General features: G+C 42.8%; 2 protein-coding genes, 1 non-coding gene and 1 pseudogene across 3 annotated transcripts; 2 read left to right on the plus strand and 2 right to left on the minus strand.

Moving 5' to 3' along the window:
- The first annotated feature begins 21,427 nt into the window (after positions 1-21,427).
- Positions 21,428-49,794, plus strand: SCAMP5 (secretory carrier membrane protein 5). Its single transcript, XM_036734494.1, has 7 exons — positions 21,428-21,736; positions 31,236-31,306; positions 35,151-35,279; positions 41,743-41,899; positions 42,941-43,042; positions 44,028-44,145; positions 45,175-49,794. The coding sequence occupies exons 2-7, from the start codon at positions 31,300-31,302 to the stop codon at positions 45,367-45,369; spliced, it is 708 nt and encodes a 235-aa protein (XP_036590389.1). The 5' UTR covers positions 21,428-21,736; positions 31,236-31,299; the 3' UTR covers positions 45,370-49,794.
- Positions 49,795-52,616: 2,822 nt separating this feature from the next.
- PPCDC (phosphopantothenoylcysteine decarboxylase) lies at positions 52,617-111,604 on the plus strand. Its single transcript, XM_036735768.1, has 6 exons — positions 52,617-52,673; positions 61,503-61,716; positions 104,444-104,539; positions 105,985-106,113; positions 110,124-110,292; positions 110,716-111,604. Exons 2-6 carry the CDS (start codon positions 61,531-61,533, stop codon positions 110,793-110,795), a joined length of 660 nt encoding a protein of 219 aa, XP_036591663.1. The 5' UTR covers positions 52,617-52,673; positions 61,503-61,530; the 3' UTR covers positions 110,796-111,604.
- LOC118828884 lies at positions 66,655-67,541 on the minus strand (annotated as a pseudogene).
- Positions 111,605-143,437: 31,833 nt separating the features above from the next.
- On the minus strand, positions 143,438-143,544 carry LOC118830436. The gene has a single exon (XR_005009071.1). It is a non-coding gene; the product is annotated as a U6 spliceosomal RNA (small nuclear RNA).
- Between the last annotated feature and the right edge of the window lie 635 nt (positions 143,545-144,179).

Genomic DNA, 144,179 nt, shown 5'->3' on the forward strand with positions numbered 1-144,179 from the left:
GTACTGACTTGTCTGAAGCTATGGTTAGGGCTCAGGCTATGGCTGGGACAAAGGCTAAATCTACAGCCAGGCTCAGGATTTGATTTTTCACTGAGCCTAGGAGTTGGTCTTTGGAAAAACTATTGAGGGTTAGTGTGTGGCCAGGTTTCAGGCCAGGGTTAGGGATCTGCCTCTGGTCAGAGTTAGAAGGTCAGATTAGGCATCATTTGATGGTTAGAGATGTGGGCTAATCCATGGCCTTTATTGAGTCAATCTGTGCAGCCTTGGCACATTTCTCCAGGGATCCCTGCCTTCCTTCTTCTAGTTAGCACTTGCCTATGGGGTACAGGATATAGCTGTATTATACAAAGGTTTCTAAATCCCTTCTTTTCTATGCATTTTTTTTTTCAATTTAAGAGGTGGAGACCCATATCTCCTTCCCCACAATAAAGATCCTAGTATTTGGGGGAGGGGAAGAGTCAATCTGGAGGCAATTTTCAGTTTGAGTTCAAGGTCAGTCTATGCCAAGGACTGTGGAACAATTCATGGCCAGAGTTAAGGGTAAAGTCAATGAGTGTAGTTAAAGGTCACAAGAGTGAAGGGCCATGTGGGCAGTCTGTGTCCGGGGATTAGGATTTAGTCTGTGGTCAGGATTAAGAGTCAATAGGTGGTGGTAAGAGTTGGTGGTAAATCTGGCTTGCAGCTAAAACAGAATTAGCAGTCAGTTTATGACTGCTTATGACCATTTATATCCACAATTAGGGGCCATTTTTGTAGCCAGGATTAGGAGTCAATCTGTGGACAATTGTTTAAAACATGGCTTTAAGTGGTTAGTATAGACTCTTAGTTTAGGGATATGTCAGTGGTTGGCTAGGATAGAGGTCAGTTTAGGAATAGGATTGAGGTTGGTCTGTAACTGGTTTAAAGGGGTGGAACTAGCATCATCGTTAGAAAGCAATCTGTTATTAGGAATGGCGGCAGTCATAGGATCATAGATCTTGAGCTGGATCTTGGAGGTCATCAGATCTAACCCTTACTTTGTTGTTCACTTGTTTTTAGTCATTTCCTACTCTGTGACCCCATTTGGGGTTTTCTTGGCAGAGATACTGGAGCAGTTTGTCATTTCCTTCTCCAGCTCATTTTACAGATGAGGAAACTGAGGCAAACGGGGTTAAGTGGCTTGCCTAGGGTCATACAGCTAGTAAGTATCTGAGGCCGGGTTTGAATTCAGGTCTTCCTGACTCCAGCCTGTTACTCTAACTACTGTACCACCTAGCCGCCCAATCCTTATTTTACAGATAAGGAAATGGAAGCTTAAAGAGGTATAAGTGATTGGGCAGGCTCCCACAACTGGGAACTATCAGAAGCAAGATTTGAACTAGGATTTTTAGATTTCAAAGCCCAGCGCGCTATGCAGTATTCCACACTGCTGCTGCTGTGGCCATGTAACTGGTAGGGTGCTGTCTCTAGCCAGCAGTTGAGGGCCAACTACATCTGGAATTAAGGGGCTCAGTTTGTTGCCAAGTGGATCTAGTTACCTCCCCCTGGGTCTTATAGAAGCCGAGGTAGGCTGTGAATGACAGCTGAGGGGCTGAGCCAACCTGATTTCTAGACCAAACAGTTGCAAGCTTGGGCTCATTTCTGGGTTTAGCATTTTGGAGACAGTAGACCTTGCTGCCCTCTTGTGGCTTTAGGAGAGAAAGACATGAGTTCATACTGTCTGTAGACAACCAGCAATAATGATGGAAGCCAAGAAAGAATGAGAGGAGGCAGGCCTTGGGGGTGAGTGGTGAGGAGGAGAGGAGGGTACATATAGGTGGAAAGCTGGTAAATTAATGGGCAAGCTGAGTTAGGCTCCGTACTTGGCCCTACCCACTAAGCAGGAGGGCGGGCTAGGACGTCTGTCATGTTCTCTGGCTTGAACCTCCCAAATGGGGATTCCAGGACAGCAAAGTAAGCAAGGAATGTCTTAGTCTCTTCTACCCTTTCCTTCCTTTCTCTTTGAGTACCTCCCCCAATCGAAACCTACCTCCAACTATGGCTTCATGTTAAAACTCTCCCACTGGCTTTTAAATTTTAATGGAGGTATCACTTCCTATGAAGGGATGATTGGAGATTTCTGGTATCTTGGGGGCAGGTGCATTTGTGTGTGTGTGTATGTGTATATAGCACACTTGGGATATAGAGGTGTTCAGGGAAGACTATACCTCTGGTGTGAGGGCTGCCATCCTTTTCAGGGCTGCTCACCTGCCTGATTCACCCAATTCTGACCTGTGGCTCTAAGAAGCTGCAGCTCGCACAGTGGCCACACCCCCATAAACCATTTTGGCAGACTGTCTAAACCAAGTTGAAGGTAACTAAGGAGTCTCAAACAGTTGGTTTGAGTAGCAGGGTGTTTACCCCAAGCATGTGAAGACTTCCCCTGGCAGAATGGGCAGCTGAGAACAATTTGTTCCAACAGCCATGAAAGCATCTTGAAGCAAGAGCTGTTAGAGTTTGGATAGACAGCAAAGATGCCAGGGTCACCCACTTCCTGAGCCATCACCATCTTGACTTTTGTCTTGTCACTGGACTCTAATGACCCGGGAAGAGAGTGAGGTCAACAGTTTCATGAAACTCTGCCTTACTTAAATCCTATTTATGTATGAGTCAAAATATATCACCAATACCATTTTTTTTTTACCATTTTTACCGTAAAGTTCTGTGGCAATTGGCAAGTGACAAAGCAGCAGGTCAGGATACACCAGGAGCTGAAGTCACAACCCTGCACACAGGCAGTCTAGGGCATAGGGTCATCTTCTCACTGGACTGAAGCAGCAGTGGGATTCAGCACCCCCCTGGGTATCTGGGCAGATTTTTTTTAAAGGACTATACTGCTTATCTCCTGGTGTGAGGAAGGGGCTAGAAAAGGTGCCCTAAAAATAATTTGCTTCACCAATCCCTGGTTTGTTTACATTGGCAGGCAGGGATCCCACCCTGTGGTTGAAACACAAAAAAATGTATGACAATTTTTGCAAAGATGATTCCACTCACCACTGGTACATAGAATATGTCCACGCTTATGGACAACACAAAATCTAGTAGACCTGAAAGACAAAGAGCTCTTGTTGCAAGAGAACTCAGCAGGGCTGAACTAATGAGAGGACATGGACAGGAATTTCATAGAATGAGAAGGCAGGGATGGATTACTATCTGTACCACCGGAGGAAATATTTGTGTCAGTCAGATCAAGAATTGGTTGAAGAACAGATGTAAAAGCAGGCACTTGGACCTTTTGGATAATAATACCTTTTCCATTCTTTTGGAAACTTCCTGTCTTTAAGATATCTTGATGAACCAGTCCTTGAGTCTTTAAAAAATAAATTGCCTTTAATGTAATCAGCAATGGATTCCTCATCTGCAAACTAAGGAATTAGAATGGATGATCTCTATGGTCCTTTCTCACTGTGGAATTTAGATTCCAAATCAGTTTGGTCCAGTTATTCCTTCCAAATTCATTTTTAGTTGTCATTTCCACCTCTTTTAACACATTGGATACTGAAGTGGTTGACACCAAATAGGGAGGTTCCACTATCATCTATGATAGAGAGAAGCGATTACTGTAGAAATTCCATTTCATGCCTATTTGCTGTTTTCCTTTCAGTTTCTTCTGCAAATGCCTTCAGGTGACATGGCTTAGCCAAGCTTTCTGAAGATTCATTTTTCCTTCAATTCCTTTTCATTGTTTGTAAAATGAAACTAGTCATAAACTTCCATTGTCCTCCTCTGTAATGTTGTATAAATGAGCTTGTAAGACTGTTTCCTTTGCCTGCCTGCCTCACCTGTCTGATCTCTTGGCAAATGGATTGAGTGTTTGTTGTCTTAGGTTTCTTTTTTCTGGACTCTCTTGGCCTCCTTGTTTTGGTAACTGTTTTACATCATCTAAACATCTCTTAGAAATGGTGATAATCAAAGTCAATGTCCATTATATTACGTATTTCCTATTTTTTTTTGAGTTAATACTTTGTTTAATTGGGTTGGTTTGGAATTGTAATTCTGAGTAGCATCATAGATATTCTGTAAATGATTCTGGCCTGCTCTATCCATGGTAGACAGAGGCCTCTTTGACTGGCTGTGGTTGTAGAATTGGGGTAACTTCAAAAGGTCTTATTAAGCTTTGGATTCTCTATTGATTTGGACTTTTTCTTTCTTGGTTTTCTTTCTTTTGGTTTGACTCCTTCATGGATGGCATCTGGTAAGAGACAATGTTGTAGGGGGAAAGGCCTTCTCTCTTTCCCTTCTGAGGCTAATGTGTGACCAGGGTTGTTCAGGTAAATGTTTAGCAACTAATTCTCTTTAAAAAATGTACCCATGACAGATTTTAAAATTTAATCAGCATTATTAATGTTTCCTCCATTACTTTCTTAAGTCTAGAAATCAACAACAACAACAAAATTAAACCCTGATTTGTAGAGTTTGCCCACTTCTGAACTATAAATGTTCACTCTGAAGATTTAACAATGGATATTTGAGTTGGTTCCAGGACACTAGTGTATAGAGGACAGTGTGCCCCCAAGATAGTGGGGGATAGGCTTGTATTTTTGTTTCTACCATATCTTTGAAGAAAATATCCCTTTGTCAAAGCTAATTGAGGCTAATTGGTTAAATGAAAATGGGATGCCAGTCATTGGTGGCTAATGGCAGACATACATGGAATGGGGGTTGAGCTGGTAGCATTATAGGAGGCACCCTCAAATCACTCAGGCAAACCTGTTAGGCCCTAATGGAGATATGTAGTACCCTGACTTTGGCATAATGAGCCCAGAATATACTTACTACAAGTACTTGACTTTATGAAACTGACAGTCTATAAAGGGGCATAAGCCACAAATATGGATTGTTATAATGTGGAATGTTACATGATTAAGTGTATTGAAGGGGCCCAAAATAAATTGCTATGTGAACTAAAGGGAGGGGAAGATCTACAGGTAGGAACATGATAACTGTCTTCAAATATTTGAAAGGTAATCAAGGGGATGAAGTATTTGACATGTTCCACATGGGCCGCAGAGAATAGAACAAGCACCATGGGGGAGAAAGTGCTGAGGGGTAGATTTTGGCTCAGTAAAGATGTGATATTAGCATGCACAAGCCCATCACATAGGAAAGGATGTTCTAACAATTGGAGCAGTCCATACATAAGCTGCTTTGGGAAGTAATGAACTTTCTATTCCTTAAAGCAGTCAAGTAGAGGCTGGATGACCACATATCTGGGATTACTGTATCAGATGGAAGGTTGGGCCAGGCTCTTGTGTTCTTTTTAACTCTAATAATCTTGAGTTTTGACTTTTTTCCAAATTAATTAAAAAAAAAGACAATCAGAGTTAAGTGACTTGCCACACAGTGAGTAAGTGTCTGAGGCCAGATTTGAGTTCAAGGCCAGTATGGTATCCACTGCACCCCCAAGCTGCCCCACCAAATTAAATTTTTAAAAAGGGATTCAATGCTCTTGTCTTAGACCTGCTCACACATATTCTCAAGCTCAATTAATCTCTATATTCCAGGTCTTCTTGTCCCTTCCTTCTCCCTGGGCACTTTCTCTTCCTGTCAAAGAGATTACTGGGCACTCAGAACTGTGCCAATCAGATATCTCATATCTCCTGGGGTTTAGTCCCCAACTGCTAGGATTATGCTGTAGAGACAGGCATGGAATATTGTATTTTGGGATTTCATGTTGTAAGACACTTTTAAGCTGGAGAGTGTCCAGAAAAGAGAGACCAGAATAATGAAGGGCCCAATCATGCCAAATGATGATTGGATGAAGAAACTAGAGAAGAGAATGCTTCCGAATTGGGAGGCAATGGTGGAATGCAATAGTTGTGGGAATAGTATTTGAACAAAATTATTCTGCTTGGTCCTGGAGGTCAAAACTACAAGAAATAGATACAAGTTACAAAGGGACAGATTTCATTCAATTCAAAGTGATTCTTATCAGGTGGAGCTATTCCAAAGTGGATTGGTTTCCTCAAAGATGTAGCAAGCCACCCTTCAGTGGAAATCTTTCAACTCTGAAATTCTGGGATTCTCACTTGGGACTCAAGACACCTCACTTTTGCGGGATGGATATAGGCTTGAGGCAGCCACCTGTGTGTTCTGCCTTAGTTCTTAATCATCCTCATGCTCTGCAAATGGAAGTTCTCCAGAAGACATCCAGGGATCCATATCCATGTTCAAATAGCCAAGACACCCAATTCTAAACTCCCCCCTTCTCACTTATAAGCAATGAGTGGCTCACGTTCCTTCAGCTCACACAGGGTGCTTTTCACTAACTCCTCATCTTCTCTGCTCCCATACATTCCCTGTCCTATTCGCACTCAAACTCCTCCCTTGATGCACTTTATAACTAGCACCCAGGGGCCAGCTTCCAACTACTCTATGTACTCTGCTGTCAGGAGAATGCTGGACAGCTCTTTTATAGCCTGAACGGTAATTAATCACTACTTTTGGCGGCTGCCTGCCATCTTTTCAGGAATAACTGCCTTTTTTTTTTCTTAAACCTAGTATCCCCAGAATATAATTGTTCTAAGAAATTACTCTCACTTGGGATACAAAGGTATTTTTAACATGATGTAAATTCTACTTACCATCACAGATTCTCACTATCCGAAGAGAGCTAAGAGGCCATCTACTTCAGCTGACATCTGAAAAAGAATCCCTCTACACCTTCCTTAATGTATAATCAACCAGTCTTTTCTTAAAGACTACCAGGGTTAGAGTCAATTAAGTATTTAATTGAAACAATCAATAATTTTGGAAAAATTGCAGGATATAGAATAAATCACCATAAATCATCAGCATATCTGTATGTTGCCAATAAAACCTCACAGGAAGAGAAAGACAAATTCCATTAAAATAACTATAGAATATTTAAAATATTTGGGATTTTACCTACACACACACACACACACACACACACACACAGGAAGTATCTGGATACAACTGCAAAATACTCTTTACTGAAATAAAGACAGACCTCTAGAATTAGAAAAATATTAATTACTCCTAGGCAGGTAAAACCAATATAACAAAAATGACAATGCCACCTAGATTAATTTACTTATTCAATGCCATACCAACTGAGCTACAAAAACATTTATCAAACTAGAAAAATAATGAAATGTAGAAGGGACAAAAGGTCAAGAATCTTATAAGACATAAACAAAATATTGAAAGGAAGGTAGCCTGCAGTGCCAATGGTCAAATTACAATACAAAGTAGCCTTGGTCAATAGGATTTACTACTGGTTTAGAAACCAGAGAGACTGATCAGTGGAACCAGTTAGGTACATAATGAAATGCAGAAGCAAACAAATTTAGTAGAGGCAACTAGCTGGTAATGTAGTAAATTGAACATTGGACCTGGAACCAGGAAGACCTGAAGTCAAATCCTGCCTCTGCCACAGTCTGACTGCAGACGCTCACCAGCTGTATAACTCTGGGCAAACCATTAACCTCTGTGTGTCTCAGTTTTCTTATTTGTAAAATGGGCATAATAATAGCACCTACCTCCCAGGATTGTTTGGAGCATGAAAGAGATGATATTTATAAAACATTTTACAAACCTTAGCGGGACATATGAATGGTAGCTAGCTAGTAGCAGTGGTAGGAGCAATCTGGTGTTTCCTAAGCTTAAAGACCATAACTACTAGAACAAGGACTCATTATCTGAAAAAACTGCTGAGAAAACTTGAAAGCAGTTTGGAAGAAATGAGGGTTAGGCTATCACCTCATATTATATACCAAGACAAGCTCCAAGTGGATGCCAGCCTTAGATGTAAAAGGTCACATCACAAATAAATTAGAGCAGCAAGGAAGAAATCACCTTTTAGGTCTGTGGAGAGGGAAAGAGTTCATGACCAAGCAAGAGATGGAAAAGATTACAAAAGTTCTGACAATTCTGATAACATAGAATTCAAAAGGTTTTGTACAAACAAAACCAATGAAGTTAAACTTGAAGGGGAAACAGTTAACTGGGAAAGATTCTTTGCAACAAGTTTCACAGGCAAGATTCTCATTTCTAAAATATATTGGGATTCCAGAAGTCTTAGTTATTAAAATTTAATTAACTGATTCAAATTTGTAAGCCTAAGAACTATTCCCTGATAGATAAATGGTCAAAGAATATGAACAAGTACTTTTCAAAAGAAGAAATACAAGCTATTAACAATCATATGAAAAAATGCTCCAAATCACTAGAGAAATTTAAATTAAAGCAACTCTGAGGTTTTATCTTATAGGTATGATATTAGCAAAGAAATAGAATGACATGTGTTGGAGGGCCTGCAAGAAAACAGTCATCACAGCACACTTGTTGTGAAGCTGTTATTGGTCTAGCAATCCTGGAAAACCACTTGGATGCCCTTACTAAGTTGTGCCTTTCCTTTGATGTTTGATACTATTACTAGGCCTATTTCCCAAAGTGATTTTTAAAAAAAGGACCTATATCATTAAAATATTTACAGCAGCTCTTTTATTGTGACAAATAACTGGAAACTAAGGGTACCAATTAACTGGCTGAATTAATTATGGAATATAAATGTAAAGGAATATTGTTGTGCTGTAAGAAATGATAAAAGGCATGGTTTGACAGTGTAACAGGAGACAGACACATCTGCAAGACACCTCTGACAGTTACCAGTCATGTGGAAGACGCTAGGGAGCTTGCTATCAGGAGAGCTACAAGGCATAATAGAAGACATTCACTAAATGGTTTCAGTTTGCTAACCAAGTGGTTAGGAGAAGCCTTTTTGATTTTTGCCAGAACTGGAGGAGTGTCTTCAAAATTCACAGGCAACCAGAGCTTTGTTCTTTCTGTTTAGCTGTTCTCTCTTGATTTGAACTCCTTTGCCAATGACATCCAGTGAAAGCTAAAGATAAAGACCTTGACCTCTCCCCACTGGGGTCAGCATGTGACCTTGTGAAACATGCCTTAATCCTCTGCTTCTGCATTTGTTCTTTTTCCATTTTTAGGTGAAGAGAGTTGATACTCAGACCTTATAAGATTTGAAAGGTCAGGAGAGTGAATCTCTGGGCATCCTGGCATCTCATGATCCTAGCACCCAGGTTTTCCAGCCAGTTTAACATAAATGCCACCAGGAGCAAGGAATGACTTTCAAACCCTACCCAGTGGTAGCTGAGAGGAAGACTCATCTGATGGTCATGCTATATCTGGAAGAGAACTCCATAGAGTCAATGATATGTAGAAACTCTTCCAAATTTGAGCCTACTCTCCCTAGAACCCAACGTGGTATAGGGGAGAACATATACTTGAGGTATTGGAGGGAGATGTTTGTACTTTTGTTATTACTATATCTTCAAACTAAGCCCCATTCTAAAAGTTGATGTTAAGAGATTATGTGGAACTGGAGTGCTAGTCACTGGTACTTAATAGTGAGTGTGGAGAAACACAATGGTAGAGGCTCAACCTGATAGAATTAGAGGAGAGATACCCTAAACCTCAGAGTACCTCTAGAACCCTGAGGGACAGGTGAAGCAGCCTGTCTCTGGGATAGTACTCGCTACAAAAGAAACCTGAAAAGACTTGTATAAACTGATTCAGAGTGAAGTAAGCAGGACCAGGAGGGCAATTTATATAATAAAAACAATTTTATAAATATAAACAATTTTGAAAGACTTAAGAACTTTAAGAAATGTAGTGACTAACCATGATTCCAGAGAACCAATCATGAAGTATGTTATCTACCTACTGACAGAAAAGTGAAGGTATCAAGATGCAAAATGAGACATATATAATAAAAATAATGATAATTATAGCTAGCATTTATATAGTACCTACTGTGTGCCTCCCTCCTGGAGAGCCTCTTGCTATAGCAGAGGAACTTGCATAGCTCAATGAAATTATGAGCTATGTCATTCAGGATCACTTAAGATAGACAGGTCATAGTGAAGATTTCTGTCGAAAGATGATCTATTGAGGAGTGAAATGGCAAACCACTCCAGTATTTTTGCCAATAAAACCCATGGACAGTATTAAAATGATAAAATACATCACACCAGAAGATGAGCTCTTCAGGTTGGCAGGTGTTCAACACATTACTGAGTAAGAGTAGAGGATAATTACAAGTAGCCCCCATACTAGGGAAGTGACTGGGCCAAAGCTGAAAGGAAGCTCGGTTTTGGATGTAGAGGACAACTACAAGTAGCCCCCATACTAGAGAAGTGACTGGGCCAAAGCTGAAAGGAAGCTCGGTTTTGGATGTATCTGGTGATGAAAGGAAGTCTGATGCTGTAAAGATCAATATTGCATAGGAGCCTGGAGTTCAGGAAGAGCAGTAGCAGCTGGGGGATTGACAAGGGCCAAATGAAGGAGCTGGCACTTACGTTGAGCTTTGGAGGAAATGGGGGATGTTAAGAGCTGCAGGTGAGGAGAGAGTAAACTTTAGGCATGGGTAATAGACTGCAAATGCACAGAGATGGGAGATTGAATATCATGTTTAGAAGCAAGAAGGCCAATCTGACCAGAACAAAGAAAGAATGAAGGGGGAAAATGTGGGATGAGCCGGGAAAGGTTGTCTGGATATAAAGTAGGCATGTAAAGGATATTAAATAAAAGAGAGTTTGTATTTGATCCTAGAGGCAATAGGCAAATACTGACAATTCTTACCAAGCAATAGGGTGACGTGGTTAGACCTATCCTGTAGGTGTAACACTTTGGCCCCTGCATGGAGTATGGATTGCAGAAAGAAGAGACTTGAGGCAGGAACTAATTAGGAGACAGTAGTCCAGGTGAGAGGTGATGAAAACCTGAACAAGCATGGTCACCATGTGAGTTGAGAAGGGGGCATATCCTTTAAAATTCTGAAATGGTTACAGAATCACAAAACTGGAGGGTTGGAAGGGAACTCAGTAGCCATATAGTCCAAACCATCATTGGGTCAGTTATTTTCCTTTGAATCTACCTCAATGGTTTCATTGGAATCACTCCTCTTTAACCCTTTAGAGTACCAGTTTTATATTTTTCCCATCTCTCTTGTGTTGACTTCCCTTTCAGAATATTAAACCATAGGATCCTTTCTTTTCTCTAAAGCCTTTGAAACATGCTCTCTCCAAATCTAGAGTACATCAGACTAGGAACAAATTTCCTCTACCCTGAACTCTATAATTGAAGGCTCACTTGATAACTAGGCAACCAGTAAGCATATTAAATAAGCAGTAAGCATATTGCATTAACAGTTGACATTTATATAGTGCTTTGAAGTGTGTGGGGTGTTCATGGAGGACTAGCACCTCTGGCTTGAGTCCTTCTCAGGGCTGCTCATCCACCTTTGTTGTCTGCCTTTCACCCAATTCTCACCTGTGGCTCTAAGAAGCTGCAGCATGTGCCATGGCCACATCCTGGTAAAGCTTTTTGCCAGACAGGTTAAGCCAGATTGAGGGTAACTAAAGGGTTTCAAACCCTTTGGCAAATTAGGGGGATATCTACCCCAAGCATGTAAAGACTGCCCCTGGTGGAATGAGCAAATGAGAACAATTTGTTCCAATGGCCAAGAAGGCCACCGAAGTAAGCTCTGTGGAGATGCTTAGAGCTTGGTCAGACCTCAAAGATGCGAAGGTCATCCACTGCATCCTGGGCCACCTCCAGTCATCTTGACTTTTGGCCTGCCTTTAGACTGGAAGACAATGAGGCTTATGACTTTGTGCGGCTCTGCCTCATTTGCATCTAATTCACTCACAAGTCAAGACATCACCCATGATGTCGTTCGTCTTCTTCAAAAATAAAGAATGAACAACAATATGGTAATTTAAAGTTCACAAATCCCTTTACATGCATTATTTCATTTGATTCTAACAACAACCTGAAAAAATAAGTATGACATGTATTATTACCCCCCCCACCCCATTTTAAAGACAAGAAAACTGAGGCCTAGATAAGTAAAATGTCTTGCCTGCGTGGTACGGCTAGTAAGTGGCAAAAGCAGTGGGACATCGATTCCAGGTCTCTACTCACTCCAAGTCCAAGGCTCTTTCCACCACAATACCACACTACTTCTCCATTGGATGAATTTGGTGATTCCAGGCAGTCTGTATCAAATCAGAATTTGACTGTAGGTTGATTCCATGAGACATCATTTTACTTTCTCTGTACCTCAGTTTCCCTATCCATAAAATGAGTGGATTAGAATCTCTGGCCTCTAAGGTCCCTGCTATCTCTAAATTTATGATCCTACAACATTTATATAGTATGTCAAAACTTGCAAAACATTTTATATATATAGCGCTTCCTCTGGGCTCACTCTCCTAACTCCCACTTGCACTAGCAGTGCACATTCCTAGAGTATGGCTGACTCAGGTTTTATGCAAGCCAAGTCTTGGGACAAAAAAGGTGTGATCTATATTCAAGACAATTGAGTAATGATCAGAATTTGCTTGGACATCAGTCTAGAGCTGGAATGGACCTCAGAGGTCATCTAGTGCATCCCCTTCATTTTATTGGTATGAAAACTGAGGTCCATGATAGGTTAAGATGGTGTAGTTGTTAGGGTGAGTGCTGGACCTAGATTCGGGAAGATCTGAGTTCAAATCTGGCCTCAGATACTTATTAGCTATGTGATTGTGGGCAAGTAAAATAATCTCTATGTGCTTCATTTTCCTCATCTGTAAAGTGGGGATAATAATAGCCCTTGTGAGGGTAAAATGAGATAATATTTGTAAATGTTTTGCCCACCTTAAGGTGCTTATTATTATTATTATCATTATCACTGTCATTCTTTGTTATTATTGCTATTATTCAAAGTCAGACATCAGAGGTGGGATGTGAACCTAAGTACTCTGACTCCAGAAACCAGAAGCTCTTCATTATGCCAGCCCAGGTGACCTTGGGGCGGGGCCTGGATGGGGTTCCTCATTCTACCCTACCTCTTGCTCAACATTCTTTTGTTCCTCCTTGACTGAAGTCATACTTTGCACCCCCGCTTCAGCGCTTTTCTTCTATACTTGACCACTTCCTTCCCTTCCTCTCCTTTGCTTCCTGTGGTCTTGACTGATTTTGAATATCCTGCCCCTGTGAAAGCTCCTGCTTTTACCCAGCAGTGTTCTTGTCCTATCACATCTTTCTACTAGGGATTTCCTTCCAGGTTCCTTGATTCTCAGAATAATTGGAATGAATCTGAGCTATCTCAACCCTATTTAGTACAAAGAAGGGCTGCCTTGTATCCAGCTTGTGGATAATCTAAGCTCCTCTATATCTCTTCCTCCTCTACCACCTCTCTGCTTCTCCAGAAGGCTAATAAGAGCACACACCAAAGGAGGGGGGAATTCTTCAGAGCTGTTTATTTCCAGATGAATTGTGTCCTTTGAGAAAGGAAATGAAGGTTGAAACTATAAAAATGGAAATCGGCGATTATCTGTGATTTTCTATTATGTAGGCTTTCCTGGTACTCAAGGACCATGGACAGCATGAAGCTGAAAAGAACTCAGTATAATTCTGGTGTCTTTTCCTAAGTGCCATTGGTGGGTGATTTCTTTGGTGACAGCTGGAAGCAACATTTGTGCTAAGTGAGGTTTGAGAATGTGACAGTTCATTCTGGCTGAATCCTGAGGCATGTGTGATACCTGACCCCTGGGTAGTCTCTGTGAGCAATTATGGACATTTTAGCATCCCTCCCTCTTCCTCTTTGGCTTGATTTTTATGGGTCTGCATAATTGTGCCCACATGATTACAAATGTCCATATGCAAAGTAGAAACTCCTGCCAGGTTGATGTTTCCAAATACTTAAATGATTGGTGGCATGAGACACAATTAATGCTCGAGTGGCTGAGTTTTGTAGGTCTGGATGTTTAACCTCCTCATTTTCCAGGTTAGAAAACTGAGAAAAGTGACTCACCCATGGCCACGTAGGCAGGAAAGTGGCAGAACTGAGATATGAACCCGGATCTTCTGATTTCTAATCCAGTGGGTTTTTTTCCCCATACTACCTTCCCTCCCATATGCTGTAACCAGACATTTGCTGTGGCATTGATGCCACATGTGTCTGGGAAGAGAGTAGTTTAGAGGAAGAGGTAGAGACAAAAGACATAAAAAGGGATTGTACGGAAGATACTGAAATTCTATTGTCTAGAACCTCTTTACTTAAAGAGGTACATCTTTTCATTAGACCCAATGTATGTCCTTCTATTGTCCCTTGGGTTATTTTTTTTGCTTGAGCTTCACCTTTATTGGATATAAATTTATTTTAAAAATTTATATATATAAATATATTTTATAATACAATTATTTTATTTTTATCTTTTGTTTTCAACATCACCACTATTTTCCAACATATACCTCTTCCTCCCAGAGAACCATTTCTTATAACAAAGAATAAAAAAAGAGAAGTAAAGAATTCTTCAAAACTCATCAACACATCAAACATGTCAAATACTATATGTAGTGTTATGCACTCTTAATCACTCATATCTGCAAACAAGTAGGGGAGATACAGTCGCATTTCTCTTCCACAGAGCCCAGGCTGTTCATAATAATTACCTAGGATTCAGTTTCAATTTTTCTTGTTGTCATTGGTCTTTCCATTTATACTGTTGTAATGATAATAATAATAGCTAACATTTACATAGCACTTGCTATGTGCTAAGTGCTGTTAAGTGCTTTACAATTAGTAATTCATTTGATCCATACAACAACTCTGGGAGGTTGGTGCTATTATTATCCCCATTTTACAGTTAGGTAAACTGAGGCAAAATAGATTAAATGATTTGTCCAGGTTTAGACAACTAGTAGGTGTCTGAGGCTGGGTTTGAACTCCGAAGTTCCTGAAGTATCTACTGTGCCACCTAACTACCTATAATGTTTTAGTCACTGTATATACTGTTTTCTTGCTTTTGCTTCTTTCGCTTTGCATTATTTCATGTGTCTCCCCACAATTTTCTGTATTTTTCATATTACATTCATGTAGCATACTTTTTTAGCCTTTTCTCCATTAATGGACATCTACTTTGTTTCTAGTTCTTTGCTACAAATTTGCTGTTACAAATATTTTGATATATATGGGATCTTACTTTTTATCACTGACCTTTTTGTCCCTGGCTTATTTAATAAATTCTCATTGGTTGATGCCTAATGGGGGGATCTCTGGTTCAAAGGGTATGGAAATTTTAGTCAGTTTCTTAGCCCAAGTCCAAATTGCTTTCCAGAACTGTAGGACCAATGTACGGTTCCACCACCAATATATTATTATTGTGTCTGCCTTTCCACAATCTTGTCACCTGTGGGCAGGCAGGCAGTGCAGTGGATAGAGCACTGGACCTAGAGTCAGGAAGATTCAGCTTCAGATACTTTCTAGCTGTCTTATCCTGAGCAAGTCTCTTAACTGCTTTCTGTCTCAGTTTTCTTATATGTAAAGTGAGAATTATAATAACATTTATGTCTCAGAGTTGTTAGGATAAAATAAAATATAATATTTGTAAAGTGCTTTGCAAACTTTAAAGAGCTATATAAATGCTATTATTGTTATTAATTTTGACTATTCCTATCTTTTGTCATCTTGAAAAATTTATCACCTGGTAGCCAGTCTTATAGTGATGAGAATCTTTGTATTTATCTGTGGACAAAGTGGCAAAGTGCTATATATTCATCTATACACTTATTGGTAAAAAAACTACTATAAATAAATTAAAATAAACAAGAATTGCTCATTATGCCATGGAGGTGACCCTGGGCTCTTGAGAGCTATTTCAATGGAGCACAACATTTGGTAGGACCTACTAGGCTGGGAAGAGTTCGAGTACCGGCTTGGCAATGGACTGTGTGTCTCTTGTCCAAGGACCAGCTTAACTAAGTTTGAGAGTCTAGTTACCAAGTTAGCTATGGGGTGATGACTTTGTTTTTGTTTATGACAACTCTTGAATCTCATCTACTGAGTTACAGAGAGATGGTCATCTGTGCTGGTGTAAGCGTGGTGCCTTGCATATAAATAAAATGTTTGTTGAATTGAATTTAGCTGGTAGAAAGAGCACCCACCCTGCTGAAATAATGGATTTCTGAAATGTTGAGACACAAGTAATTTATTCCTGTAATTCTTTTGGATTCTTGGAAAGATCCATGATTTCATATGGGCACTATCCCTACATATGAGATCACAACCTTCTCACCACCTTGCTAGATGTTCTTTATGAATTTCTAAAGTCCCACCCTTCCCCCTGCCAATTAATCACCTGGTGGCCAATTTTATAGTGATGAGTTTCTTTTCATTTAGGTAGGATTATCCTTGGGCAGTAGATATGGCAAAATGTTTTACATACACTATTTCATTTGATTCTCATGACATGTCTGTGAGGTAATTGTTGTATTATCCCCATATTACAGATGAAGAATCGAGGTTCCCAGAGGTCATTACTATCACATGGCTATCTGAGGTGATATTTGAATTCAGAGTTTCCTAATTCTAAGACTGATGCTCTAGTTGCTACATCAGATGCCTTTTGAACACATTGTTTGAGATGCCTATGGCACATCCAGGTAGAGCTGTCTATCAGGCAGGTCATGATGTAGGACTAACTTCCAGTGGAGGGAATAGTTTAGATATATAAACCTGTAAGTCATCTGCATAGGGGTGATAACAAAATCCATTAGTGTGGAAAAGATCATCAAGAGAGAATGTAAAGAAAGAAGAAAAGAAGACACAGCCTTTGGAGATACCTCTGTTCCAGAGATAGATGATGGTTCAGCAAAGGAGCCTGAGTAAGCACAGGCAGACAGGTATGAGGAACCCTGAAAAAGAGAGCAGTGTCATGGGAGCTCAGGAAGGAGAAAGTATCCACAAGCGGGGGGCAGTAACAATATCAAGAGCTGGAGAGAAGTCCGAGAGGATGAGGAATGAGAAAAGTCCATTGGATTTAGTAGTTGAGACATCAGAGGAAGCATCAGACTTAGGAAGGACTTTTGTGAATGATTTTGAGGAATGCCAGATGCCTTTCAATGATTCCAAATGACTTGCTGCAGCAAAAACTATGTCACATGGTTGAACATAAAGGGTGATCTTTGTACTGTCAAAATTATACATTTACAAAAAAACAAATAACCCAAATTACAATGGAAGGATATATAGTGGACATAATGAAAAATGCAACTTAAAAATTCTTTCTGAAATTAAAAAAAAATTCTCTATTGAGAGGTTGAGCTGGAGTAGTGGATAGAGTGCTGGATTTGAAATCCCTAAGACTTGGGTTCAAATTCTGTCTGAAACTTACTAGATGAATTAGGTCTAATCAAGGTAGCAGTTTGAATGAGGTCTCTGTGTTGGTTCTAGGGGTTTAAAATGAAGAGTCTTGATTAGTATCACTTTTACATTTTTACATTTCCCTTTTACATTTGGTGGCAAAGTTCTCTCCAAAGAATGAGTGCGTGGTAACTCAGTGTCCACAATAGGGAAGGAAAAAAGAGTAAAGACATATACAAAACTTACATATATATATAGGGGCAGCTAGGTGGTTCAGTGGATAGAGCACTGACCTTGGAGTCAGGAGGACCTGAGTTCAAATTTGGCCTCAGACACTTACTAGCTGTGTGACCCCGGGCAAAAAGAGGAAGGAGAAGGAGGAGGAGGAGAAGGAAAGGAAGGAAGGAAGCAAGCAAGCCACTTACATGTATAAATGATATTTATTAAAGGATATAGTGTATACCAGTCAAGACCTTAGGCATACTGAAGATAGGAGGCTGTGGTCCTCCAAATTTGCATCCAGATTGGGGTGGTAGTGTGGCATATCTTCCCTTTCTTCCTAAGTTTCCCCCATAGTACATGAAAATTCTTATCTCTGACATGTGTTAGGGATGCAGGCTCTTTTTTAGGGGATTCAGGACTGGCAGAGGAGCACCAAGTATTCTGTGTTTTTTCTACTTTCAGATCTATGCTTTGGGATCTTTGAGTACTGTAACTGGTTGATGGATGTTGCAGGGGTTTCTCAGCCTGGGTTCCATGAGAGCCCAGGGAGAATCTCACCCATCATGAGATCTATAAGACTGGAGGTCAAAAAGTAAGTAGCCAGACTGAAAGAAAAAAGAAATTTATTAGTGCACTAAGGAAGAATGCTTGGGCTGGTAACAGCTTCCACTTCATAGGCTATAGATTGGGTTTTTACAGCTTTTTAGGGAAACTGATAGTGCATATGGCCAATCAGTGGCATTCTGCAGCAGAATGGAGATAGACAAATATGCAAGCCCTGGGGACACAAAAGTTGCAAAAGGTCAGATTTGTTCCAGTGGGAAAATGCATTTTGCAGTGGTTAGTTTTATCAGAATATCTTGTGTTGGCAGTAAATCTCTACAATGGTAGAGGCCTCCTTCAAGATAGAATCAGTCAGGCTCATCCTGTTGTTTCCATTAAGGCAGGGAATAAAATATAGCCCAAGGGGCACTATTTACAAAACCCAGTAGCTCTGTTTCTTTGGCCTTTGAGATTACTTTGTCTAGTGAGAAGATGTATAACCAAGATTTACAGTACTCGTGTTCATCTGCCTCCTGCATGTGGAGATGAGAGAAATAGAATTGGAGTATCCATGTATAATCAAGGTTGGCTAACAAGGAGAATGTAGAGGATCTTATCTATGATTGCAGTAGTTATGGCACCATTTTGTCTCGGACAGACAATCATCCATAAAATCATAATTGGAGAGACAGGGGAGACCTTGGTTAATTTTAGAGTTGAAAGCAAAAGGAAGAGAGAAACAATAAAAACTACACAAGTATAAAAGACAGTGTGTCTTCAACTTTCCAAGGAGTCCAGTCTCTTAATTAACTGACTATTGTGAAGATATGGCTTTGGATTATTTAAAAGGAGAATCAAAGGCCCTCTTAAGGAGAGGCTTTTCTCTTGGAATTTTATAGGGCAGAGAGAATATACTTTGAATACCAGCATCCTAATAGGGGAAAGAAGCCTTAATAATAATAATAATTAATGTCACTAAAATTTATGTGTTCTTACTATATGACAGGCATTACATTAAGTGCTTTTCAAATATTATATCAGTGATTCTCACAACAACTCTCAGAGGTAGTTGCTATTGTTATACCTGTACAGATGAAGAAACTGAGTCAAACAGGTTAAGTGAGTTGCCTAGGATCACCTAGCTAGAAATTATCTGAGACCAGATTTGAAATCAGGTCTTCCTGACTGCAGGTCTGGTGCCCTATCCATGGTGTCACCTAGCTTCCCCTTAATGTACATATTTATAAATGTGTACGGTATGTATATATTTTCCAGTAAGCAATATCAGTTAACTTTAATTCCCCAATGGCAAGATGGCACTTGAAATTATGAAATTCTAATCAGCAAACATCTCTTTGTACAGATCCTAGAAAAGATTCATAGAAATCTCACAGCAAACATTATGACATGATTTTCAGCATCCATACTTTAATGTACCCTGCAATATCAGCTTTAGCAACTCCTCTATCTTAGACTCAGCCACTAAGTTATATGATCTGCTTGGTGGGGACTTTTCCCACACTAGGAGTCCTCCCCTTCACCATGCTGAATCACAGATCCTTCTTGTATTTCCATTACTCTGATAATTTTCCAATCTTCTGGTTGATGTAATAAGGGCTTTACTAAAAAGCTCTACCAAAAAGTCCTAGTTCTAAAAACCCAAGAATGAGCTAACACACAACTCTGCCCACCTACTTCCCTATGCAAAGACAAAAACTGATAGCATCAATGATGGTAGAAGAGGATCTAGGCAAGCATATAATTCTACTGCTTGTTTGTGGTGGGGAGTCCCTGTTGATTTTTAGAAGTGCAGAGAAACAGTCTTGAAAATCCCTGCCCCTAGGCCTTCTCTCTAATGTTCCTTATATGTAGCCAGGGTTTTATTATACTTTCCAAAATACATTCAGATTCATCATCTCATTTGATTTTCACAAGCAGAGAGGTAGCATAGTGGTTATGCTGGTCTGAGAGTCATGAAAATCTGGTTCAGGTCCTGACTCTGATACCTGCTGGTGCATGGCCACATGAAAGCCACTAAACCTATGAGGTAACAGGTATTTCTGCACTGGGCTTCTGTCATTGACTGATGAAATCACAGGTTTGGATAAAAAAATGACAGTAAAAAATCTAGCAATTCTGAACTTCGTTTAATGCATGGAGAAATGGGGACCCACATTTGGGAAATGACTTGTTTAAGAACATACATAAAGATACTATCCAAGTCAGAATTGACACTCGGGTCTATGGCTCCTCAGTCATTCTCCAGGATGTCTACAAACCTTAGCACAATATAAAGACCCAGAAGGTCAACTTCCCCCACTTTCTTTTCTTTTCCCGGCAAAAGGGAAAGATCTGTACTTCTCTTGAGCTGATTCCATCCCTCCTTATCACCCTAGTCTCCCCAAGAGTTCCTTCTAGCCACTGCTCCATTTTGAAGCAGCTGTGAGGGTGAAGCACCAAGGTCCATCTGGGTAAGGCCTCAGCCAGACAATTAGCCCTTATTCTTGGGAAAGAATCCTTTCAGTGTCTCTCTCCCCCAGAAAATTTCCTTTCAGGACCCAGAACTGTGTGGGTGGGCTGAGAGAGGGGTTGAGAGTGGGCATGTAAGGAGCAACAGGGTGACTTACCCTGATGACTGAAATCTGACAGTCTGTATACTGTGTAAATACCATTTTAAAAGAAAAAAAAACCCAGACATGTGCCTGCTACACAGGCTTTCATACACTATGCATCTCTGTGTGTCTATGAACTTCTGCTCTCTGTCTTTCCATGTCTTTCCTCCTCTGTCCTTGCCTCTGTTTTTCAGTCGGTCTCACTACCCCCACCCAGTGTTTCTGTCTGGCTCTGTCTTTCCATGCTTCCCCATCCCCTTTTCTGTTACTGTTTCTGCCGCTTCTCTCACCCGGCTCTTTGCATCTGTCCACCTGGACCAGTCTGTTTCTCACTGTTGCTAAAGAGTGTCAGTGCTGGGAAGAAGTTTAGAGATCATCTCGTGAGTCTTCCTTCTTTTGCAGATGGGGAAATGGAGGCCCAGAGAAGCGCCCCTTCCCCTCTCTCTTCCTTTCCCCCTCTCCCCTCCCTTCTTCTCTTTCTCTTTTCTCTCCCTCCCTCTCCGTCTCTCCTCTTTCTCTCTCTCCCCCCTCCCTCTCTTTGCTGAATCTTTCTTGTTTGATTTGTCTGTGCATGTGTCACAGTCTCTCTGTCCTCCCTCCCAACCTTTCTCTCTTTTTGCCGGTCTGTTCTCCTCCTCCCACTCCATCCCTCGTCACTGCCCTCTCCCACACTCCTTCCTTTCCTCCAGCATCCCGACTCCGCCCCCGCATCGCCCCCTGCTGGCCCACCTGCGCCCTGCAAGCCCTTCCCCGGCCGCAGCACCTCGGACAGCGTTGCTGGAGCCCAGGCAGCCTGCTGGGTGCTCTCTCTCGCGACAACCCGAGAGGTGCTGGAGTTGGATCGGATTGGGGCGGTGGGGGGAAGGGGGGATCTCGCGAGAGGCTCTGCTGCAGGAGGAGGCGGTGGCAGCTCCAGCGCTGCTGCTGCGGGAGCGGGAGCGCGAGGAGGAGCCGGCTCGCGGGCGCGCGCGCGCTTGCCCCCTCCCAGCCCCGAAGCCTGGAGCGGAGGGGCTGCACCATTCGGAGTGCCTCGTCGGTGCCTTGCCTTGCATTGCAGAGCATTGCATTGCCCTGCATTGCATTGCGTGACTGTTCAGATTGTCTCCCTCTCCCCCTTTCCCCCTACCCCTATCCCCGCTTCTTTGACAGCGGAGCAGCCCTCGGGCGGGTGAGTTGTGGGACTGGGGCGGGGGGTGAGGGGTAGGCGGTCAGCGGTGCAGTAGGGTTGGCAGCCGGAGGCCCAGACCGGCCGCCGCTATACATAGCCCCAGAGATCCGGGATTACAGGCTCCGGGTCTTGGAGCTTCAGGCTTTGCTGCAGAGGACAGGGCGCGGGGGCGGGGCGGGGGCGTTGGGCTGGGGACACCGGTTAACGGGCGGGGTGGGTTGAACCTCCTTTCTGCTTCCCTTCGTGTTGCGCCTCCTTATCCACTTCACCTGCAGAGTGTGTGGAGGAGAGCCCAGGTGACCTTCGTTCTGTACAGGCTGGGGGTGGGGTGTCCCCGGACGGGGGAAAGGTGCAGTTCATGCAGCAGGTGGGGAAGCAGCGGGGAGCTCGCAGGTTAAGGCGCCACCCAAGGCCCCAGAGCAATCCCCTCTTTCCCCATCCTTCCCTCATCTTCCTCTCTTGGCGCTGCGTCCCCCTCCCCCCTCCATTGACGTAAGGCTTCGTGGACCTGATGCCATTGCCTGGGTTTCCAACTCCTTTTCCTTAGAAACCACCTTCTCGTCCCTTCCAGTTCTGATATTTCCTGTTTCTAATACCTTCCCTGCCGTGGGGGTGTGTGGGGGAAGGGAGATCCTAGTAGGGCCTCTGGTTAAGGCCCTCTCTCTCTTCCATCCAGGAAAAGGGCATGGTCACAGAATCCAGCACAGTGTTAAAAAAAAAAAAATCCTGAGCCTCAGAATGATAGATTGTGGGAATAGAACGCAGATATGGCCAGTGCTGCCCTGTGAGCTTGAGACCTCACCATGCGGACGCTTAATTGTAGTGAACCTCTGATCTCTCCTATGGGGGCCAGAGGGTATCTCTCTTGTCAGTACCATGATTCAGCCTTGCCACACATATTTACAAAGTGCCTACTGTGTGCCCAGCCCTGGGTTAGATTGCACTGGGGTCGGAAGTACGAAGTCTGTTGTATGTAGCACAGGGGAAAGAACACTGGGCCTGCAATCTGAGGGCTTGGATCCTGGATCTGTCTGTTATTACCTGTGTGACCTTGGGCAAGTGACTTAATCTCTTGGAGGCCCAGTTTTCTTATCTGTAAAATGAGGGGGGGTTGGACCAGATGGAACGGTAAGGTCCCTTCCAATTCTAAATACGCTGATCCCTTAGGGACCTCACAGTCTAGTTGGAATGACAGGACACACAAATGAGAAGGTAACCAGCAATCAAAGTGACAAAGGAGGTCAGAAGAAAGAAAGATACCTGTGGGCTGGGGTGGTCAGGGGCTTGGTCCCATGCTGAGTGCTATAGAATTTGGTATATGGTTTCCCTGCTTTAAGTGGGTGTTTGGGGGTAGGGGAAAAGAGCCAGAGTGACTCCAGGGCTGAGGTATGGGGTGAATTGCTTAGGAAAACTCAGGCATACCTATGCAAGGCTGGACATTCTTTCAGATTTGGTTATAAAAGGGAGGAGCGAATGCCTGGCAAAGCCTGATCCTTCGGACATGGACTCAGGACTCCTGGTGGTTTTTTGTTTGTTTGTTTTTTGGACTGGGGGATCCTAAACAAATTGCTTCCAGTCTCTCAGTGCCCAAGCTTACCCTAAACAATTGCAGCCCCCATCACCATTTCATGTGGAGAGTGGAAAAGATGATGGATATAGTGTTTTGACCTCTTTGGAGTGAGCTACTGGAGAGACTATCGTTGTATATGGTTTTCTTCTCTGTAATTCTCTTGGGAAACTCATCTTCCTTGCCCCTGGTACCCTTTCCTCTACTTAGAGAGTCAGAGTTCAGAAGGACCTCAGAGACCATCTAGTCCCTGATATCGCAGAGGAGGAAACTAAAGCCCAGTGAGAGGAAGACATTTTCCCAAGGTCGTAGACTTAGTAAATAGCACAGCTAGAAAGAGAATCCAGGTCTCCTGATTCCCAGGGCAGGGCTCTTTCCTTTGCACCACAGCTCCATCCCCATGATCATGTCCCAGAAGGCATTTTCTCAGCGCTCAGTGAAGCAACAGTGTCAGTATCCACATAGAATCAGTCTCAGAGTTGCAAGGGACCTCCGAGGCCATCCAGCTCAACACATACCTGAGCAGAAATCCTGCCTGCACCAGCCTCCACAAGGGAATATTCAGACTCTGATGGAAGACTTCAGGTGATGGGAAGTCACTTCCATATTTAGCAGTTCATTCCACATTAGGATCATTGATTGTTGGGAAATTCTTACATTGACCTGAAATCTGCCTCATATTGACCCTAGTTCTGTTCTCTGGATCCAAGCGTAACAAGTCTAAATGCTCAGCTCTGTGGAATCTTGTAGACAACAATCATAACTCTTGCTATCCCATCCTTCTGCTTTAGTTTTTCTTCAGGCCAAATATCTCCCAACTCTTTCACTCCATTCGCATATGACATGCTTTCAAGTCCACTCACAGACCTGGTTGCCCTCCCCTGGACATGTTCTAGATTGTCAATGTCCTTTCTAAAATGCGAGACCCAGAACTGAATGCAATACTCCAAATGTAGTTGGACTAGAGAAGGGAAGTTCCAGAGGGGCAGATTAATGCTTGGTGTACAGGAAAACCCTTCCCAATGATTAGCACCATGGGCTGCCTAGCCCGTGTAATGTTCTTTAGTAAAGTAATGTTCTTTCTCAAGTGAGTCAGCTCAAGAAGTACTCCTAAGAAAAGGATTGAAGGCCCCTTATTGAGTATGGTTAGGAAGAGGATTTCTTTTGTTGTGTTTTTTTTGGGGGGGGTGGGGAGGCAGGGTAATTGGGGTTAAGTGACATGCCCAAGCTCACACAGCTAGTAAGTATGTCAAGTGTCTGTGGCCGGATTTGAACTCATGTCCTCCCAACTCCAGGGCCAGTGCTCTACTCACTGCACCACCTAGCTGCCCCAAGGAAGGGGATTCCTCTTCAGGTACAGGGAGGTTAGTTGAATTCTAAAGTTCTTTCCAAATTAGCAATTCTGGGTATAGAAGACCATGACGTCTCTTTTTTATGACCTCTGACCTAAGATTTTACTAGCTTTTTGGAAGCCATATTATACAGTTTACCCACTGAACTTAAAATCCACTTCTGAGGTAACTCTTCCTATTTAACTTTTACCATCTGAATAACTTGGGGGACAGCTAGGGGGCATCATAGTGCACAGATCACTGGGCCTGGAGTCAAGGAAGATTCATCTTCTTGAGTTCAAATCTGGCCTCAGACACTTATATTAGCTGTGTGACCCTGGGCAAGTCACTTAACCTTATTTGCCTCAATTCCTCATCTGTAAAATGCGCTGGAGAAGGAAATGGCAAACCACTCCAATATCTCTGCCAAGAAACCCCAAATGGGGTCACAAAGAGTCAGACAATCGAAAAATGACTCCAAACAGCATCTGAATATAACTTAGGGTAATATTGGAGGACCAGGTCTTTTGATCCCCGTGTCTTAATCCCTTGTTGCACCTCCAGATGAGGGTAATATATGTGTGATCTTTCTCCTCCCTTTTCCCCCTTCCCCCCCGCCCAGTAAGATGCTTTTCTTTCTAGAAGGCTAGATTCCAGAACTCCCATCACTTGGCCACATAGTCCCACTCTTCTGGGACACATAATTGAGAATATATGTGGCTTCCATGTTCCTTTACCACTGCTTTTTCAGGGCTAGGTACAGCTGGTCAGGATGCAGAAACTCACTTCTCCACCACTGTCCCAGCTGCTGCTACCTCTCAGACCAAGAGGCTGCAACCTTTGCGGCCAGAGGGAGATGGCCATTTAGGTTAGTGCTCAGAAAAGGAGGAACAAGTCAATAGAATATGACTCTTCAACTGACCCCCTTCTGTAGGGGACCAACACAAAGGGGTGGCTTTGACCCCCAATAGAATCAATTTACCCTCAGCAAAAAAGAATCCAAATTCTAGACAAAGGCTTACCATTCTTTAAGTTGATTCAGGGAACCCCTTGATCAACCCCTGACAATTTGAAATTATAAACCTTTGTACAAATGTAAGTTATATGTGTCTGTATGTTTCTTTTCTTCTGCCTGGGAAGAGATAATAATAGCCCTTCTGTTCTTTCCTTTTTCTTATCTCGAGGAACATGTAGATGGGAATGAATTACCTGGGTTTGTCCATACAAGTGGGATATATAAAATATTATAGTAGTTTGGGAGGAGGGCAGTTTAGTGGTAGAATTAATCAGAGAAGACATCCTGGAGATGTGTTTAAGCCAAGTTTTGAAGAATATTGGTTAGTGATTTGTTGAGAGGAATAGAAAAAGTAGCATCAGTAGGGGTTGGTGGGAGAGGGGTCCTCGTTGTCATCGGTAATAATAAACATTTCCCGAGCACCTTACTCTGTGCTAGGTACTATGAATATGAAGTGGTATAAACCAGGGCCCTTGCCTTTAGGGAGAGTTGTTGGGGAGGCAGGATCATGGAAGAGAATCCACAATGCAAGATGGCCTGAGGGCACTGGAATAGAAGATCTCGAAGTTTCTTTCCAGCTTAAAATTCTATGATTCTATAAAGTAGCAAATGAGTGTTTAGATAAGTAGGAAGAAATCAGTCAGTGTGGACCAGGGTGTTCTGGACAGGCTTCCCAAAGCGGGGCAGGGAACACAGCCAACGACCTGACCTAGACAAGACAGTTCTACACTGACTTGCCATCACTATGAAGTTACTCACTATGACCCTGCTCATCCTGACCATCTGCCACCTGGAAGGAGCCCTGGTTAGAAGACAGGCGGAAGAGCCTGGGGTGGTGGGCATCTTTTCTCAGTATTTCCAGAAGATGGCTGATTTCAGCAAGGAAGGAGCAGAGAAGGATAAGGCTCCAGAGCTGTGGTTCCAAGTCCAGGCTTATTTTGAGAAGTCACAACAGCAAGTGATCCCACTGGCCAAGAAGGCCTTCACAGACTTGATGACCTTTTTCAGCTCTCTTGTGGAGTTGGGCAAGAAGGCTGCCAGCCAGCAGGACTTTTCCTATCCCCAGCTTGCCTTCAAACCATACTATATAACTTTAGCCTACCCTCCCCAAACCCCTTTCAGACCAGTCTTCAAGCTGATGTTTCCTTCCCACTCCCTGAACGTCCCTTATTTTCTACAATAAATGTTGCATGAGCCCTGCCCCCCCCCAAAAAAAAGGTTGGGGAGAGGGGCAGGATTTGAAGTCAGCCTTGGAGGATTGGTGGGACTTGAACAATCAAAGAGAAGGGATTGGGAATGGCAGTCCAGTCATGGTGAGCAGAGAAAGTATTATATCTCTTCTGTTTTTGTCTCTGTACAGAGTAAGTGTTTAATAAATGTTTATTAAACCAGTGAACAGTGTGACGTGACTAGAGTCACAGGGAAGTAATATTAAGGAATAGTGAGTAGGATGGTCTGACTAGGAGAGAGGGAATTTCTGGAAATAATGAGATGAAGTTGGTGATGAAGAAAATGAAAAAGATGATGGAAATAGCATTCATTAAGCACTCTCTATGTGCAATGCACTGTGCTAAGCCTGAGAATTCAAGTAGAAAGGCGAGATAGTCTCTGCTACCAAAGAAATTGTATTTGTTGATGGAAACCCTCAAATGCCAGGTAGAAAAGTTTATTCTTGGTCCTGATAGGCAGTAGTTCTGGAGTGGTTCTATGATACCATAGAAGCTATGTTTGGGGAAGAATATTAATAAATTTCAAGTATCTGAGGTGGGTAATAAAGGTGAAAGGGGGAGGGGAGATAAAATGAAAGTGACCCATGGGCAAAATGGAAGATAATCCAACTACAAAGTGAGCAGATCTGGGAAAGACCAGGATGCCCCCAAGAAAGTAGGAATGTTGAGAAGGAGGGTGTTCTGTCAGAGACAGATGAAGGGAGTGCTTACCCTGTGAACTGGGGAGTAGCAGAGGGTGGGGGTTAGATTTTTCAGGATTGCAGTACTTTCCAGTTTTACCAACTCATGGGGAGAAGGTGTAAAAAAGAGGCCTGAATTTTAGCTTCTGATTTATCCCTGGCATGCTGTGTGATCGGTGGAAACATCTTTCTCTTTGTTCAACATCTTAGTCACCCCCATCTATAAAATGGATCCATATGACATCCTGCCTCCCAGTTTTGGAGCACATGAGTGGATGATAGGAGAGTAACGTTCTTTATATTAATTTAATTTAATTCAACAAGTGACTACTTTTTTAAAGGGTTTTTTTTTTGGAGGGGGGAAGGCAAGGCAGTTGGGGTTAAACAACTTGCCCAAAGTCACACAGCTAGAAAGTGTGTCAAGTGTCTGAGGTCGCATTTGAACTCAGGTCCTCCTGACTCCAGGGCCATTGCTCTTTTCACTGTGCCACCTAGCTGCCCCTATCAATAAGTGTTTATTAAACATCTCCTATGTGATAGGAACTCTGCTAGGTGTTCAGATTCAAAGACAAAAACCAAATCCGACCTTTCCCTCAAAGGACTTGAATTCTTTTGGGGCTGGAGAGTAGGAAAAAGCCATGTAGAAGGATAATAAATCCAAAATAAATCCAAAATAGTTTTCCCTCCTCCCAGGGAAAGGCACTCATAGCTGGAAGGGGGGGGGGAGTGGAAGGTCAGGAAGGCTTCGTGTAGGAGGCGGCAGCTGAGTTTTGAAAGATGGAGTTGAGGACTGACTTCATACCAATTATGGACAACAACCTTACCTGAACAAAGGCACAGAGACGTGGGAGATGAAATATTTTGTTCATGGAACAGAAAATAGGTTAGTTTGGACAATTTGGCTTCTAACTTCTTGGATCATAGGTTGGATTTGATGGCCACTGAGGTTCCTTCCAACTTTCAAATTCTCTGATGTGGTGTAGTGGAAAGAATGGAGGATTTAGGGTCAGAGGACCTGGGTTCAAATTCTGCTTCCAATTCTCCTACTTTAAAAAGTACCCAGATGACTACTTAAGTCATGTAATATTTCTGGATCCCAGTTTCTTCATCTATAAGATGAGGTGATTGGACTAAATGACTTCTGAGGTCTCCATAGGAGTTTTAATTTTTATTTTGAGTCAGTGAGATCTAATGGAAAGTTTTTTGGACTTGGAGGCGAAGGATCTGTCAAATTCTGACCCTGTGATTTACTAATTTAGTTATCTTAGGGAAATCATTTCCCCTTCCTGGGTCTCAATTTCCTTATCTGCAACATGAGTTAGACTAGATGGCATCTCAGGTTCCTTTCAGCTCTAAATCTATGCTTAAAACCAAGGGAGGATTCGATTTGTTGTTAATAATTAACAAGGCCATATAATGTCCCTAAAAGATGGTCATTCATTCCTTTTCACATACTTGGGGAAAAGTGGATTGCTATTTCCCCTTCCTTAAGTCCTCCCTCTCTACCGTCATTTTGTAGATGAAAAGACTGAGACCCAGCAAGGCCAAGTAACACAATAGATTGGGAATAGATCCTGGATTCCTGTGTTACCCATGCCTGGACTCTCTTTGAAATCCTTTTCCTTCTTCTCACCTGTGCTACATTCCCAGAGACCTCCTCTTGGAGGCCTTCCTTTCCTTAATGGTGTCCTGCCAGGACTACCATTTGAGGAATGCTTCACCTCACTTTTTCTTAGATTTCTTGCCTGTTGTGTGGCTACCCCAAGAAAATATTGACCTGAGAAACCTCTGCTCTGGGGCCCTCCTCTCCTGATTGATGCCCTTCTTCTCCCTTCCTTTTCTTGAAGGTAGAGACTACCTTGTTTCTGCTTTTGTTTTTTGTATTTGTATTCCCAGCACTTACCACAGTGCCTAGTATACAATAAGTACAAAATAAATGTTATCTATCTATCTATCCATCTGTCTATCCATCCATCCATCCATCTCCCACTCTTGTGTCTTTACTGAGTCATATTTTTCTGTGTGCTGTTCTTAATACACAAAGATGATTTTTTTTGAGTTATATATCCAGGGATAGAGGTGGACTCTATTGAGTCATTGTTAAAATTCTTTAACCTCTTTCTTGTGATTAGTGGGAGGTACTTCTTAGCTGGCAATGTCTGGGACTAGAGTTAGGAATCAGTTTTAAGTGGTAGACTTTTGCTCATGGACAGGTTTATGAGGTCAGTCTGTGACCAGAACTAGGAAGTCAGTTTTTGGCCAGGTTTAGTGTAGATGGGATCAAGAGGTCATTTTGGCCAGTGTTAGATGTCAGTCTGTGGTTGGGCCTAGGATTAGTCTGTGACCAAGATAAGGATACCAGTCTGCGACCGTAGGTTGAAGGCCATTCTTTGGCTAGATGTAAGGGTCAGTGTATGCCCAGGATTAGAGGCCATCAGTAGCCAGGATTTGGTACCCATTTTGTGACCAGTTCTAGAGGTCAGTCTTAGAGGGTCAGTGTGTGCTTGAGATTGGGTCCAAACTGGAGTTTATTTGATCTGACATGGGGAGAACAGAGTTTTCCTATTAGAGGGACTAAATTTGCAACCTTGGCCACAAGTGTGTCCCTTCTTTATGGGACTCCCCCTGCCCTTCCTTTTGATAATGTGGGATCTTGGCTAATGGAATTACAGAACCATAGAACTTAGAGCTGGAAGAGACCTTAGGAATTATCTAGTCCAATCTTCTTATTAAAAAGTAAACATTGTGCACAGTAACAGCAGTATTGTAACAATGATCAATTGGGAAAGACTTAGCCACTTAATCAATAGAAGGATCCAAGACAGTTCCAAAGGACCCATGACGAAAAATGCTGTCCACTTCCAGAGAGAGAACTGATGAACTCTGAGTACAGATTGAAGCATAATTTTCTTTCTTTCTTTCTTTCTTTCTTTCTTTCTTTCTTTCTTTCTTTCTTTCTTTCTTTCTTTCTTTCTTTCTTTCTTTCTTTCTTTCTCTCTCTCTCTCCCCCCACTTCCTTCCTTCCCTCCTTCCTTCCTTCCTTTCTTCCTCTCTCTTTCTTTCTTTGTTTCTTCCTTTCTTTTTCTTTATTCCTTTCTTTTACAACATGCCTATCATGGAAATTTTTTTAAAAAGTAAGGAAACTGAGACCTAGAGAGAGAAAGGAACATGTACAGAGTCCCACAGGTGGTAAGTGTTAAAACTAGGATTTGAACTCAGATCTTCTGACTTTTCAAGTCCAGTATGGTTGGAGGACAGAGAGAGCCCTGGATGGAAGGGGTTGGGTACTTGGAATGCTCAGGTTGGTGGAATATGAGGTTGTACGTGTTTCTGTGGAGAGATGGAGTGGGGAAAATTGGATAAGACTTGTAGAATGACAATTATGGGAGCTAGCCCCTCTCTGATCTGAGTGTGTGAATCACTAATCTGTAGGTCCTTTGTCTGTAGCCCCAGCTTCTCTCCCATCAGGAGGACATTAGCGGTGGAGTCAAGATCTTCTCACTATTTATTTATCCTCTAGACACCCTTCCTCCAAGAATGCTCAGGGAGGGAGTCCAGAGTTCTGGCTAGCCGGCCTCAGCTATAGCTAGTATTTCCCAGAAGGAGAATAGAAGGGGTACAAAGGAATACTGTCATACCATGCTCTGATCCTGGCTCGCCTCTGTTCTCTCTTTCAGCTCAGGACAGAGAAGACGTGGATAGGTCCTTGACTATAACTGGGTGTCAAGGGCTAGTGTCACCATGGCAGGTAAGGAGGAATGCCAGGGATGGAAAAGGAAAGATGTTTGGGCAGCAGAATGGAAGTAGTGGGTAGATTGGCCCGTGTCCCCCAAACAGAGCCCTGACCTTCCATTAAGCACAGAGTCAGAATCTTAGCTCTGAAAGAGACTTTAAATATCTCACCCAATACAATAATTTCTTATGTAACTGCCTTGATTGGGGCTGCTCTAACACTTCCAGTGATGGGCAAGCCTGTTTCATTGTTGGGCCATGCCGATTTTTAGGAAATGCTTCTTTAGACTGAGTTGAAATCCACCTCCCTGAAAAATGTATGAGATCGCAGAGCGCAAAGGGCCTTTGAGGAATTGCTTAGACCCAACGCTTCATTTTCTAGATGAGGAAATCCATCCCCATGACAGATCATTATTGGGCATGGGTAATAAGGAACAGAATATAGATCTGAATCCAGAACTAGTGCAGCCGAAATTAGAAAGAAAGTAGGAAATTAGTGGAAAAATAATACAGCAATAGTACAGCAAGTTTCTCTGATAAAGGCCTCATTTTTCAACTCTATGGAGAACTGAGTCAAATTTACAAAAATAAGAGCCATTCCCTAATTGATAAATGGTCAAAGGATACGAACAGGCAATTTTCAGAAGAAGAAATCAAAGCTATCAATAGTCATGGAAAAATTCTCTAAATCACTATTGATTAGAAAAATATACCTATCAGATTGGCTTACAGGACAGCAAAGAAAAATGTCAAATGCTGGAAGGGACGTGGAACGATAAGTGCGCTGATGCACTGCTGGTGGAGTTGTGAACTAATCCAGCCATCCTGGAGAACACCCAAAGGGCTATAAAACTGAATATCCAGCAATACCACTAGTAGGTCTGTGTCTATCTCAAACAGACAAAAGAAAAGGGAAAAGGATATGTGTGTGTGTGTGTGTGTATAAAATTTATATATTTTGTAAACTGTATGTAATATAACATATATAGGTGTATACATACACATATACACGCACATGTACATACGTACATACATGTGTGTGTATATGTGTGTGTATATATATATATATATATATATATATATATATATATACACATATATATTTATAGCAGCTCTATTTTCGTGGTGTACAAGAATTGGAAATTGAAGAGATGACTGTCCATTTGGGAATGGCCAAACAAGTCATAGTATATGATTGTAATGAAATGTTGTGCTATAGGAAATGATAAGCAGGATGGTTTCAGAAAAATGTGGGAAGACATGAATTCATACAAAGTGAAGTGAGCAGAACCAGGAGAACATTGTATACAATAAGAGCAATATTGTAACAGTGATCAGCTGTGAAAAACCTAGCTACTCTGATCAAGACAATCTCAAGGGAACCATGATAAAAAAAATGCTGTTCACCTCCAGAGAGAACTGGTGAACTCTGAGAACAGATTGAAGCATGCTTTTTTCACTTTCTTTATTTCTCTTCCTTTTTTTTTTTTTTTTGCACCATGGTTAATATGGAAATATGTTTTGCATGTCACATATAAAATGGGTATAATTTTACATGGCTTCTTCTCAATGCGTGGGGGAGGGGCTGGATGGAGGGAGAGAATTTGGAACTCAAAATTAAAAATAAATAAATATCAAAAAGTAAATTGATAAGTGAAGCAATAAATAAAAGTTAATTTTCTCTCAAAAAAAGAAAAATGTACCCTTTGGTCTTGTCTGTTTAGGCTGCCCAGCTGTGTGGTGGATGCTTTGCTCCCTTACTTATTCTGAGTCCCCAGTTTCCTGGACTAAAGACAGCAGAGCATAGTGGGTACAGAGCTGACCTGGGAACCAGGGAGAGCTGGGTTCAGGTCCTGCCTCTGCCTTACTAGTATTGTGACCCAAGGGAAGTCAACCTTTGAAAGCCCTTGGCAACTGTCTAAGACTGTAATTTATGCAGAGGAGGTGCCAACCAGCATTGGAAGATGGATGTGCTCCTTAATAAAATTACAGGTCAAGATCTCATCACTATCCCTGTGGACCTTTGGCTCAGATCTCTCCAATGCAGGAGAAGGAGTGGGATTAAGGACATTGTAGATTTTAAAAATCTCTGAGTTGGAAGATACTTCTTGTTCCAACTCTTACCTCAACAGGGATTCCCTCTATAGGATGTCACTTCTAGCCCCCCACTTGAAGGCCTCCAAGGACAGGACACTCACTACCTACAAAGTCCATTTCACTTCTGAATAGCTGTAATTGTTAGGAAGTTTTCAGTTATATTGAGCCTACATCTCCCTCCCTGTAACTTCAGTTCATGGTTCCTTCTTCTGAGGCTGAGAAAAACAAGTCATTCCTCATTAAATATGTTTCCTAGGAGCCAGATTTCTGTGATGTCCGACCATCCATGTGACTAGATTTGGCTCCTGCCAGATTGGTCTTGCCAGCTCTGACCTCTGATCTCATTTCCTTGGTGGAGAAAGAGTGGGTACCCTCCCAGCATTAATATTCCTGCCCTATTGTAGAGGTCTTGCTATCCTGACTCAATGTAAATACTAAGGTTCCCATGACATAATGGGCTGGGCCATAAAGATGGTGGTTGAGTTGAGGGCTACCCGGTCTAGAGAAAGAGCCATCTGTATTCCTCTCACTTTCGGTCCTCCATTTCTGCAGGCCTTTACCTGGGCTATTGGAAAGATGGTTGAGGTGTCAGAATTTCATCTCCGATGCTCACTAGCTATGTTATTTATCATGGGCGAGTCTATTTAGCCTCAGCTTTCTTATCTTTAAAATGGGAATAACAATACCTATGGTTTCTATTTCACAGTGTTGTTGTGAGACTCAGCTGAGACTGCACATAAAGTATACTACATAAATGTTAGCTATTATTAGCAGTATTCTTATTTATTTTCCTCTTAAAATCCTTAACTTCCTTCAAGTGGGAGTGGGGAAGCAGAGGATAAAAAAATGTTAGGTGGTACTGAAGATGTTGTTCAATCACGTCAGTAGTGTTTGACCCTTGGCAACCCCATTTGGGGTTTTCTTGGCAGAGATGCTGGAGTGGTTTGCCATTTCCTTCTCCAGCTCATTTTACACTTGAGGAAACTGAGGCAAACAGGGTTAAGTGACTTTGCCAGGGTCACACAGTTCATAAGTATCTGAGGGCAGATTCAAACTCAACAAGATGAGTCGTCCTGCTTCCAGCACTTTGTCCACTGTGCCACGTAGCTGCCCACTGAAGATGATAAATATTCAATAAGACAAAATACTATAGTCTTGATGAAAGAATAAATACATGTTAAAGGCAATTAAACTAATAAGTGAATGAGTAAATCTTTCCTCATGCCCTTAGGAAAGAATACTTTCTTCCTCCTTCTGTTATCTTGTATTTATTTATGCATCATTCCTCCCCCAGAATGGAAGCTCCTTGAGGGCAGGGACTCCCAGGGGCCTGGTGCAGTGCCTTGCATATAACAGGAGCATAATAAATGCTTGTTGAATTGAATTAGTCCATAATATACAGTTAAGTGGCATGTTGGATACAACTTAGCCTGGCATCAGGAAGACTTGATTTGGAATCTAGTCTCAGACACTTACTAGCCCTGTGATTTTGGGCAAGTCAACTAACCTCGGTTTGCCTCAGTTTCCTTATCTGTAAAATGGGGGTAGTAATAGTAACTAACTGTCAGAGTTGTTGTGAAAATCAAATGAGATAATATTGTAAAGTGCTGGCACATAGTAGGTGCTCTATAAATGCTAGCTGTCGTTACTGTTATAGTAATAATGATAGCTAGCATTTATATTGGGCTTTAAGATGGCAAAGTGCTTTACATATACTATCTTATTTGATCATGACCTTGACTTGATTTGTATTTCTGCTGCAGAGAAAGTGAACAATTTCCCTCCCCTGCCCAAGTTCATCCCACTGAAGCCATGTTTCTATCAGGACTTCGAGGCTGAGATTCCCCCTCAACACCTCACCATGACCAAGCGCCTCTATTATCTTTGGATGTGTAAGTATCAGCAGGCTGGGTTGCACATGGGACAGTAGGGGTAGGGGGAGAAGTACAGAGCATGGGGGGGGATGACAGTGGGGGGGCTGTCTGACTCACCCCATGACACAGGCTTGGCCTCTGAAGTCCCTTAGGCTTCCACACCCTAGTTTGCTTGTATTCTGGTCCCTGCTTAGTATCACATAAGTGAATGTAACTCACCTAACCTCCCAGCCCATGCCTCACATCCCATCTAGCTATGCACCAGGAAACCCTGGGCTTACCTGGGCATCTTACCATCTACCGCACCTGAAACAGTCCTCCTCTAGACCTGAGTTGTAGACATTAGGTTCCTTCTTCCTGGAGGATTCGGTTCATTCAACTGTGGAACTCTGGGGCTGAGCCAAGTAGCATGCTCCATTTCCCATCCAGACATATACCCTACAGGAAAACCAGGCCAGGATTCTTGTCATCTCCCCTGCTGCCACATGTATACACCCTTTACTTGGCTCCCTGATTCTTACCTTTTACTCTGAGAATAGTAAACAAATTAATATTATCTTTGCTATGGAAAGGGTATAGAATACCCTGTTAGAATGTTAGCCCCTTGTAGATAGGAACTTACTTTGGCTTTTCTATTCCTTCCCCTCCACCTGGCCTGGTGACCGGTAGAGTAATACTCTCTGGGGCCATTTTTTCTACCTTACCTTTGTTCCTCACTAGGTTTTTCTTTCTATGCCTTTGTTTCCCCTTTCTGTGCTTCAGATTTTCCTTTGGGCCAGAGGGCAGAGGCTAGACCTGTTTCTTTTTCTCTCTGAGCAGCTGGGGGAGTGATCTTAGGGGATCACTGACATTTTTGTACATGTAACAGCTCTGAGCAGCAGGGGAAGAGGAGGAGGAGGTTTTCTTTCTGAGGAGGTCTCCAGCCCCTTTCCTCTCCCTTTGGGTCTCCCTTCTCTCCTATGCAATCTTTTTCCCTCTACCTTATCTTCTCTTTCACTCCCTTTCTAACGGGGACATCCCCTTAGGGAAGCTCTGGGACTTGCCTCAGACTTTAGAGATCAGGTACCTTGATCTACTCCACCACTCTTATCACTCTACACTACAGAGAAAGTTGCTGTTCTGGGTATCCAGCCTGAGAAATGAATGTTTTCTGGATAATCTAACCTGAACCCTAGGCCATACCTAGTGTCTGCCTCTTCCAGCCATGCTTTTGACCAGTCAGCCCATCTACTACTGTTCACTTAGGGAACTGGGGGTGGAGTGCGAAACCAGGAATGGAAACACTCCCGAGTCCCTCCCAGCTTGGAACCAACCTGATTCTCCACCTCTTCCCCAGCTGTGGGCTTTGCTGTCTTTGCCCATCATCTCAAGGCAGGTTTGCAGATGGCTGCTTGCCATGGTACTGTAGAAGAAGCCTGCTTCACTCAGCATTTTGGATGAAGTCTGTCAGAGGCACTTTATTCAGATTATAAGCAAGTAGGGTTGGCCAAGGCCATCTCCAGGCTCTAAAGGAAGAATGATGCAGAAGACCTGGAATCAGTGAGAGAGAGAGAGAGAGATACAGAGGTACAGAGAGAGGGGGGGGCCATGGAGGGAGGGGGGAGAGAGAGAGAGAGAGAGAGAGAGAGAAAGAGAGAGAGAGAGAGAGAGAGCGTGAGCCTTGGGACTCTTTGAATCTGTTCATGGACTAAGGTTCACTTGCTCTTTTCCTTTAATGGATACTCTGTTCCACACAACCATCTGTGATCTTAGGGGATCACTGACATTTTTGTACATGCAACAAGTAGGAAAAGACTATTTTTCTAAGAAAGTTTTTCCTACCCCTCTACCCCAATCACTATGGATTCAAGGATTCCTAGTGACATTGAAACATATTACACACTTGCATGGCTCCTGCAATGGTCAGAAGAATTTTCCTTAAAAGGGGAAAGAGAAACATTGTGGCAACATCATTAAAGGGTTCAGTCAGGCTTCTGTCTAAAAGTTACAGCCTCATCCCTCATAGATATATTGGGACGAGACTCCCTCTGTTAGGTTTGATGATAGGTTTTTGAAATAACCAACTTGTGATTATTTAAAGAGATTTTTAAAAAGTAACCAATTTATGCATAATACCTTCACCTTGATGTCTCCCTGACCTTCCTCGGGATCAACATCCATCTGAAAATGGTTGAAAAATGTGATGTGCATTTTTAGCCCTCCCAGTAGATGGCCATCCACCATTTTTGCCTTGTATGATAAACTGCTGATTTGTAAGCACATAAACCCTTTTCCAGGATCAGGGTGAAATCATAGGCAATAGATAAGTCATATTTATGTCCCCAAGGGATTCTGTCTCGAGGAAAATTCCAGTACTTGCAATTGAAGCAATGTCTAATTATTTTAAAGCTAACTTTGATTCTAGCAGGTCTAGGGATTGGTTTTTAAGTGTAGGATGATACCTGACAGTCATGGAAAAGCATCCATCTTTTGTACCCATTAAGCTCATAAAAGGCCTTTCTAAAAGCTCCTAGCTCTTTCTGGGTCTTTCTCATCCCACCTGTCATTCATATATAACATACTACATCCCTCTTATAACACATTCCAAACCAAGCATCAATTATTAAATTAAAAATCATAAATGTGAAACAACTGTGACAGATGAAAAACCCAAGAGATAGAGTTTCTGGGTAATTAATAATCAGTTTATTAATTGGGCTAGCTAATAATCAACACATTGATGACCGGTGGTTTCTTTTGGTAACCAAAGACACCTAATGGAGACAGTGAATGCCTCTGTCATTTTTGTGAAAGGGAATGCCCCGGCCAGGAGATACCCACCCTGATTTGTGGACATTTAAATGAGGAGGTGGGCTGGAAGTCTTCAGCTCCTCCTGCTGAGAATGTGGCTTGATCTTGCGACTCAGCCACCTCCAGCAATCTGGACAGAAGAATCCATCTTCACCCAGACCACTCTGAAGACTAATTGGTTTTCTCCTTCTTGAGCTGGGTCACCCTAAACTCCAATAGAGGAAGACTAGGACATAGGTTCCTTGCCCTAGGGTGAGAATTTACCTAGATTAGATTCTGTGTACACTTTAAACAGAAGTAAGGTCTCTTCGTTGGATGGGTCCAGCCCAAGAATGAGGAGGAGCAAGTTCCCCGAAGATTAGGGCAATCTCATCTATCAGAGACTGGTTCCTGAATGAAGGAGGAAATAAAGAGAAAAAGCCTTAATCCTAATTTAATAATTCGTTGTTAATATAATAGTAAAGTAATAACTTCTCTCACAATGATATTATGAGATTTTATGAAGAAAACGATTATAAGAGAATTAATATGCACATGCTACAGTTGTAGGGTCCTGATTTCTAGGGGCCAAATCACTAATTCCAGCATTGACAATACCTCCTGTCTAGACAACCTCTTCCACTGTGACCTCTTCCATTGTGACATGCACTGTTTTCAATCCATGCTCATGTTTTGCTGTTCTCAAAGGTGGCCCTGCCTCTTATTAAAGCAAAAGAAAAAATTATTAGAAGGTTTGAATAAATTTAGAATCTGATAACACCTTAATAAGCTGACATAGCTGACATCTTTCCATTTGGTAGGGAGGGCAGCTAGTCAACAAACATTAAGCACTGACTGTATGCCAAGCACTGTGCTAAGTGCCTCAGGACTCCGATGTATTTAAGTTTCCTATATAAAGGGAAGTTGTTCAGTTAGACAAGTTCATATCCAGATGTTTAAATTTACAAAATCTATAGAGCTTTTTGGTTACAATATGGAACTTTAAAATCCAAAAAATAATGATCTTGTTTATCATTAAAATACTTAGAGTACCACTAAATTTCCATTAAAAAATAGGGACATTTCTGACCAGAATTTCTATTTTCAAGGTTGAATATTCATGAAAGTATTTCTTAGCAGATATTCTTATAGGCTTACTCAAAAGCTGGTAGGATTTCCAACTTTGCAAGATCTCTTGTATTCTTTACCAACAACATTAACTTTTGACATATTGGGTTATATACGTTTAAATACATAGGTAACACTTTCCATGTGTTCCTCAGATAAATGCAGATTCTATTATGTGGTAGCTTTAATAGCAGAATTCAGGCTTATAGCAGCTGAAACATTAAGCCTAGGAATGGTTAGGTGTCTCCCCTTTTCTCTGGCAGTGGTCTACAGGAAACTGATTGGGGAAGGGGAGGAGGGCTAGGATTTTAGTAGTTCAGCTGAGAGGTATTGAGAGCCTGAACTAGAGTAGGAGCTATGCGAGCAGAGAGAAGGGGACTGATAAGAGAGGTATCATGGAAGAATAAATAAATCTTGTTAACTGGTTGGATTGGGGAAGTGAGAGAGGGTTCACTCCAAGGTTTCAAACCTGATTGATAATAAAGGTGGTGGCCATATAAGGAGGGCAATTCTACCTAAGAATGATTGGAAGTGATTGAAATTTACCAATAAAAACCCAATTTAGCCAAGAGACATCTTCATCTTGGGGGCTTCCATTATAGAGCTGTTGTCCCAGGGCCTAGATTTAATGTCTGCAAAAATATCCCTGGGCTTATAAATATATCTTCTCTCTACTAAGACCTGGTAAACCCCGTAGTTCCCATGTAGCTACCTGTTCAGAAAGGCTTTGGGGTCCTCCTGACCCAGTAGAATCCTTTATGGTGTTGAAGTGGTTCTGGCTTTATAAAACACAGCTTGGACTCTTTCTTCCTTCCTTCCTTCCTCCCTTGTCATCTTGATCGAGCACCCCTTGTGTGTCTAGCTCTGAATGTGGGTCAAAATCCCACCTTGAATATGTTTGCTATGTGACCATGAACAAGTCACTATACCTCTTGAATTTCTTCATATCTAAACTGGGGAGGAGAATTCCTGGGCTACCAATCTCACAGGGGTGTGGTGAGGAAAGCACTTTGTAAACCTTCGAGTGGTATTGAAATATGAGCTATTACTATTGTTAAGCATTGGGGGAGGGGGACAGAAGAAGTAAAGGGAGAAGACCCAATATCTATTTCTTAACCAGTACCAAATTGTTTTGATATTTCCTGTTTTGTACCATCATGTGAGATCTAGTACTGCTGGTCCCCCTTCCTTCCCACTTTTTTTTCCATTATTCCCCTTGAGATTCTTGACCTTTTGTTCCTCAAGATGGATTTTGATATTATTTTTTTCTATCTCTATAAAGTACTTCGATTGAATAATATATAATTAAATGTTGGTGCAGTGAAATGTTAGCACAAGATTCAGAAAACCTGCTGGTGTGCCCCTTTACTGGCTGTGTGCCTTGGGAAACTGTCCTCATGGGGATGTTGGGAGGGTCAGGTGAGATCTGGTATCTTTTTGCTCTTTGAAAACTAGAAAGGGTTATATAAATAATAAATATCATTATTATCATTAATTAAACTAGGATGGCCAGTAGATTTCTTATTTAATAACAGATCTACTGCATGCCCCTTGTGTTTTTGGTGGGTGCCAGGCTGTCCTTTGGGAGAGACAGGAAAAGATGGGGAATTCACTGTCTGCTTGGGGAAATCATCATAAGAGTTGAATGACAATGTAAGAGATTCCTCATTTGGTTCTTTCTACCATTTATTGAAGGGCCATTTTCCAGAAGGCTTTCAGTAGAGCATATATCCTTACTTTGCCCCATGATACCTGGGTGTATTCAAAAGCACCAGGTTGACGAGCAGGAGTCCTGGGTTCCCATTCTGGCTGTCATTAACTTGCTATATGACTATGGACAAGTCATTTCTCAGTTCTGTTTCCTTGTCTGTTGAATTCTGTTTCCTTGTCTGTTGAATGAGAGGGTTGGAGTAGGTGGTTCTTTAAGTGCCCTTCTACCTCCAATATTTTATATTTAAGTCTTTTTCTCTCCCCCCATCCTCCTGTCTGATTCCAGTGTTCCCGCACGGGTCCCTATTGGCATGTAGAGCTGATCTTGGAACTGGGGGTGAGGTGAAGGTACTGAATTGGATGTGTAGTGAGATCCTATTTCATTTCAGTACAGGGAGCTTTTGTCTTTGGGAAGTATCAGAGACCTCACACCCAGGTGTGCGCAAGATCTCTAAGGAAATTAAGCAATGGCGCCTGTAGGCATCAAGCAGTGAGCCCGACAAACTGCTTCTCTTCCTGGTTAGATACTCCCTGGGGTGGTGGAGATTGAGAGGGTGATTGCATCCCAGCTCTAGAGTAAGCTGGGAGTGGTATGGGAGGAGTAGCAGCTAAGGCCCATTGTGCTGGTCATTGGTTACTTCTAGGCTGCAGAGGTTTGGGGGGGACTGTGAGGTGGATTTTCTGGGCTTGGGAGTTTTTACCTGGGAGGTCCTCAAAGTGAAGACCCCACCTTCCGCATCTTCCCAGGGCTGGGGAATGATGGGTGCCCTGAGATCTCAGCTTTCTTCTTACGATTTCTGTCCTGTGTGTGTGTGTGTGTGTGTGTGTGTGTGTGTGTGTGTGTGTATGTGCTTCTGCATGCGTGTGTTTGCAGTAAACAGCATCACATTGGCCATGAACCTGGTGGGCTGCTTGGCGTGGCTGATTGGAGGCGGTGGAGCTGTTAACTTTGGACTGGCCTTTCTCTGGTTCATTCTCTTTACCCCCTGCTCCTATGTCTGCTGGTTTCGGCCCATTTACAAAGCCTTCAAGTAAGTGGTCCCTGCTGAGCCCAACCTTTCTCCCTCCCATCTCAGCCCCCCATCCCTGTCTTTCCTGTCCCCCCTTCCTCTCTGTCTGTATCTCTTTTCCCTTGCCTTCTTTTTGTCCCTCCTTCTGTTTTTCTCTCTTCTCTCCAGGACTGCCCATTCAGAGGGCTTGAGATCTTTTGCCCCAGATATTTAGACAAGGGCCAATGATTCCTTGAGAAGTTCTTCTGAGGCAGGCAGATAGGTATTACAGCCAGAGAGAGGTCCTGAACAAGGAGCCCTGCTCCAGCAGAGGCAGTTGGGTGATTCAGAACTCCTTTTGAAATAGTGGGAATGTTCTGGTTTTGCCCGGTGCTTCCTATCCCTGTCTAGGTCCATATAGTCTCTTCAATCTCTGGCCTGGGGAAAGAGCTTGGAGACTTTTCCTGTCTCATAGGTTCAGAGCATTTAAAGTCAGAAGGGACCTATGAAAAACATCTAACTAAACTCCCTCATTTTCTATATAGACAAGAAAACAGACCTAGAGAGGTTGGAGATTTGCCCAAGGTCACAAAGATAATGGGTAACATGAGCAGAATTCAAACCCAGTTCTTCTGGCTCCCTTTCTATTTTTTTCCAGGCTGCCTTTGATACCCCTGGCATCTAAGGGTCACCATGAACACAAGAGCCCTGAGCAAAGACCATAACCCTCCACAGTCTCATAAAATCACTCCCAGCTATTTTGGGTTGACATCAGGGGTTCCAGGGAGGAATCACAATAGCTGCCCACTCCTAAACTCTCCCTCCATCTCACCCCCTGTGGTATCATGTAAAGAAAATAACTCATGCTCCCATCAGAAGCTCACACCTAGTGTGGCCCACTGGGTGTGATTCATCCCATCTGGACCTAAGGGAGTTATAACTGTCTTTAGTTCATTACAAACTTGCTGGGGTTGCAAAAGGTGGAAAGGCCTTAGAACAAGGAAGCTCCTGTACACTTCCCAACCCTTCCCTGACAGTGGCAGCTCTGCTGGATGACCCCAGCTTTGCCTTCTCCTCTTGCAGATCGGACAGCTCTTTTAACTTCATGGCCTTCTTCTTCACCTTCTTGGCTCAACTGGTCATCAGCATTATCCAGTCTGTGGGGATTCCTGGCTGGGGAGTCTGGTATGGAGGGAAGGGCTGGGGAAGGAAGGCTTGGTCACTGGGAGGGGATGGGGATGATGTGGCCAGTGCTGTGCACCTTAGGCACATTGGAGGCATAGTCCAGGGCAGGGCAGTCCTCCAAAGGAGGGAGACAGAACCAGGCAAATTTGGGAAAGCAGCTGGAATTTGGGGTGGTGGAAAAGTTAGGGTCAGAATAGTAGTCCCCAGGCTTGTTTGGCCAGGGAAAACTTTGGGGCTTGAAATAGATTGATGGAGCCCATAAATTATGGTCTGGGAAGCCAGAAACACCCAAGTCCCTTGGAAAGAGGGAGGTGCTTTGGAACAATTTTGGAAGAAAACAGAGGAAAACCAGTCCCTTTTCTTGCTGAAAATTTGCTGTACATAATAGTACTTTTGCTGTGTTTCATATTTAATATCTTAGAAGGAAGAATATGATTAGTAAGGTCATTCCCTCATAGAATCTCTGTTCACATGGCACTAAATGCCAGGCTTCCCTGGTATTTGCTTTGGGAAATGCTGGGTGAGAGTAAAGCAGAGACTAATGGGGAAAGATTAGAAAAAGAGTATCTTGTAGCGACTGTTGGAGAAGAGGAATGCTCCTTGTGGTTAGAAACCTGCATTGTATGGTACTAGATGTCCCATCTTTGTGTCAATGATGTAGGGTCTTTTCTAGTAATAATAAGAGTGTGCTCCTTCCCAGGGTCAATGGAGCAGGGCTCCTTTCTCAGACTGTGGTGTGGTCCCTCCCACTGGAGTGGGATCCCTCCTAGTTCCAATGGTGTAGTTCTTCCCAGTGCCAATGGGGTACAGTTCTTCTCTGTGGCAGTGGTTTGAGTCTCCCAGTGCCATGTGGATGGGGATCCTTACTGGTGCCAATGGGGCAGCCTCTTCCTGTGCTAATGGGATGGTCCAGTCCTGTGGGTGGGTCCTGTACACTTGGTCACTGTACACAGTGGGTCTTAACTGAGGTTTCAAAATCTTGCAGTGGCTGGATTGCAACCATCACTTTCTTTGGGACCAATGTGGGAGCTTCTGTGGTGATGCTCATCCCCACCATCATGTTCTCGCTCATGGCTGTCTTTTCCTTCATCGCCCTCAGCATGGTACGTAGGCCCTCAGGGACAGCTGGGATAATAAAGACTGGATGGAGCTGGCAAGATAGCCGGGCTGGGAATCTGAATGAAAACCCTGAAACCTCTCTGCTCTAAGGGGACCTGGGCTGGCTATGTCTACAGGGGAACACTGAGGGGGCATTAGCCCATTAGGAGATAGATACTTGGGCCCCAGACAGAAGAGGCTCCTCCCTGGATGCTTACTTTTGATGGATTTGGGTTTTCATTTTGGTCCAGCCTGTGATTTTATTGGTGTAGGAAACTGCCCAGGGAAGTCCTCTTTATGTATCAGGATTGGCCCTTGTTCTGCTGATAGTGTTCAAGTTTCCTGAGGCCCTGGAAATTTCAGCCATTTACTTATCCAGAGTCTCCTAGCCAACGCGGGTCAGTGGCAGCATTTGAACTTCCTCACTATGCCATGCTGCTTCTCATCCACTTGATGAGCCCCGTTAATTTTTTCTGGAGTCTGCTGTAATATTTTAGCTTGTGGATCGGCTCCAGTCTCAGCTACTGCCCCTCTCCACCTTGTGCCCCACCCCTCCTCGCCATTTCTTCTTTTCCCTTTCCTCCAAGCTGAGATTATCTGGAACTCAGAAGGAACCTTAGACATCATTAAATTAGCATTCTCATTTTGTAGATAAGGAAACAGAAGCCCAGAGGGGGGTGATTTATGTTCACACAGGTACAGTATAATTAGGGGCAAAGCCAGGATCCAGCCTAGTCCCTTCCCTTGGTGCCATCCTATCCTCTCCTGTTGAGCTAGTAGACAGAACACGGGTTGGGAGCTAGGACTTCTGGGTTCACATTCTAGTCAAACCATTGCCTTTCTTGGTATCTCTTTTCCCTCAACTGGAAAAAAGAGAAACACCAGCCTGTTAGAGGAAAGGATGCCCATCTAGAAAAGCCTAGAACTTTGAGGCAGGAGAGTTTTGATTTTTTTTTTTCCCTTAACCCTTTTCTCTCCATCTCTTCCCCCTCCCCTCCAATCCCATCCTCCTCATTTCTGTCCTCTGACTACAGGTTCATAAATTCTACCGGGGCAGTGGTGGGAGTATAAGCAAAGCCCAAGAAGAGTGGACTACCGGGGCTTGGAAGAACCCACATGTTCAGCAGGCAGCCCAGAATGCTGCCATGGGGGCTGCCCAGGGAGCTGTGAGCCAACATCAGAACCCATATTCTGCCACCCCCAATTACACTTATTCCAATGAGATGTGAACCGGAGACTGGGAGGGCAGGGAAGGGGGAAAGTAGGAAGGCAGGGAGGAGCTGATCTAAAGCTGCCTTGTGTCCATCTTGGTGATTAAATTGAGGTTGCCCTTTCCTATCTTTTCCTTTCTTTCCCTACCTTTCTACTTTGTAAAAAGGAAAAGAATTACATATATATGTATATTTCCCCTCCCACTGTTCCAACCCCATTTTCCCTTTGTGGTATCTGCAGAAGCCGTGGGTCCATGTGGCAGACGGTGCTATGTGGTAGTACCTGTGTGTCTGTGTTTCATCGTGATCTAGTGTACAGTGGAGATGCCCATTGTTGTGGTGCTAAGTATGTTTTAGAATCAAGCCAGTCCCCAGGGCCATGGCATGTGGTTCCCCACCTTGCCCTCACCCTGCCTGGACCTCATCTCCAACTTGACATGACAGCTAAGGACATCCTCCCTGCCTGACTTTGGAGCTGGACAGGGCGGCCCATTACAGGCCAGCTCAGAATGTTGTTCCCAATGGACTCCTGCCCATCCTGCTCTCTTTCTCTTGAAGCTGTTGATTGGGGGTGTGGGTAGGGGAGGAGGTATGGACTTCTGAGACATCTCCTCTTTGCCACCCCTTAGCTCTTCCTCACTGCCATGGTGTCACGAGCTGGGGATGGTTTCTTCAGTGTGTCGGAAAACGACAGTATTAGTATATGATTGCTGCACTACAGGGCTGAGTTAACTATCCCACCTGTCTCTCTCTTCTCTCTAATTTTATATTTTGTTGCTTCCCATCTCTTGGACTCACCCCATTTCTTCCTCCCCTGTGCCCAGTGTGTATTTTTCACTTGGCCTTCCTGAAGCTTGGTGTTTCACAGATTGGGTCCAAGCTTTAGGAAATGACCTAAGTCAGATGGTTCCTTCCCCGCCTTTATCCAGGGCTGAGATGAGTGATGTCTCCATCCTTTCTTCGGTCTCCTGCCTGGTCCTCCCAAGCTAAGGGGAGCTGAGCTGCCCCCAGTCCCACACAGTGCTCTGCTGGCTGGGTGTGGGTATGAATGGTGGGGTGCCCCATAGCCAGAAGAACAGCTCTGCATCATGACAATGTTTGTTCCTGGAAGGAGGGAGAAGTAGCTTGAATAGTGTGTGCATGCAGGAAAGTGCCCATGACTTTGAGATCTTGGCCTGCAAAGGCAGAGGGAAGAGGCCAGACTTAGACTGGAAACAGTTTTTCAAACTCCCATCAGAACAAAGCAGTGGCTTTCCCTGTCCCAGAGAGTCCCTCCAACTCTCCCCCTCCTCTTCTTTTTGGCTCTCTTTCTTCTCTTCACAACCTAACCTGCCTGCCCCCACCAGTGACTCTCTGAGATTTGAGACCTTTATTCAGGTTACCCTCTAGCCTGCTGAAACCCTGTCCATGCCAAAGGCTCCATTATCTCTACTTACCCATGGCTGCTCAACTCTCCCTGTCCCTTCTTGATGCCCAGTGGCATTGGCAGATTACAAGGGGGCAAAACTAACTTCCTTTAAAGGGCAGACATTCAATCACTTCTTGGCAGTTGATACAATCATTGTCTGGGACTAACAGGTGAAAGTGCAGCTTGAGTTGAGAGTGCTATGGCACACTTTTATATCTGGAACGATCAGGGGCTCCTGCCCAGGGAGGCAAAACAGGTTATAGGCATCTAGCAATTGCTGGGGACATGAAGGAGACATGATCTGTTCTGACCTTTGAAACACGTTGGTAGCTGCATGGCATGATGGCTCCGGCCTGTGGGCCCAGGAAAACCTGATGGGGCTTTATCCTTGGCATTGAATGTCTGCCCTGCAGTGGGAATTAAGGTCTCTGGTCTTCAGGTGTCCTCAGCCCTTGACCCCAAAAGGAAGTGAGGCAAATTGGGTTGTTTGGTTCATCAGAAAGCTTTTTCAGTCATCCTTAGTTGGGCTCCTTTCATGCACTCTGTGTGGCCAGAGACCTCCTTTGGAGACTCCCATTCACACACCTACTCTCCAGACTCAGTCCCGGTCAGTTTGATGGGGAGAGACAGTACCATACAGGGAAGCTCTGGTCTAATTGGAGAGACACGATTTTTACTCTCAAGCACTCCCTGCTCCAAGTGTTATGGGGAAGAAATAAGCCCTGTTTCCAATTTGGAACCCCTTGTCTGCTGGAATCTCTACTTTTAGAGAGTTCTTAGTCTGATGAGGGGGACAGGACTCAGAACATAAACTATGGACTTAGCCAAACAACTCTGTAAAGACACATATGACCCACCTCAGATGGAAGCACTGCAGGTAGAAAAGAATTTCCAGCAGGGGTGTTCTCTAGACATTGGGGCCTTTAAAATGAAGGAAATGCTGGCCACTATAAATCTTACCCACTGATGCCCCAAGTCCCTGCAGCTGAAGCCCGTTCTGAGCCTCACTGTCTTTGGGGTCATCTTAAGATCAACCATCACTTGGAGAGAATTGTATGGGGCTAACAACACTTTTCCTTCTATGACACAGAAGCTTCTTCCTACTTCCACCTCTGCATTGATTTTTGGTCCCTTACTCAGCACAAAGGTCAGAATTTGGTCCTCTGTGTTTGGAAAAAATGAAGGTTGCAGTCTATGGACCATCCCCTTCTGGGTCAGGCAGCAATAGTTTTCCATCCACTATCCTATCCTTGATGTCTCTCTGGTTACTTTATACGCTGAATTTTGTATTGTGACTGTCAGTTTTCTTTGTGAAGGGCATAGGAAAAAAAACCAAACCCATTCTGAATTTCAGTCCTGTATATGATATTAAAAGGAAATACTCCATCCAGTGCGATATCCCCATTTGTACCAACCTGCTTAGTATGATGCTTCTTGTGTTTGAGCCCCTCCTCTGCTGCTTGTTGATCAATAGAGACCAGATAGAGGCTTTGGGCAGACCAGCCATCTGCCATCATGGGGCCTCATGCAGCCTGGCTGATAATCTCCCAGAAACTCTGGGTCCTTTGTTTATCCTCCATATGACTGACTATGTGATCGCTTGACATCTGAGTGCCCTTTCCAGTAGTGAATCTCTTTTTGCTATTGTCAGATTTATCAAGCCTCTGGGGCTCAGGGCCCCTGTCTTGCCATGGATTAACACAGGCAAATTCAAGCCCCTTTTGGAGTCCCTTTTGGGTTCTCTGCACTTAGGGAGAGAATGATCTCTTGTAAGAACTGGAAACTGCATGGGGAGACTTTGTTTAAACCGGTTCTCAAGTTCGAGTCTGTAGATAGCTAATTCCCCTTCTTGTTATCGCTTCTTTCCATAGTACATTAAGATACTGGTTTAGGAACCCAAGGTGACCGGGTCGGAGAGTCACATACTCCTAGAATGTTAGAACTGAAAGGGGGCTTAGAGACCATCTCATCCAACCCGTTGCATTTTAGAGATGGGGAAACTGAGGCCCACAGAGAGGAAGTTGTTTGCTCAAGGTTACATAGCTAGCGAGTGGCAGAATCAGGACTCACCCCAGCATTTCTGGGCTCTTAGTCTTGTGCTTGCTTCTCAAGACCGTGTTTTCTATTCCCCACGAGACAGACAAATGCTGCTCCTTCCTCTGCCCTATAGCAGGAAGGGACTGTAGGGTAAACAGGTAAGTTGTCCTTCTCTTCTTCTCCTGTGTCCCCAGCCCCAGATTCCTGGTGCTGTCAGTTCTTTTTTAGAAAACTTGTGACTTGCTTTCTGTCTGATAACCCCAGAAGATCCCTGCAGTGCAGCATGAGGTCATTTCCCCTCAAGCCTGCTTCCTGTGGGGCTTGTAATTTCACTGGGACTTTCACCTAGCATTCTGTCTGCCATACTCACTTTGCATTTCTTCCCAGAGTCCTCTCCGCTCAGACCTGCTGGAGATCACAGGCCAAGCAGTGATTTTAAGCTAACAAATGGGCGGGTTATGTAGTCTTTTGCTAGAAGCCCAGTCCAGTGTCCAGGGTCCAGTCCATTGGGTGCTGCCCTAGTCTACCCTCCCAGGGAGTGGGGGCTCTGGTTCTGGGTATCTATGCACTTTGCCCCACCCCAGGGAAGGCTGGGAGGACTTGCATTCTCTCCCAACTTTGTAGCTTCTCTGAAAGGCAGGTGGTCCCTCTCTTCCTACACTCCAAACTGATTTAAGTAAGAGGTAGGCACTTATTGTCTGACTTGGGCAAAGGGAAAGGAGCTCCAATGTAGGCCTAGAGCAGGGGTCAGGGTGGGGTGGGGGGAGGGGGAAAGGAGTGTTCTCTGGTCCCTTGTCAGCGCCTGGCCATCTGGAGAATAACTGAATTTCCTTTTTGTCCTGACACCCTCCATTGGACAGAAGGTATTTTTATGTTACTCACTGGGGTTTGGCCACATTCCCTGTGCCAATCTCCACTTTGAGCCATTCTGTATTTGTCCCTGGTAACTGAGTGTTGACTCTGTACACTTATTAACAATAAACAAGAATCATCTGGCACCTCGGACTCGCACTGTGCCCTTTGTCTTTAGGTGGAGCTCTTTATACCCACCTCATCACTGGGCTCAGCATCATCATCACACTTGGATTTTTTTCAGGATTTTGTTTATGCAGTTTGAGCCAGTGACATATCTAGTCTGCCTTCTGTCCCAGACAATCAACAAACAATTGATTAAACACTTAATATGTGCCAGGCACTGTGCTAAATGCTGGAGATACAAAGAGTCAAAAACATTGTCCCTCCCTTCAAGGAATACACATTCTAATGGTGGAGATGACCTACAAACTACCGTTTACATACAAGATATATGCAGAATAGATGGAAGGGAATGTCAGAGGAGAGGCACTAATTGAATTTGGGGAGGAACGGGGAAGGACAGCTGAAAAAGGCCTCCTGCAGAAGGTGGGATTTGAGATGAGTCTTGAAGGAAGCCAAGGAAGCTAGGAATCAGAGGCAAGGAGGGAGAACATTCCAGGCATGGAGTTGGGAGATGGAGAGTCATGTGAGGAATCTCAAGTAGAATTCATGGTGGGAATAAAGTGTAAAAAAGACGGGAGAGATAGGAAGGTCCAGGTTTAGGATTTCATATTTGATGTTGGAGGCAATAGGGAGTCATTGGAGTTTATTGAGTAGGGGGGATGCCATGGTTAAAACTGAGCTTTTGGAATATCACTTTGCTAGCTGAGTGGAGGATGACCTGGATTAGGGAGAGACCTGAGGTAAGGAGACCATCCAGAAGACCATTGAAGAGTCCAGTTCAGGGCTTGATTTAGGATTGTGGCTGTGGGAATGAAGAGAAGGGCACGTACGTGAGAAATGTGGTGAAGGTAGAAACAACAAGATTCGACAACAGGTTGCTAAATGGTGTGACTGAGACTGAGGAATCAAGGATGACAGCAAAGTTTCAAGCCTGGGTGACCAAGAGGATGGTGGTGCCTTTGACATTAAAAGGAAGTCCAGAAGAGGAGAGAGTTTGAGGTCATGAGTTCTGATTTGGGTATGCTGAATTTGAAATGCCTATGGGATATACAGTTCAAGATTCCAAAAGGCAGGTGGTGGTGTGGGACCAGACCTCAGAAGAGAGACTAGGGTTAGATATGTAGATCTGGGAATTATCTGCATATGAAGATTGAACCCATGGAAGCTGATGGGAGCACCAAGTGAAATAGCATAGAGGGAGAAGAAAAGAGGATTCAGAAAAGTGCCCTGGCGGACATCTAGGGTGAATGGGCCTAACCTGAGTGAGGAATCAATGAAGGGAACTGAGGAATGGTCAGATAGGAGAACCAGCAGAGGACAGTGTCATGGAAACCAAGAGAAAAGTATCCAAGAGGAGATGATGTAGAGAAGGGTGAAGATTGAGAAAATGTCCTTAGATTTGTCAGTTAGGAGATCACTGGCAATTTCAGTTGAATATTGAAGACAGAAGGCAGATTTCAGAGGCTATAGAAGAGAATGAAGGAAGAGGAAGTAGGGGCATTGAGTTCAAGCAGTTCAGTTGAGGAGAGGTGTTAGCTATTAGGTGATAGCCAGAAGGGATGGTTGGGTCAAGCAGGGCTTCATCAGCAGAACCCAGTGCTCTGTGTCCTTCCATGATAGCATAGACCTGGCCTGTAGACTCCTGCATGTAGCATGTTGAATGGCGCTCCTGTCTGGAGCACTCAGGACTCCTAGGTGTCCTTTGCAAGGGGACATTTCTGGTACCTTAAAGAGCTAAGTCTTAGGGTGGGGTGGGGTAGGGAGTGGCAACAGATTTGGAAAATACATTCAGTTGACCAAACAGAACAGAAAAATTCGTGACCTCTAGGAGCTCACACTATGAATGGGGAGATCTCAGATCATGGTGTAATCATGAGAAAAAAATGTATGTATTATACACACATACATATACATACACACACCACATGTATATAGAGATATATGTATCTATAAAGAGATGTATATGTACGCATATATGTATATATAACAGGCATATATATTCACATATACAAATGAAATATATCTATATGTATAGTTGCAGAAGTACAAGGACATAACAATTGAAGGGGGTTCATTAGGGAGAGCTTCCTGAAAAGGGTGAGTGGTCTTGGGGGTACCTGGGGCTCTGGGTAGGGAACCATGTGTTGATGGCAAAAATCGAGTAGCGTGGGTTTCCTACTCAATGGGCAAGTATTTGCTAAGTACCTCCAGTGTTAATTAAATGTAAGGACGGCTAAAGATTTGGATCCCTTGCATTCCTGGGGGTAAAAGTTCTAGTGCTAAACTCTGTGGATTGAATCCTAAATACTGGAGGATCTCAGAGATGGGAGAGCTAAGTGAGCGACTTCCGCTAGTCAAGAACCATTCATTAAGCTCCTACTATTTGTCAGGCACAATGCTAAGCAGTGGGGATACAAAGAAAGGTAAAAACAGTCCCTGCCCTCAAGGGACTTAGAGTCTAATGGGGGGGAGACAACAAGTCAATAACTTGGTCCTTGCAAGATGTGTCCACACTAGATAGAAGTTAATCTACAAAAGGCAGAGCGGTCACGGATGACCCCATCAAAGACCATCAGCAAACCACGCTGTCATCGGCAGTTCCCTGCCGTCGGCTGATTGAAAGCACTTAATAAAGGCGGAAGGAAGGAGCGGGGCTTGAAGTCCAGGTGGGCATGGACGCCTCCCAAGGGACTCGGGAGTCTGAGCCTGCGCATCTCCACACCGGAGATTCTCCAGCCACTAACGCCGTCTCTAGGAGACGGCGGACTACCGAGCGGCAAACTACAATTCCCATGAGACTGCGCTCTCTCTCGCGAGGTTACCAGCCTGGGGTTACGGGCTTGGGAACTGAAGTGTCGCGAGGTTTGGAGCTCCGGCGGAAGACGTACCTGGCGTGGGGGTGAGGCCTAAAGCGAGATGGTCCATGATGGGCCTGGGGGCTGGAGGTGGGCTGGTTGGGGAGCTTGTGGGATCCCAGCTGCTTAAGCTGGGTGGGGTCTTTGAGATCACAGCGTCATTTAACAGATGAGAAACTGAGGCGCAGAGAGCGGAAATGAGTCACCCAGGGAGCGGAAGCCCTCAGAGAGGAGGAGGGTGGGGGGGAGGGGTCTTCATTTCTACCTGGGGGAAGTAGAGGGTGAAAGTTTGCACGCAAGGTCGCGCCGTGACCTTGGCAGGCCCCACTGGGCCTCAGTTTATATAGAATGCGAATAATTTCCGACGCTATCATATATGATATACAAATGGTAGTTATTAATTATTGTCCCATTGAAACCATGAGATCGTAGATAGAAGAAAAATCATTAATTTTATATGTATACATGCATGTACATATATACAAACACATGTAAATATAAATATTGTATATAAATAAATTTCATATCAAATGAGATATGTGCAAAGCACTTTGCAAGCCGTAAAGGGGCAATATAATACAATGTTTGAAGGTTCCCATGCATGGTGCTTGCGGCTTCTCGTCTGAGATGTAAAAATGCTGGTTATTATTGTTAAGTGTTATCTCCATTGGAATCATAGGATCCTAGCTCATCTGATCCTCACACCAACCCTTGGAAATATGTGCTGCTATTATGCACATTTTACAGATGAGGAAACTGAGGCATACCGAAATTAAGTGACTTGTTCGGGATCACACTGCTAGTAAGGGTCTGAGGCTGGACTAGCTCCAAATATTCCCCTTACTCCTTTGACAAGCTTCTGTCTCCTTGGGAGTAAGTATACCCCAGGCTGGGAACCCCTGTTTTAGAGGGTTGGGGAATATATGTGGGAAAGTACTTTGGGAAAAGAGTGCTCTGTGAATTTAAGACTATAACCTGGAAAAGTGGGAAGAGCCCAGGATTTGGTATTAGGAGGCCTGGATTCAAATCCAGCCACAGTTAGTAGCAGTGGGACCATGGGCAAGTAAATCACTTTAACTTCTTTGTGTCTCCGTTTCCTCATACTACCTGAGTATCTACTTCAGATGTGAGATTCAAGTGAAATAATTCAGCATTTATTAAATCACTACTGTGTGGTGGGCACTACTTAAGAGCTGGGAGATAAGAAACCAAAAAGGAAATGCTCTTCACCCTCAAACTGTTTACTTATAAAGAGCTTTTAGTCTATATAAATGTCAATTATTATGAGTCACTGCAAGTCAAATCACAGATACTGTGTATGAGAGCTCAGATTCATACCCAGGACTTCTAATTCCAAGTCAGGTAGGTCACTTTCCACTAGGTTAGGCTGGATAGCTGGATTGCCCTATTAGTCAGCTGGGGCAAGGCATTTATGTATCTTGTGCAGATCCTGGAAATTAATGTTCATACTGTTATTGTCACTGAAACTTCAAGCCTTCAGTGGCGTACGTGCCCCTCAGACCTGGAGTTAGAAAGTGACCTTAAAATTGATTAAGTTCAACCTTCTCATTTTATATAGAGGAAGAAAATGAGAGGTTAAGTGCCTTGCTTAAGCAGGGTCACCCTGGTAGTAAGTATCAGAGCTTTGATTTATCACAATTGTGCCATGGAGAGCATAATTATTAAAAATAGTTTCTTAAGTTATGTGCATTTATAAATGTAATTCTTACATACTCACAATGTGCTATATTGTTCAGCAGGATCAGATTAAAATTCTGTCTCCAGTTTGGGAGGTGGCCCATCATCACTTAATGGCATAGAGGGGTAGACTTACTCTTTAAGAAATACATCATTTGCTTGGCCTTACCTTTTATTGGCCAATGAGGTGGTCCAGTACTTCTTGTTGTGAGGGAAGGCCCCCTTCATGGGTATTTCTTTTTTTTTTTTTAATTTTAATTTATTTATTTATTTAACATATTTAGTTTTCAGCATTGATTTTCACAAGAGTTTGGATTACAAATTTTCTCCCCATTTCTACCCTCCCCCCCCCACTCCAAGATGGCATATATTCTGGTTGCCCTGTTCCCCCGTCAGCGCTCCCCTCTGTCACCCCACTCCCCTCCCATCTCCTTTTCCCTTCCTTTCTTGTAGGGCAAGATAAATTTCTACGCTCCATTGTCTGTGTATCTTATTTTCTAGTTGCATGCAAAAACATTTTTTTTTGTTTTTGAACATCTGTTTTTAAAACTTTGAGTTCCAAATTCTCTCCCTTCTTCCCTTCCCACCCACCCTCCCCAAGAAGTCAAACAATTCAACATAGGCCACATTTGTATCATTACGTATAACCCTTCCACAATACTCATGTTGTGAAAGACTAACTATATTTTACTCCTTCCCAACCCATCCCCCTTTATTGAATTTTCTCCCTTGACCCTGTCCCCTTTTGAAAGTGTTTGTTTTTGACTACCTCCACCCCCATCAGCCCTCCCCTCCATCATCCCCCCCATTTTTTTTTAATCTTCTTCCTTCTTCTTTCCTGTGGGGTAAGATTCTCAATTGGGTATGTATGGTATTCCCTCCTTAGGCCAAATCTGATGAGAACAATGTTCACTCCTTCCCCCATCATCTGCTCTCTCCCCTCCTTGCACAGAACTGCTTCCTCTTGCCACCTTTATGTGAGATAATCCACCCCATTCTATCTCTCCTTATCTCCCTCTCTCAGTATGTTCCTCTCTCATCCCTTAATTTGATTTTATTTCTTTTAGATATCTTCCCTTCATCTTCAACTCACCCTGTGTCCTCTCTCTCTCTCTCTCTCTCTCTCCATATATATATATATACACATATACACACATAGATATATACATACATACACATTCACCCATATGTATACATAAACATATATGTATGCATATTCCCTTCAGCTACCCTAATACTGAGGTCTCATGAATCATACTTGTCATCTTTCTTCATGGGTATTTCTAAATGTATGTGGAGTGGCTTACCAGTGAGTCATAGAGTGACTCATTTAGGAAGTAGTTTTGATTCAAAAACATTTTTGTGTGTCCAGTGGGCTTCTCTAAGACAGAACGTTGACTTAAGGAAGGATATTGCACCTTTGGAATTTCTGGATCTCCTGGTCGTTTCCTTGCAGAAAGGAAGCTTATCTGAAGCCCAGAATACCAGTTGTCTCTGGTTGTCCACTGGGAGGCATCATCTCTCTTTTTTTTTTAACCTTTTGTTCATAGCATACTAGGAACCTCCAGAGGTCATTTAAGTCAAGTCTCTTACCTTCCCGTTATCACAAATTGCCCTTCTCTGCCCCTTTACTCCCTACTCCAGCTGGAAAGTATGAAGAGACTTCACAGCAGACACTGGCTTTTGGTACAGTAACAGTAATACCTAAACATTCATATCGTACTTTATATCTTACAAAGCAGGTAATTTATAGACAACGTTATTTCATTGGATCCATATGTCTCTGGTGAGGTACACAGAGCAGGCATCATCACTCCCATTTTATAGATCAGGAAACAGGTTCAGAGAGGGTGACTCATGTCGAAGGTCTTGTCCAGATTTAATAGTCTCTGAGTCCAACTTAGTAAATGTTAGAGCTAGAACTCAAAACCAGGCATCCTGATTCTTTTTTCAGTATTCTTTGTGCCATTACACTTAAAAAAAAAAGAGCAATAGATTTGGAATCCCAAATCTTGGAGCCATATTCTGACTCCTTCACCTTGTTCCCACCTGTGAAGCCTTAGGCAGGTACCCAACCTCTGAGCCTTAGTTTTCTTTTCATCTTTAAAGTAAGGGTAACTCACAGTATCTACCCTGTGTTCTCTACAAGGTTATTGCAAATTAAGTGTCAACCATATACCAAAGGTTGATCTAAAGAAACAAACAGAATCAGTTTCCCCCACAACCAAAGGTTTGCCCTAAGAACAAACAGAATGGGATCCCCCTTAACCGAAGGTTTGTCCAAAGGACAGACAGAATGGGGTTCCCCCTTTACCAAAGGTTTGTTCAAGAACAAACAGAATGTGGTTCACCTTCCCAAAGGTTTGACCAAGAAACAAACAGAATCAGGCTGTACATGTGTTATAATGTGCTTATTTATTCTCCTTAAGCCAGAGAATCATGCATGATGGAGTCAGAAAACAATTCTGAACTCAGAGGTAAACAAGCTGAAGGAGACCCCTTTATACACTTAGAGCAGTCCCAACTCAGGATGCCTGTGTCAACCCAAAATTATAGTCTCCATATGTGTTTACCTGTAATGTGGGAAAGGAATTTCTTAATAGGATAGGTTGTAAATACAATGAGACCAGAGAATGTCAAGGTGTCAATTGAAATCATAGATCCAGGATGTCTGTGTTTCTTTTACAATTAACGTGACATAATATAACATAAGAAAACATAATACAAGTCCCACTATTCAAGAGAGTGTCCAATTCAAGGCACCTTGTCTTTGGTAGTCATAAACAGAAGAATGCTCCTGGTCAGCTTCATCTAGCCTTGTAGTTGCTGACACAGGAAGGGGCATTTTGAGTTCACTCAGAGAGTAAAGCAAAGCATGTCTGTTATGCCAGAGCATTCAAGGCATTATGGTAGGTTAAGCTTAGAGTAGGCCAAAATGTCTGTCTCCTGATTGGCCAATGCAGGTTTTAGGCCTTTCTCAGGTGATGGGGGCTCAAAAATGGTTCACATAAGGTAACTACAAAGTGTTTTAAAAACCATCAAACACTATATGTAAATGTTAGTTCTTTATTACTATTATTAATAGTATTAGCAGCTAACATTTACATAATGTTTTAAGGTTTGGAAAGTACTTTATATATGTTAATTACTTTATTACCTGTTATCAAGAGTTATTGACTAGATTTTTTTTGAGGGGGAAAGGCAGGGTAATTGGGGTTAAGTGACTTGCCCAAGGTCACACAACTAGTGTGTCAAGTGTCTGAGGCTGGATTTGAACTCAGGTCCTCCTAACTCCAGGGCTGGTGCTCTACTCACTGTGCCACCTAGCTGCCCCTGTTGACTAGATTTTTGACTAAACTGCTGCTGTTTTGTTGCCTATAGATTCCAGGCTGGATTCTACTTAAAATGCCCTTAATTTTTGTGCTTAACTATTTTCCTTTGTAACAAAGGAGGGTTCAGTTTAGGAGATCAAGGGAGTATTTCTAGAAATTATTGTGATATGAAAACAAAAGGCATCAGTAAAACCTCTTTTAAATAAATAACTGGGAAAACTTCCCTCCTTGAAAATTAGTGCTCTCCTCTTTTCCTAAAAATCTTTAGAAGACACTTGTGATTAGCTTAATGTCTTGTCTAAATCCTACCTGCTACAGTTTAAGCTCTCTGTTCATTTATGCTATATTGACAGATGGGATTGGTGTGTGGCAATGGACTTTGAGACTAGGGACCCACGATGGACTTCATTAGCCCAGTAGATTGAGAGTTTCTGGAAGGTAGGGGCCATTTCATTTTTGGCCTTGAATTTTACACAAAGTAGATGCTTGATTTCAGTTAGCCAACTGTTTGAACTTGAGCCAAGAACTTTCACCTTATATGGCTTTGGAAATTGTGAGAGTACGTGACCTTGCATGAACCTTTGTCTTTATGACATGACCTGGGGTGGGGTGCAAGATGACAGAGGTTAGGGAGTCAAGGTCCTACTTCAACTCCTTGGGGGACTCCACCCTTGCCCCATTGTGTCAATACATGAATCCAGCAGGATCAGGATGTAGTAACAGTTTTATTGATTTGGTATTTAATTTTAATTTAAAGTAAATACAGACTAATGGCCATAAACTCTCAGCCTGGAAGCAGAGAAATCATATTTCCATTATTGTCCTGCCTCTAGAACCACTGTAATCATAGGATAATAGCCTGAGAGTTAGAAAGGACTTAAGAAGTTAGCTGAGTCCTGCCCCCTGGTTTATAGAGGAAGAGCTGGTGGCAAAGGGAGTGACTTGGCCAAGGTCCCACAGACAGGAACTATCTTTGCCTGGGGAATCTTGCTGTGGTATCTGAGTTTAAGCTAACTGATTTGTCAATACTCCCACCCCTCACTCCTATTTCTGCAGATTTGAGCCAGGGCAATAGAAAGGTTTCTAGGAGGAAGTGAATCCAATTCTGGGATGATTTGCTTTTGTCTTTGTTTCTCCAGTGCCTAGCACAGTGTCTGACATGTAGCAGGCACTTAATAAGAACTTACTGGTTTTATGACTTGGTGGAACAAGCATTTATAAAGCATTTACTATTTTGCTGGGTAGGGGGATGGAAGGCAAGGGGCAGACAATATGTTCAGAAATCTGTCAGTACAGGGGCTACCGAGTGTTTTTTTCCAGATGGGGCCCAGCACTCACACCTGGGGACTGAGACAAAACAGTCTTGCTCATTCATTGTTAGGGAGGGGCCCAGTTCTGGGGAGGAGACTAAAGAAATAAAAGACTGGCTTGCTGCCCTTAATCTGAACTGATTTCTCCAGGGTCACCTGCTCCTAGAGGTGATGATGATAACATCATGAGAAAACTCTTGAGACTTGGAGATGAAATCCAGTCCCCAAACAGAAACCAAGAGTTCCTCTCTCCACTTGCTCAGTCTGGCTGATATTGGCCTCAGGTTTGGGGTACAGCCTTCGGTCATCTCCCCTAAAGCACAGAATCCACTTCTTCCTTCCCTTGGAATGGCGAGGAGGGGGAGTGTCTTATTCTCAGGAGGACAGGCCACAAGAGGTGCTGGGAATAAGCAGGCTCTCCCCACCAGCTGGCAAGACTGGTTTTCCCAGTGCAGCTGATTGAATGACTCCCTATACCCCAGCAGTGGTTACTTATGTTTAAAAATAAGATAGATTGTTTCCTTTTGTTTTTATATCCTCATAGTACAGTCATGTCTGCCTTCCAAGTCTTTCTTGATTACCACTGTTAGCCATGCCTCCCCCTCCCCGTTACTTTGTATTTTCTTATCCGTATACATGTTGCTTTCCCCAGACAGAAGCCTCTTCCAGGTTGGCCTTGTTTTTACTTTCAATTTGACTTTCATTGTCTGCCTCACTGCCTTTCACAGATCTTATCCATTGAGTTGGGAATCAGTCCTTCCACTTCCTGCAACAGGACTGAACCCTGCTTTGTAACAAAGAACCCACCCCCCACCCCCTACCAAAGCCCTCCAAACGAACAAACAAACAAAAACCAGCCCTTAGGCTTCTGGTATAAGTAACTGTCTGATGGAGGTATGCTCATTATCTATTTTCAGGCACCATTATTGGTTTTTTAGTTACTCAGAGTTCCTTCAGTATAATGCCCTTTTTATTTTACATCATTTATATCATTGTATACAGTATATCGTTCTTCTAGTACTATGTATTTTATCTTGCATCAGACATTTTTTGAATTCTTCATGTCATCCACTTCTTATTACTCAGTAATCTTTTAGTACATTCATTTGGTGGTTAGTTTTTCAACTGGGCAGTCATACCCATGTCCCTACCACTGGGGCAGCATATCCAAGGCCAAAAGGCAACTGGTACTTTGGGGACCTTGTCACTGATAAGTTAGATCAAACTGGCACTAGCTTGTGCTAAACATAATAATGCAGCACTCTTGGCTACTGCTCTGAAAAGTCTAGCCTCTTCTGGCTGAGATCTTTATGTGGAAAAGTAGATTGTAGAAGTCCAAGGAGCCAAAAAACAATTTGCACACACTTCATTCGCTTTGCCTGTATCACTCCTCATTAGGAGTTTGGCTGGAGGGAGGTGCCAGGCAGGGGTTTCTCTTCCTTACGGCTGGCCATTGGGAGCCAGAGACTGTTAGGAGAGAAGGTGGGTTCTCCAGTGGTCATCCAGCTTCTTCTGTGGCAGGTTCTTTAGATGCTATTAGGTTCAGTTCTGTGGTGTTGTATTTCCATTTATTCAACGAGCATTTTATTTTATTAGACATCTACCATTTGCAAGGTACTGAGGGATATATAAAGGCAAAAAAGGAAATAGTCCCTACCCTTAAGGCGTGTAAGTTCTGTTGGAATCTTCTTTTCACTCACAGTCTTCCAATCTTGAGCTCTTTGGCCTTACATTTAGCTTATGCTCCATACTTAGTCCTGTGGGCCACATCATCTTGTTCAGAGATGGTTTCTTATGTGTATGAATCTTGTCCCCACATATTGTAAGTTCTGGGAGAGAACCATGTATCCTTGCATTACTTTCACAGGGCCTAGTAGTTGTCCACTAGGTGACTGCCTTTTCTTGATCCTTCTCCAGCAAAATTTGCAGGTTTTGACATGGTAGCCTTTGAGAAATCTTCTCTAGCCACAAAAGTTCAGCTTAATCAACAAGCATTTATTAAGCACTTGTTGTGTGCTATCCTAGGTACTGAGGATGCAGAGATGATGAAATAATCCCTGCCTTATTTGGGGGAAGAAACCACATGTACACATATAAGTAAACATAAAGTAGTTTCTACGGGGAGAACATAGGCCTAATGTGAAGGGTAGTTTGTTAATAATGGAACAAGAGTTTCAGAGGGCACAATAGTAGGATGAGGGAAACTAGGACCTCTGGGGGCATGGGGCTGGTATGGATGGTATATAAAGGGGTGGGGAAAAAAAAACCAAATCAAAAACCCAAGATGACTCCTCACCAATAAGAGGAATGCAGGAATTTGGAAAGATCGCATCAGCTTGCTTTCCCATGAAAAGTGGTGTTTGCCTCTGCGGTGTTGGCAGAGTACCTCTCAGTACAGTGTTTTCCTCTTTAAATGTACAGTTTACAAACATAAACAAAAGTTCCTGGCACCAATTTTTAGCCTCCGTTGGGTGGCCCTGACTCTCTTTAGCAGGAATGAGAACTGAGAATATGGTCCTTCCTCTGTCTTTAGGTCCTGCACACTGCTGCCAAGGTACCTCATGGAGTCTAGGGCATGTGGTTCCCCAGAGCCTGATGCTGTTGCAGCTTATTCCGAGCCAGTGCCGGCATCAGGAACAGCTGTATCATCAGTGAAGAAAAATATCCATGTTCTCGTGGGAGTCACTGGGAGTGTGGCTGCCTTAAAGCTGCCTCTTCTGGTTGCTGGCCTTTTAGAGATTCCAGGGGTAAGTGTCACCAAATGAAGTCTTGGGTGACCTCATGAGGAAGACCTCTCCCTATGTCACTTATGATGAACTGTTTAGGTGCCAAGGTTAAAGGGAATTAAGAGTCTTTCATCAATCAGTTGAAAAAGATTTATTCAGGGCCTAAAAGAGGAGAGGCCACAGCCTTTGCCTTTCAGCATTGTTTGTATGTTGTCTCCCCTATTAAATTGTGAGCTCCTTGAGGGCAGTGATAGTTGTTTTGTCTTTCTTTGTATCTCCAGCTGCTTAGCATAGTTCCTGTCACATAATTGGGCTTAATAAATGCTTCTTGACTGTATGATTGTTTTGGGTGCTTGGAATCTGCTTTAGACATTAAACTAGCATTTATTAATTGCTTATATGTGCCAGACACCAAGCTAAACCTGGGGATACAAAGGCATGAAAAAAGAAAGACAGTTCCTGCCCTTGAGGAACTCAGATTCTGAGAGGGGAAGACAGCACACTAAAGTGAGCTGAGAAGGGAAGGAGGGAGATGAGGGTAACCTCCCTGAGGTGCACAGTTTGCAAGTCAGGAAGTCAGGAACAGGGCTGGGAAGGTAATGAAGGCTGTCATAGACCCCTTCCACCAAATGTAGGCCCTAGGAGGAACTCAACAATGGGAGAAGGGAGGGAGGCCTTTTGGTGGGGTATTCTAGGTCGAAAAGACCAAATGGATGGTTTGATGTTCCAGGGGAAGAAGGTGTGGAAAGAAGTTCCTGGATGAGATAGCTGCAGAGGCATGGCTTATAAGACTTAGTATACCAAAAGGGTGTGATTGAGTAGTGTTTGCTACTGTAACAAATGAGATGGGAATTTGGAAAAGGGAAGTTTTGATGTGGGACTGAGTAATCAGGGTATCAGAGGATCACAGCATTTTAGAACTCGAAGAGATGTTAGAGATCCTTCAATTATATTCATTTTCAATTGTACAAGCATCTGTTAAATGACTACTATATGCCAGCACAGTGCCAAATGCTGGGGATGCAAAGAAAGGCAAAAATCATCCCTGTTCTCTAGGTGTGTGCATCCTAATTTGTATTCAACATGTAAATAACCTGGTTGCAGGGGAAACAGACACAAAACCAAAACAGTTCCTGGCTTCAGGGAGCTTCCATTCTATTGGTCAAAGATCATTCAGTAATAGTAATAATGACCTTTCATTTGTATACTCACTGTAACTTTGATTTGTTTGTATTGGTACCACATTTTCATGTACATTTCTCATTTAGTTCTCTGGGTGCCCCAGAAAAGTAGGCAGAGCAAAAAATATTAACCCCATTTTATAGACAGTGAACCAGACTTGAGAAGGAAGATGACTTGCTCCCACAGTCGTATTGCTAGTTAGTGTCAGACCTGACATAGAACCCAGTTCCCCTGAGTCTCAGACCCATGTTCCTCTGTGCCATGCTTCACCACTTCTCTGCTGATGCTGACTTTGTGCCACTATGGTTTGTGAAGGAGGTAGGGCTTGAACCCCAGAGACGGTGATGCAGGGTCTTTTGGTGGTCTCGGTAAAAATTGAGACCAGCTCAGTTCAACCAGCAGCCTCTCAGCTTGGGGCATTCTTCTCCTTCTGGCTGAGTGCTTAGCCTTCCAATTGTTTTTCTGTCTATAGTTTTATGTCTCAGCCATCACAGGGTCGTAGGTTTTGAGCCTGAGGAGATCTCAAAGGTTATCTAGTCCAGCCTCCTCTTTTGTAGGTGAGGAAATGAAGGGCCAGAAGAATTAGTGATTCACACCATCATGCAGCTAGTAAATGTCAGAGCCAGGATTTGAACCTAGAACCTCCATCTCCAAGTCCAACGTGCTCTGTGCTGTACCATGCATCCTACACACAGCGGTCAGATTAATCTTCCTAATGCAAAGTTCTGCTTAGAAATATCTAGGAACTCCCTACTGTCTATATGATGGTAATAGCTGACATTTTACAATCATTGTTATTATTACTTTTATCGTTGTTATGACAGTGTAAACACCAAGCTCCTTAGCTTGCTATTCAGGACTCTCCAGAACATGTCTCCAATTAAGTTCAGTGGAAATTTAGTAACTAAGTGCCTATTATGTGCACATCACTCTTCTAGGTAGGTGTTTGAGGGTACAAGGATAGAAATGAAAAAACAGACAGTAGAGTGAGGGAGCGCTCTCAACTAGGAACATCAGAAAAGGCTTCCCAGTGGAGGGAGCCCCAGAACTGAACCTCAATGGAAGAGGCAGAAGAGAGGAGGGAGAGAATGTATTCTGGGCATGGTAGAAGGAGACCAAAACGTTGAATTCAGAGAATGCCAGTTGGACCACATGGCAGGAATGGAGTGACTTATGAGGAGGGGAATAAGGTGAATTAAGCCTAGAAGAGTTAGGCAGCTAGATGATGAAGGTCATTAAACACTTGGCTGAGGGGTTTGAATTTGATCCTAGAAATAATCAGGAGCCCTGAAGATTTTTGAGTAGTAGAGGGACATTGTCAGGAAAGTTAATTTTGGTAGCTGGAGGAGGATGGGTTAGAGAGGGTCCTTGAGGCCACATGTGGCCTTCTAGGTCCTCGGGTTCAGCCTTTTGACTGAATCCAAGTTTTTCAGAACAAATCCTTGTAAAGGGATTTGTTCTGTGGGGCTTGGATTCAGTCAAAAGGCTGCACTTGAGGACTCAGAGGACCACATGTGGCCTGGAGGCCGCAGGTTCCTCACCCCTGGAGAGGCTGGAAGCAGAGAGACCAATTAAGACAGTATTGCAATACTGTCTTTTCCTTTTCCTCTCTGATCTCATACAAACTCTGGTTTAACCAGAATGGTCCACTAATTTTCCTCATAAAATGCTGTGTAGATTCCCATCTTCTAGCCTTTGCCTTGCCATATTTATTTTTTGAAGAGGTCTTATTTGTATTCATATTTTTTGTTATTACATCATCTTTTTTTTAAATCAAATATACCCTTCCTGCAACCCAGTGAGCTGTGCCTTGTAACAGAGATTGTAAAAAAGAAAGAATAAAAGCAGTTCAGCAATCAACACATGAATTGTGTCTCACGGTACTCTTCCACAACCTTAGTTCTCCACCTCTAAAAAGAGGGGAGGAAAGTTCAGACTATATTTATTGTAAGAAATATCTCCAAGTAGGATAGAAACAGAAAGAATACTGATTAGCTGAGTCTGTGACCTAGGCCTGAGCTTCTTAATCTGGCCTCTGGGGGGCTCTGATTCCTCCAGGTTTTCAGGCCTAGAGGCTAGTTAGATGGGAAGGGGGGAGGGCAAGCTAGCCCTATAATACTTGTAACCATTTATGATTAGATTAGGGGTATTTTAGAATTGCCTGCCCCCCCTCCAAAACACCTTACAGTTTTATTTTTTCCCTTTAATTGCTAGTAAAGCACACCTTCTCCCCAGCCAAATCTGAACTTCCATTCAAGGTCTAGTTTAAATCCTCTTATCTTGATAGAGTCTTCCCTGACCCCATCAGACTCTATAATGCCCTCTTGCTGCTCCAGACTCCTTTAGGACATAAGATGCTGCCTTATGGGTCATGTGTTTCCCCAACTAGATTGTAAGCTCCTTGAAGGCAGGGATTGTTGTCTTCTGTTTTATATCCCCATAACATAGAGCACAAAGTTTATTTCTGGCTGGTGGGCAATAAGTATTTGTTGGATGAATGAATACATGAATGAATGCATGGATGAATGAATGAATGCATGAATGAATGCATGGATGAATGAATGAATGCATGAATAAATGAATGAATGACTGCTGATTGTTTTGCCCCTTGCTTCTTACTTCACCATAATGTATGTTCAGTAGGTGGCAGTGTTGGTCTAAGGGTGAACACACAGTACTGAAGCAACCAGCCCCAAACCTTCACTTTTCACTGGAACTTGTTCCTAAGATTTTAGAGGAAGCTACTGTAGAAATTATCTGAAGCCTAGCCTCCTCATTTGACAAAACAGGTAAACTGAGGCCCCAGGAGGAAGTGACTTGCTGAGGTCTCGTAGCTAGTTGTAGCAGAGGTAGGGCTAGCAATCATTTCTTCTGTGTTATAAACAAGGTTGGAAAATGGTGCCCCAGTGAGTCATTGTCAATCACCAGGGGCTTTGAGCTTTTACTATAACTTGGAACTTGACTTAGCAGAAAAGAGGAGGAAGAGAATAAGCATTTATATAGTTCCTACTGTATGCCTGCCAATGTGCTGTTTTTATTTTTAAACAAATATTATCCTATTTGATCCTCACAAACCCTGGAAGGTAGGTGCTACTACTATCCACATTTTACAGACAAGGATACTGAGGCAGGCATGCTAAGTGACTTGCCCAGGGTCACATAGCTACTAAGTGCCTGAGGCTAGATTTGAATTTAGGTCTTCCTGACTCCAGGCCCAGTACTCTATCCATTGCACCACCAGCTGTCTTAGATACCTGTGTTCCATGTCCCTTTCCACAGAGTCATTTAAAAAAGTGCCCTGGTTGGGTCCCCCTGCCTATATGTTTGGCTGTAGGCAGCTTATCTCTCCTCACTTCTCTTGCTTATCCCTAGGTTCAGCTTGGCTTTTGACTCCTAATCCCAGTGCTCTCTCTTCTACATTGTGCTGAACCTCCAGAATTAACAGAGATTATGTTGAAACATCCACACCTTTATTCTTTTTAAGTATATTTGTTAGCAGAAGCTGGTCCATTATGTTAACAAGTAAAGGATGTGCTTTTGTGAATATGAGGGATTTGTCACTGACTGTCAGTACATAAGAGCTTCTAAAATGTTCGAAAACGGTTTTTTTTTGAGATAGTCCAACCATTTTATTTTCCTCTGATCGGTTCATGAATGTTGATGGGCAGATAGCTCTTTATGTGGCTTTGGAGGGAGTCTGGGGGCAGCATCTGCAGATCTGAATCGGGGTGGGGGCGTCCGATCCCTCCGAGCCTCACAGGAGCAATTCCTCACTGCCTAGCTGTGGATCGCACAGCTCACACAGTAATGTAGTTTCGCATACAGTTTGGGCGGCACATAGGAGTCGACGCTGGTGTCGGAGATGTCCCTGATGGCTGCTGCTTCCACGATGTTGCAGGTGATGAACTTCTTGATGGCTTTGTCGCCTTGGGCACGCAGCAGGTGCAGTTGGTGCAGCCGATGTGATGAGGGCACAGTCTCTGGGAACCCCCTTGAATCTGGAATACAGTCTCTGGGAGCCCCCTTGAACTGTCCTTGAATCTTCCAACTAGATCTGGCCTTCCCCAGAGACTATAGCCTCACATTATCATTAGGCCTAAACCTTGCCCTCTATTGTTAACTATAGATATGCATGCCTTCAGTTACTTCCCAACCTTGATATTATCAGTATCCATGCCTTCAGGAACTTCCTGCCCTTAATTCCATTCTCTTGGTTTCTGGACTCTGACCTCACCTGGTCCTCCTTAGACTTCCCTCAAGACCCTCCCTAAACCCCTCCTCTAGTCACCCCAGACCACCCCTCAATCCCTCCTACAATCTTTGTGTATATAATCTCCATCTTGCCTCCATGAAGGTGCTCAGATTCAATCTAATTCAGTAGGTTGAATCTGGCCGGCTTGTGGAAACAAGCGTCACCAGGGGGGGATTTCTTAAGACAGCCCATTATGGTGAATCCCTAATAAACTTTCTCTTTTCCCTTGGCTGAGAAGGCTTGAGTCGAATTCTTTCGGCAGGACCCGGCGTGTAGGTATTTTGGGGTCTCGAGCACCCCTAGAAACCTGTGGTTCCCCTACAATCATCATTTTTACAAAACCTCTTCAGATGGGCTTCACATGGCTGCAGCCCTTCTTGGCGCGCCCGTCGTTCCTCCTCTTCTTGGTCATGTTGGAAGCCAGGAACCAAAAAAGCTGGTTGTTTTTTTTTTTTTTAATAAAAATTGAAACGTTCCCCCATCCAATCCTGCCCACACCATTGTTTGCTCAGCAAACTCCTCATTGACAGCACAAAGCTCCTGTCCAAAGACCCACCAATTCCAAATTGGGGAGTGTAGTGAATTAAAGGCTTTACTTCATTTTGCTTACGAAAACTTGACTCACTTCAGCCAGAAAGGGCTTTTTCTTTATTCTCCCTGCCCCTGGCCCCAATTGCAACTAGTTAGAGCTGCCCAGACAAGAAACAAGACAGGGAGAGGAAACTGGTCAGCAGATCTGAAATGTAGGTCAAGTGTGTGATGGAGGTCTGTGGTGATGTGATCATTAGACAATGTCTCCAGGGGTTAGTTTGGAGCTTCGAGGGGCTCCCCCTGCTGATCCCCAGAGTCTCCAAGGGATTTAGTTTATGCCAATGAAATTTCCGAGGGAGCGGTAACATGTTGGGGGGGTGGATTTTAAAGGGGGTAGCTGTTTACATGTTACTAAATACAGTTGTTGCTGCTCATAGTGGGGTGGAGTGAGAGCTGCATTTAATTTTTCCCAGCATGGAAGTTCCAGGCTTTAGTTCAGACAAAGGAAGACCCAGGAAATATTCAGGTAGTTCATGATGTAGCTGAGTCTGGGGGTCAGTGGGAAACATCAGCCTAGCCCTATTTCCCTCCTTGCTTTGCCAGGTTCTCATCAGGATTTACTTGGATGTGAGCAGGGGAAGTCCATCTACCCCCATTCCCATCTGTCTTAAACACTTTGAGATCCAAGGGATGTCTGGAGGAGGAAATGGCCTCCTCCTCCTCCTTCCTCCTTCTGGTTGCAGATGAAGCAGAGACACCTTTGGGACCACCATACAGTGTGGGAGGATTGTAGTTAGTGGCAGTTACTCCTGTGGGAAGCAAGCCTAGTAATTGTCTAAGGTTAGCCTTCAGGTGAGGGGCTTGAAAGGCTAATGGCTCCCCATCACTTACTGAGTGATGCCCGGATTCCTTAGCCTGGTGTTCCAAAGTCTTCAGTAATCAGCCTACCTTTCTAACATTATCTGACGCTATGCCCTCTCAGGTACTCAGTGGTCTAGGCAGACTGGACTACCTACTGGCCGGTGAGCACATTCCAGGACTTAACTGCCTCTATTCATTTTGCTCTCATTTTCTGAGTCTGAAATTCCCTCCCTTCCTCACCCTTTCCCCTGCCTGTTGAAAAGCCTGCCCCCTTTAAGATCTGGCTCAGTCTAGAGCTCCTCTATGAAGCCTTTCCTGATCACCCCCAGCCAGAAATAATCTCTTCTTCCTGTGAACCCCCCTGGTACTTTGTATGGCCTCCTATGTACTTTTATATTCAATTCTCTTTTGCAGAATGGGTGCTTAGGTGCTTGTCTTATCTTCCCTGTAGATCATAAGCCTCTCAAGGGCCAGGTTGATTCCTGATTTATGCTGGTGTCTCCGTCACACAGGTCATGGTGCTTTGCACAGTGAGAGCCTGGTAGGGAGAGTGGAAAGCATACAGCACTTGGAATGAGAAGACCTGGGCTTAAATCAGCCACTTCATCTCTGACTGTCGACTGTTGGCCCAGTTTCCTCAACTGTAAAAAGAAGCAATGGGAGGGACTTTAGACTGGATACAGGGCTTTTGAAGTTCCTTCCAATTCTCAGTCTGTGACTAGATAATCTTGATGGTCTCTTCCAGTTCCTTGTCTTTGCTTCTGTCATCCCTTGGTTGGCTGAAGTGCCTTCAGATGCTTTAGCTTTAATTAGAGAGATGGAGGTAGGGCTCCCTTCAGTTTGGAAATGTAGCCTGCTGAATAGTTAAGTGCTTAACCTGATTGGTTAAATGAGCCAACACTGCCAGATTTCCCACAGTCTGCTGGTGGAGACTGTCCTACAGGTCAAAATGAAAGCATCATGGGATAGTGGAATGGACATAGAACTCCTGAGTTCAATATTCTGATATTTACAAGTAGAGTGAAGTTTTCTCTGCATTTCAGTTTCCTTTTCTCTAAAATAGATTTGATAATACTTGTACTATCCACTTCACGGGGTTGTTGTTAGGAGGCTTCTTTATAAACTTTAAGGTGCCATATAAATAGGAATTCTTAGTCCCAAATCAAACTAAGGAGCAGCCACCAGTCCTCAGATACAGCTTCTGTGTTGTTTGGTCATAGCTAAAGGATTGGGTGTGGAACTTAGCCAGGCCAGGAGAATCATAGAAGCTGAGAGTTGGACACTTCAGAGACCTTCTAGTATAACCCAGGCCTGAGCAAATACTCTGCAGCAAGAAGTCATTCAGCCTTTCATTAAACAGCTGCAGTGAGAGGGAGCCATGCAGCCCATGCTACTTAGGTTTGGTGGCTTTCTAAAAATTAAATTAAACTTTTTTCAATTAATGAAAATTTACTTTCTCTTCCTCCCACCACCTCTTTAACAAATATGCATAGTCGAGCAAAACAAATTCCTGCTTTGGCAGGAATCCAAAATCCAAAAATACGGTTGGTTGTTATCCTTTGTACTCAAAGAGGACCAAATTGACATCACTGTGTTGGACTCAAGGTACAATGTGTCCGACTGTGGCTGATCAGATCAATATGAGCTTGGAAACTACAGGTCGGGCACAACTAGTCCACATGAACATTTGGAGTGAAGATGTCTCTAAATGTGCACATCTCACATTTCTTTTGAGGTACTGCAATTCTGCTTTGCTCATGGAGCACAGCACCTTTGATGTGGGCACGTCATGCTGGGCAGTCCTGTGCCAGTGTCTCTCGTGTCTCATAATAGATTCCAGAATTCTTCAGAGAGACCTTGAGAGTATTCTTGTATCACTTCTCTCCTCCATGTGAGTGCTTACCTTGTGTGAGTCCTCTGTAAAAGTCTTTTATACAAGCATACTTTTAGCATTTGAACAATGTGGCTAGCCCATTGGAGTTGTGCTCTCTGCAGTAGAGTTTGAATGCTTGGCAGTTCAGCTCAAGAAAGGACTTCAGTGTCTGGTATCTTATCTTGCCAGGTGATCTTCAGAATCTTCCTAAGACAATTAATATACCAGATCTTAGACTCTATTATAAGGTAGTAATTATCAAAACTATCTTGTACTGGCTAAGAAATAGAAAGGGAGATCAGTGGAATAGGGTAAGACATAAAATTTACAGCAGGAAATGAATATAGTAACCTTATATTTGACAAGTGTAAAAACTTAAGTTTTTGGGGTAAGAATTCATTATTTGGTAAAAATTGTTCAGAAAACTAGAAAGCAGTATGGCAGAAATTGGGTATAGACCAATATCTTACACCACTTACCAAAATAAGGTGAAAATGGATATGTGACCTAGGTATAAAAAGAGATATTACAAGAAAATTTGAAGAACATGGAGCATATTATTTATCAGACCTATGGATAGGTGAATAGTTTATGAATAGACAAGAGATAGAGAGTGAGGTGTAAAATGGATAATTTTGATTACATTAAAAAGTTTTGGCATAAATAAAACAAATGTAGCCAGTATCAGAAGGAAAGCAGAAAATTGGGGGGAAAATTTTATAGACAGTTTCTCAAATAGAAGTCATATCTCAAGTATATAAAGATCTTTGTAAAATCTATAAGAATACAAGTCATTCCTCATTTGATAAATGGTCAAAGGATGTGAACAGGTAGTTTTCTGATTAAGAAATGAAAACAATTTATAGTCATATGAAAAATGTTCTAAATCATTATTGATTAGAAAAATGCAGATTAAAACAACTTTGAGATATCATCTTACACCTATCAGATTGGCTAAAATGATCTAAGGGGAAAGTGACAAATATTGGAGGGTATGTGGGAAAATTGGGGCACATATTCACTGTTGGTGGAACTATGAACTGATCCAACCAGTTTGGAGAGCAATCTGGAATTATGCCCAAAGAGTTATTAAACCCTTTGACCCAGCAATACTACTACTATGTATATTTCCAAAGATGATTAGGGAAAAAGGAAAAGAACCTATATGGTCTAAAATATTTATAGCAGCTCTCTTTGTGGTGGCAAAGAGTTAGGAATTGTGGGGATGCCTGTCAATTGGGGAATAGCTAAACAAGTTGTGGTATGTGATTGTGATGGAATATTATTGTGCTGTAAGAAACGATCAGCTCAGTGATCTTAGAAAAACATGGATAGGCTTGCATGAAATAATGAAGCGTGAAATGAGCAGAACCAAGAGAATGCTGTATACAGTAATAGCTTTAAGAACAACTATTAGTGAATAAGTCATTTTGACTATTTTTATAATACCCACATTAACTGTAAAGGACCTATGAAGGAAGACACTATCTGCATTCAGAGAAAGAACTGATAAACAGAAATACATGTAGAATTATTTTACACACACACACACACACACACACACACACACACACATTTGTGTCTAATGGTAGCCATCTCTGGGGTAGGGTGGGGGAAGGGAAAAAAAAGAAAGTTACATAACTTTGTTGTATATTTAAAAGGAATAGCAAGTTGTACATAATATTTTTGCAGTTTCATGTGCAAAAAAGAAAATTCAAATGGAAGCGATTCAGTTTCTTGGCGGATAGACTGTCCAGATTTCACAGACATACAACAATGAGGTCAGCACAATGGCTCTTTAGACCTTCATAGCAGCCTAATACCTCTTCTCTCCCACACTTTACTTTGGAGCCTCCCAACCACAGAGCTAGCCTAGCAATGTCAACCTCATCATCTATATGTACATCCCTGGAAAGTGTACTGCCAAGGTAAGTGAACTTATCCACAGCATTCAAAATTTCTCCATTTACTGTAACTGATGGTTCTACCTATGGATGGTAAGATGCTGGCTAGTAGAGAACGTTTGTTTTCTTGGTGTTAATTGTTAGGCCAAAATTAGCACAGGTGGCAAAGAATCGATTCATATTCCTGTTCTAATGTAACTCACTGGCTTTTCAGACTCACAGAAGTCTAAGCCCTTCCATATGATGACCCTTCAAGATATTTGAAGACTGCTGTCATGCCCCTCACTAAGTTCTATTAGAACTATTAGAACTAGCTATTAGCTCTTTCAGTTGAACTTTGTATACCACAAACTAGAGACTCTAAAAAGACCATGCTGGTCACCCACCTGTGAATGTCTTCCCAGCTTGTCCATATTTCCCCAAAAATCTGATGCCCAGAACTAAAAACAGTGCACCAGGGGTGACCTAACCTGAGAAAGGGAGGGCCATTCTTCTGGGTATTCTGCATCTCTTTATGTAACCTGTGCCAACACTAGCTTTTTTAGCTGCCATTGTCAAACTTGAATCAATGTTTGTTAAGTTGTTGTATGTTGAATGTGCAGTCCACCAGCCACCCCCACCAACCCCGCCCCTGCCCCAGATCTCTTTCATAGAAACTGTTGTCTAGGTTCGCCTTCATTCTATAATCATGAAGCTGATTTTTTTTGGAACCAAGTGTAGAACTTGGATATCCTTATTACATTTTGTCTTATTAGACTTGGCCTATTGTTCTGCCCACGTTCTTAATCTGAGGTTCCTGGACCCCCAAAGATCCGGGGATAGATTTCAGGGAATCTGAATTTAGATGTGGAAAAAAAAATCACGTTTGTATTTTCACTAATCTCTAGCTAAAACTGAGCATTTTCTTTAATTGTTTAAAAACATCCTTCTGAGAAGGGGCTCACAGAACTGCCAAAGGGGTCCATGACACAAAAGACGTGAAGAACATCAGTTCTGGTTATCAAGAGCTTTTTGGATCATCCTATATATTAGTTATCTCTCCAGGCTTTGTGTTATCTGCAGTCCTCATAAGCGTACAGTTTATGGCTTTATCCAAATCTTTGATAAAAATGTTGAGCTACCTAGGGCAAAGGACAAATTCCTGGGATATTTTACCAGAGAATTCCCTCCAAATTGATGTTGACTCATTAATAGCTACTCTTTTGGGTTCAGTCATTTAACTAGTTCTGAAGTCATCTTAGGTATGCTATTTTTCCAGCTCTCATCTTTTCATCTTATCCAGCATGATCTATTAAATGCTTTCCTGAACTCTAAGCATACCGTCGAGAATGAAATTAAGGCAAACTAAGGCACAAGCCCTGAGCATGATCAGTGTATTAGGAAAGCACGAATCTGTCAATAAAAAGGGTCTCAATCTCCTTAGCAAGCTAATATTCTGAATGAGGGCTGACAGATCACTTATAGACAAAAGAAGCATCCAGAAACTAGAAGGTATTATCATAGATTGGGATCATATTGGTGACAAAGTCAGAAGCATCATAGATGTGGCCAACCATATGATTGGCTGGAAATTGGGAATGAAGGGCTAGCAATAACCTGTCCTTCTATCTTGTCGATAAGAAATTCAGATTGATTTAATCTACCAGCAAGAATGACAAATGGCATATAGATAACTGATTTCTTCTAATTATACAAGGACTGGTAGTGGTAGAGAGATAACAGTTTTCTTTTAATTAAAATGATTTATAGGGAAACGACTTCTAAACTCATAGAGGAAGAATGAACTTCTGAACTTAATTCAAAGACAAAGAAATATTACTTAAGCAGTTATACAAAATGTCAGCAGTGAAAGAGAATAGAATCAATTACAAAATAGAATAAATTTGATTTTCTCGTAGTATGTCTGCAGCATTCCCTCGATCTCTCTCAGCCCACTTCTCCTTTCAGAGAAGCACATGATCCTGGCGTGAGATGACCTCTATGAGATGAAACTACAATGGCTTATGGGATCACTGCTTCTCTTTCCAAATGCTTATAAGCCATACTTTTAATAACTTGCCTTACAGTCTTGAATGAAATTCAAGTTAACAGGCTTATAGTTTGTGCACTCTACCTTCTTCTTTAATGAAAATGTGAACATTTGAGCTGCTCCAGGCCTGTGGCATTTCTCTTGTTGCCCGTGTTCTTTCAGTGATCATTGACAGTAATTCAGCATTTACACCTACCATTTACTTCAGGGCCTTAGGATGTTTTTCTTCCATCCCTGGTGACTTCAACTCATCGAGGATAGCCAGGTGTTCTCAGTGTCTCCTTATTTTTGTTCACAGCTGTAGCTTCTTGTTAATCATTTTTGTTCTTTCCTTCCCAATCCAATGATCATTCTGGTGAAAGAGGAAACAGAAGTGAGGTAAGATTAGACTAGGTTAGGGAAGGGGCACCAGGAGGTGTTGTGAGGGTACAGGCATCCCCTGGACAGGGCTCTGAGGTGAAACAGGAGAAAATGTCAAAGCTTCTGTGCCAGCTGTCAGTCGAATCAGACCCTTCAGTGGCTAGCGTGCTTCTAGCCTCAGAGACAGACCCAGGTTCAAAAGAAGAATGAACGAGTTAACTCAGCTTTTCTCCCATCACCCATTATTATAATGCTGTTCCTCCTGAGTAGCCTACGTCTCTTTGTTTCTGTCTCTCCTGATGTTTATCATCAAAAGGCTGTTTCTGTTACGTCTTTCAAAGAATCTTGAATGATTTTGCTGTATGGATGGGAGACGCCTTGTTGTAAAAGGGCCCGAAAGGCGGCATTTTATTCTACTTGGTGAAACGCTTTTTTGTAATCAGCAAACAGTGAGTGTGATGGGATGTTACATTGTCTGCATCTTTCCACTAATTGGGAAATGGTGAAGGTACAATCCATCATTAAATATTGATTTTGAAAGGCTTCTTCTTCCCTAATGCCCTCATCAAGATTTTACAAACAAATTTATATTCTAACCCAGTGTTACCTTTGGCAGCCATCTTTCTCCTTTTGCAAATAAGTTAGACATTTGCTTTGTAAAGTGCTTTTAAAATCCCATTAAAAAAATCCTACTATCCTATGAGTAGCAGTCTGTGGCAGTGGAACTTGGAGTAAGATAACACTGCCTGTAGAGAACAAAAGGGCAGTGTCACACAAAAGGTGCTGGAGAGGCCCACAGCGAGTGTGAGCAGGTTGGCTGTCACATGTAGCCAAGGTGAAACTCTGAAGAAGAACATTAGTAAAAGATGTCATCGAGGAATGGTATGATGGGAAGAGCAGATGGACACACGTCACGGATGAAGGATGGCAGGTGGACATCCAGAGAGCTCCCCTGCCACCTTCCTAGTGTGGAGAGAAATTGAGGGAGGCCTCTCAAACTTTAGGTGCAGTCCATACCTGCGGGAGGCCATGGACAAGAGTTGCACAGGGGTGGGCAGACATGGATGAATTGTGATCTGTGAGTATAAGAGGGAATCACAGATCATTGGAGTATTCAAGTAATATAAACTTACCAGTCATCAACAAATACAGACATTCCACCCTACATTACTGCCTTGGCACCTATCATCCCACATCTCTCTTCCTTTTGGCTAACTTCCTTGGAGAAATACATCAAAGTAACTTCACCCTCCTCTCTTCTCACTTCCTTCAGAACCCTTTGCAATCTTGTTTCCAGTCTCATCATTCAACAAACATTGCTCTCTCCAAAGATACTGGCAACCTCTTAATTGCCAAATCCAATGGGCTTTTCTCCAACCTCCTCCTCTTTGACATCTCTGAAGCCTTTGGCACTGTCCATCACTCTCTTCTCTTTCACGCTCTATTCTCTCTAGGTTTTTGTGACATGGCTGTCCCCTGACTCCCCACTCCTTCCTCTCCTTTGGTAGATCATCACCTGCAGGTTAGGCCACTACCTATGGCTGTCCCCCAAATGCTCTGTCCTAGGCCCACTTTTCTTTTCCCCCTATACTGTCTTGTTTGGTAATCTTATTAACTCCTATAGGTTCAACAATCATTTCTATGCAGATGATGACCAGATCAATATGTACATCCTTAATCTTTGTACTGAGCACCAGTTCTGCATTACCAGCTGATTTTTGAACGTGTAGAATCTGATGTCCCATAGGAATGTTAAATTCAACTTGCCCAAAGCAGAACTCCTTAACTTTCCCTCATAAACCTTTTCCGTTTCCTAACTTTCCTATTACTGTTGAGAGTACCACCATCCTCCTAGTCACCCCAGTCCCAAACCTGGGTGTCTTCCTTAACTTCTCATTCACTCCACGTATCTAGTCTGTCACTGAACAATTTTACCATCACACCATTTCTTGTATGATTCCCCTTCTCTCCACTCACAGAACCACCACCCTTGTACAAACTCCTCATCTTTTGGCTTGAACTATTACTTTCTAATTGGCCTCCCTGCCTCAAGTCTCTCCCGACTCGTCTGTCCTCCATTCAGCTGCCAAGGTGAGCTTCCTAAAGTGCAGGTCTGATTAAACTCCACAGCATGGTTCTCTTGCCTCTAGGATCCAATACAAAACCCTCCCTTTGGTATTGAAAATAGTTTATAGCATGGCCTCTTCCTGCTTTTTCAGGCTTCTTCACTTCCCTCTGAATACTCTCTAGTCCATCTACACTGGCCTTCTTACTGATCCTCACACACTCCATCTCCTGACTCTGCTTTTGCTTTGCATTGGCTAGAATGTACTCCTTATGGGTCTTCAAATTTCCAATTGGCAATAATGGGCAAGTGAGGTATAAGCAATAATTGGTTTATTTAGGGAGACCAGTGGTCCCTAAGCAATCGAGATCCAAGACCTTCCTCCCGGCCAAGGATGCCTACTGCTCGAAGATGGCCAGCATTTATACAGATTGAGAGCACACTAAAAATAGAACAACTCAGTAAAATTTCGTGATTGGTTAACACCAGAAGCGAGGAAAATTCTATGATTGGTTGAGGGGCATAAACATTAATCATAACCTCTTTGTTAGCAGGCTTTTAAGTCATTAATTCCATGTCATTAACTACAGGTTTTTCCTGGAAAAGGCATTCCACCTGCCACCTCAGCAGACGTTTTCATAGGAAATCAAACATCTGGTGTTTTGGTCAGCAGAATCCTAGGAAATAAGGAAGTGCTGGGCATAAGGAAATGTCACAAGGGAGTGGTGACAATGCTTCATAGGGGTGAGGGGCACTGGTGGTGCAGTAACAAGCTCCAGGGCTAACGGAATGTAATTCTCTATAACAGACAGTCATAGGATCTTATCTTAGGATCTACAATGATATCACTAATACATAAGAGATTATTTGGCCCTAACATATATAACTCTTAATCTAACAATATACCTATCAATCTCAACTCTATTCAGTCTGACATTAATCTCTGGTCCCCATAAAATCACCACGAACTGAGTTAATACTGATTAAATTGAGTAGGGGTATCAGAATTTTCTTCACGTCCTTCCTTACTTCTGACTCCCAGCTTCTCTGGCTTCCTTTGAGATTCAACTCAGATATTACCTTCTGCAGGAGGCCTTTCCTACCCATCTCTCCTCCCCTTCCTCTCAGTTCTCTTTCTCTCTCTGATATGGTCTTCCATTGTACTGTACATCTTGTACATACGTAGTTATCGGAACATGTATTTCCCCTATTAGAATGTGAGCTCCTTGAGAGCAGAGACCATGCTTTTGCCTTTCTTTGCCAGTCCCTGGCACCTAGTAAGCTATAAATGCTGGGTGACTGACTGTCTGACTGACATTTAGATATACAAAGTACAAAAAAGAAGATTGTATATGAAACCATAAACTTTTGTTACAGTTTTTTAAAAAAAAAATAAGACCGTAGCAAAACTGGCCTGTTTATATCTCCTTCTGAACTTTGCTTTTTTTTTGTATATTTAAAAAATATTTTCTTGATGCCCCTTTCCTTCCCTTTTTTTAGATATCTCTCTTAGTATAGGCTAATTCAGTCCCAGTCGCCATAGGAGCTCTTCATTATAACAGAGAAATATAATCAATCAAAAACGCTGATGTGCCATCTGCACCTATAATGCATCTCCTCACCAGAAGGTGGGAGCATGCTTCATCGTAAGTTTTCTGGAGTCATGAGTGGTCACTACATTGATCAAAGTCCTGAAAGTCTTTCAGAATTGTTTTCTTTCATGTTATTATGGTCATTATGTAAACTGTTTTCTTTCTGCTTATTTCACTTTGCATCAGTTTATGTCTTCTCAAGTTGCTCTGATTTTTTGATATTTGTTTTTTATTGTGGTACATTAATATTCCTTTACATTCAGCATGGAGACATCTTGAAATAGTGGAAAGAATGGTGACCTCAAAGCCAGGAAATCCTGGGTTCAAGTTTCACCTCTGACATATACTAGTTGTGTGATCCTGGGCAAATCACTTAACCTTTTATTCTAAGGTTCTTTTAAGTTGCACAGAAGGTGCCAATCTGCTCTTGGTAGCAGGAGTTTCCTTACCTGGGAATAACTTTTACTAATGAAACCACGGGTCCAATTCCTACTCCTGTCCCTATGTTCATATACCACAATTTGTCTGGCTATTTGCCATTTAATGGGCTTTTGCATTTTTTTCATTTCTTTGCTACAACAAAACATGCTGCTATCAGATGAAATAATAATTATAAAGCACGTAGCACAGTGCCTGGCAATATAGTAAGCACTATATAAATGTTAGTTATTGTTATAATATAATATTTTTGTCCATATGAGTCCTTCCTCTCTGTCTTTGACCCCATGTTAGGTGGGGGGATGGAGGAGAAGGGCAGTTATATGTTCAGTAGTGATACCGCTGAGCCAAAAAGTCTGCACGGTTTAGTGACTTTTGGGATATGGTTCTAGCTCATAGCTTCACCATTATAGTGTGCTTGTGTTTCCAAACCCCCTCTGGCCATTGCTGTTTTTTATCTTTTGCCAAATTTTCCAATCTGATGGATTGATGGTAAAACCTCAGAGTTATTTTAATATTATTAGTGACTTGGAGTATCCTTTCATATAATTCTTGATAGCTTGCATTTCTGCATTTGAAAACTGCCTGCTTGTTTGCTTATATCTTTTGACCACTTATCTATTGGGGAATGGCTCTTTAAGAGATACACACATATGTGTATGTATATGTGTGTGTGTATACCTGCCACCTTAGCTACCAGACCTTTATCAAAGATGTTTGCTCCAAAGTTTTTTTCTCAGTTAAATATTTCTCATCTAACTATATTTCTTTTCATCTTTATGTAGTTGAAGTGGCCCATTTTGTCCTTCTACAATCTCATTTAGTTAAAAATTCTCTCCTTAGTAATAGTTGTGAAAAGTAATTCCTTCCCTTCTCCTCTAATTTGTTTATTTTAGTGAAGCTCCAATTAGTGCAAATGTTGAGTCCCTTGAGTAAAAGTTAAAATTATGTATTTTTGAGCTCAAATTTGATTCCTTATTTTAGGGTCTCAAGTTCAATCTTATTACCTATACTTCTTTGTAAAAGTAACTTTTATTTTATTTTCAGTTCCAAATTCTCTTCCTCTCCTTCCTTCTTCTCATTGAGAAGGCAAGAGAAATAAGATCCATTACAAGTATGTATAGTTATACAAAACAAATTTCCTCATTCACCATCTTCAAAAAAAAAAGGCAAGAAAAAGAACATATGCTTTAATCTATACACTGAGTCTTTTAGTGGATAGCATACATCCTCTTGAGTCCTTTGGAATGGTAGTTGGTCATTGTGTTGATTGGGGCTACTAAGTCTTTCAGAGTTGATTATCTTTACAGTAATTGCTGTTAGTACATAAATTGTTCTATTTCTGTTTACTTCACTTTATATCAGTTCGTACAAGTTTCCTAGATTTTTCTGAAGCCATCCCCTTTCATCATTTCTTATAGCACAATAGCATTCTATCACATTCATATACCATAACTTACTGAGTCATTCTCTAATTTATGCATATACCTTCAGTTTCCAGTTCTTTGCCATCACAAAAAGAGCAGTTATAAATATTTTTGTACTCATGGGTCCTTTTCCGCTTTTTTTGATCTATTTGGGGTATAGACCTAGTAGCTATCTCACTGGGTCAAAGATTATGAACAGTTTTGGGCATAGTTCCAAGTTGCTTTCCAGAATGGTTGGACTAGTTCACAGCTCTACCAACAGTGCGTTAGTGTACTAATGCCCCTCCAGCATTTGTCATTTTCCTTTTTTGTCTTTTTGGCCAATCTGATGGATTATTCCCCACGTTTAGTACATTTGGATATAGATAGCTGAGGCCATGGTATTTTTTTTCCAACCCTTTTGATTTCTCGAATGAATTACTGGTCCTTTCCTCTATTCTTCTTATCTTCTACCTGCTACCATCTGTGGGACCAGGCATTTTTCTTCCTTCTCTTCCCTTTCCAGTTTAAAATCCTCTTAGTCAAATTGAAGAAATTCCAAGTGATGTGTTTTCACTGGTCTTTGTTGGGCGCATAGCATAATGCAGCCTCAAGAGGCTGTCATGTCTTTGCCTTAAGTTGTGATCCAGAAATTGAAATTGCATTTTCTAGCACCATCTTCTTAGCCAAAACCTTTACCTCTGAATTTCACTTTCCAATTTTATTTCTTTTCCAAATTTCATATCATTAGTCAGTAGAAAAAATGGTAACACCACCTGTGCCACCAAAATCTTCAGTGTTTGGCACAAGACATGAAATCCTTAGCACTCTTTTGAGGTTCCTTTTAATGATATAATTTGTTCCTACGTGAATCACCATGAGTGGGTGGTTGTTGTTATCAGGTTTGGCAAGTCTAAGAGGGCTTTCAGTTACATCTCGGATACATCCCTTGGCAAGATAGCAGATCTCCCCATTTTTTTGATCTGATTGACAAATAGTCACCTCTGTGCCCCTCATCAGGGAGCCGCTATCAACTACAGCTTATCTCTTCTTCCTCTGACCATTACTGTATGGTCTCTCACCAAGAGACACCTGTGGCTGGGCATCATCATCCATCAGAGCACAAGAAAATGCTTCCTTCTGAAATTATCCACCTCCCCTTTATAGGAATCATCTCACACCATGCCATACCATACTATACCCTTCATTGTGTCTACCCTCTGACCTCCTAATTTGGGTTAGAGTCCTGTCTGCCTTTTGGGGTCATTTCTTCTTTGTTTCCTCCATGAAACACTTCTCTTTCAATGAGCATCTCATGTTACCCGATAATATGAAGAGTGCAGACTGTTCCTTTAGCTTCTTCCCCCTGACCTTGACTAAGGAGACCCGATTGTAGTTATTGTGAATGTAAATGCAGCTCCATTGGGGTAGAAGTACAAACATGCACTTTCTGAAGTCATCATAAAACTTACTTTACTGCTATACTTGTTTGAAGCCCGATCTGGAGTTCTTGCTCACCTTTTTGGTAGCACTCTTGGCTAACTCACAGTAAGTCAAGGTAATCGGCTCAGCTTCCTTAAATTGGCAGGTAGCACATCTGTACTGTGCCCTACTGAAACAAATCAAACAGGAGGAGAACCAGAAGCAGAAACCAGTCTATTCTCCATTTTGTGTTTCTTTCACACTGATCTCTAGATCTTTCCCAGTTCTTCTTGGCTTCAAGGCTTTCTGTCCCCACTTGGGAAAGGGGAGAGAGTTGGTGTTAATTTGCTTCGGACAGGCTTCTTACTTCATCTCTAATGGGACAAAGCAAAACTACCTTTAATGAGAATTAGCATTCTGATCTCCCAGATAGAACCCAAGGAGTGACTTTTGTAGATAGGGCTAGCCCATCTCAGCAAATATCAGGGGATCAAATCCTGGATTAGACTGTTGGGCAAGATACCAGGGCTTGGGAGCTCTTGAGCACAATTTACTCTTAAACCATCTATGTCTGAAAGAACAGGTGTTCTTTGTGAGCTCCTTCTGGCTATGGCAGGCTGAGGAGGCAACTGGAACTGTAGAGGCAGAGAAGCCGGGAAAGGAGTTTTAAAAAAGATGACTCCAGTTATTCATGCAGGGCACAAGAGAAAAGCACTCAGACACTAGAAAAGGATTTGGCTGAGAACAGCTGTGCAGAGTGTCCTTAGAGGGAGTAAGAGAGCAGAAGCGTTGGCTGCATAGACTTGTTTTTGTTTTTTGTTTTTTCCAGATCAGGGTGCCACCTGCTTGACACTATGACTTGTTACTGAGGCTGGCAATCATCTTTCAGATCCTGCTTGGTAGCTCATCTCTGGCAGCAACCCAGTAAGACCAGAGTGATCTGTGGCATTCACATTTTTTCTGTAGTTTATCTAGGAGCAGGTTTGCAATAATACCTTGGTTCATGCTACACAGCTACCTCTGCAGGCACTGGACCCTAATGCAGTAGCCCCACAGTCAGTCGTAACACTGCACATGTCTCATCCTTAGTTTTCTGTTATTGCCATCATCTACATTGCTCAGAAAAAGCCAAACAAGTGAGCCCAAGTTAAAATTATAGACCATTTGCCTTGTTATATTAATATCTTGGCTGAATAGTCTATCCAGGTCTGGTGCAATAGACAGAGCTAGTACTTGAGTTAGGAAGACTGTATTCACATCCTTACTGATGAGCTGTGTCACTTAACCACTGACTCAGTTTCCTCTTCTGTAAAATGAGAATAATAAGAGCACCCATATCCCAAGTTTCTTGTGTGGCTCATATAAAGTAATATTTGTAAAGTGTTTGGCGAATTTTAAAGTTCTGTCATAGGTTCCCAAAGTGGGCAATACTGCCCACTGAGTGGCACTGGAATGATCCGGGGGAGGGAGGCTGTAGTAGCCTCAGGTGCATTTGGGAGTGTTGAATAAAAATAAGGGGGCAGTGGAAGCATAAGGATAAAAGAGAAGAAAATTTTGGAAACCTGTTCATACATGTTTCATCTGTTGTGTAACAGAGTTAAAGTTGTAGCGATTACATTATTTTCCAAATAAACACACAAAATGCAAGTTATAACCGATCAGTGGTCAAGTCTGCCGACAGGACTTAAAAAGCAGGTGTTAGCAGGTGAATGTGTTGTGTCATGCATTGTCATGAAGTTCGGCATGGATCGGCAGGAATATGTGTGTGTAATGACTTGCTTATTATACGGTACTATATGGTTACATGATGCAATCTTGCATCAGCAAAATTTCAGTGCCGGAAAAACTCCACAAATTTACAATAAATTATTAAGTTTAAGATGCATCATTTCAAAAAAATTAACATTTTTTTGAAATGATGCAAATTTCTTAATCATTAAAGGGTTAAAGAAACTAGATGGGGGCGGTGCTGAGTAGGCAGTAGGTCAAATAAGTTTGGGAACCTCTGTTCTATATAAACACTGGTAACTTTTATTTTAACTTGTGTGTTTTCCCTTGTGTTTTGCAGGGAATGGAGGAGGGTAAGCAGCTGTATTATATTTGACTGAGGGGAACCTCACTAGCTGCAGAAAAATATGGACTTAGACTCTTGTTCTATTTCCTGTCTTTAGGTCAGGGGTTCTTAACCTGCGTCTATGAACTTGTTTTTAAAAAAATATTTTGATAACTATATTTCAATATAGTTGATTTCCTTTATAACTCTAAGTATTTCATCTTATGCCTCTAAAAACATTCTTTTGAGAAGGGGTCCATAGAACTTGCCAGACTACCAAAGGGGCCCATGACACAAAACAGGTTTAGAACCCTCCTCACAGTGCTTGGAACCTAATAAGAGCTTGATCAATGCTTTATCTGTTTATCTTGTTCCTTTTTTCTCCCAAGGGCTCATCTAGAGGTAAGTGGGAGTTCTCCTAGGCATGGCCCTAGCAGTAAAGGTTAATAATCATAGGGCTTTAGAAGAAAGGAAGCCAATTATGTTGGAGATGATGCAGTTCAAACTCAGGCATTTAGCCAAACACCATTTATTAAGTCCCTACTGTGTGCCAGGCACCGTGGTAATGGCGGGGGAGACAACATACAAAGGAAACTGAAAAGTGGAGGGGCATAGGCCTAGGGGATGAGAAGAAGGTGCCTGTGTACTGGGGGCAGGATGGAAAAGTCCAGAGAAGTCCAGAAACAGTGGAGCTGCTGAGAAATGGGGAGAAGGCTGGGCTGAGCCCCCTCTTTAAATGGAGGCCCTGGACCCCATCGCCCTGCTTTCCAATCACAGGGTCCAGTTCTAGGGGCAGAGGGGACTGAGGAGATCTGAACACTAGCCAGATCCAATCTTGCAGGATAGTGATGTTTTCCATTGATGAGTTTCCTGGGTGCTTTGTGACAGGCCTTTGCATGAGAGGCTCTCCTTGGAGGACATGGGGTTCTCCTGCTAATCTTTGTTCTCTATGATTGGACTCACAGTGCTATGCTCTAGCAGCAGAGGTGCAGCTCCCAAAAAGTGAAGTCCTTGGGTGGGGACTCAGTTTATGTCCAAAGCAAGGCCCATGGACCAGCCAGAGACATCAGGAAAAACAACTCCTTGATAAGCTTGGGTCAGTTCAACACAAACCTTTATTGGGAAGCAGTGGGGAAGAAGGGAAAGGGAAGAAAGAAAAGGGTCCCTAACATACAACTCAGATGTGCACACACACTAACACAGAGTATAACTCATGTAAGGGTAGCACTGAGTTGGGGAGCATAGAGACTCAGGTTTATCCAGCTGGAAAAGGGTTCTCCAAGGTGCCCTTCTGACTGTGGAATACATCTGCCCTGACTTTGGTGGCCACTCAGTGCTGGCCACTTTGTATGTCAAGGTTTGGGGCACATGGGATCTAGGGGGTACACAAATACAGGGAGAAAAGCAAGCTAACTACGAGAAAGGTAGTAATTTTGGATACACAACTGCACTAACCTTAAAAATATTGTCAGTATTTTTTCTGTGAATAGATTCTCTAAGCTACAGCCTGCCTTGGGGGAGACAGTCGTGGTGGTCTCATGACCACTAGCCTAATCTTAGGGGAAGAAAGGCACGATGGAGAGGAGATAAGATAAGTAGAGGAGAGGATAGCTCTCCTCTGAGGAGTGAGGTAGCTGAGACCTTGAGGAACTTGTTTAAGATCACACAGCAAGGCCCCAATGAGGTCAGAGCTAGGAGGAATCTCAGAGATTACGTAGTCAAACCTCGTTATTTGTTAAAGATGAGAAAACTGAGATACCTGGAGGCAGAGTGACTTGTCCCAGCTCCCACAGATGGCTCAGCAGAGTGAAGATGGAAGCACAGGCCTTCTGATTCTGACTCCTCTGGGACTTCTCCTCAACCCAGGTTTCCTATCTTTCAGATCATTGACAGGAATGGTAGGATTCATGTTGGGGGAAGGAAAGCTTCTGTTGTGATTCCTGAATCAGAAAACTTTTAGGGGTGTGATGTGATCACTGAGAGTGTACTGGGAGTTTGCTGGGTGGACCATCCATCCCTGACCCCACCCTTCCGACTTCTTGGCTTACCACTCTCTCCTCCCAGAGTATACATATTCCTACCATGTCATGGAACTGGCGGGGTGTGCCCTGTGGGCATCACCAGTGTCAATGCATCAGTTCTCTGGATCTGAATTTCATACTGTTCCGTGTGGCTACCCAAGCTTGCCTTGGCTTCTCACACTCCTGAGGCTTGAGATTCTTTTCTCTTTTGCTCCAAAAATCACAGTGGCATTTCCTTTTTTTTTTTTTTTGTATTTATTTAGTATTTAATTTTCCCCCAGTTATAGGTAAACAACACTTTTTAACATTTGTTTTTAAAACTTTGAGTTCCAAATTCTCTCCCCACCCCCTACATTGAGAAGGCAAGCAATTCCATATAGGTTATATATGTGTAGTCATGCAAAACATATCCATAATAGTCATTCTGTGAAAGAAAACATAGATTTAAAAAAACTCAAGAAAAAGAAAATGGAAAAAAACCCCAAAGTTGCTTCAATCTGTATTCAGATACCATCAGTTCTTTCTCTGGGGATGCATTTTTCATCCTAAGTCCTCAGAGTTGTCATGGATTGTTGTATTGCTGAGAAAAGCTAAGTCATTCTCATGAGAATAGTTAAGATCATCCTACAATATTGCTGTTACTTTGTATTCATTATATTTCACTTTGCATCAACCCATGTAAATCTTTCTAGGTTTTTCTGAGAGCATTCTGCTCATCACTTCTTATAGTACAATAATATTCCATCACAATTACATACCACAACTTATTCAGCCATTCCTTGATTGATGTGCATTCCATCAATTTCCAATTCTTTACCCCCAGAAAAGAGCTGCTATAAATATTTTTTGTACATATAGGTCCTTTTCCTTTTTGTTTTTATATCTCTTTTGGGTTATAGACCTAGTAGTGGTATTGCTATATCAAATGTATACATAGTTTTATAGCTCTTTGGGCATAGTTCCAAATTGCTCTATAGAATGGTTTAATCAATTCATAACTCTAACAACAGTACATTAAAGCTAGTGCCTCAGAATTGTTTTAAATTGCATTTCTCCAATCAATAGTGAGTTGGAATGTTTTTTCATGTAGCTATAGATAGCTTTAATTACTTAATCTGAAAACTGATTATATCTTTTGATCATTTATCAATTGGGGAATGACTCTTATTTTTATAAATTTGCATAGTTCTCTATATGGTAGAGAAATGAGGCCTTTATCAGAGAAGCATGCTTTAAAAATTTTTTTGGGGGGGGCAGAGCCAAGATGGCAGCTGGAAAGCAGAGACTTGCATGAGTTCCCTGCCAGGTCCCTCCAAAAACATATAAAAAATGGCTCTGAACAAATTCTAGAATTGTAGAACCCACAAAATAGCAGAGGGAAACAGGGATCCAGCCCAGGACAGCCTGGATGGTCCCTGGATAATGTCTGTCGCGCACGGAGGGGAGTGGAGCTCAGCGTGGGCAGTGGCAGTACCAACCAGACCAGGAGCCGGGTGGAACAGGCCCTAGTGCCCTGAATCAGTGAGCTGTGGCAGTTACCAGACTTCCCAACCCACAAACACCAAAGACAATAGAGAAGGTTAGTGGGAAAAGCTGCTGCGGGGATAGAGTTGGTGGTTAGGCCACTGCCCCAGGGGTAATGGGGGTGGGGCAGCTACCGAACTACAGCTGCAGTTACTTCCAGCCCCAGGCCCACCTGGTGGAAGGAATTAAGTGGTGGATCAGAGCAGGAGTGCAGAGCCTGCTTAAGATTTGCTGTCAGGTCTGGGTTGGTGGTTCTTGGGGAAGGAGAAGTGCTGGTGTAGCAGAGCTGGTTGTATAGAAATAGCTCTGAAATCAACGGCACATCCCCCCAAGCTTGGAACAAAGCACTCTTTGCTCTACAAGCAATCATACCCTGCTGAAAAACTCAAGGGTCAAGTAAGTTGGCTGGGAATATGGCCAGGGAGTGAAAACGCACTCAGATTCAGTCTCAGACTTTGGAATCTTTCTTTGGTGACAAAGAAGACCAAAACTTACAGCCAGAAGAAGGCAACAAAGTCAAAGAGCCTACATCAAAAGCCTCCAAGAAAAACATGAACTGGTCTCAGGCCATGGAAGAGCTCAAAAAGGAGTTGGAAAAGCAAGTTAGAGAAGTAGAGGAAAAATTGGGAAGAGAAATGAGAAGGATGTGAGAAAACCATGAAAAACAAGTCAATGACTTGCTAAAGGAGACCCAAAAAAATCCTGAAAAAAATATTGAAGAAAACAACACCTTAAAAAATAGACTAACTCAAATGGCAAAAGAGCTCCAAAAAGCCAATGAGGAGAAGAATGTCTTGAAAGGCAGAATTACCCAAATGGAAAAGGAGGTCCAAAAGACCACTGAAGAAAATACTACCTTAAAAATTAATTGGAGCAAGTGGAAGCTAGTGACTTGATGAGAAATCAAGATATTATAAAACAGAACCAAAGGAATGAGAAAGTGGAAGACTGTGAAATATCTCCTTGGAAAAACCACTGACCTGGAAAATAGATCCAGGAGAGATAATTTAAAAATTATTGCACTACCTGAAAGCCATGATCAAAAAAAGAGCCTAGATATCATCTTTCAAGAGATTATCAAGGAGAACTGCCCTGATATTCTAGTGCCAGAGGGTAAAATAGAAATTGAAAGAATCCACAGATCAACTCCTCAAAAAGATCCCCAAAAGAAAACTCCTAGGAACATTGTCGCCAAATTCCAGAGCTCCCAGATCAAGGAAAAAATACTGCAAGCAGCCAGAAAGAAACAATTTGAGTATTGTGGAACAACAATCAGGATAACATAGGATCTAGCAGCTTCCACATTAAGGGACCAAAGGGCTTGGAATACGATATTCCGGAGGTCAATGGAGCTAGGATTAAAACCAAGAATCACCTACCCACTAAAACTGAGTATCATGCTCCAAGGCAAAATATGGATTTTCTTTTTTTTTAATTTATTTTATTTTTTGGTGGGGAGGCAAGGCCATTGGGGTAAAGTAACTTGCCCAAGGTCACACAGCTAGTAAATGTGTCAAGTGTCTGAGTCCGGATTTGAACTCAGGTCCTCCTGACTCCAGGGCTGATGCTGTACTCACTGCACCACCTAGCTGCTCAATAAAATAGAGGACTTTCAAGCTTTCTCAGTTGAAAGGCCAGAGCTGAATAGAAAATTTGACTTTCAAATCAAGAGAAATCAAGAAAAAATCAAGAGAAAGCCTGAAATCAAGAGAAGCATGAAAAGATAAACAAGAAAGAGAAATCATAAGGGACTTACTAAAGTTGAACTGTTTTGTTTACATTACTACATGGAAAGATGATGTGAATGATTCATGAGACCTCAGTATCATAGTAGCTGAAAGGAATATGCATATATATGTGTGTATGCATATATATACATATATGTGTGTCTATGAATGTGTATATGTAGGTATATATGTAGGTATATATATATATATATATATATACACACACACACACACACATATATATATGGACAGAGGGCACAGGGTGAGTTGGATATGAAGGGATGGTATCTAAAAAAATAAAATCAAATGGAGGGTTAAGAGAAGAATACATTGAGAGAGGGAGAAAGGGAGAGATAGAATGGGGTAAATTATCTCGCATAAAAGTAGCAAGAAAAAGCAGTTCTGTAGGAAGGGAAGAGGGGGCAGCCGAGGGGGAATAAGTGAATCTTGTTCTCATCGGATTTGACCTGAGGAGTGAATAACATGCACACTCAACTGAGTATCTTACCTCACAGGAAAGAAGGAGGAAGAAGATGAAAGAGGGGGGACAATAGAAGGGAGGGCAGACAGGGGGAGGAGGTAATCAAAAACAAACACTTTCGAAAAGGGAGAGGGTCAAGGGAGAAAACTCAATAAAGGGGGATAGGTTAAGAAGGAGCAAAACATAGTTAATCTTTCACAACATGAATATTGTGGAAGGGTTTTACATAATGATACGCATGTGGCCTATGTTGAATTGCTTGCCTTCTTAGGGAGGGTGGGAGGGGAGGGAAGAGGGGAGAGAATTTGGAACTCAAAGTTTTAAAAACAGACATTCAAAAACAACAACAAAAAAAGTTTTTGCATGCAACTAGGAAATAAGATACACAGGCAATGGGGCGTAGAAATTTATCTTGCCCTAGAAGAGAAGAAGGGAAAGGGGGATGGGAGGGGAGTGGGGTGACAGATGGAGGGCTGACTGGGGAACGGGGCAACCAGAATATACGCCATCTTGGAGTGGGTGGGAGGGTAGAAATGGGGAGAAAATTTGTAATTCAAACTCTTGTGAAAATCAATGCTGAAAACTAAATATATTAAATAGATTAAATATAAAAAAAATTTATTTTCACTTTTACTATTGCTAACTGTATTTCTCTCCATCCTATTACCCCCTACCACTATTCTGTTCTCTCTCTTCTTTCATCCTATCCCTCCTCAAAAGTATTTTGCTTCTGATTACCCCTTCACCCATTCTACCTTCCCTTCTATCACCCATCTCCCTTCTCTTATCCCCTTCTTGTTCTGTTTTCCTGTAGGATAAAATAGATCTCTACACCCCATTGCTTGTGTATCTTATTTCCCAGTTACATGTAAAAACAAATTTTAACATTCGTTTTTATAACTTTGAGTTACAAATTCTCAACCTTCTTCCCTCCCTACACACCCTCATTGTGAAGGCAAGCAATTCGATATAGGTTATACATGTGTAGTCATGCAAAACACTTCCACAATAGTCATGTTGTTTCCCTGGTTCTCCTCAGAAGAGTTTGCTTCTGATTACCCCCTCCCCCAATCTGCCCTCCCTTTTATCACCCCCCTCTTATCCCCTTCCTCCCTACTTTCCTGTAGGGTAAGATAGATTTCCATACTCAATTGAGTGTGTATGTTATTCCCTTCTTAAGCCAATTCTGATGAGAGTAAGGTTCACTCATTGCCTATACCCTCTTCCCCTCCACTGTAGAAGCTTTTTCTTGCTTCTTCTATGTTAGATAATTTACCCTATTCTACCTCTCCCTGTCCCCTTCTCCCAGTACATTCCTCTGTCACCCCTTAATTTTATTTTTTAGTTATCATCCCTTCATATTCAACTCACGCTTTGCCCTCTGTCTATATATATTCCCTCCAACTACACTAATAATGAGAAAGATCTCATGACTTCCAAATATCATCTTTCCACATAGGAATGTAAACAATTTAACTTTAATAAGTCCCTCATGATTTCACTTTCCTGTTTACTTTTTCATGCTTCTCTTGAGTCTTGTATTTGAAATTCACATTAGGTCTGGTTTTTTCTCAAGAATGCATTAAATTTCTCTATGTCATTGAATGTCAGTTTTTTCCCCACATGGATTACACTCAGTTTTGCTGGGTAGGTGATTCTTGGTTTTAATCCTAGCTCCTCTGACCTCTGGAATATCATATTCCAAGCCCTCTGATCCCTTAATGTAGAAGCTACTAAATCTTGTGTTATCCTGGTTGTGGTCCCCCAATAATTGAATTGTTTCTTTCTGACTTTTTGCAATATTTTGTCCTTGACCCAGGAACTCTGGGATTTGGCTACACTATTCCTAGGAATTTTCATTTTAGGATCTCTTTCAGGAGGTGATCCGTGGATTCTTTCAATTTCTATTTTACCCTCTGGTTCTAGAATATCAGGGAAGTTTTCCTTGATAATTTCTTGAAAGATGATGTCTAGACTCTTTTTTTTGATCATGGCATTCAGGTAGTCCAATAATTTTAAAATTATCTCTCCTGTATCTATTTTCCAGGTCCATTATTTTTCCAATGAGATATTTCACGTTGTCTTCTATTTTTTTTCATTCTTTTGGTTCTGTTTTATAATTTCTTGATTTCTCATAGAGTCATTAGCTTCTATTTGCTCCATTCTAATTTTTAAGGAATTATTTTCTTCAGTGAGCTTTTGGATCTCCTTTTCTATTTGGCCAATTCTGCTTTTTAAGGCATTTTTCTCCTCATTGGCTTTTTGGACCTCTTTTGCCATTTGAGTTAGTCTAGTTTTTAAGGTGTTATTTTCTTCAATATTTTTTTGGGTCTCTTTTAGCAAGCTCTTGATTCATTTTTCATGAATTTCTTTTATCACTTATTTCTCTTCCCAATTTTTCCTCTACTTCTCTTACTTGATTTTCACAATCCTTTTTGAGCTCTTTCATGGCCTCAGACCAATTCATTTTTTCTTGGAGGCTTTCTTTGTAGGAGCTTTGACTTTGTTGTCATCTTCTGAGTGTATATTTTGATCTTTCTCATCTCCTAAGTAAGATTCTATAGTCTGAGTTTTTTTATTGTTTACTCATTTTCCCAGCCTATTTCTTGACTTCTTAACTCTGTTAAGACAGGACCCTGCTTCCAGTATGGGGTTTTGTGCACCTGTTTTCATAGATACTTCTAGGGACCTGTAAGTTTTCAGGTCTTCCAAGGTGATATGATCTATAGAGGGGGGTTCCTCCCTCTCCTGGTCTGTGAGTGACCACAAGCACTCTTTTCTATCCTGGAACTGTGAAGAGGGTTCCTTCTCCACTGCTGCCACAAGCTCTGCTATGCCAGTGCTCCTCCTCTCCCCAGGACTGCCACCTAGGACTGCGACGCAGATCCAAGTATGGACAAAGCAACAGAATCCTGCCTTAGTGCCAGCAAAGAGACAGTTGTAATCTTCTTATGACCAGTTGTTTGATACCCTTACCATCTGTGGGCTGATAATTCTGGAAACAGCTGCTGCTGCTGCCACCACCACTGCCACCACTTCTGCCACTGCTGATTCAGTCAGTCCGCAGGCCTGCTCCTGGTTTGCTAGGGTCCGGGCTATGTTGAGGCTGGGGCTGGGTCTGGACTATGCTCCTCTCCCACCCAGGTTTGATAGACCTTTCCCACTGACCTTCTAAGTTGTCTTTGTCATTTGTGGGTGGAAAAGTCTGGAAACCACCACAGCTGCCAGTGATTCAGTCCCTTGTGGTCTGCTCTGGGTTTCCCAGGGCCTGGTCTATGCTAGCATGGCCTTGTGCTGGACTGCACTCCTTTCTCAGCTTGGTGCAACAGACCTTTCCTGTTGATCTTCCAGGTTGTCTTGGGCTGGAGATTTGTTTCACTTTGTCTTTTTGTGGGTTCTGCTGCTCTAGAATTTGTTTAGAGTCATTTTTACAGGTATTTAATGGGGTTTGGGGGAGAGCTCTGGGGAGTCCCTGCTTTTAGTCTGCCATCTTGGCTCTACCTCCAATTTCCTTTTCAATATACACTTCCATTTCTTCTGGAAGCAGTGAATGCCATAATGCAGCAGGTCACTCTTCTCAAGCTATACTTCTGTGGTTTTCAGGACTTGCTCTACTTTGCTTTACATCTGTATTGGGGATCCTTGAAGAGTTTGGCCTTTGCTTCCTTTGATGAATTCAATGTCTTTGATTGAGTCTTACTAGGTGCTAAGCCCCAGGCCCAAACCCCTATCTATTAGGTGCTAAGCCTATGTGGGTGTGAATTGGTAACTAAGGTGGGACTCCAGATGGGGCCAATGAAGGGAGGTGCTAACTCCAGCAGCCAATAGTAAAAGCCTAAATTCTGATAGCTCAGATGACATTTGATGATATCTGAAACTGTATAAAAAGGGAGAACAGAGCTATTTGCTTAGGGCTCTCTCTTGGTGGTGCACTGATGTGGAGACTCCAGGGCAGCTGTAGTTAAGAGCCCTACAGCTTGCCTGGATGTTTGGACTTGGTTAAACTCTGGTAACTATGAATTGGGATTTGAATCAGACAAGGTCTGTCTGTTGATGTTTGTAATTTGTTTGTATTTGCTCTGAAGTTCAGAGTGCTGGCTTTTCCCACTGAACTAAGTGAATGATATTTGTATGCTGGATTAAAGTAAGCTTGTTAACCCCTTAACATTGCTTTCCTTAGTAAAGCAGCTCAAAAAAACCTGGGCTTACAGTGTGCTGTGAGCTGGTTGTTGTTGGTTTTACACTCCCCACAGCAACTGCTAGCTGGATTGTTGAAACAACATCTTACAATGATCCCACTTTTCACTTTTATTTTGTCAGCATCTCTTTGACTTTGTTCAGAATTCAGAGGAAGTTTGCTTCCTTGAAAGACATGGAGTCATGGAGGTTTAGTGCCTGGTGGAAGGTAGAAGTCAAAAGTGCAGACTTTGGGGTACAAGTGCATTCCATTTCATTCACTCTCTACAGCCTGGGTAATCTGCATCAGAAGCAAGCCAGAAGCAAAGATGGGTGTATCCTCCTAGACTTAATTTCTCTTTCCTCTTCCAGAGTCTTAAGGGTCCTTCATTTCTCAGGCTGTGATCCCTGACTCTAGCTTACCAGAGTGAGGGTGATTAGACCTAGAAACTGATCTCATGAAAGATTTTCTCCAAAGAAAAAGTCAAAAGTGTTAAAAAAAAATTTAGTGTACTCTCATAAATATAGGGGGCAGGAGTGGAAGGGTAACAAATTCTAGAACTCTGGTAGCTCATATGAAGGAATGCCATTTTAAAAAAACCAACAGTTGTTTTAAAGTTGCTCATAATAATTTGGGGCAGCAGACACAACCTGGAACTCTGTCAGTTGTAAAGAAACCTATAGTCAGAAGCAGGGGTTCTTAGCCTTTTTTTTTAAAATGCCATGGACCCCTTTTTGAAGTCTGGTGAAGCCCATGGACCCTTTTGCAGAATAATGCTTTTAAACAATTGGAGGAAATGCTAATTTTCAGTTAGAGGTTAGTGAAAACAGATGTAATTTTTCCCCATCCAAATTCATGGAGCCCCTGAAATCTATTTGTGGGGGTGTGTGGACCCCAGGTTAAGAACACCTGGCTTAAAGGAACTGACTCACCCTTCATTATAAAACTTATGATAGTCTTATAGGTATTTCCTCCACTATTATTTAGCACAGTTCCTCCACACCTTGGTAGAAAGTTGTGTGAACCATTGTGCCTAAAAATCCGAATCGGCACTTTAGAGGTGAACCCTCTGTAGTTAGTAAGGCTCCTAGTCCATTGCCAGGCCTGTGCCTAAAGCTTTCCTGCTAGAAAGATTCTGGTAGAGGGAGGTTTTGTGAATCCCTTGGCCACGCTGAGACATCAAAACAAGATTTTAGTGGCGAAATCCAAGCCACACGTGACTGCCAGTGCTGTGTTCCATGGGCTCTGCACATTGTTCTTTTAGACCATGAGTATATCTGGACCTCACCCCTACAGAAGCTGGAGCTTATTTTGGACTGATTTTGATAAAGTTGGGCCAAGTCCAGCTTGATTTAATATTTTGTTTTATAGAATACTTTAAAAGAAATATAGTTTTGAACGAAGCTTTCATTTAATAAAAGATTCAACTCTTCTGAAATGCCCTCCTCTGATGCTCCATGATGGCTCTATCCTGTTAAGCTCCAAAGACTGGACTATTTGAGCACAGGCTCTGTACTAGGAAGCTGGAAGGCCTGGGGAAAGACACATTTAAGGGTTTGCCTAGATCAGTTAAGAAAAGCCCAATGACTGACAGAAAACCACCAGATGAGGAGATTTTCAGACACAGCACCTCAAGAAATCATGTGCTAAGTCATGGTTCCCATTATAGTAGAGTGAGAAGAGTTGTGGAGTCAGAAGACTCCAGATGGCTGCCCCATGCCTCAGCTATTCTAAGCCTACATTTCCTCACTTAGAAAATGGTAGAGGTTTTCATCCGTATTGTCAGACTCCTTCCATGAAGACGAACACAGCATCAAGGTCAGCTACCCTACTGATGGTAAATTAATTTAGCTTGAAAAGGCTATAAGCCAAGACTAAAGTGGAGGGAGAGTTGGTGCATTTTTTGTTCACAGATGATTGTGTACTCAATGCAACCTCTGAAGCTGAGATGCAACAAAGTATAGATCATTCCTCTCTTGCTTGTGCTAATTTTGGCCTAACAATACCAAAAAAAAAAAAAAACCCAAAAGTCCCACCAACCTACAGTGCTCCACTAACCAGCACCACATCATCCATACATGGAACCACTGGTTACAGCAAATGGAGAAGTTTTGAATACTGCGGATAAGTTCACATATCTTGGCAGTGTACTTTCCAGGGATTGATAATGAGGTTGATGCAGGCATTGCCAGAGCAAGCTCAGTGTTTTGGAGGCTCCAAAGGAAAGTGTGGGAGAGAAAAGATATTAGACTGCCTATGAAACTGAAGGTCTACAGGGTCGTCATGCTCATTGTTGTATGCCTATGAACCTGGACAGTATACCAGCACCATGCCAGAAAAGTGAATTGGTTCCACTTGAATTGTCTTATGAAGATTTTGAAGATCACCTGGCAGGATAAGGTACCAGACACTGAGGTTCTTTCTCAAACTAAACTGCCAACCATTCAAACTCTACTTCAGAGAGCACAACTCTGATGAGCTGGCCATGTTGTTTGAATGCCAGATGTACATTTGCCTAAAAGACTATTTTACAGAGAACTCACCTAAGGCAAGTGCTCACATGGTGGTCAGAAGTGATACAGACACTCTCAAGGTCTCTCAGAAGAACTTTAGAATTGATTTCATGACATGGAAAATGCCTAGCATGGTGTGTCTGCATCTAAGAAGGCGCTGTGCTCTATGAGTGAAGCAGAATGGCAGTAGCTCAAAAGAAACATGAGATGTGCAAGTTTACAGATGTCTCCACTACAAATGTTCGTATGGACTATTTGTGCCCTACCTGTGGTAAAGCCTTCCAAGCTTATGTTAGCCTGATCAGTCACAGCAGGACATACACAGTGAGTTCATTTTAGTCCTGTTGAGGACAACAAACAACCATTTATAAAATGGAGATTCTCTTCAATTATCATTTATTGAATATCTGTTAATGTACCAAGCACCTCTATAGGCCCTGAAGATATCAAGAGAAGAGTGGAGATAAGTGTTGCCCTCTGGGGGAGGAGAGTGGAGATGCCACATAGACACAAGTCAATAGAAAATATGAAAAGTAATTGTAGAGCCTGGGATATGATGGAGGAGCACTAGCTCTGCCTCTCCAATGTATAGAAGATTGAATATTAACCCCTGTTTCCCAGCGTTCTCACACTGTTAATTTGCAGAGCAAACCTTTCTTTATTAAGTAGCATGAAGGCAAACTTTGGCTTTCCATGTCTGATTATTACAGCCTTACCTGGGAGGTCCCCTGGCAAAGCAGGTAGAGAAACTGCCTTTAAGTCAGAAAGATCTGGGATCAAGATCTGCTTCTGACAAATGCCAGTAGTGTGACTGTGGCCAAATCACAGACTATAAGGTATGGAAGAGTTGTTCTGGATCTGTGAAGGGAATTTTCATACTGACAGTACCTACAAAAATGTACTTCTGTACAAAAAATAAACTGTATATACATAAGAATTTTAATGCCTGGAAACCTTGGTAGATTTACCACAACATTTAGCCCCACATTGCCACTGATCTGTTAAACATTTTTACTAAGATGTCTCATTAGCATCTCAAACTCAACATGTCCAACTGTTCTTTTTAAATCCCCAAACCTGCTTCCAATCCAAACTTTTCTATTTCTGTTGAGAATAGTCACTTGAATTCCAAACCTTAGAATTATTCTCACTTGTTATTACCTCCCTCACCCCACCCAAAAATATGTAAGTTTTAAACTTTTCTTTGTGACAAATGAATATAGTCTGGCAAGACAAATCAATACACTGGCTATGTTTGAAAATATGTCTTATTCTGCAGCTCTTGTCTATCAACTCTGTCAAGGAATGGGGGATGTGTTTTTCATCATCAGTGTTATGAAGTCATTGTTGGTCATTTTATTAGTCAGAGTTCTGAAGTCTTTCAAAATTGGTTTCCTTTACGTTGCTAATGTCATTGTGTAAATTGTTCCCCTAGTTCTGCTCATTTCATTTTGCGACATTTCATACAAGTGTACCCTGGTCTCTCAGAGTCTGTCATATTTGTCCTTTCTTGAGGCACCATAATATTCTGTTACATTCATTTATCACAACAGCCATTCCCCAATTGATGAGCAAACAGTTCTTTGGTAAAATGTATAATGGAAATATAAATATTTTTGTACATGTGAGTCTTGTCCCTTTGTCTTTTATTTCTTTGTTGTATGTGCCTGAGAGTTTATCAAATGTCCATTTTTTTTTTCATTCAAGGTAATACTAGTGGGTTTTCTTTCAAATTGCTTTTCAGAATGGTCAGACCATCCTAATTCTAATTTTCCTTCAAACTACATTGATTTTTCTTGTGTAAAAGCTTTTCAATTTTGTAAATGTAAATTTCATTCAGTATAGTAAAAATGTCAATTTTATAGATCATCTCTATCCCATATTTGTTTATTTGTTAATTCTTTTTTATATTTTTAATTTTTAAAATTTAATTTTATGTTTTTAATATTTTTGTTTTATTATTTATTTATTTAAAATTTTTTTTTGTTCTTTTATGTTTATTCTTTTTTATATATCTTTCTATAGCTTTGTTTTCTTCCTATATGGTAAATAATACATGTTGTGTTGAGAATTGTCCATCTTTTCTTTGCTTCCTTGTTAGTTTTCTTTTGTTCTCTGCTGTGCACTTTTTTACGTTGTTTTTTTTTCCCTTCACCCCACCCCACCCCCGAAGACTACAATAAAGTTTAGATATGTTTCTCTATAGCTATAGATATATACATACACATATTCATATATACATATATATAGGCATATACTTTCCCAAACATACTGTACTATTGATCTTTGTATTTATATTTGTGCATATCTTTTTTCCTATCCCTCCTGATTCCTCTACTTTACTTCTACTGACTACCTTGCCATCCTAATACTTGCCTACCCCCCTCCAAGGATCCCTCCCCTATCCTCCTATTCCCATAAATCTAAACACCCTTCTATATCCCCCTTTTACCTGTACCCTCCTTCTCCCCTCTAAAAATCCCTCCCTTCTCTCCCCACTCTCTATGTCCCTACCATTTTATTTCTTCTAAATTGAGAAGACTTTTATACTCTTCAAATATATGTATATCGTTCCCTCTTAAACCCATTCCTGATGAAAGTAGGTTACTAGAACTACCAGCCCTCCTCCCCCAGCTAATTCCTCTGTATCCTTTCTTCCTTTGTATAAAATAATTACTCTTTTTAGCTGTTTCTAAATAGTTTTACTTTTTAAATTCATATCATAGTTAGCTTTACCCCTTTCTTATGAGCTCACCAATTATTAGTAAGAATTTCAGACATACCTTTTACATTTTACATTATATAAAAAGTAAACAGTCTGTCCTTATGAATCCCTTATAGTCAGTCTTTGGTATGTACCTTATGTTTCTCTTGGTTCTTGCCTGTCGAATATTCTATTAAGTTCAGGATTTTATTATTATTATTATTTTATATTTTTGGAGGGGGGAAGGCAGGGCAATTGGGGTTAAGTGACTTGCCCAAGGTCACACAGCTAGTAAATGTGTCAAGTGTCAGAGACTATATTTGAACTCAGGTCCTCCTGACTCCAGGGCTGGTGCTCTACTCACTGTGTCACCTAGCTGTCCCCGGGATTTTTTTTTAACAAAGTGTTGAAAGTCTGAGAGTTTATCAAATGTCCATTTTTTTTTCATTCAAGATAATACTTAAATTTGCAGGGTATGATATTTTCAGCTGGAGCCACAGGTCTTTTGCTCTTCGATATGTTGTGTTCCAAGACCTGCAATCCTTTAATGTCTCTGCTGCTAGGCTTGTGGCACCATCATATTCAAATTGTTTTAATCCTGATGCTTTTAATATTTTATCCTTGAGCTGGGGTTTTTGGAATTTGACTATGACATTCCTATGAGCTTTCCTCGTAGGATCTCTTAAATGGTGCTTGGTGAATTTTTTCTATTTCTACTTCCCTGCCCTGTTCTAATGCTTCACGACAATTTTCTTTAATTATTTCTTCTATTATTGTATCCAGATTCTTTTTTGGATCTTAACTTTCAGTCAGTCTGATTATTTTTATATTTTCTCTTCTTGATTTATTCTCCAAATCTGCTGTTTTTCTTATAAGATGTTTCATTTTCTCTTCTGTTTTTTTCATTATTCATGATTTAATTATTTCTTGATCACTTATAATTTCACTGGCTTCACTTTGCCCAATTCTAATTTTCAAGGTGTCATTTTCCTCCTTTAGGTTCTGGATCTCCTTTTCCAATTGGTTGACTTATCTTTCATAACCTTCTTGGTTTTTTTGGATTATTTTTATTTTATTTTATTTTTTAGTTTTTCCTCCATCTCTGTCATTTGATTTTTATAGTCTTTTTTTAAGATCTTATGTAAATTCTTTTTGGGCAGGTGACCATTTGACGTTACTCTTTGGGTGTTTCTTTACTTCAATATCCTCCTCTGAAGATGAACCTCGGTCATCTCTATTACTGTAATAGGTTTCTATGGTTGGATTCTTTTTGTGGTAATAGCTTGATTTTTATAATCACCTCTAGCCCTGGCTTATGGAAAATAGTGCCTCTTGCCCCAGATCTTCAGTTCTCCCCTCTAGCCTGGAACCAAAGCCAAACCTGCAACCTCCTATAAGTGCCCACAGCCAGGGGCTTTCTGCCCTACTGCTTCTGCACTCACTGGGCGTGTGCTGGTTCCTTCTAGCCCCCACTGCTCTTTGCAGCACAGCTGGGTCTGGCGATCCTCATCAGCAGAGGTTCCCTCAATCTTCCTGGGCTCAAACATCCAAGTCCCCTCACTATCGGGGATGAGGGAGGTTGGGGGGGGTGAAAAGTTCCTGTGGCTGGGGTGGAGGCAGCCTCTCAAACCAACCAACTCCAGGGCTTGCCCCCAGTTATTTAAGCCGGCTCACAGCTTGTTGTTAAAACCGAACCTAGCCTGGCGGTGTTTACTCCTCTAAGGGACCAAACCTTATCCTGGGACTTTTCTTCCGATCTTCTCAAATTGTCCCAGGAAGATCCTGGTTGTGCCCCTATTCTTCTTTGTCTCCACTTACACTTTGTTCACCCTAAGGTGCTATTTTAACTCTTTTGTGGGGGAAAATCTTGAGAGCTTGGAATTTTCTGACCTATTCTGCCATCTTCCTAGAATCCTCTCTCTATCCCATATTTAGTTAAGAATTCTCCATCCACACTTATAAAAAGTATCTCTTTCCCTTCTTCAAATTTGTTTATGACATGACCTTTTTTATTAAGATCATACATCAATTTGGAGTTTATTGTGGTATATGATATGAGATACTGGTCTAAGCCAATTTTCTGCCAAACTGCTTTACAATTTTCCCAGCAATTTTTGTCATTTAGAAAGTCCTTACCTAAGTAATCCAGGTTCTTGTGTTTATCAGACACAACACTGCTATGTTCAATTGCAGTGGGTCTTGCTGACCCATTAATCAACTTTTCCATATTTTTTAAACCAGTACTAAGTAGTTTTGAGGATTACTGTTTTTTAGTATAGTTTGAGGTCTAGTATTGCAAGTCTTTCTCTGTAAATTAATAAAGATAGTAGTGTTGTTTATATCATGGCCCAAACACTGTCTTTCCAATTATTTCTTGAATTGGATGTCCTGTTATCCATCTTAAACTCAGCATGTCCAAAACTGAACTCATTATCTGTCTCTCAAAACTTTCCCCTCTTCCTCATTTCCTTAATACTCTTGAGGTCACTTCCCTCCTCCCAGTTACCCAAGCTCTCAAGCTAGGTGTCCTCCTTGATTCCTCATTCTCTCTTACTCCTCATATCCAATCAATTACCAAGTCCTGTTGATTATACTTTTTTTTAAAATGTTTCTTGTATAAATCCCCTTCTCTCCTCTGATGTTGCTACCACCTTGATACAGGCTCATTATCACCTCACTCCTGGACTATTCTAACAACTTTCTGATTGGTCTTCCTGCCTCACCTCTCCCCAGTCCAGTCCATCCTCTACCTAGCTGCCCAAGTGATCTTCCTAAAGCCCAGGTCTAATCACGTCACCTACTTATTCAGTAAACTTCAGTGGCTTGCTATTATCCCAAGGATAAAATATAAAATCCTCTGTTAGGCCTTTAAAGCCCTTTATAACCTAACCCCTTTCTACCTTTCAGTCTTCTTATACTTTACTTCCCTCCAGATACTCTGCAGTCCAGTGACCCGGCTTCCTCTCTGTTCCTCAAACAAAACACTCTCTCTGTATTGCCTTATTACTGACTGGCCCCTATGCTTGAAATCTCCCCTCTCCTTATCCCTGGCTCATAGTTTCTCTGGCTCCCTTCAGGCCCCAGCCAGAACCCCACCTTCTATAAGATGCTGTTCCTGATCCCCCTTAATGAGCTTATCCCCAGTAACACATCTTGCACATAGTTGTTTGCATGTTATCTCCTGAAGCCTCAAGGTGACTTCCAGCTCCTTGGGAACAAGATATTTTTTGCCTTTCTTTGTTTCTGCAGGACTTAGGACAGCACCTGTCCATAGTGAGTGCTTTAAGGGGTGTTTGGTGGTTCTGAGGGTGACCTTGTAGGTGCTCTCCATTGTCCTTTCCATTTACATTATTATAGTCACTTTGTACCAATTCATAGGTCTTCCCATGCTTCTCTCTATTCTTCATATTCATTGTTTCTTACAACATAGTAATATTCCCTTACATTTGTATCACTGCATTGATTTAGCCATCCCCTAATTAATGGACGTCTACCTTGTTTCCAGTTCTTTATTACCACAAAAAAATGCTGCCTCAACGGTGTTGGTATCTATGGAACTTTTCTTTCTATCTTTGACCTCCTTTGGCCATATGCCTAGCAGTGGGACTGCTGGGTCAAAGGGTATGGACATTGTAGTCACTTTCTTGGCAGAAATTCAAATTCCTTTCCAGAATGTGTGGACCAATTCACAGCCGAGGGCGGTATATTAGTGTCCCCATCCTACCCTAACTCTCATGCAGCATTGACTCTTCCTGTCTTCTGTGGTCTTTGCCAAAGGGTGACACCCATGCATGAGAGGTGATACTTCAGGCTTGTTTTGATTTGCATTTCTCTTCTTATTAATGATCTGGAGCCCTTTTTCATGTAGTTGCTTATAATCTGTAATTCTTCTTTGGAGAACTTTTATTCATGTCCTTTGCTTATTAAGGGTAATGGCTCTTGACTTCATATATTTGTTTTAGGTTCCCATGTACTTTGGGTATCAAATCCTATCAGAGATATTTGATGCAAAGATTTTGTTTCTGAGTTGATAGTTTTCCTTCTTATCCTAATTGATTTTGTTTATGCAAAAAAAAAAAAAACTTTTCAAACTCATGTGATCAAACTTTTCTATTTTCTTCTTGGTTATCAGGAGGGGCACATTTCTTTTTTAAATAGGTTTTCAATGATTGCTTTTGCTTTATGTTGCCTACGTTTCCCTCTGTATCTTTGCTTTTTGTCCCCTTCCGGAGAGCTATCCCTTAAGCAAAGACTTAAGAGAGAAAAAAGGGGTCAACAAAACCAATTTATATCTTTTAAAAGTCTGATGTTCTGTGCAGTGTTCTGTGCCCATGGGCCCCTGTCTCTGCAAAGGAGCAGGGAGTGATGGCTTTTCATCTCTCTATAGGGCTAAGCTTGCTTTTGTGACATTAGACTACTCAGTTTCCATATTTTCTTGTTGTTCTTTCAGCTTGTTACTGTGGTCATTGTACATATTATTTTCTCAGTTCTAGTTACTTTACTTTGTGTCAGTTTCTGTGTTTCTCCGGGCTTCTCCGTCTACGTCATGTTCATTGTTTCTTGTGGCACAGTTCTTTCAGCTTACGTTATTGTGGTCATTGTACATATTGTTTTCTCAGCTCTACTTACTTTACTTTGTGTCAGTTTCTGTGTTTCTCCAGGCTTCTCTGTCTACATCATGTTCATTGTTTCTTACAGCATGGTAATCGATTATATTCATGCACCATAGTTTATTTAGCTGTTCTCTAATAGATGGGCATCTACCTTCTTTCCAGTTTTTTGCTACCACAAAGAGTACTGCTATAAATATTTTGGTGTCTGTGGGACCTTTCTTTCTGTATCTTTGACCTCCTTGGGGTAATCACATTTTTTACATGATTCCAAATTGCTTTCCAGAATAATCAAATCCTTTCACAGTTCCACCAATAGTACATATGTGTGCTTGTCTTCCCACAACCTACCACTGACTGTCCAAGAGGGACAAAATCCTAATGTTGTCTGCTAGGCTTGTTCTGTTTCCTAGAAGCAGCACAGACTGCAGTCTCAGCAGTGAGGCTCCTACCTCTCTCTGTGGGCTCAGCCATATCACTTGTGTTTTTTTGAGGCAATCAGGGTTAAGCGACTTGCCTAGGGTCACACAGCTCATAACTGTCTGAGGTCACATTTGAACTCAGGTCCTTCTGACTCCAGGGTCAGTGCTCTACCTACTGAGCCACCTGGCTGCCCTTCCATACTACCTTTTGAGGAGCTGCTTCCCTTTCTCAATGCCCCTCTGTCATCTCCTTGTTTCTGCTTCTCTGCCTCCCTCTGCTAATGTGATGGGCTACTGCTGATTTATATACACCAGGAACCTGGTGACTCATCCTGAACAGCTCAGCAGCCCTACCCACTCAACTTCCCTCAGAAGGGGAACTGAAACCACAGGCACCTGGTGGGTTCTGACCTTTGGGCAATGGAGGAAGTGCTGTGCAGACGTGAGAAATGGGCTGATGGGGGTGTGGGGAAATCATCCTTCATGGGCTGTGGCTAAAGCAAACCTGTTTTTTCAGCATGCAACCCCTTGTGGACCTTCAGACCTTTGAATAACTGTTTTCTCTTCTCTCTTCCTTCTTCCTCTTTTTTTCCACTGGCAGTTGGAAGTGGCAGTGGTGACCACGGAGAGAGCAAAACATTTCTACAAGCCTTGTGATGTTCCTGTGAGGGTCTATAGTGACACTGATGAGTGGGAGGTCAGTGCTCTGGAGCCCTGGACCCAAACTCCTTACCATTCCTGCCCCTTTCCACCCACAACCATTCTCCTGGGCTCTGCCAGATGTGTCAGTGGTCAGAACCTCACATGCAAAAGAAATATGGAAATTATTTCTCAAACTGTCGACCAGCTGTGCTCTTGTGCCTTAAATCGACTGAAAGCCCAGAAATCCAAGAAATCCAGTCTGCTTGCAGGCTGAGGGCCTTTGCCCCAGGCCTGAGGCTGAGTCCCCTTATCCTTATCTTGGTTGTTGAAAGCACTGAGTAGCTCAGTTTGCACTCTTTGTCCACATCACTTAGAACTGTCTTCACTAGCAGGAGCTGAGCCATTTATTTTCCTCATCCTGTCTGCAGGATTTGAATATCCTGCAGCAGGGAATTCCAGTCTGATTCATTGGCCAGAAAGTATAGGCTGGAGGCAGCTTTGCCAATAGTTTTTTAAAATCTTTAGACCCAGAAAAATTCTACTTGGTCCACAAAATATGCAGTTGCCTCAGCCTCATTAAACAGTATTCTCTGCCTCCCTTCCCTTGTCCTTTCAATCCCTCTGTTCTCCTCCTCTTTCCAGTGTCTCAAAGAACCAAGCACCTTCAGCTGGCAGACTTCGAGCTCCCCACCGGATGTAGAGTTCCCCCGAAATTGAAATCAAGAACCAGTAGAGTGTTAGCTTCCCCAGGCCAGGGACTATTTCCTTTTGTCTTTGCTGTCTCCAGCACCTATCACTTGAATTAATGCAGATCCAAGATTGAATGGAGGCATCATGTTCCTTTTGTCAAAGGAAATGACACAATTCTATTCCCCCCAAAATAAAAACTGAATTTATGAGACTAGAAGGGTGAGGCGAAGCATGTTTGGGTCCCAGCCACATCTCTTTAAGGCAGTGGTTCTTGAGCTTTTTTTGAGTCATAGACTCCTTTGGCAGGTAGTCTGATGCCCAAGTCCTCATTAGAAGGATGTTTGTTGCCCATATTCATCATCGAAGGAAATGCTAAATTTCAGTTAGCAGTAAGTGAAAAGAAAGAGGTCATTTTTTCCCATCTGAGTCCCCAGAGCTCTTTGCAGGTGAAGAACACCTACGGCCTTTGGTCCACCAGCCTCTGCTTTCATTGGACGATCCTTATCTTGTATATTTCTGGTTCGGCCTGTCAAGGTTACACAGCTAGTACCTGTGTCAAGTGTCTGAGACTGGATTTGAACTCAGGTCCTCCTGACTTCAGGGCTGGTGCTGTACTCACTGCACCACCGAGCTGCCCCTCAAAGTCTTATTGATCTGTGTTTGTGAGAGCAGCAGACCCTGAACCCTCCACGTCCTGGTAGAATGTAAGCTTCCTAAGGCCAGGTTTTTATCTGCCCAGCACAGTGCCTTTGCACAGTAGGCATTTAATAAGTGTTTGTGGATTGAATTGAATTGACTTCCTATTTTTAGATGTGGAAGTGCCGCTCTGACCCTGTCCTGCACATTGACCTTCGGAGATGGGCAGACCTCATGGTAATCGCCCCTCTTGATGCTAACACGATGGGAAAGGTGGCCAGTGGCATCTGTGACAACTTGTTGGTGAGTGACCCCTTATGCCCTGCCTTCCTTTGAGTTGGCAACGCCACTCCTGCTGGTATCAAACCTTCTCGCTTTTTGACAGACTCTGTGGTCAGAGCAAGGGTGGCCCAGGACCCTGGGATGCTTGGTGCCTCTTCCTGCCTCATGAGAAGGGGCTCATTCCTCGGACCTTGTCCCTTGTGTACAGGAAGGTAGATAGACTGACTGCTGATAAACAGACATGCCAACAGCATGGCCCAGGTTAAAGGCTCTTATGGATCCCATCATCCCTTGTCACTTTTCTCCACGCTCTGTTCTGGGCCCCATTTGGCTTATTCAGGGCTATGTGGCCCTATAAGGCTCTTCCTTTGCCCTGTTCTACCCCCCTCCCCCTTTCATCTTTTAGTACTTTCCCTGACATGCCATGTCGTTCTTTTTTTTTGAAGCGTAGAGTTCCCTGTCTCCATCAGGGTGAAGGTACAAGGGCTATCACTGGGCCTGATCCAGCTGTTGACCTGCTCCGTTTCTGACCTGGGCCAGTTTCTCCCTCCTCAAACAGCCTGGATATTGATGCCAGACTTAGTGCAGGCACCCACTGCAGCCTGCTTAACCCACTGCAGCTCAGGACTGCTGAGCTTGTGCTATGCCTTCCATCTCTCTGGAAGCCAGGATAACAGATGTGAGCAGCCTTGCTTGGCCGTTCCTTTCTTTCCGTCATCTTATATCTCCCCACCTTTCTTTTGCTGGCTTCCCCCTTAATCTGTATGGTCTGAAAACATATGTGACATCAGATCAGTGTGTTTACTTCCTGTGGGTCCTTACTCAAACGCCCAACTGCTCTCTCTGTTTAACTTGAAGCTCTAGCCACTGGTTTGTGGTGCAGATTCTCTGTCACTTAGAATAAGCTTGGCCTGGTAGAAAGGGGAAGGAAAGAAATAGAGGTGTCATCTGATGGAATATGTTGGGGGAGGAGTAAAAGCAAAGACATGCCCACTTTAGGAAGTGAGGCTTGTCAGAGACCCAAGGGCTTCAAAGGAATTGCTGCCCTGGAAAGAATACCCTGGTGTTCTTAGGGAGGACTTTACCCAGAATGTGCAGGTTGGGCAGGACATGGCCAAGTGACTGGATATCCACTTGCTAGGGGCTATTGGCAGATGAGCTCCTTTGTGGGTGCCTCTGAGGTCCCTTCCAACTTTGATAGCATGTGACGAGGTCCCATGAAGCAGTGTGTATAATTTAATAGCCTTAGGTTCATCTAGCCCCATTCTTTGGTGAGTAGATCAGAGCCTCTGCCCAGAGATTGTTCCCATGCCTCTTGATCGTCTCATTTAGGTTAGTAGTAGGGAGTGCTTTCTAAGTCATATAAGAGATTAACTGAGATCTTTAGAGGGTGCCATCCTTAGGGTCACAGTGGAACAGGGAAGGCAGGGCCCAGACCAGAATCTAGTCTTCTAACTGGCAAGCAGGCCTTCTCCCCTTGGCCTAGCATGCTTCCCTCTAGCAGAGCTAAGGTGCCCTGCTGTTTGGGGGTGGGGGTGTTCAGAAGGTGATGTAATGGTGATGAATCTCCTGCCTTTCTGCCCTCTGTGTCTGTGTGATTGTGAGCAGTGCTTGGATTTGGGGGCCTGTGGTTTAGCAGAGATTCTGTGCTCTGGAGAGATACTAGGAAAAGCAGATGCTTGGGGCTGTCCTATGTTTCTGCCAGCAATGGCATGTGCTGAGTGGCTGCTCCTAAAGCTGAGGCTGGCTGATTCAAATGGAAAGGGCTTGGCCAGGCCCACAGGCAGGTTCTGCAGAAGGAGCTTGGCCAGGAGCCACAAGGAAATGCAACTGAAACTGCTCACTGACTGCACCTTTCAGTTGTTTTATTGGTGGAGACGAGTGGGAAATGCTGGTCCTGGAGGTAGCTTTTCAGGCAGGCCTGCAGAGGGAGCAGTTCTTCTCTCCCATCCAGGATGGAACCCCGGAGTCCCGAGAGCAGGACCAAGGAGCTGAGGGCATCTGATCTGTGCTGGTTCATCCTGACCCTGCAGAGAGAGGGGCTTTCATCTGCTTCAGCTCCTGGCAGGACTCCCTCATCAGGATGGCACACATTTGCCTTCCCAGCAGGGACAGCAGTAGACAGACCACTGTTTCCCACTATGGCCCCTGAAGCCAGGACTGAAGGAGTAAAGAATGAACCTGGGCAGCTGCCTGGCCAGAGGAGCATTGGCTTCTTCAGAGAGGCCCCTGGGTCACAGGATCTCAGTGTCTGAAGGGACCTTGAAGGCCATCTCATCCAGTCCACACATAAATGAGATCTCCCGCTCCAGTATTCTCTAACAAGGGGGCATCCAGCCACGCTAGACTGGGAGCTTCTTGAAGGCAGGGACTTTCTTTTACCTCTTTTTGTATCCCCAGTGCTTAGCATAGTGCCTGGCATGCAGTGGGTGCTTAATAAATGGTTATTGATTGACTGATTAGCCATATCCTACCCAGCCTGTAAAGTCTAGTTCATATCCCACCTTCTGGGTGAGATTCTCACCAAGAACACTGCTCTCTCTCTCATTGTCTGTGGCTGTCTCTCTCTGTCCCCATCCCCACCCCAAATTCCTTTGGTACTTCCTGTCTGTAACTTAAAATAACCACGTCATATGAGGTGTGACTACAAAGAGACTCATCTTTTTAAAAAATCCAGAACCAGACTACAAACCAGCAGCGATGCCTCTGAACAGGGAGTCAGTCGCCTTGTGCGGTGTGGTGGGTTGTACTCTAGACACAGTGTGTCCCTGAGGACAGTCCTGGCCCTCAGGAGATCTGAGTTGGAGTCACGGCTCCTGCACCTTGGCAGCCCTGGCACCGTGGGTAGGTCGCTTCCTCTCCCTCTGCCTGCATCGTCTCCCTTTCAGAGTTATTAAGAGAATCATTTTTCATAAAGTGTAATATGTAGATTAAATGGGAACTATCACAGCCTCTCTTTCCACCAGAGAAGCCACTGGCCCCCTGAGTAGTTTCCCTTTTGGTGAGAGGGCCTGGAGATCCATCAGACGCTCTTTAATTGCATGGCTTGCAGACAGCCGGCTTAGCCATGACCTTTCATGGTTTGACCAGAGGCCTCCAGGGAATGGCAGTATAGTACAGTGCGGAGAACACTCAATGGGGTTCCAAGGCCCTGGGTTTGAATCCTGCTTCTGCCACATATTACCTGTGAGACCCAACTTCTCTCCATCTCCAGCTCCTCCTCTATAAAATACAGGGATTGGATGAATAAGGGCTGAGGCCCCTTCCAGCTCTGTAGCCTCCTTACAGCTGGGGACAAACTTAGGGGAAAGATTAGGAGGAGGAGTGGCTGATCACCTCGTAATTGTTGAGCTCCCATACTGTCTTGTGAGCAAGGCACTATGGGAAGATGGAAAGGGAAAAGCAGTGTGGCACAATGGAAATAACTCTGCCCTTGGAGTCAGGAGGTGAGGATTCGAATCCTGATCTGGGCAGTTACTAGCTGTGTAATTGAACTCAGTGCCCCAGTATGTATGGGGGAGGTTGTAGGCGTGGCCTCTGCCCCCCAGGTGGTTATGAGGAAGGTGCTTTGCAGACTCTAAAGATCTGGGTAAATGAGTTATGATTACTACTAAGGAGCTCGCTGTGGAGTGGGGGTGACAAGACAAGACCCTTGGGTAATAGTTAACAAATAGTGTGAAACAATGTTTACTAAGTGTCAGATAATTGAAAACATTAGGAGATCAAAAGGAGAGTTCCCTGGGAAGGGCCACCCTGGGAGGCTTCTTGGAAAGGGTGTGTCTTGAGTCAGGCCTTGAGGGATGAGCAGAGGGGAGAGGAGAAGATATTCCAGGCCAAGGGAATATGTACATGAAAGCAAAGAGGTCAACTGAGCATCAAGACTGTAACTAGCAGGTGTCATATGGCCAGGCTGATGTTCTAGGCAGTAGAACTGGCATCGACCTGAGCAGGGGTCAGATGGGCAGCCGGCTGGAGTCAGAGGTCTCCTGGCAAGAACTAGTGGTAAGCGACAATGTCCCCCTTCCTCACAGACCTGCATTGTCCGGGCCTGGGACCGGGCAAAGCCCCTTCTCTTCTGCCCAGCCATGAACACTGCTATGTGGGAGCATCCCATCACGGCCCAGCATGTGGAACAGCTGAAGGGCTTTGGCTACACCGAAGTCCCCTGTGTGGTTAAGAAACTCGTGTGTGGAGATGAAGGTAAGGCCTCATGAGCCCCCAACTCAGACCCTACCCCAGCCATTTGTTCCATTGGGCCTGTCCTGGGAAACTTGTTCTACACCCGTCCTAGAAGCGATGGGGCCTCGAGTCCTTGAGGTGTCACAGGGATGGGGAGGGGGTAGATTTGGGATGGTCAGGCCAGGTGGGCTCCATACAGGTCTCTGCAAGGAATCACCTTCTGCACAGGCTTCCTGGTTAGCATGTTTTGGGGTTAGGCCCTGTTGGGGTTAGCCCCAGCACTGCAGCTTCCCTGGCTCCTTTTCCAGTCCTGGCATTTAGGAATGCTCATGTGCCTTCATTAAAGGCCCCCCATGTATGGCAGAGGTGTGAAGGTCACTTCTCCTTTGTCCACAGAGCCTCTGCAGTGTCCCAGATTTTACTTTAGATGTCTTTACTCTTCAGGTTTGGGGGCCATGGCTGAAGTCAAGACGATTTTGGGGAAAGTGAAAGAAATCCTTTCGGAGCGGGACTTGCTACACTAGAATTGATCCAAGAAATGGTTCATGTACCAGTCTGTGCTCTGCCAGTTTTCCAGGGAGAAGAAGCCATAACACTGACAAAGTCTCTGCTGGAGCAGTCTGGTCTTGGGGCCAGTCCAGAGTATTTGTGCCCTTCCCAGAAGCAAATTGGCCACACAGGACAGAGGAGGGATCTGGTGCCATTTGGCTTTCTCTTGGGGCTCCTGTGGGAGTGCAGATGGTAGTCTTCTCCAGCTGCCTTCCTCCAGCACTGCCTCAGATAGTGGTTTGAATTGTTTTCCTGGAATGTGGGGAAGCTGGTGTTCATCACAGTTCCATATACATTGGAGGGTTGGGAAATTGTGATAAGGAATTCTGAATTCTGTGTGTCATGTAAGACTGGCTTTAGACTCATCCTTGTCTAGAGATCCACAGGCCAGCTGAACCCCTGCTGTTTGGTTGATGTCTTGGTTCACAGCCTAAGGGTGCAGACCCCTTCTGAGATCAGAGAACTCGCTGTTTCTGTTCTCATCTTGTAAGCTCCTTGAAGCCAGAAATTGTGCCTTGTCCTTCCTTATAGCCCCACAGTACCCAGCACGGTGCCTCAACATAACAGGCATTCAGTAAATGTTTGTGAACTATTAAACTGGAATGTGAAACATCATCCATTCCTTCCTTGTAAAGTGTGTCTACGTGTAGAAGCATCACTTTGAAAGTCTGCAGATGTGGCCCTGCCTGCTGAACTCTGGCCTAAGGAAGGGCTTGGGTTGGCTAGGCAGACGTTCTTAATGCCTAGGATAATGGCCCTCACAAGTAAACGCTTCTTATATTTCTCTCAAAATGGTACTTGTATTCAGTTATACTAGCTTTTAGGAAGAGATTTGGGAAAATGAGAGGGATGGGGATGGTGAAAACCAGAGAAAAGAAAATCTTTGGGTGAGGATTAAATCCCTTACCACACTTTGCATAGATTTCCCTGTGCCCTCTAATGTTCACTTTACAAGTGCCACGTGAGGGATTCAGTCCCCATAGCATGGCAGGAGTGGAGCCCAAGACTCCTTCGTTGGGACCTTGTGTATTCGCCATTCCTTCCGTATTGCTCCTTTTCCCTCAGACTCCCCCATAGCACACATACTCTGTGGGCTTAGGTCCCCAAACCTCACACCAAAAGCCAACTATGGCAAGATACAGAGAAAACCCCAAACTTCCCCAGCCAGCACACTTTCTACTCTGCTTTTTGTCCTTCTGCCGTGGGGAAGGTCTCATTCTCATTCTGTCTTCTGAAGTTTACTGTTGGCTTCCTGACTTCTGGGCCCAGAGGTGGGAGCCATGGTGACAGAAGATAAGACTTGTTGGCCAAGAGTAGCCAAGAGGCCTCACCCCAGAGCAGGCATGTGGGGGAATCAGCACCGTCCATAGCAGTTGGCCCCTTCAGCTGCTCTGATTTCTCTGTTTCTTTGCCTAATAGACTTGCACCAGTAGAATAAGATCATCTTAGGGCACAAGTATGAAAAGAGAATTCTAATGCTTTTGTTTGAGACAAATCAACACCAATGTTGATTCAAGTCAATGTTAGGAAGGAACTCTGATAGTTAACTTTGGTCTGAAACAAGAGGATGCGCGGATCAGTGGAACAGAAGATCAGACGTCATCCCAAATGACAATATTAGTTCAAACTTTCTTCCTCTCTCCAAGAATTTATTGCAAGAATTGTTATTAAATTGAAAATTTCACAAGCACATGCACGTTCCTTCTCTACCACTAAGGGAGGTTAGGTGACTTGTCCAGGGCCACACATTGTATTACTAAGTGCCTAAGATCAGATTTGAACTCAGGTCTTCCTGACTCCCAAGACAAATGCCCTATGCACACATCGTTTACGTTCTTCCTAGGCCAGGGAGATCACTAACTTCATAAGGATGCTCATTTCATTGTGAAATAACTCTCCACATTTTAGGAAGTTCTTCCATTGAGCTGAAATTTGCTTCCTGTAACTTTTACTGATTCTTCAGTCCTTGGCACAGATGACTGTCTGGACCTGCACACCTCTGGAGCTACACCATCTGTCACATGGCTGTTGTTCAGGTATCTGAAGACCATGGTTCTATCGTGGCCTCTCTTGTCCAGGGTTAAGGCACAATAGATTTTCCAACCTTTCTTTAGATAGCAAGGATTTTCAGTCCCATCTCCACCCTGAATGATCAAAGAAAAGAATTGTTGACTGAATTAGTAGAAGTTCATTGTCTTAGCAGCAGCTATAAAGCATTAATTTAAAAAACTTGCCCTGTTGGAACTGAGGAGGGAGACATTCCCCAGGGGGGTTCTTCATATGGAGGTGAACGTTAGGAGGACCCCACTGCTGCATGAGAAGAGGGTACAGTGATTAGCGAAGCAGTTGGCATCCAGGCCACGTTTGACTTTGAGTGGCAAGTGTCACTGGGGAAGCCACCGTTTTAGCTTTCTCAATCATCTTTTTTAATGATGTCCTTTCTCTTCCAAAGGATTTGGCTACATTATGAAAACAGGGAAACCAAGGCCCAGGGCATTAGCTATGACTTTCCAAATCTCAAGGACATTAGCTGAGTTACATCCTAGAATTGAGAGAAATTATGTTCTCTGTGAATGTGGGCCCTTCCTAGACTCCTATAGACCCTACCAGGAAAAACTGGTATGAGCACAAAGGCCTGGATCATCATCCAAAGGTCCTTTTAAATGACCTCTGTGACTTTTGGTCAGGGCAGGGGAGTCACCGAGTAGCCCTGGCAGTAGCAGCAGCCACACATCTGTTTGTACGTACAGGGAGACGGAGCTGGTCAGTCACACAATGTCAGAGGACACCTGTGGTGTCCTTAGCCTCTGCTAGGGACTGTTGGGTTAGAGAAATATTAGCCATGGTCTCTGTCCTCGAAGACCTTAAAGCCTAGCCAGCGTGACAGGACTCACAAATTAGGGAACAAGACAAGATGGGAAAACGTGTACATGGTTGGTTCTGACCAGCATTGCTGGAGACAGTGCCTGCTGGATCGAATGAAATGGTGGGTCTGTTGGACCATATGTAATCAAGTGCTCTACAAAGTGCTTCGCTTCTGTCATTGATCTGTGTTAAAGGAAGGCTTGGCCCAGCTACAGCAGGTGGGCATGGGGTACAGGGACCCCAGAGTCCAGTCTTGGGGGCCCCATGGAGAACTTGGTCCTGGAAGTTCACCAAGCTGTTTTGTATAAGTGTGGTTCCAGAACACATTGCCCTCTTGCTGGAACAGGCTGATCTTAGCACTGGTTTATCTCTCTAGATCACATGGTTGTCCCTTTCCCTGCTGACCTAGATAACAGAACCCTGTAGCAGACTCCCATGAGGTAATTGGGATTCTTGGAAGAACAGTGAGGGTTCAAAGGTGCCTTGTCTTCGTGTGGGCAAAAGGGAAATTGCCGATGCCTCATAAAGCAACGAGGTTGGCAGCCAACAGAGACTGACACGGTGCACGCTGGGAAGAAGGCCTTTGAGATACCCTGGAAATGCAGAAGTAAAGCTAACAATCTCTTGGGTCCTGGACAGTTGGAATCAGCTGAGAGTTTGGATCAGCCCTGTGATTATTTGCAATGGTGCTGAGCTCACCATGTGTCAGGCCTCAGGTGGGGGATCCTCAGCCAGTCCTTTGGGAGCATTTCAGGGTCAGAGCTGCTCAAAAAAAAAAAATAAAAAAAGGAAGATGACTGAGGAGTGTCCCTCATCTGGAAATGACCTGGAGAATATTGGAATGAAGGGGGAGGGGAAACTGGAGAAAATAACCTAAAGATTCCTTAAAAAAAAAAAACCCAAAACAGAAAAGGTTGCTTTGAAGAGAACTGTGTAGTTTTACTCTGAAAAGTGTAAATGGATACATAGCATGTGCTGAACTGTGGCCCGGCTGAAAAGAGGCAGAGGGCCTGCGAGTGAAAGGGAGTGAGTGCCCCTACAAGGAGACTGGCCACCCCTCTCACTGTCTATTAGAAAACCGAGTTGAAAATGAAAGAGAACCCCTTAGACACTCTGATAAATGCAGTGATAGACTAGGAAGCCTGAGTGCAGGAGAAGAAACCGGCAGTCCCCCTCTTTGCCAGAGAGTTGATGGAATTAAAATGCAGAATGAAACACAGACAATTCAGAAATTTGTTTTGCTGGACTAGGCATATTTGCTATGACAGCCTTAGTTTGTTTTACTATTATCATTGCTCAGTGGATGGGAGGGGAAAGGGTGAGGGAGAGCTAATAAATGGGTGCTTTTAAAAAACTCCAAATACAAGAAAACCCAAAGGGGGGAAAATGTATACTTTGTGGCAAGTCAGAGGGAGCTTTTAGGTGTCAGTAGGCCCTGCCTCCGTGTCTGTTAAGAATCTTCACCACATGTGGGCTATTCTAACTCAATGATTTGTTGCCCTGTCTAGAAGGAGGATTGGGTTTGAGGGTAAGAACAGTGAGATGGAAGCAAGAGTGTGAGACTTCTGCAATCTTTTTCTGTCTCTGTGGTCAGCTCCCCACGTGACTTTGAATTGTTATGTCCTCAGGCTAGTGGGATCTCTTCAAAGCACAATTTATTTGTCCCCTTCCCTCCATACAAGGCAGACTTGGGCTATTGGTTCCTTGGGTTTATCTTGAGAAACTGAAGGAGGATAAAATAATGGATACCGCCACCCCTGTCTCAGGATGTGTGCTAAGCTAGCGTTGGCCAAAGGCAAGTCACTTGACCCCCTCTATAAAATGGAGACAGTACTTCAGCTCTCCTTATGTCACCTTTGTGCGTCTTAAGGTTCTATCTAAACACGAGTTGTTATTTTGGACATCTACTTCCAGGCTCTTCTCAGGCAAGTTTCAAGTTAAAACTACTAATTTCATGCCATGAATGTGAAAGTTCCTAGCTTTAGAGCTGGAAGGGGGCCTTTAAGTAACTTGCTCTAGGTCACACAGGTCCATCCTTTAAGTTCCTATCCTGGGAATTCACCGCTTTTTAGTGCACCTTGCTGCTTGGCATCAATCCAAATGCCCAGTGGTCAAAGGAGGCAGTTAGAAAACACTTAGATGCTCCATTCTGTATAACCACTCTCCATGCATTAGGAACTTCAGAGAAAAGGGGAGACCCTGAGTGGCCGGAGTGGTTGGGAGGGCTTCCTGGAGGAGGTGTAGTGTGAGCTGGTCCAACCACCTTCAGAGCATCGGATTCTCTTTTGCATACCATGTTCTAGAAATGACATCAACAGACTGGAGCAGTCTCAAGGAACTTACAGTCGAATAGGGGAAGCAGCGCACAAAGAGCTGAAAGGGGGGAGGGGAGAAGATACCGGCATGGGGGCAGGCACCAGAAGCAGTGAGCTGGTGGGGGGTGGGGAGAAGATTGTGGCCTAAAAGAAGTAGACAAAAAGCCTACCAAATATTAATGAGCTGGATTGACACCACCGAGGACAGAGACTTGCCCAAAGTCACCCAGATAGTAAGATTCAGGGCCTGAATCTGAGCCTGGGTGGTCTTATCTTGCATCTGATACTCTTCCTGTAGTTCTATAATAGAAACAGCCCCTCCAAACTGCGAGACATTCCTTCTCCAGGAGAAAGACCACAAATCTACCTGCCTTTCTCTTGAAGATCCCATTTAAAAAACATGTGTTTTGCCTGATTTCCTCTACCTCTACATGCCTTAGTTTCCCCAGCAGTAAAAAAGAGAGCAGTTCTTTGGGTCTTCATTAATAACATCCCAAATTGCTAGCGATCTTCTTTCAAGGAACTCATAGCACATCCAGCCTGTGACTATTCTTCCTTCATTTCTAACACTTCCCCTGGCCCCATCCATACCTTTCCAAAAGACCATGAGTGGCACCTGAATTGACCCATTTCATAAATGGGGAAATTAAAACACTGATAAGTCAGTGGTGGAGCTGGAACTGACACTTCCTGGTCTCTTGAGACTGGCCTCCATATGCCTTATGCTGTGCTAGCCTAGCTCATAGTAAGCATTTAAATTCTTGTTTACCACCTGACTGATTGCCTGCTGTTCTCATAGCTTGAGATATGGTTCTTTTTTTCCCATGGGGGGGTGGGGCGCGGGGAAGAGGGAGGGGAGCAAGGACCATGAGTCCGAATCAAAGTAACTCAAGCAGGAGGATTTTGTCTCTGATGAGCTACTGCTAATTAACTTACCAACCATCCAACTGTCCAGGGCTACAGGTATATATTAGATGGGAAGTAGAGGGCATGTGTATGAAAGATCTATGGATCTGAATGCCAGATGATGGCACCTCGTTAAGATGACCTAGTCCATTTTCAGTATGATTCAGTGCATCCAGCTCCAGGCAAACGAAATCTTAAGTCACATTGCTTTGGGTTCTTATTACCCCAGTTGTTGGCACCGGCAGTGACTCTGCTATCCACGGACAAGCACGTGTATTCCCAGGCCAGTGCCACGTGCTACAAACAGAGGAGGCAGGAGAAGTCCTGGTTCCTGCCCTTTCAATGCTTCTGACTCCAAACCTAGAGCTTAGTGTCAGAGAAACAAAAAAGACACATGAAGCCATATGCTTGGAGAGCATGAGAGTAACTTGGATGACATTAGCCAGCAAGTCTGCGCTATTACTGGACAGTTAATAAGTGTTTAAATTTGATACGGATTATTTAAGAGAAGGGATGGTAGCATCTCTACCGTAAAATGGTATATAATCTAGGCTTAGACTTAGTGATGTGGGGAGTCAGAGAAGAGAGATTTGAATGGACTCCGAGAACCTAGGAAGAATTGGTGGGATTTGGACAGGGCCATAGAGTTAAACCCGCAAGGGATTTTGGAGGTTAAAGTGACTTGGAAAATTAGTCAACAAGCATTTATTAAGTACCTACTATGTGCCAGACAGTGTGCTAAGAGCTGGAGATACAAAGAAAGGCAAAAAACAGTTCCTGCGCTTGAGAGCCCTCATCCTGAGAGCTCACTTATCAAGGAGATAACGTGTATAAATAGGTACATGTAAGATACTTGCCAAGTAGGTGAAAGGTACCCTTAGTGGCTGGAAGGAGTAGGAAAGGCCTCTTCCAGAAGATGGCATTAGAGCCATGAAGGAAGCCATGAACTCTAGGAGGTGGAGGTGAGGAGGGAGAGCATTCCAGGCGTGGAGGGTAGACAGTGCCGAGACACAGCGGCAGGAGCTGGAGGGAGATCCAGTTCATATGGCTCGATCTCTACGAACCTCCATGGGACTTAAGAGCTAGCCAGAAGATACTTTTGAGGTCTTCTAATCCAAATACTGCATTTTACATATGGGGGAAATGAGCAACCAAAAAGGGTTGTTGAGTCACACAGGTAATATGTGACAGGGTCAGAATTCCAACCGAAGCAGTGCTTTCGACTCCAAACCTAGTGTTCTTTCCATGGTATCACGCTGCCTCTGGTGTGTCCCATTTGTTTTGAAAGTGTCCTTAAAGTATCATATGTGTGTGATGACTCTTTCATTAGACTACAAGCTCTGTAAGGTAGGGATATGTCCATCAGAGAATTTTTTGCTCAAAGCTTTGTACTTAGTGGGTACTTAGTGAAAATGGACTGACTAGCCAACTTATTTCTCTGTCTCTCCTTAGGTCACGTGCTCAGTAAATACAACCCTCAGAAATTTTAAAGGTTTCTCAGAAATGTAGCAAACCCAGGAAAGGGGGAAGTAAGTAGTAGCACACGTCCCCTTTTTCAGATGAGGCCCTAGTGGCCAAGAGAAGGGAAGCAGTTTGAGCAGCATCACATGGCAAGTTGACAGAAGAGTCTGAAAGTGCCGGTCCCCACGTATTGGGTTTCAGGACTGGGGTGGAAGGGGGATGTCAACCGAGACAGCGTCACGTGGCCGGTGCCATGCACCATGCCCTGTTCGGTCTTGGGCAGCCTTCCTCAATTGTAAAACAGAGATAACCTAGTTGTTCCTTTCCTCCTCAGGGGATGATAATCAGGGCATCCATAAGGTTCATTGAGATCAGAACATAATAGCTTCCTAACATCCTCCAGCAATTGCTTCCTAATTGGTCTCTCACTTGTCCAATCCATCTTCCAATACCACCGGGTGATATTCCTGAAACACAGATATGAGCCTGTCAAACCTCTCTTGTCTCCCAAGATATCTTCAGTGGCTCCCTTTTGCCTCTAAGATAAAGTACAAAATCTTTGGTTTCACATTTAAATCCATTTCATATTGCCTCTCCCTATTCCATTCTCTACTCCACTTGCCAAGGTAGGGGAGTTGAAATGCTCCTTGCTCCTCACTGCCACTTCCAAACTCTCCCTCTACCACCTTCTTCGTCTGAGGTTCATACTATCCAAATTTATTACTGTCACAAATTTATTATACTAGTATTTATTATTAAATTTATTATTACTATTATACAAATTTATTATTATTATAAATTTATACCCAGTTCAAATACTGGTGGTTGTTATCTATTATTCCCATGGAAATTCTCCTTTTCTCAGTGAATTCAACACTTTCTCTCCTCCCCATCTCTTACTCGTACTAGGGGACTCAAACATACATATTAATGCTCCCTCAAATTCCGTAATGTCCCAGGTGTTCAATCTACTTAGTTCCCATGACTTATTCCACTCCACCTCAGCTATACATGGAGATGGCTATTCCTTTGGCATTGCCATCACCCACAGGTGTGCCACTTCTATGTTCATGATCTATGAAATTCTTTTTTTCTGGACATGATCTTTTATCGTTCTACTTTTCCCTCTGCCTTACATCTTCATCCTTACCTCACCTGACCTGCAATCCCTCTACCCCTCAATTCTTTCCTTGGCCAGTACTCCTGTATGGGCTAACGTCTCCTTCCTTCCCCATCTTGACTGGTTGAAACAGCTCAACTCAACACAATCTTCTACTTTCCAATCCTTTGTTCTGTCTCACTGATCGTACCTTGCTAAACCTCAGTTTTTGATTATTCCCCCTTTCCTCATTCTAATATGCCACTGAACAGAGCTGGAGGAAATTACAAAATCATACTGACCATTACCTAATTACATTATCCAATCTCAGCTGGGTACTCATGGTGGCAAAGCAAACATTCTATTCCTCCATCATGGGTTGACTATCCCACTCTCCACAGTGGCTATTCCAAACCTTCTCATCTCTTCTCAAGCCTCCTATAGCACCCCACCCTCTCAGCCAAGGATCTTATCTCATATTTAATTGGAAAAAAATGAGGTTATTCATCGAAAACCCCTTATCTTATATCTTTCAGACATCTTCCCCATTAATTCCTTCACTTTGGTCTTAGATGAAGAAGTAGACCTTCTCCTTGCCAAGGGAAAGCCCCATACAATAAATCCTTGATCCCATTACTTTCCATATTCTCTGCTATCAGAATGCACTCACTATTAACATCACTCCTATCTTCCTCTCTACTAGCTCTTTCCCTCCTGCCTATAAACCCTCCCATGTCTCCTGAAGTCTTAAAAACAAAAGCAAAACAAGCCCTCACTTGATCCTACCATTCCTACTGGCTACCATCCTAAATCTCCCTTCCCCTTCATGCTTAAACTCCTTGAGAAAGTTGTCTATACTCAGTGACTCTACTTCCCGACTCTCTTCTAAACCCTCTGCTTCCAACTTCAACTGAAACTGCCCTCTCCAAAGTTACCAATGGTCTCTTAATTGCCTAATTTAATGGCTTTTCCTCAGTCTTCATCCTTGGTAACCTCCCTGCAACCTTTGGCACTGTTGATTATCTCCTGGATATTCCCTCCTCCTTAAGTTTTTGTGACACTGTTCTCTCCCAGTTCTTTTCGTCTCTATCCCATTGCTCCTCAGTCGCCTTGGTTGGTTCTTCACCCATGTCACACCCACTATCCACGAGTGTCATTCAAGGCCCTCTTCTTTTTTTGCTCTGTGCCATCTACTTGGTGATCTCATCAGCTCTTGTATGTTCAATTAAATTAACCATCTTAAATTCCCAGGTTGTATATCCAGCCCTAGTCTATTTCCTGAGCTAGTCTGTTGCAAATATAATTGATTAGGACTGAGGAAACAAAATCCAATCAAATCAATTTATTAGCAAGGCTGAGCAATTGTACAACAAACTGGATCCTTAGTAAGCACAAGGACATTGAGTGGTAGTTGTCACAGCTTTCTTATAGACAATAATGAGGAATAAATAAAGTTTCATAATTTTGAGCAACAAAGGGCATTTCTGTTTTTCTGATTGGCCATAGCCTGACGAAACCAAAGGCGTACGGTCACAAGACATACAGAACGTTTCCCAGAACACATGTGGTTTGTGCTAAGTTCTGTATTCTTGCAAAAGCTATCCCAGAACATTTTGTAGTACAGTATTTTCTGAATTATGTGAACCAAGCTTGTATAGAACTTTCAGTCACAAAATGGATGTTTACAAAATAGAGCTGGTCTGATCTCTTCAAATCTTGCATCAAAACAGCATTCCTTTCGAACATCTCAAACTAGATGTCCTATAAGCATGTCAAACCCAACATGTCCAAAACAGCACTCATTATCTTTAGTTCCATAATCCTTCCCATGTCTTAACTTCCTTATTACTGTCACAGGCGCTCGAATCCTTCCAGCATGCCCCAGCCTTGAGACCTCAATGTCATCTTCAACTCCTTCCTCGCACCCCACAAATCCAATCCACTGATAAATCCTGTTGTTTTTACCCTCACAACATCTCGCATATATACCCCCTTCTCTATACTCACAAAGGTGCTGCTCTTGTTCAGGAACTCGTCGTTTCTCACTCAGGCTATTGCAATAGTCTTCAATAAATCTAATTGATCTTCCTCTTCAAGTTTCTCCCCTTTATAGTCCATCTTCTAGTCAACTGCCAAAGTAATTTTTCAGGTCTGATTATTTGCTCCTTCCCACTTCTCTGCTCAATGAGATCTAGTGGCTCCCTATCACTTCCAGCAACAAATATAGACTTTTCTGTTTGGCGTTTAAAGCCCTTTATGGCCTGGCCTCATCTGATCTTTCTAGACTTTCGACAGTTTATTTTCCTTTACGCACTCTGCAGTAGCTTCACTAGTCTTCTTGCTTCTCCACAAGCATTACAGCCATCTCTCATCTCCCTGCCCTTGAGATAGCTGGCCCCAATTCCTGGAGTGAGCTACTCTTTCACCTCTTTGTTTACTCCAGTCCTTTCAAGACTCAGCTCAAATCCCATCTTCAGGAGTCCTCCCAGATGCTAACACCTTTCCCTCCCATATCACGTTTCATCCACTCTGTATCTATCTTGTATGTAACTAGTTATTTCTATGTTATGTCCTTCATTAGAATATAAACTAATCGAGGACTGTTTTTGCTTTGCTTTATATCCCCCACTTCTTAGCACAGTGCCCTGCACATAGTAAGTGCATAATAAATGTTTTTTGACTGACTGACAAACTGGCCCAATAGCTCTTCCCGTACATGATACTCATTCAATACTTCTATGTTCTGCATAGGTGCTCCCTGTCCTCTGAAATGCACTCCCGTCTCATCTCTGTCTTGTAGAACTCCAGCTGCCTCAAAACACATCCTGATGTCCTTCCTACATAAAGACTGAACCCCTCAGTTGTTAGCACTCTCCCCCCTCCAAAATTACTTTGCACATTCAGTATTTTTTAATTACTGCCCTGATGAGGCTCTTGCATGGTGCCTCCAACTTGTTGTTGATTTGAATTGGATCATGAACAGCACTGGAATGATTCATCAGGAATTGGATGAACTTTTCCCTTCATGCCCTATGGGTACAACCGAATTGAGTACCTACCTTACTGACCTTAGGTTTAGATATGCAAAGTAATAAAAGTTCAGATAAATCCATACAATGTTAGTTCAACATGGATTACTAAAGGGAAATTAAGGGTGTTAGTACATCTAACTTGTGAGATTGGCTTGGACTTGGAGAACAACCATGCATGTACTCCTACACAGCTGCCCTCTGGCCCTGTTGGAGAAAATCCCTGGAAGGATGGATCAGTGGACCTCTAAGGTCCTTGCCAGCTCTAAGACTGTAACAACAATGTTGCTTACAGCTACTGCGGCTGTATAAAGCCAATAACACCAGCACACAGGAGGGCTATTAGCACAGGTTCTTTGATCTGCTTTTCTAAGGAAAGCAATTTTAAGGGGTTTATAATCTTACTTTAATTAAACATACATATATCATTCACTTAGTTCAGGGGGAAAAGTCAGCACCCTGAACTTCAGAGAAAACAAAAATAGAAATTACAAGCAGAAATTATATAAACAGAGCAAATAAACAGCAGTCAACAGACAGGGTTCTAACTACCTGACCATGGCAATACATACACAGTTACCAGAGAGAGAAGCACCAAGGTCTGCATTTTCAAAGTGGGGGTGAGGGGTAGGGCTCCAATGGCTACCCAGAGTCTCTTCTGGCCAAATCACATGAACACTCTTCCCATGAGTAAGCCCCCAAATCAAAACGCTAACCTCAGAGCGTATATACCCTGTTTAGGGGCCTGGGGCTTAGTGCCTCCTTAGCAAAAGGATATAGGCCTAAGGCTTAGCATCTACTTTCCTGTCTTCTCCTCTCCTTTCCCCTTCCCTCCCCTCCCCTCCTCTCCTCTCCTTTCCTTTAATCTCTAGCACCACATCATACATATTGTTTCCAATCAATGACTCTTGATTCAAACAAAGGCAAGATTCAAAGGCACTTGATTGCCTTAGTGCTAAGAAGCACAAAACAAAAGACAACAAAAAAGTCCCACCCTGCTTGCCATTACAGAGATCTTATTGCTCCCCAACTTTGTGGGGCATTGCTTGTATTCTATTTTCATTCAGCTAAGGCTTTTTAGAACAGATGAAAAAAATGTCTTTGGAGAGGCCATCTACATCTTCTAGAAAACACATTCAGAGTGCCACAGCCAGTGATGATGGCTGGTGTGCACTCCCCAGAGAACAGTTGCCAAGATAAAACTTTGATGACAGCCATTTGTTCCCTCAGGCCATATTTTCTTTCCCCTTTCTTGCACTATCCCCTCCTTCTAACCATCTCCCCCACCTCCAACTCAATCCACAAAACCAACATGGAATCCCAGAATTTATGGGTTTGGAAGGGACTTCAGTGGAAATCTACTCCAACCTATCCACGAAATGATTCCCTACTGCTACATGCCTGACAAGTAGCCATCCAATCTTTGCTTGGACACCTCAGAGAAAAGTGAGACCCCACCCCACTCCTACTCTCTCCACTCTCCACTCCTACTCTTCCCCCCTCCCCAGTCCTACTTTCTCCTTAGGATGCAGCCCATTTGACTTTGGGACAGCTCTAGTTTTTAGGGAATTTTCCCTGACTTTAAGCCCAAATTTGCCTCTTTGCTGCTTCCATACACTGCACCAATTTCACCTTCTGTGGCTGGTTTAATGCCCCTTGCACAGGATAGCCCTTTAAATACTTGAAGATATATATCACTATCCCGTCTCTCTTACTCCTAGTTTTTTCTTCCTTAGGCTAAGCACCCTCAGTTCCTTCAATGGATAGCAGCTGATTCTGTGGCTAATCTCAACTTGGACAAAACACTGAAAAAAAGTACATGAAGAATTAGCTCTTCGATCAAGGTGGCCACTGGTACTTTACACTGACCAACAGAAGCCTGTGTCCCTGAGGGAATATGGCCTATTTGCAGAAGTTGTTATGTTTCTCAATAAAAAGCCTAGGAAGACCTATTTGTACAAAAGATTTATAGCAGCTCTTTTTGTAGTGGCAAAGAAATGGAAATTGAGGAGATGCCTATCAATTGGGGAATGGCTAAACAAATTGTGATATATGATTGCGATGGATTATTATTGTGCTATAAGAAATGATGAGCAGAATGATATCAGAAAAACCTGGAAAGACTTACATGAACTGATGCAAAGTGAAGTGAGCAGAACCAAGAGAACACTATACATAGTAACAGCAATGTCGTAACAATGACCAACTGTGAAAGGCTTAGGTACTCTGATCAAAACAAGGAACCAAGAAAATTCCAAAGGATACACAATGAAAAATGCTATCCATCTCCAGAGAGAGAATTGATGAACTCTGAGTATAAAATGAAGTGCAAATTGAAGCATACTTTTTTCACTTTATTTTTATTTATATATTATAAATGTTTTTGTAATATGTATTTTATACTTATTCTTTACTTTTCCTTTTTTGTGTGTTTTCTTTAGATGTACATTTTCTTTTCTTTTCTTTTTTGGAGGCAGGGCAATTGGGGTTAAGTGACTTGCCCAAGGTCACACAGCTAGTAAGTATGTCAAGTGTCTGAGGCTGGATTTGAACTCAGGTCCTCCTGACTCCAGGGCCAGTGCTCTACTCACTGCACCACCTACCTGCCTCCTCGATGTATGTTTTCTTTTGCAACATGGTTAATATGGAAATGTTTTGCATGACTTCACATGTATTGTCTATATCATATTGCTTGCCTTGTCAAGGGGTGGCAGAGGGCTGGAGGAAGGGAAAGAATTAAGAACTAAAAAATTTTTTAAAAATGTTAAATTTTTTAAAAATGTGATTTGAAAATATTTAATGAAATAAATAAAAACACTAAAATCTAATGGGGAATATTATAAAATAAATCAAAATACAATATAGAAATGAAGAAGAAGAAGAAGTAGCCACCTATGAGGCACTTGGTCCTTGAAAATCCAGAGCCTCCTTGGTCTTTTTCCTCTCCTCCCCATATCCATATAGTCAGCCTGTCTTATGGACTCCTTTGTAATGCTTCTGTATCTATTGCTTATCGTCCTCATAGCCACCACTGTAGAATAGGTGCTCATTGCCTCATAAAGGCCTCCTTTCTGGCCTCACAGCCTTCAGAAATCCCCTACAAAGCCTATTCAAATTGTACAGCAATATCTGATTAATCTTCCTGAAGTAATGCTCTCCTCCTCAAAGCCTTCATTGGTTTTCCACTGCTTCCAGGGAAAAGCCTGGACTCCTCGTTTGTCATTCAAGGTCTTCTCCAAAGCACCTCTGCCATTTTCTCTCTTACTGTCCTCTTCCAGAAACCTGCTCCACACAACAGCCTCCTCAATGTCCCCTGAATTCTTCATGCTCCCACCCAATAATGCACAGTGTGTTCCCTGCCCATCTAGAACACTCTTACCCTGTCTGTTCCAGACTGTATCCATCTTTAGGCCCAAATCCATTTCCTCATCCTTCAGAAGGACTTTCACTTTTATTTCAGCCAATAGTGATCACTAGGCAGCTAGGTGGTACAGGAGTCAGGAAGACCTAAGTTCAAATCCAGCCTCAGATGCTTACTAGCCATGTGACAAGTCACTAACTGTAAAATGCAGATTATAATAGCACCTTCCTCACAGAGTTGTTGTAAAAATAAAATGAGATGATATTTGTAAAGTTCTTAGCACAATGCTTGGCACACAGTAGGCGCTTAATAAATACTTATTTCCTTTCCTCTCTGAACTCCTAGAGAGTTTGTAATATATTGGACTAGAGCAGAGATTCTTATCGTATGTGTGTGTGTGTGTGTGTGTGTGTGTGTGTGTGTGTGTGTGTGTGTGAGAGAGAGAGAGAGAGAGAGAGAGAGAGAGAGAGAGAGAGAGATTTTGATGCCTTGGGCAGTCTAGTGAAACCTATGGACTCTTTCTGAGAATTATGTTGTAAAATGTATGAAACTTATCCATAGATTCCTGGAGGGGGAGAGGAGTCCAAAAGGAGCTTGGAGGCCTCAGTGAACATTTAGCTTCTGATTCTTATAACTCTTAGTGGCTAGAACACTCCTTTGTCTTTTAGCACATACCACACAGTATTGTTCCTTAATTGGATCAAAACCATATGTTGTTTCTCTCACCTAGGCTGGGAGCTCCAGGAAGGCAAAAGTGAGTGCCTGCTTGATTTTGATAGTGTGTCATGCATGACCCATGAGCTATGAATGTTTTTTACACTTTAAAATAAAGTTCCATTTGCTTCATTTAAAACTGCATGTATTTTGTCTTTAATATTAAAATGTAAAAACCCATTCTTAGCTCCTGGGCATACAAAAATAAACATCATTCTGGATTTGGCTTGTGGGCTGTAGTTTGCCTTACCTTTCTCTAGACTATCAAAACAGCCTTAGAAGATCTAGAAGAAACACAGAGGAAGAAATGGGAAGTTGGCATAGAGTTAAAACTGTCAGGATTTTATAAATCAATCCATCCATCCATCAGCAAGCATTAGGTGGCTGGTACGTGTCAGGCAACTAATATAAATGTCAGTGGTCAAAGACTTCCAGGTCTCATGTGGCTCTAACATGTTCATCTCCCCCACTCCCACCCACACTCCCCTCTCCCTATTCTCATCCTAGAGTAATTTGATTGAAAGTGACATTTGGACATTCCCCAAAGGGCACCTCGATGGAGTACAATTCATTGTGTTGTTATCTCACCTGAGTCTGGGCAGCCATGTGTGGCCAGAATAAAGGAGAGTGAGACTCATGTCCAGGATTGGAGGCTGCCTGGCCCAAGAGACACCTGCTTCTTCAGAGTCCAGAAAGCCAGAGGAATGAAGATGCAGGCACTGGTGGGTGCCTTTGATCTCATACGCATAGTGCAGAATGCTCCAGTGCTCTAAGACAAGAACAGACAGACCCTCCACAGAGGCCTCCCCTGCTCCCAACCGCCACAAGAAGAGTACGTCCTTTCTCTTCTGGTGGCTTCTTGCCCAGAATGGAGGCTGGAGCCTCTAAGGGTGGGAGCAAGGAGGATGGAACCCAGTGCCCAACTAGGCCTCTGCTCTGGGTTCAGAAGATGAGATAGAGGCCTCGGTCAGGAAGAGAAAAATAGATCGATACAGGCCAGCTGGTGTGTGAAGGTTAACAGGCTCCAAAGAGGGGCTCAAGGTGGTGGGGACCTGTTTTTCCTAAAACAAAACCGCCAAACCAGCTTTGGGAGCAGAAAAGGACCAATTTATCTAGGAAAAGGACTTAAATTGTGTCATTGAGTCCCCTGGCCCTTTTCTTGCCCCTGACCCACCCTTCTTTGGCAGTAGTGAAAAGAGCCCTAGGAAGGGCTGCTTCGGACAACCGTCAGAGCCTTGATGGCATCGTTTAACCTGCCTGGTCCTGAAGTCACTTCATCTGTGAAATAAAAGGAGTTGAAGCAGATGACCCCTGGTATCTCTGAGTCTAGATGCCGTCTGTTCTTCTTGCCAGGGGGTCAGGGCAAAGTTGTGGTTCCTTTATCGGGGACCTGGAAGGACTAGCATTTTAATCTAGGCTGGGGTCACCGTTTGGGACAAAGGAGTAAGGGCTGAGGTCAAAGCAAGGCCACAGAAGAGACACCTACCCTCCCCCAAGTCTGCCCTCATGACCCTCTGCATCCCTCCATCAGACTCGCCTGCCCCCTTGTGTGAAACAACGAGCCCTTCGCACCTGCCCACCTTCTCAGGGCCTTCTCAGCCCTCCAGCACTGCTCATGGTCAGCCAGGACCCTGGCGCTCAGTACTGTTAGAGGAGGGCTTGTCTTCAAAAGAACTGAAAACTGGGAAGAGAACAGGGCAGCAATGCCTTCTCCCCTCTCTCCCTCTTTTCAAGGAATTGAGAGGGATGGGGATGAGACCCCACTGGAAATCAAAGGAGGGAAAAAGGAGACGTCAGATCAGATGGGTTATATGATTCCAGCATGCTGATGAGAATAGTGACTGATGGGTCACTATTATATATATATGTATATATATATATATATATATATATATATATATATATATATATATATATATATATATATATATATATATATATATATATATATATATATATATATATATATATATATATATATATATATATATATATATATATATATATATATATATATATATATATATATATATATATATATATATGGCAGTTTCTTGATGTTGTTCAGTCGTTTCCTGACCCCGTTTGGGGTTTTCTTGGCAAAGATACTGGAGTATTTTGCCATTTCCTTCTCCAGATCATTTTGCAGATAAGGAAACTGAGGTAAACAGGGTGAAGTGACTTGCCCAGGGTCACCCAGCTAAGTGTCTGAGGTCAGATTTGAATTCAGGTCTTTCTGACTCCAGGCCCAACACTCTGTCCACTGTGCTACCTAGCTGCCTAAGGCAGTTTCTAGCAATCCTTTGTATTTGGATAATGATTCACAGTTTACAAAGCACCTTTACATACATGGTTCTATTTGATCCATACAACCAAACAAGACAGGGAAGATGGAGAAACGAAAGCTCACTGGAGTCAGGCAACAAGGAAGTTAGCATAGCTGGGATGAGAACAGGTAATCACGGCAGACCAGGGAACCTCACATGGAGCTAGGCTTATCTGGCTGAGGGATGCACCTTTCTGTCTGTATGAAGTCCTAGGAGTCAGAGCTGATGTCCAGTTCATGGGAGGCACCCCAGTGTGGCAATCAGGGGTCCCTGTGATCACCCTGTGTTAAATCTGAAGAGACAGAGCTGATGCCCAGCTTCATTGGAGGCACCCCAGTGTGGCACATCAGGGGTCCCCGTGATCACCCTGTGTTAAGTCTGTAGAGGCAGAGTTTATGCCCAACTTCATGGGGGGCACCCCAGTGTGGCACATCAGGGGAACCCCTGATCACCCTTTGTTAAGTCCTAGGAGGCAGAGCTGATGTCCACTTCATGGGAGGCACCCCAGTATGGCACATCAGGGGTCCCTGTGATCACCCTGTGTTAAGTCTGAAGAGGCAGAGTTTATGCCCAGCTTCATGGGAGGCACTCTTGTGTGGCACATCAGGGGTCCCATGATCATCCCTGCTCCATTAGGTAAGTGAAAGAACCAGGACCAGAAACCAGGTCTTCTGCCTCCTATCCCTTACAACAGCACCCACCTCACAGGCTATTGGGAGGACCAGATGAGATGATATTTGTAAAGGCACTTAGTACAGTGCCTGGCCCAGAGCAGGCAATGTATAAATACTTATTCCCTTCCCCTTTCCCCTTGGGAGGAGAGTGGGATGATGGGTAAAAGGAAAACATTTCCTATTCCCTGCACTGGACTTTAATTTTCTTTCTTTACTGGGTGTCCTTATTCCTCTTTGCAATTCCCTTTTTTGGTAAATTCAAGGGATGGGGAGGGATGCCAGCTGGTCCCAATTGCCTGGGTCAGACCACCAGCCTCAGTGCAACCTCACTCTCACTTGTCCCAGCTCCTCTACCCACCCATTTAGTCACACCCCTCCATTCACGGACTGCTTATCTCTGTGCCAAAGATGGGCAGAGGTTGGGGAGCTAAAAGAGGGGGAAGGTCAATCGCAGGACATAGTGTGTGTATTCCTGAAGAAACCTTTGCTGTCAGCTGGCTCCTTGCCACCCTCTCTTCTATCCTTACTTGATTTCCCCCAATGTATTTAGTGTTCTGCCAGTGTAATGCCCTAGGGACCCCATTTACTCAATTCCTCCCCCACAGAGGAGTCCTCCATGTTCCCCGGGGGTCTTGCAATACCAAAGGCAGGCAGGGCAGCCACAGTGAAGGACATGGAGCCGTGTCTGGCTCTGCCTTACAGACCCCCTGGTCAGTGAAAGCGTCAGACCGACGTCTGGCTGGTCCCTTCTGCTCCAGCTGCTTTCTGAAACTCCGTCTTTGGCACTAGCCTCAGGCTCAGATTGTTCTGAATGTCCTGAGGACAAAAGATGCTCAGACCCCTAGGAGATCTGTCCAGAGAGGCTGTCTTTAGACGAGAGCACATTTTCCCCCCTAGCTAGTCTGGCAGGACTTAGAGTTCCTTACGTACAGTCTGGGCTGGTTGGTCCAGTAGTTATCACCTAGAACTATTAGAGCCAAAGTAGAGACTTTTGAAGTCATAGATGATCTAGATCAGTTAAATTTAAAAAGAAAAAAAAATCATTCTCTGGCCCCAGGCCTGCTAATTCCAGCCACAGACCAAGAGAATCACACAATGTTGAGTTCAAAGGGGAAGTTAGAGGGCATATCATTGAACCTGTGCCTGGCCGAGAAGCCCTTTTACATGTAGCCCTAAACAGTTCATCAGTCCTTAAATGGAAGATCTGTAATGATGAAGAATTCTGGTATTCTCCCATTTTCTCAAGGCATCTGCTATAGTCTGAGCTGGATTCAGCACAGCCCTCTGCTTCAGATTTGGAATTGCAATGAAATAAGATATTCCTAGACCATCAAACAGCAAATTGAGGTTTATTTAGCCATGGCATAGAAAGGATTATCAGCAATCAGATAATTCAGTTGGGTATGGTGCCTGCCTCTATGGTGGCCATACTGGTGTGTTGCCCAAGACTGAGAGAGAGACAAACCTATCTCCTCATAGGCTAGCTTGAGCCTTTGTCAACAGCTCCAGCCTTGGTACCCTGAGCCAGTGAAGTTCTGGGACAATTCTAATTGTTCTTCTAGACAATAGCCTTCCAGTACTTTCAAAACAGCAATTATGGCCCCAGTAAACTTCCTCTTGTCTAAACTAAACATTCTCAGCTTCTTTAACTTGTGCCTGGTATGGCACAGTCTCAAATCCCCACATGACATTGGTTGCCTTCCTCGGCATTCTCTAGTTTGTTTTTATGTGTTGTTCATAAAATGGAGTTTCCAGAATTGATCATGAAGTAGTCTGAGCAACATCCAAGTGTGGGCTTCTTTCAGATTCCCCCAAATCTCAGATCTTTCTGTTTGTCTCAGTTTTCTCATCTGTAAAATGATCTGGAGAAGGAAATGGCAAGGTTGCCTTCCTCTGCATTCTTTCCAGTTTGTTTTTATGTGTTCTTCATAAAATGGAGTTTCCAGAATTGACCGTGATGTAGTCTGAGCATAGCCAAGTGTGTTGGCACCACTGTGGACTCATATCAGATTCCCCCAAATCCCAGACCTTTGTCACACAACCTGCTGCCAAAGCCCAGTTTTCCCATCTTGTACTTAGGGCATTTATTCTTTGAACCCAAGTACAGAAGTTTACATTTAACTCTCTCAACTTTCATCTTATCAGAAGAGATCCAACATTTTAGCTCAGGGGCTGTACAAAAAATGAAGAGCTCAAAATATAGTAATATGTTTTACATTTTTAAATAAACTTTATTTTAACATGTAAAAACCATTCCTAGCTCACCGTTTGTAGCTCGCAACCTTCGTTGAAACTCGTCAGTTTCATTTTGGATTCTAATTTTTGTCATCCATATGTTAACTCTGCCAGACTTTTGTCATCTTCAGTTTGGTAAACTTGACATCTCTGCTTTCATCCTAGTCATTGATACAAATGTTGAAATGGAGGGAGGAGAGGAATACAAAGCCTTAATGTAGAGGCACCTAGAGGCAGCTAAGTTCTGCAGTGCCAGCCTAGAGTCAGGAAGACTCACCTTTCCAAGTTCAAATCTGGCCTCAGATACTTACTAGCTGTGTGACCCTGGGCAAGTCACTTAACCCTGTTTGCCTCAGTTTTCTCATCTATAAAGCTATCTGGAGAAGGAAATGGCAAACCACTCCACTATCTTTGCCAAGAAAACCCTCACTGGGGTCATGCAGTGAAGGGCACACCTAAAACGACTGAACAGTAACAAAAATATAAATCCTACTATGTGCCAGGCACTGTCCTGCAACAAAACCCTGGGAGGTAGGTGTTATTATTATACACATTTTACAGCCGAAGAAAAGGAGATAAACGGAAGTTAAGTGACTTGCCCAGGGTCACATAGCTAATAAGTGTCTAAGACTGGATTTGAACTCAAGACTTCTGGCCTAGCTCTCTATCCACTGAGCCACCTTGCTTTCGGGCCAAAAAAGCACTAGCTGAAAAGCAAATGCCTGGAACATTAACCCCAAACCACAACCATGGACTGACTCTCAGTCCTGATAACAGATTGAACCTAACCCGAATCTAAATCTGAGTTTTAGACTGATTTCCGACTCAGACACAGATTACTTCATGCATGGCCCAATCATATACTGCTCACTAATCCTGAACACAGACTAACTCTTGATACTGTGACCCTTGTAAGACACAGAGCAGGCCTTACTCTTGACCTCAGCCTCATGCCTGACTTTGGACATAGGCTGATTCCTAACTGTGACTATACACTGACCTTTAACCCTAACCACACCCTGGATCCCATCATGGGCCATAGATGGCCTTACAAATATATACAATTTTGATAGAATGACCGGAATGGTGGATCTTGGCATGTTATGGTTAGCATATATGGGTTTTAGCAAAGCATTTGACAATCTTTCATGAAATACTCATGGGCAAGATAGAGAAACATGAACAGAGTAATAGGAACATCGTGAATTTGTTGCTGATTGGTGGCCCATACCCAGAAAGCGTTCATGAATGGATTGGTGCCAATTTGGAGGGAGGTCCCTGGGGATGTATGACAGCACCCTCTTCTGTTCGATGTTGTCAAGATATTAGGAGACACCCTGTTTTCCAGACTAAGGCCCAGCACTCAGGCTTTGCCCTGGGCTTGGCATACCAACAATCCTTTGCACTCACCCTCTGGATGATCGTAATTATTATATTGCTTTGACCAGCACCAGGTATTCTCTGAGCTTGGACAAGCATTGGACAAGCATTGGACAAGCTTGGATAAGTACCCGTGTTAAGGTCATGAAGCCCTGCTATGAATCAAACTTGTTTCATTGTTGCTGTTTTTCCTCATTGTCAGGGCTATGGCTCACTGCACAGCCATAGGTATAAGTATTGAGATCTCCCCACACTGCTTCAGGCAGGGCCTGGTGCATATGTCTAATCTGCCATGTCTCTCCCTTTGAAATTAAACTTCTGTTTGATTCTTATCTCTCCTGCCTCTAGCCTGCTCTCTTTGGCTCCAAACACCAACAGGTTAGAGGCCAGTTCGGTCTGGTTGACAATATATTTTATCAGTGACATCAGAGCTCTACAGCTCTGCGCTATTTTGACTTTTTTTTTATTAGTACGGATAAAACCATAAAAAGATTGCTTGTTAAACTTATAAATGACACAGCTGTGGGTGGGGGGAGGGGAAGATAAATAACGTAATGAATGACAGACTCAGCAACCAAAATCATGTCAACAGACTAGTATTTTCGACATCAACCAGATGTCCATAGCAGTAATTGTAAAATCCTGCTACAAGATGAGCCAAAACAGTTTACTGAGGACAAGGCTTGAAGTTTTAGAAGACCACATTCTCAGTTTGACACAGGAGTGTGATGTAGCTGGCCAAAAAAACTGATATGATTTTTGCCTGCATTAGCGTAGAGAGTTCCAAGCAAGGGAGAACATGGTGCCACTGTATTCACCCTTGGTCATTTTCCTTATCTTGGTCTGCAGGGAATTCATATATTAAGTGAGAGGTTTTGCTGGATGACCTTTCAAGGTCTTTTCCAGTTCTGCAATTCTATGGTTCTAAGATCCCAAATCTGTAATATTGTGCCCAGTTATAGCCACCTCATTTTAAGAGGGACAAATTGGAGCCTGTCCTGAGAAAGGTGACAAGATGATGAGGTGAAGCATCCTAAGGCTATATTGGAAGTGCCAAACAACAGCTGTTTCTAACTCCTGAATGGGCCCTGAACCAGATTAAAATTCAATCAGGAAAGGTTTAACAAAATAAATTACAATTTAACATACATAATGTTAATTTGTGGTTTTCTAAGTCACCATGTGGCCCTTGCAAGGATTTTTCTATTTGAGTTTGACACCACCCATCTGAGTTAATACATAAGGGAACTAAAAACAAAGTCACACGGGAAAGAGTTGACAGACCCGGGGATGTTGAGCTTGGAAAAGAGAAAATTTATAGCTGTTTTCAAAAGGCATTAGGATCTATTCTGTGTAGCTCCTGAGGGCAGAATTAGAACCGATGGATGGTAATTATAAGGCAGTAGAGGTTCAGTCTAAGGAAGGACTTTCTAATAGTCTGGCTTAAATGAAATGGACTATAAGGGATTTCTGTTGAGGTTGAACAAAATTCAATTCAATAAATATTTATTAAAAGCCCTACCATATGCCAGGCACTGTGCTAAGCAGGATACTAATTTTAAAAAATATATAGTCCCTGCCCTCAAACATCTTGCACCTAACAGGGAGATAACACACAAAAGGAAATTGAAAAGGTTGGGGGTTGGGATGATGACAGTGAAGTTGAATCCAAGGAGTGCAGTTGGTGGGAAATGATTGGACTGTGAACCTTCTTTAAACAGAGGCTTTGGGAGGGGATTTTTTTTTTTTTTGCTCCACCCTCCAGGCCTCCAATCAGAGGAGCAGAGGCTGATGGTATTGACAAGGTGTGAGTACCAAAGCTGATGCAATCTTTGGGATAATGAGTTTCCTGGTGATGAGTTTATCACAGAATCCCAGATGTTTAACATTGGAACGGACTTTAGAAATCATCTGATCTGTCCCCTTGTTTTACAGGTGACTTCTAAGTCTGACTCTAAGACTCTATGATTTTATAGTTGGGGGAGGAGGGCAAAGGAAGACGACTGCCAGTGAAGGACTAGAGATGCTTTCCTCGGTGCTTCCCCATCTCTCCAGCTGGAGAAGCCACTCAGAAAACACATCCCCTGGATAATGAGTTCGGAAGGCACAGGGATAAGCTGAACCCTTGAGATCTGCTTGTCCCCAGATGGCCCAGGCCGTCCTGCCCCAAGAACTTTGAAGCCACATTCCTATCTTCCCCCCTCCTTTCAGAGCAGCCTTGGTCACCCCACCCAGAGTAATCCTCAAATTTTCAGGGCCTGCTAATTTCTGCACATTCCTCAGGGGAGAGAATTGCAGTGAGAAGTAATCCTTAGGATTAAGGAGTTTCTGCAGACTGGATGGCACCAATTAAGGCTGCTTCTCTGCCTCGGACCAATAACCCCACTGGGAAAATGTGCAGGTGCAAAGAACTCTCAGTCCCCTGCTCTGCCCTGCCCTTTGTCCCCCTCTCCCAGTGCCAGGTGGATTCTTTGTCTACAAGACTGAAAAAAAAAAACAGCCAACTGGCCTGAGAAATTTAACCCCTGTGTTGGATGTTGCCTGCCTCTAATGGAGTCAGTCTCTTATAAGCAACCATCTCAAACAGGAGAGGAACACACATTTATAAAGTGCCTAGACTGCATGGGTTTTACAAATATCTCATTGAATCCTCACAACAGCCTTGTGCAGTGGGTGCTTTTATTTGTCCACATGGGGAAACTGAGGCAGACAGCTGTTAAGTGAGTTTCCAAGAGGTTAGGTGACCCTTTGCCTAGGATCAGTCAGTCAATAAATATTTATTAAGCACCTGTTATGTGCCAGGCACTATGCTACGTGTTGGGGGAAAAGAGAAAGGCAAAAGACAGTTCTTGCCCTCAAAGAGCTCACAATCTAATTGGGGATGCAACATGCAAAAAACTAGAACAAACTGGCTCTGTACAGACAATGATTAGATAGTAATCAATAGAAGGAAGGCACTAGATTAAGAGAGAATTGGGAAATGCTTCCTGTAGAAGGTAGGATTTTAGGTGGGGATTGAAAGAAGCCAGGGAAACTAGGAGGTACAGAGGAAGAGAAAGAGTATTCCAGGCATGGGGGGCAACTAGAGATAATGCCCAAGGCTGAGAGATGGAGAGTCTTGTTCATGAAACAGGGAGGTTGGCTTGTGTTGCTGGTTTGAAAAGGGTGTGACAAAGAGTAAGATTTAAGAAGACAGGAAGAGTAGGAGGAAGGCTAGGTTATGAAGGGCTTTGAATGTGAACCATTTTTGAGCTCCCCATCAGCAGAGAAAGGCCCAAAACCTGGATTGGCCAATTAGGAGAAAGACATTTTGGGCCCACACTAAGCTTAACCCACTGCATTGTCTTGTGTTCTCTGGGACAACAGACATGTTTTGCTTTGCTCTCTGAGTGAACCCAAAATCCCCCTTCCTGTGTCAACAACTACAAGGCTGGATGAAGCTGACCAGGAGCATTCTTCCGTTTATGACTACCAAGGACAAGGTGCTTTGAACTGAACACTCCCTTGAATAGTGGGACTTATCTTGGTATTTTATGGATACATACTATGTGATGAGATATGTATATGTGTGTGTGTATGTATATATACATACATACATATATCTATATATGTATATATATATATATATATATAGAGAGAGAGAGAGAGAGAGAGAGAGGAATCATATTAATGATAAAAGAAATACAGACATCTTAGATCTATAACTTCAGTTGACACCTTGACATTCTCTTATCTTATTGTATTTACAACCTATCCTATTAAGAAATTCCTTTGTCATATTATGGTTAAACACATATGATATGAAGACTATAATGTTGGATTGACACATGTACCCCGAATTAGGATTAGTCTAAGTGTATAAAGGGTCTCCTTCAGCTTGTTTACCTCTGAGTTCAAAATTATTTTCCGACTCCATCATACATGATTCTCTGGCTTAAGGAGAATAAATAAGCACACTATAGCACATGTACAGCCTGATTCTGTTTGTTCCTTGTTCAAACCTTTGGCAAGGTGAACCCCATTTTGTTTGTTCTTTGAGCAAACTTTCTGTTAAGAGGGAAACTGATTCTGTTTGTTTCTTTGGACCAAACCTTTGGTAAATGGTTGCCAAAGGCTAAACAGAGGATTTTATATTTGATCTTGGAGTTACAGGGGTTTGTTGAGTAGGAGGTGACATGGTCAGACATGTATTAGGAAAATCACTGATGAACTAGAGTGGGGAGAGACTTGAGGCTGGCAGAACTGTATATCAATTTCAGTAATGAATACAAATACAAATACAAATGCAAAAACACCAAATAAAATATTAGTAAAGATATGCAAAAATATTAACATAGCAAGATGTTTGTCAGAAGACTTAAGGGAAAGCAAGCTATGTGGGAAGTGGGACAAAAGTCAACAGATTTTATTTCAGTGTAGCCATTGCTGTTTGCAAAAGAACCCAGGGCATAATGAGAAGAGGTTTCTTCACCACAGAATTACTCAGCTTCTTTTCCATTTGAGGAAGTAGAGCCTGGGAATTTTTGACTTCCACTATGATGGTAAAGAATACATACACCGGCTTTGTGACCCTGGGCAAGTCGTGTAACTTCTCAATGTGATAACTAAGCCTATAAGTTATAGAGAAGGTGGGGTGGGGGTGGGGCAGGAAGGCTGGCAAGAGAGTCAGCTGTTTCTTGTGAAATTCAAGCATGATTATCCTTGGGGAGGTCACATGTAGTCTTGGGTGAGGAGAGCAGGGCACTCTGAGTCATCATATGAAGGAGAAAAAGTACTAAAGTGTTTGCTTTCTGTTCATGAGGAGCTTATAAACTTTTGGGCAATTTACTCTGGGAGAAGTTGAGGTTTGAGAGGAGGGAAGCTCATAAACCTCTAGGCTCTTCTCTCAATGAGAAGAAAAGTTTTTGTGTTTGGGAAAGGATTTGAATTACAACTTAGAGACTTATTACTGCATGAACTTGGCCAAAACACCACTTCTATGAACCTCCATTTTCCGATCTACAAAGGGTTGGACTAGTTAGGGGTGGGGAATCTTTGGCCTTGAGGCCACATGTAGCCCTCTACGTCTTCAAATGCAGACAGTTTAGATTCAGTCAAAGGGCTGCACTTGAGGACCTATAGGGCCACATGTGACCTTGAGGCCACAGGTTCTCCACCCCTGGACTGGATGGTCTCCAAGGTCCTTCCTACTCTAAATCTCATGAAACCATAAGTGAGTCAGTCCCAGGGTGGTCTTCAGTAAAAGGTGAAGGACTCTGAACTTGGGAGTCAGGAGCCCTGGGTCGCAATGCTGACTCTGTCACTAACTTGCTGTGTGATTTGGGGCAGGTTATTTGACCTTTCAGGGGGTCAGTTTTTCATCTTTAAACTTAAAGGATTGCATTACATGATATCTAATGCTCTCTTCAACTGTAATAATTTATGCTTCTAGGGTTCTCCCACCTTTCCTTTAGGCGCTCCATTCTCCCTTCCCAGTCCTAGCCAGTGGAGCAGAGCCCTGGTTTGTATCCCATTCCTTACAGATCCTTGCTCTCGGAAAGTTGGAGGAGTTCAACCATGCAGCAGACTGGAAAGCCTGTGAGCTGCTCTAGTGGTAGGAGGCATAATGGTAGAGACACTAGTCTGGTATCTTACTTGTCCCCTCCAGCTGGACATTGTGTTGAAGGCTAAAGAGATGAGCCTTAAGTTGCAGGTGTGAGACCTGCTTGAGCCCCTCCTCACCTGAGGAAGGCTGAAAACCTGGACTAGCCAATTGGAGAGGATGATTTGAGCCCTTATTAATAATCCTTTGAGATGTCCTCTGAGTGAATCCAGCATTCTCTTGCTGTGGCAGCAATCATAAGACCGGATGAAGCTGACCTGGAGCATTCTCCTGTTTATGACTGATAAAGACCTTGAACCAGACACTGTCTTCATTAGTGGCATTTCTCTTGTTGTCTTGCTGTTTTATGGCCCTCTCTTGTTAAGATTCTACATGCCTTTCCTTATGGCTGACCAAAATCAGACATCCTGGGGGCACTCTCTTGTTCTATGGAAACTACACTTCTGACTGACCAAGGATACAGGCATCCTGAGTTAGGAGGAGAGAACACTTCCTTGGTCTATGGATATATAATCTTCTTCAGCTAACCTTTCTTTGAACTCATTTTAACTAGCTCCTATGCATTCATATGCATGTCTGCTCACTTTGAGAAAAATAAGCATACGCATATAGCCTAACTCTGTTTGTCTTTCTTAGACCGAACTCTGGAAGGTTGACAGAGGGTACGAACAAGGTAGACCAAAACTCAGATATCAGTTGAGGTCACCCATCCAATATGAGGGGAACAAAGGCCATTTATTTGATAGGCTCTGATACTTGTTGAGATATAGATTGGACTAGATGGCCACTGAGGTCCCTTTCAACTCTGAAGTTCCAGATTCCCTGGCTTTCTTAAAGTCTCAGCTGTCTGTAAACAGCCTTTCCCAGGCCTCCTTACTTTTAAAATCTCCCCTCTGAGACTATCCCCAATTTATCCTTGTTTGAACATAGTTGTTTACATGTTAGCTTCTCCATTAGACTGTGAGCTTCTTGAGGGTAGGGATTGTTTTTAAACCTTTCTTTGTGTCTCTAACATTTAGTGCAGTGTTTGGCACATGATATGTGCTCTCCCCTCCCCCCAAAGTATTTTATTTTTTCAATTACATGTAAAGACAATTTTTGACATTTTTTTAAAATACAATTTTGAGTTCCAAATTTTCTCCCTTCCTTCCCTCCTCCCTAAGATGGTAAACAATTTGATATAGATTATATAATAATAAATGCTTAATTTATGATTGTTGACTGACCAACGGATGAGAGGTCAGGCAGATAGATGTCTTTGAATAATAACCAAAGTGTCTTGGATGCTAAAACTAAGCCAGTGCTGAGGATGAAAGCATCTATATTCATGAGGATGGTTGTTGCCATTGATATGGAATCCCAACTTTATAAGGATACTAGCTGAATGATGGAGGGCTGGAAGTGGTTACAACAACCTGGGTGGCTTCCTAACTGGATCCTTGGCTCAGGCACATAGCCAGCATCACAGAATCTCAGAGTAAGACAACATCTCAAAGCTCATTTAGTCATGTGTGTGTGTACGTGTATATATATGTGTACACACATATACATGCACACTTATATATTCCTCCTATAATACCCCAACAAGTAGTCATCTAACCTTTGAATAAAGACCTTCACTGTGCAGGAAGTGCTTCTTGAGGCATCCCATTCCATTTTGGGGTACTTCTAATCACTAGCAAGTTTCCCTTATGATAGGTAGAAATCAGCCTCACTACCATTTTTACCCATTGTTCTTAGTTTTACCCTCTGGGGTCAAGCACTATAAGTTGAATCCCTCTTCCATATGATAGCCCTTCTAATATTGCTGCTCCCATGTGTCTCCTGGCTTGTCTCTTCTACAAAATAAGTCTCCCCTAGTTCCTTCAATAAATCATGTGGCCCAACCTTGTCACCATCCTCTGGAAACTCTCTGGGCATGAGAACTGTCTTCATGCCTAAGATGGGGCCATGAGAGGGAACAATATGGATAGCCCTGCATGTCCTGTCACTGGACTGTCACTTCAGGGCATAACCTCAGGACCACCCTCATCAAGCCTCCCCAGGAGGAGCATAAATCCCTGGCCAATGTTGAAGAATTCATTGGCTATTCTTGGGTAGTCTCTCTGGTATACATGATGGAGAAATATGCCTAATAAAGAGTGGAGCTAGACAAGGAATTATAATATAATGATCCATTCACAGGTGTACATTCAAGTTTTAAGTTGTCTCATGTGTCAGCTGGGTCAAGCCTTGGGGGTTATTTCTTATATGTTGCTATCCTCACTAGCTTCCATGGAAACTATGGGGTGGCAGGCTCTCATGCCTCTGCCACTCTCACCATCATTAAGCTTTATGGCATTTATAGGGTGGCAGACATTAGGAAACCTGGCATAGAGTTTCTAAATGAGGACCAAAGGAAGTAGAATCAGAAGACAGACAACCTGACCAGATGGAAGAAAGGGATGTTAAGTTCATGAACCACATTTCAAAGCTAGCAGAGGGATAAAGTTAGGATAGAAGATGCCAACTCTCAGGATACATAGAGTTATTCAAATTGGAGGAGCAAGGACACATTCTTGACTTGGCTCACTGATCATTCCACCCTTCAGAAAATGGAGGAAGAAGCAATGACAGAGACTCAGAGATTGAACTCAGAGTGCTAGAGCAAATTGTGGCCACCAAGGAGGTGGAAATGATGGGAACTTGGAGAGGAAGTGGCCACCTTATCTTAGAGCTGGTAACAGATAAGGAGGGCACAACATGTACCCTATAGATCAGGACTGCAGATTTGGAGAAATTCAGAAAGAAGGATCCCAGGGTTTTGTTGCAAAAATTTTCAGGGTCTTTGCTAGCCACTGCATGCATAAGCCAACAGAAGATACAGATATGTAAATTTTAATTTATCTATGCACTTGAGAGTATGACGTACCCCATCAGTAGGTGACAGATACGTGTGTCTCACAGTTCCACATATCTCATACACACATACATATATGAATACAATATATGTATATGTATATATAAATATACGTATGCATATAGACATGTTCATGTGTATCACCTGTGGAACTATGAGACACATGTGTCTGTCATCTATTGATAGGGCATGTTCATATATTTATATACACACATACACACAATATAGCTATATATCTATCTACTTGTCTGTTAGTCTGCTGTCTATCTGCTTGTCTATCAGAGTTTGAATAAGATTACATAGGGCATGTGGGTAGGAAAGGATACATTTTTTTAAAAAAAATGCCTGAATTATTACAAAAGAAAGAATGTGTTCTTTAACATAGCCATTTGTGCTGGACTAAAGGATACAGTATGTTCCTTTTAGTTAATCAGCTTTTGTTACGTCTCTTCTCCATGCTTTCTTCCAGCCCCCCACTTTTTAGTATTTTATTTTCCCCCAGTTACATAGAAAAACAATTCTGAGTTCCAAATTCTCTACTTTCCTTCCTCCCCAACCTCCCCCACCCACACTCATTGAGAAAGCAAGCAATTTGATATTGGTTATATGTGTGTAGTCATGCAAAACATATCCATAATAGTCATGTGGTGAAAGAAAACAGACAAAAAACTCAAGAAAAATAAGGAAAGTAAAAGAAGTTTAATTTGCATTCAGACATCATCAGTTCTTTCTCTGGGGATGGAGAGCATTTTTCATTCTAAGTCCTTCAGAGCTGTCTTGGATCTTTGCATTGCTGATAATAGCTGAGTCATTCACAGCAGATCATCCTACAGTATTGCTGTTACTTCGTACACAGTATGTTTCACTTTGCATCAGTTCATGTAAGTCTTTTCAAGTTTTTCTGAGCACATCCTGCTCATCATTTCTTATAGTACATTAGTATTCCATCATAATTACATACCACAACTTGTTCAGCCATTCCTCAATTGACACGCATCCCCTCAGTGTCTAATTCTTTGCCCCAGAAAAGAGCTACTATAAATATTTTTATACATATAGATTCTTTTCCTTATTGCTTTTTTTTAAAATCTCTTTTGGGATATAGACCTAGTAGTGGTATTGCTAGGTCAAAGGGTATGCATGCTTTTATAGCCCTTTGGGCATAGTTCCAAATTGCTCTATAGAATGGTTGAATCAGTTCACAACGTCACCAACAGTGCATTAATGTCTCATTTTTCCCACATCCCCTCCAACATTTATCACTTTTGTCTTCTGATTCTACTTCCTTTTATCCTCACCTAGAAACTCTATGCCAGGTTTCCTCATGTCTGCCACTTCTTTTTGTCCTATTAGCTAATCTAATAGGTATGAGGCAGTACCTCAGAATTGTTTTGTTTGTTTGTTTTTTTGGAGGGGGGAGGGCAGGGTAATTGGGGTTAAATAACTTGCCCAAGGTCACACAGCTAGCAAGTGTGTCAAGTGTCTGAGGCTGGATTTGAACTCAGGTCCTCCTGACTCCAAGGCCGATGCTCTACTCACTGCGCCACCTAGCTGCCCCCTCAGAATTGTTTTAATTTGCATTTGTGCAATCAATAGTGAGTTACAGTATTTTTTTTTCATATGGCTATAGATGGCTTTGATTACTTCATCTGAAAACTGATTATATCTTTTGATCATTTATCAATTGGGGAATGGTTCTTATTTTTATAAATTTGACTCAGTTCTCTATATGTTTGAGAAATGAGGTCTTAAAAATATGGAATGCTTTACAAATTTGTGTGTCATCCTTGCACAGGGGCCACGCTAATCTTCTCTCTATTGTTCCAATTTTAGCATATGTGCTGCTGAAGTAAGCGCTACATACTTTCTTAGATAGGATAAAGGGAAGAAGAGGAGTCCCTGAAACTATACAAAGTTCTATGAGTTTTCTTTTGTAATTGTAAATTAATTAGGAGGAAAGGAGGTACCAAAGGAGGTATGCCAAAGAGGCAAAACAAAGAAAAAATAAATATAATACCAACAAATGCAAGATGAAATGGAGTCACTTGTGTTCTTCCCCAAATCCACTTTTGACAGTCTGAAATTCTGAAAGGGAAGATAGTTCCAGAAGTATGGGAGACTCTAAAGATTTAAATTCTAATGATATAATTTTCTAGAAGAATCATCACAGTCACAGTAACAAATGACATTTCTATAGTGCTTTAAAGTTTGCAAAGTTTGCATCTGTTATCTCATTTGGTCCTCACAATAACCCCTTGAGGAAGATACTGGAGGTATTATTATTCTCATTTTACAAATGAGGAAACAGGCTGATAAAGGTTAAGTGACTTGTCCAGAGCCACACAGTTCTGGTAATAGAGTCAGGATTTGAAGCCAGATCTTCTGGACTGCAAGTCCATCATTCTAGCCACTGCACCATTAATAGAGGGTGGTGTCTAAAGACACTGATGTGACCTCATAGGGAGCTCTTTTATAAGCTCTGGTTTAAAAAG

The sequence above is a fragment of the Trichosurus vulpecula genome, chromosome 8 (genome assembly GCF_011100635.1).
Source record: "Trichosurus vulpecula isolate mTriVul1 chromosome 8, mTriVul1.pri, whole genome shotgun sequence".
Lineage (NCBI taxonomy): Eukaryota > Metazoa > Chordata > Mammalia > Diprotodontia > Phalangeridae > Trichosurus > Trichosurus vulpecula.

Bases quoted from the DNA above. Each gene is read 5' to 3' on its own strand.
- PPCDC (XM_036735768.1), top strand. From the start codon at position 61,531: ATGGAGTCTAGGGCATGTGGTTCCCCAGAGCCTGATGCTGTTGCAGCT. The intron at 61,717-104,443 runs GTAAGTGTCACC...TTCCACTGGCAG, and splicing joins GCCTTTTAGAGATTCCAGGG to TTGGAAGTGGCAGTGGTGAC. The intron at 110,293-110,715 runs GTAAGGCCTCAT...TTTACTCTTCAG, and splicing joins ACTCGTGTGTGGAGATGAAG to GTTTGGGGGCCATGGCTGAA.
- SCAMP5 (XM_036734494.1), top strand. The intron at 35,280-41,742 runs GTAAGTATCAGC...GTGTGTTTGCAG, and splicing joins CCTCTATTATCTTTGGATGT to TAAACAGCATCACATTGGCC. The intron at 41,900-42,940 runs GTAAGTGGTCCC...CTCCTCTTGCAG, and splicing joins CCCATTTACAAAGCCTTCAA to ATCGGACAGCTCTTTTAACT.